The sequence below is a fragment of the Bemisia tabaci genome, chromosome 3 (assembly GCF_918797505.1).
Source record: "Bemisia tabaci chromosome 3, PGI_BMITA_v3".
Taxonomy (NCBI): Eukaryota; Metazoa; Arthropoda; class Insecta; order Hemiptera; family Aleyrodidae; genus Bemisia; species Bemisia tabaci.
In genome coordinates this window covers 28,335,209-28,479,387 of record NC_092795.1, presented here as the reverse complement: position 1 = coordinate 28,479,387, position 144,179 = coordinate 28,335,209, and the positions used below count along the sequence as shown (strand labels likewise).

Below are 144,179 nucleotides of genomic sequence, written 5' to 3'. Positions count from 1 at the left end.
ATTCCTTTTTCGTCTTTGTCTATCAATTTTAACAGACAGCCCGCTGAATCTTGCTCGATGTTTTACCGAAAGGAGCCCGTCCAAAGGCGCAGCAGCGTCTCAAACCCAAAATTCCAGAACTGAAAACTAATTATTTTTTCAAGTTTTCGACTGTTATCAATCCCTCACATTTTTTTACACTCTATCCAACAAACATCATACATAAACTTGAATCGACGTCACCAGCTGTCGTCCTCATGGTTTTTGTGAACAAAAACACCACGAATATCAATGAACGTCTGAGGCATGTCACAAGGCAGCGTTTAGACAAAAAACGTGCCGATTTACATAGCTTCTTAAGTGATGAGTAAACAAAAGTATTCGAACCATATTTAGAACGAAAACAATGCTGGTTACGAAACATCTTTTCAACGGTACCTACTACGCAGTTATGAAGAAAGAGTAATGTGTCTAGGTCCTATGTTTGCAGTACCATACTTTAAAATCAGCTCGGATATAAATTCGAACTTTAAGGCTATTCCTTGGGAAAATATAATTTCACAAATCGAGGGAAAAATTAGGAGTGAGCCGTCATTAATCGCCAACAATATTAGGGAGGGAATATGTATGGTCATTCATAGCTATCATTGTCATGGACAAAGGCAAGGTTATTCTGAGAAAATTAACATCATGTCCAACAGGTAATTTCAATTTCAAGGAAGACGTATTCAATACGATAGTTTTTTGCAGAAAAAAAGTCAGTTACAGTTTATTCAGGCCGACGAATCCATCGCAACAGTGGTAATTGATCCCGACCTCACATGCAACGGCCGTAGATTTACTCATTTTACACATCGTGAAGAGCAGTATGTTTTATAGAGATGGCACCACTAAAAATATGACGTTGAGTATTCCTCACCTTCCAAAGTCCTAATTCACGGATGTGACATTATAGATCCCCCGACCTAACGACGGTTCCTCATGACAAAATCTAAACCTGTGATTAAACTCTTAGTCCTAGTTAAGATAGATCAATGTTTGTACTAATTTATGTATTACGTTTGTTTGTTTGTTTTTTGTTGTTGTTGTGGTGGTGTGTTACGTAAGTTTGTTTTTCGCACCACCACTTTGTTTGTGAACTTTTGCTAATAATGGCAAAATGCTTGGTATTTTAAATGATAAGAACACCTATAAGAAAATGTCAATGCCTCTTGTCCCTTCTCAGGTAGAAAAAAACAACTCCGTTGTCAGGAATTGGTTTAGTGAGGTTATCATTCAGAAAATATAAACATCTTGCCTAGGCGGAAATATTACCAAAACATATGGGCTAGTTAAGATATGTACATGAACCTGACTTACCCATGCGGCCCATTGTGAAAACTTCGTTCCAAAAATTATCAACATTTTTAGCCAGCATTTTGTCTGATATTATTGAAACACAGGACACGCATTTAGGAAATTCATTTGATGTTTTTTTTTATTTTATTAACGGTGTAAGTATACCTGACGGTTATGATTTGATATCGCTTGAAGTCATTTGTCAGTATACCAAAATATCAGTTGAATTTGCTCTTGAATGTGTTGAAACTTTCCATTAGATGTTTTTCAATGCACAAAAAAGGACGATTGGTGAAACCTATGATGGTAGCAACTACGACAGGCTACATTGTGAAAAATTTTGGATCTTCCTTTGCCGATACGTCAAATGACGATGCATCGAGCACTACACAAAAAATAAATATGAAGCAGACGGTTTAAGAGCATGTCTGCACGAAAAAAACATTTTAGTAGTTGATCGTGGTTTTTGAGACTGTCAGAAGTTTCTGAAAGACCTCAATTTAATCGCAAAGATGCCATATTTCCTACCGAAAGACCAAAACAGCATACCGGGAGGCAAACGTATCAAGGCTGGTGACGTCCATTTCCCAGGTTGCTGAATCTACGGATGGCCTTCTGAAAACATTCGAAACTTTACTTCTGGCAGATTTACCCCTAAATTTAACTGTCAGAGTGTCTGATTCGGAGAATAATGAAAATGAGTCGGAAACTGAAAAAACAGTAGGTGATTCATTAGTAATCAGTATAGAAACATTGAAGTTCTATGTGTGTATGTGTGATATATGTTGCTGTTTTCCCCTATTCTACTGTAGAAACAATTAATCATTACTAGTTTTACTCTTGGAAGCAGATTAAAAATTGTAATATATTTCAATTCTTTTATATCAATTAAGAAGTCATCAATAAAATTTTGAATTCATATTCACTTCCATGAAAATTGTGCAATATTAATTAATTTTTTATTATAGTGAAATTTAAAATATTTTACGAAGTATTACATGGAAAATAAAATTATTTGGATTACGATGGATTACGTCATGGCTAATACACAAATCGCATACATCGGGGATTATGTTCGAATTGAAGCGAGCCTTTGCAATGCCTTCCGACCACCGCGAATCACCGAGTAAGTGCTAGATCGTTGCGGGAAGAATGCTTTAACTTTCAAAGCTCCCAAAAAAAACTTCAGATCAATGGAAAAGAAGAGAACCGGGCCAGACGGAAAGTAATTTGGCACACAATGGATTCTACGTGTATTGGTGACTTCCCACATCTAACCCGGGAAGAGCTACAGCGAATCATTGGAGTTAGTAAATACCAACTTAAGTAATGCAGTATCTTATACCGAGGAGCATCCAGACGACAGCAGCGGGCTTTGCGAACTCTCCGTACACAAGGACGCTTCTGATTCGTTTAAAGCCACTCCTTCTAAAGTGAGGAGGATGCCGCACTTTGCATTCAACGTATGCAGCGTTTAATCCCGGGGTTCGGAATCCCTGGAAGGAACCAGTGTATGCGAGACAAGGAACAAAAGAGCAAGAAAGAGGAGCCCCCTTAAAATTATTAGAGAAGAAGGGACGAAGAAGACGAGAACCGATGAGAACATTGATGATGAACCAAATTTCCAATCACCGCGAAGCGGTGAAGAGCGCGTTTCCTTTGTGCGTGAAGAGCACAAGTTAACACATGAAGATTCTTTACTCCGCAAGTTGAAGTCGGACCAGCATAAAACGCCTTCAAATGCGAGTGATACTGTGCAATACACCAAAGTTAAAATAGTTGTATCCACAGGTTGGAACCTAACTCGCAGCAACCGCGACTATTTCGTATTTCCCGCGGCCACACCGCGATGGAGGAGTGATCGGGGAGTGAGGGGGTGGATGGAGGCATGCGGCCATCATCTAGTTTAGTTCCTGATCATAAAACGGGGAACCCGCACTCATCCTTTTAAGCGCTCAGCCGATGGGCAGCGCTTTTTGATTTCGACTTGCCTCTAGAGTAGTAGTATACCAGTGCTAATTCGTTTAAATGGCGCACCAGCTCATCGATGTGTAGGCTTTTTGGGGGAGGGGGGGGGGTCCTTTTTTAAAATAAATAAAGCTGTGAAAACTGTATTATATGCTTTTAACGTAATGCGCAGGTAGTTTCGATCGTTTGTCTATAAGAAAATTTCTTAGCGGTAGAGTAATTCTTATCGAAATTGATCGTTGAACTCAAATGAAGCCTAAAAAAAACGCGCCTGATGAGCTCAACGGTGAGCTCATTTTCGGGAAACAAAAATACGCGTTTACGGTTTCCTTGGTAACCTTTGTTTGCTATCAGCTGATGTTTTATTTCCATTTCCCAGCCAAGTCGACGGAGTTTATACGTCCTTTCTTCATTAAATACATTTACTGACACCTGAGCGCTTTTCTAATACGACAGTATTAGAACTTTTCCGCTTATTGTTATTGTTTCTTTTTTTGGCCACTCGTTTTGAGTTTTGTTCAGTTGTTTGATCGTTTCTACTTTTTTCTTTCGTGAAAACACGTTCTAAAGCCAGACGTTCGTCTTTTTCCTTTCACTCTACGCTCTTCCGCTTTTCTCCGCCGGTGAAACCGCGTTTGCCTAGGGATCGGCAACAGCGGTCGCCACGCGCTTCCCCATAGGGGTCCACGTCACCTTGAACAGTCTCGCACATTAGGCACCGCGCACGGCGTTCTATCAGGGTGTCTACTAAAACAGGCAGGCCAAAAATCAGTACTTTCACGGTACATTCTCAGTACATACCCGAGAAATTCAGTACCTCCTCACAGAGAAATTCAGTACTTCTTCAGTGCCTTCATTTGACGAACGTCAAATAATTTCAAAAATTTTAATTTTTCGCTCAAATTGCGACGAAAATTCCGAACCTTCTTGCGCAATCTTCGCACTTTTTCAGTACTTCCGGACCGTCCTTAAAAAATCAGTGCAGGCCAAAAATCAGTACTTTTACGGTACTTTTTCAGTACATACCCAAGAAAATCCGTTCTTCCTCAACAGAGAAATTTAGTACTTCTTCAGTGCCTTCATTGGACGAAAGTCAAAAAATTTCAAAAATTTGAATTTCCCGCTCAAATTGCGACAAAAGTGACAAAAATTTCGAAATTTCTTGCGGAATCTACGCACTTTTTCAGTGCTTCTGGACCGCCCTTGAAAAATTAGTACTATATCCGGACTTGTAGGCACCCTGTCGATATGTTTCACGCGATCAAACGTGAATGGTCGCCGGTGGCGGCGTCGATGCCATTTTAAGGAAAACGCGGCTTGACGTCGGGGGCGGGGCTGGAGAGGCGTTCTCGCGGACGCGCCGGCGGCGAACGAGAAGTCGTGCGAAGGAGCACGTGACGGAAATCCAGACGCCGTTTTCCGGGCCCGACGCCGACGGCGGGGCTCCTGGAGGGTTTTCCGCCCCGGAAAACTGCGAGTCAACAAGGGAAAACAATTACGCCGACCCCCGAGCTCACCGGTCCGTAGCGCCCGCCTCCCTCGGCGACGGGGACTGGGCTAACCTGTTCGGCATTGGGGGTCTCGGAATAAGATTAGCTTTGATGAGCCTGCGGGTCCATTGTTCAATCGCTTTCGAATGACTTTGATTGATAAATCTGTGGGCATCCTCCAACGATGTAGAAACTATAAATTGGTGGTGGCCTACGATAAAACGTAACGCACATGGAGCGGTCGTTCAATAGGCGGGCGGGGAGCGGAAATGGCCGATTACTATCTTCGTCATAACCTCAAATATGTGGAATCTTTAGGCAGTTTTTAGAAGAATGATTTAGCGTTGAAATCGTCATTGTAAACGCACTTGATAAATGGCTAAGTTCCATAGCTGGACACAGGTTTTCAAACGGCTGATTCTATATAAATTTGATAAGTCCGTATTCAGCAAAGGTCCCATACGAAGCCATAGAAACTGATTATCCTCGTCCTAACCTAATTGTTGCTCCTAGTGTGTTACGAATTTCACTGTTTGCGTTTCATAGGATTCCCCCGGTGCCGGACACGGGAGCTGTCAGCAATAGATTTCGGGTGCACTGCAGATTGCGAAACGACGGGTGGCGCGACTGCGGATTGCACAGGAGTTAGGGCGCTCGTATGATGTAAACAAACTTTGGCCGCGGGATTGAAGAATTGAATCTCTAAATTGAATCGGACATCTGAGGAACTAACGAACAGCTTGTGGGCTGTAAAAATTGACGACCTGTAATACAGATGGACAAGATTCTAAAAACTCTCTGACTTTTAAAAAGAGGTGGCGGGGGATTCAAAACAAGTTGATGCTGTACATACTGAAGAAGGTTTTATATATGAAGCGGAAAATTTATTAAAAATGAGAAATTTAGAAAATATTGACTCATCAAAAACTAATTAGCAATAAATGCGCGCAAAAAATGCGCAATAAAATTCCGGAAAATTTTGCTTTGAGCGCTTGAGTCTATATACGCAATATAGCAGCATTCTCTTACCGTCAAGTGGTGGCTTTGCGGTAGCGCGCTCGCCTAGAGATCCGGCGGGCCTAGGTTCGATTCCCGGGCGCCGCGTCAAATTTTTACGACCGAATTTTATATTCTCACACATTTTCACATCGATTCCCATTTGATACATTAGATCTTAAAACATCAATTAATTTACAACCATCAACGATCAATAACTTCTTCAATTTTAGTAGTATAGATTTTTTTTTGGGAGGGGGGAGGGGTCACGCGCGCGATATTCTCGCCAATCACTGTACTTTCACATTAGCAGACGACCCGCTCCGCCCCCTCACATCGACATATTTCTCCCGAATGAGTCATGAGTCATGTCACCCGGTCGTATGAGTCATGATTTTTCCCACCATTATCCAGAAAATGATAATGAAAAATTGTAGCATTTTTAATTTGAATGTTCGTAGTAATTTTTCATTATCATTTTCTGGATAATGATGGGAAAAATCATGACGCATACGGGTGATCGGGAGAAATATGTTGATGTGAGGGGGCGGAGCGGGTCGTCTGCTAATGTGAAAGTACAGTGACTGGCGAGAATATCGCGCGCGTGACCCCTCCCCCCCTCCCAAAAAAAATCTATACTTCAAATTGAAGAAGTTATTGATCGTTGATGGTTGTAAATTAATCGATGTTTTAAGATCTAATGTATCAAATGGGAATCGATGTGAAAATGTGTGAGAATATGAAATTCGGTCGTAAAAATTTGGCGCGGTGCTCGGGAATCGAACCCGAGCCCGTCAGATCGCTGGGCGAGCGCGCTACCGCAGAGCCACCACTTGACAGTAAGGGGGTGCTGCTATACTGCGTATATAGACTCAAGCGCTCAAAGCAAAACTTTCCGGAATATTTTGGGGTGTTTCTGGGGGGCATTGGAAAAAACAAAAAAATATGGGTCAAATAAATTCATCCAAAGAGTTCGTACGAATTTTTTCAGCCCGATCGGAGGCGGCAGCTTGGGAAGTTCCCCTTGTTAGGGGGATTAAAATACAAGAGGAGAAAGGTAAGGCCTTGTCGCTCCACGGGACGTTTTCATAGGATTTGTCCCAAGTTCGAATCGCAGGTGTGAAACTTCTGGGATTTTTCCCAGTTACCGTCTCCACGAGACGGGGATCATACAGTCCTGCGACTAGTTTGCACGAGAAGATAAATTAGATAAAGTCGAGTATTTAACCGGGATTAAAATACTAATTGCACTCAATTGACAATTATACACATTATTTTAACGAAACGAACATTAACAATGGAGTAATGAATAAAATATCGCACAATTCGTTTCACTTCTTCCTCTCCTCTCAGTGGGTCCTAGAGGTACAAGTACCATACTTGGTACTGGGAAAAATATTGATTAACTCAATATTTTTCTCAACTTCGTTAGTGGAATTTAACGCTGGGACAAATCTCGTGAAACGGCCCGTGGAGACAAGGCCTAAAGAAAAAAGTAAAAACATTTAGAGCGAAAAGAATCACTCTCAAAAATGGGCAACCACTGTTTGACCAGTTATTCCGATTAATCAGTCCACTGCCCCTTCTTTTATATCGACACAATTCCCCTTTACCTGCACTTCTCTGTAATATACCGTTTAAAAAAGGCAGCGTTCGGCCCGCAGTCCGGTCAAGAAAACTTCTAAAAGTCAAAGTTCTAAAATGAGCCACACGCTTCATATAGGTATTGTTCATAATATTCTCGCGGAGCGCCCTAACTCCTGTGCAATCCGCAGTCGCGCCACCACCGTCGTTTTGCAATCTGCACCCGAAATCTATTGCTGACAGCTCCCGTGTCCGGCACCGAGGATCCCCTATCTATAGTTTCTAAATTGTTGGCGTCCTCCGATTGGATCCGCTTTATACGGCAACGTCGTAGTGACCATGCACTGGAAAAAAACACATTGGATCTAGAGTCCAGACTCTTGAAAACATTGACAAGAAAAAATACTCTTGATTCAATCAGATTGTTGCTTAAATCAAAAGAAAATCCGCTCAAATTAAGAGGCTTGGCTCTTGATTTAAGCAAAAATCCGATTGAATCGAGAGTATTTTTTCTTGTCGATGTTTTTAAGAGTCTGGACTCTAGATCCAATGTGTTTTTTTTTTCCAGTGTGGTGAAGTACGGGCGGAGACGGCCAGTGACACCGATGCACGCCTTTGCGGCTCCGTGAAGAGGCTACAACGGAAATTAAGCCGTCCACTCACGAAGAATTCTATGGCTACGGTTTTAAACGGCACATATTTACGGGTTTTGGAAACTAATGCGCGCTTTGCGTGACAAGTGTCAATATTAATTTGAATGTTAATCTTGCTTTTGTTTCAGAGAGGATCTCAGTGGGTTATCGCGTATCCATCCCATCGCTGCGTGGAATAGAGTAATTGGGACGGATAGGATTGTCACTAGCGACATTTTGGAGACTTCACTGCCTTCAGATAAAAGGTACGTGCGATTGCTGAAATGGAAGTCTTCATTTGTCTCAAAACCATTGCAGGCATCTATATCCTGGCATACAATAACTCCAGGCAGCAATTGACATTAGTCAATCTGTCATTAAAGCTTTGTTTTCCAACGACCGTGCGGCGAAAATAAGGGCTGTTCCGATATTATTAGTAAAAAAATATATAAAAAAATTAATAAATATAAAATATCAACCAAGGAGGTATGCATCATTTGATGAAAAGCGCTAATGGAAAAAAAAAACTTCAAAGAAATAAAACAAATGGATGCCAGTGATATCCAGAAAAATTCCCTGATGTTAGATTTCCGCAGTCTCTTCGACTTCCGCGATGAGATATGCAATGCCGTTGACAAATAAATTGCAGATTCACATTTTCTGAAGCTGGCAGTGTGGTTTGCAATGATGAGAAACGCGTCCGAGGAAAAGAGCCAAAACTCTACAAAACAAGTAATGGTTTTTATATGTTTTATGCTCTGCTGACAACGATAAATTTTCTTGCGGCATCCAAGGGGTGCCCGTAAGCTGAACAGTGGTGCTTGAGTGTGTGAGGAATCCATGATCTTCGCTTGGCACCCCTCAGCCTTGCGTGGGTTTCTCCGCAATCGGTCTCCCATTTCTCGGAGGAAATTATTTCCTGCTCCATTCTTAAAAACTCCTCTGGAGTTCAAGGTTACACGAGTGGCCGAGAAGTCTTTCGAAGCTATCCACTACTGCTACCCGGAATAAAGTCTTGTTCGTTGCGCCTGATGGTTTTGAAATGCGGACGTACACTTAAAGATTAAAAAAAAAAAAAAAAAAAAAAAAAAAAAAAAACCCGAGATTATTGGAAGGAAGCGACGATGTAAAAGTTTTTCAGCTACATGGAAACGTAATGTGATAAAAGAGGTTGAATTTGTGGGAAAAATATTGTCGGTATGTGAGGTTCGTTTCGGAATGCGAAGTTATAAAGAAAATCAATTTCATTCGCGACAGTTGAGGGGAATCGTTGCAAAATTATGTCGTAGGTATCCAATATACATGTACTAATGATGCAATGTTTTTTCCTGTTATTTCACCTTCAGAGGAGATCAGAAAAATAAATTGCTTCCATTTTCTGCTAAGTGTACGACGGTGCGCTTCTTAGGTGTAAATAATTGAGATGCTCCTATATTTCTTCTTTGGTACTTCATTTTAACTTTCTTTGAATTTGCTGACATTTCCTCTGTATTCAATTTTTTTCTGAGTGCACTAGCTGTCACTGCCCAAGTGAACAAAAATCTCACTGTGCCCGTTCTCTCTTCGTAGAAAAATATTGATTTTCAACCTACTGATGCTAAAGAGCATCAGTAAAATAAGATCATATAAAGATATGATCAACAGTCCTCAAAAAAACGTCTTAAGGGGCCGTCTCTAAATTACGTGACACACTTTTTCTGCATCCCCTCCCCCTCTCCCATTGTAACGCTTTTGAGACGAAGGTCCCTATCCTTCAACACGTAAAAACAAAATGTCATCAACCCCCATCTCTTTGGGGCGTTACGTAATTTAGGGCCGGCCCCATGAGGGAAAGATTTCAAAAGACTACGAATTTCTTCATTCAGGCTTGACCAGCGTCCGTACCTAGATGTCCGTCCTAAAACTTTTCTTCGGTGAAACATAGAAAAAATCTTAATCGAGGTGTTAATAATGTGTGTACCTCTGAAAGCAACATTGCGAGGAATATTCACTGAACGTTCTTCCTGACGTTAACCTAGCGTAAAAGAACGACTGAACTGCATTTCTCTCCGTGCCGAAATAAAGCCTGTGCTTTATTTTACAGTTCTAGATCAATATTCTCCCACTTACGAACCGTTTTCTGCAACAGCTCCGAGAGAGTTCTCCGCGCCAATAGCTGTCCGGATGGTTCGCCAGAGTCGTAAATTACGGGCTCAGACTCGGAGCATCTCTGCGGTCGCAAGTTTTCTCAGCCACTTATCGCTTGTCGAAGTCGTAAGGTGCTCGCTCTCACTTGCACGCGAAAAAAGTTGACTGGGAATAAACAGATATAAGTTCAAATTAAGCTGCCTGTCAGCAGCGTGGATTAGATCGAGAGAACCGTCCGATTGTCGCGAGTTAATGGACGAGTAGACACGCTCTTGCCATTTTTCCGTTTACGTTCTTTTCTGGAACAAACCGAAGATAAAAAACTGAAGAGAAATGCGTGCCACTTTATTCAGAGTCATTAGAGTTGTATAATAACTTGGGAATCCCTGAGCGGCAGAAAAACATGATATGATATTTTACTATTTCGATCATTAGATCCATGTTCATGAGTTATGGATTTTTGTTTCCTCTGCGGTACGTGTAAACAATGCGAACAGCGTTGATCTCCAGTAATCCCCTATATTTAACATTCCAAATTGATCTGATGATGATAACAGGTCATCGAAGCTACTGTGATCAATATTTAAGTTCTTGGCCTTTCCTTTTTCAAGCTTTCAGAAGGATGGGCACAAAATAATCTAATTGAACTGAATGATTCCGATGAAGTAGGAAACGTTCTACGTACTCACAAAATACGAGCTTTACCAGAGAGTAAGAGGTAAGCAGAAATACAATTTTCCTCCTTTTATAAATGAAACAGCTGAAATTTCACTTTACCCGCGAAGAGGCTGCACTAATTTCGGTCTGGTGCAAAATAGTGACCCTTTCCGCCGATTACTTTTTTTGAACTAATCCAAGCAAGCATGAACTCCATCTCGCGCAATATGTATTTAATAACAAGGTCTCTTTTGATAGGTTAAGGTAAAATTCGTCGGTGCATTTATTAAAGCCTTTAAGACGATTGATAGATGTTTTCCATAAAACGTAGGACTTTTTAAGAAAAATTTTCCGCTCGGACGAAACACGGCCGATTTCCTCAAAGTTCTTGATCGAACTTATTGCTCTACTTGTGAACTCAGCAAAGCCCATCTTATCACGGAATGTCGCCTTTTTGCTTCGAAATCCAGCCTCCGCTGTCGGAACAATCCCTGCAAATCACAAATCCCACAAGCGCAAAGAATTTACAATTTTGTGTTGTACAAGCAACACATTTTCAAGAAGTTAGAAGGCTTAAGATATGGAGAATATTGGGGCATCGAGGATGCTGTCCCCGGTGAAGTTAGAAGGCCAGGGATTAAGAAAGCAGCTCTCTTGGCCTGCATATTATATGCGGATTAATGCACGCTAAAAACTGAAAAGTTAAACCATTTCCACGCTCATCCTCGAATTTAAATGGAAAATTAAGAGATGAACTGATAAAACAGTCGAGTTATTACTCGAGGAGGTTACCTCGCCTTTCGGTCGTCGTTGGGATCTCCGACGAGACCCTCCTCGTTTTTTATGGGGACCCTCATCCTCTCACTTTCCAACCTCAATTCGTGATGATCTAGTGATAAACCGATAGAAAGTGATGGCGAACAGAGAAAAAAAACCTCGCCCGAGTACAACTTCAAAACTCTTTTTCTTGGTTCATCTTCATATTACTTTCATCCTTCCTCTAGAACGGGGTTCATTTGCGTGCTGTATAAAAAGTGAAGAATTCACTTACAAGGTTTTGACAAGTATCGAACCTTGCAGAGGCCATAAATGGAGCCCCATATCTAGCCCCAGATCAAGGAAAATAAATTTGTAAATTCTGAAATTGATTTTCCTTTATTAGGTGATTAAGAAGCACGTCGCTCAGTAATTTCCATGTAAGCTTATCGATGAACAAAGTATCAAATTGACCGGGACTGCTACCGGCCCGGGACCGGGAGTTGCTTGTGATAAAGTTGATTCGGGAAAGCCTCAAACCAAGAAACCCTTGACAACTTTGAGTGGGATACTTCACTTGCTATATACTTCACATTATACAGCAAGCTGATTACCATTTTGAATTTCGTCGTTCTTGCAGCGGGAAGTTGCAACATGTACTAGTACTTACGGTGTAATTTCGAGAGGGAATAAACTAGTACTTTTCGGAGGGAATGTGGTCTGCCATTATAAGCTAAGGAGACAAACAAGGGCAGAACTTCCTCGAAAATTTTTAATGAGAAAAAGTTTCACCCGAAAAAGGGTCATCAGCGATTCAGGTATCTGGGACGGAAAAGATTCGGACGGATACACTGAGAATTCAGCAAGTTCGTTCATTCGTGTCAACTCCGAAACGAATGCACGTTCCAGAATGGAACTTAATTGGCGTTCAAATTTTCTTTACTGAGATTTTATAACTGGTCCAGAAAGGCACTCATTGACGTACACACAGTCTTTACTACAATATTCGTAGATTCAAACCATAAAGTTCACAAAAGTAATTTAGAGACAGCCCGAGACAATATTTAGCCAGCTAAATCATCTGAGAAACACAAATAATTTCATAAATTCAATATTCAATGTAAAATTAAAGACGCATTTCAAAAGAATTATGTCGCAACGTTGGTAATCACGAAGGCAATGCCTTCAGTATAGTCATCTCATCCTCACTTTTATAGTTATCACTAACGAACTTGAACCAGCACTTTTTCTACTGCCACAATTTTTCAAGGATAAGAACCCTCGTTGCAATGACTGTTGAAACTTTTAAAACACAAGCAAATTTTAGGAAAACTAATCTTTTCATAAGTAAAATTAACAATACGTAAATGCAAGTAAAACAGGTGTTTAAAAAACTCAAGATATCCACTGCAGTTTATTTAAAAACACTTTAATGTTTGAAAAGTGTAAAAAAACTCTTACCGTCGTTTTAATTAAAAATAAGGAATAAGGGTTTCCTAAACAAGAACACATTAAAAAATTTTTGAATAGTTGCATTGAATTGCCTTTTCAAAGACCATTCCCATCAAGAATGTAAGATAAGCGTTCCTCCAATTGATAGAAAAAATACTCAATTCCGAGAGTTAAAAGACACCACCATCTGGCGGGCGAAATCATCGGCATTAAAATCCCAGTCGCGGTGTTGGAAATCACGACGACGCTGCCAACTGTGGAGCCGTCGACGATTCAACCAAATCGGTCGATTTCAGAACCGAACACGTCCATTATTGACAGGGCCCCAGAATAGAAGCATCGCTACGGAGCCCGGAACTCACCAGAAAACAGACTCGTTAGCTTGTTACGCTGAAGGACTCAAGTAGGATATTCGGAGTCCCGTCACGGAATGCATCCCGGACCGTCGGATTAAATACTTGACAGAACGCCCCCGAACTGACCGCGGACACCCCCACCTCGACCTCCCGTTCCACGCTCGGGAAAACTAGGCCGCACTTCCGACTCATTTTCTGGGCCACTCGATGTAATTAGGCGTTTGCGTCGCTGGAGACGGGCCAAGGAGGACGCGCCGAGAAGATGCCGCCAACCTGATAGTATTTAACTCGTTAAAAAAGCGTTCGCCCTAGCGGCCGTTCCACTCTGATCCCGGTGTAATGTCATCCGAGGAGGAGTTGAGTTGGTGGCCGCAGGAATTATGATGCAAATAAGGCTCTCACTCTCCGCCTGTGTTGCCGGGAGTGCCGGGACACTACGCTTTCGCGCGTATTTTTCGTCTGTCTCACTCTCACACTGGACATGTTACCATGGGAAAAAAAAAACACATTGGATCTACAGTCTAGACTCTTGAAAACATTGACAAGAAAAGGACTCTTGATTCAATCAGATTTAAGCTTAAATCAAAAGGAAATTCGCTCAAATTAAGAGGCTTCATTCTTGATTGAAGCTAGATTCTGATTAAATTAAGAGTACTTTTTCTTGTCGATGTTTTCAAGAGTCTGGACTCTATATCCAATGTGTTTTTTTTCCAGCGTACAACATCACGATTTCGTTACGTTATTATCTTTTCGATCTATTCCAGAGTGTCTAGCAATTTTCAAAAATAAAAATTCCTGATTTTCCGGACAAATGCGGTCAAAAAATTGGGGGAAAATTAAAATTGCCCTACAGACGGAAAAAATAATTCCCTGACAAAAAGGGAAAATATTCCCAATTTTTCGAGACGATTGAACTGGTAAGATGTAGGTGAGAATTTGTTCATGTATTAAGAATATAATGTAATACATAGAGCTAAATTTATGGTGACTAGACCTATAAGTTGGCCTCATTTTCAAAATTTATAAAACATCAGCGGAAATTCTAGTAGACATTTTAGTATAGATTCCATTTTTCTGAAACTTGACTCATCATCAATTTTCAACAAAACTTGCTTCTCGATTTCTCCGACCCGAAATCTCTTGCAAAATAAAATTACCTGACATGCCGAATTTTTACGGATTCCCTGGCGTTTCCCCAGGCATTTCCGGTTTTCCAGGTCGCTAGACACCTTGTAGCTTTCCCCAGTGTGTATCATCGGCGCGGTGATAATACGGGGGTACAAATTCTGACATAAAGATAAAAAAAAGGCTCGTATTAGAATTAGCGAGGAATTAGAGTGCCTGTATACGGGAGAGAATTGGCATTTCAATCCTTTTACTACAGAAAAAGTGTGCCGCTCCCTGATTGGTCGTCTATCATGGAGCCCCAAAGTTGGACCGATATAAACAAACCCCGGCATTTCCGCTCCTAGTTTGGCTCAATGCAGACAAACAAGATGGCGACGAAGTTCTAGACGTGCTTTAGAATATGATAAAATGTTATGATCAACTTCTGAATTCGGATCGACCTTTAATGGACATGTTTGACGAAAATTGACCGTTGAGTATGATTATCATTCATTTCTCGACCGATTTTACGTATTCCTCTGGTTTGGGTTTGTTTACATTGGTCCAACTTAGGAGCTCTATGATAGCCTAAAACTGATGAACCAATCAGAGAGCGGCACAAAGATGGCAATACTCTCCCGTATACAGGTACTTTACGAGGAATGGGACTCACTTACATTACATTATACCCCCTTTAAGGTGCCGATTACTATTTCCCGTGGGACAATTTGTTATAGAGGTCCATAGTTCCACTCTCGTCCCTCGCGACTCTTCATTAGGATGCAATAATGGATCGGCTACTAGGGCTGAGATGGGCGGAGGAGACCAGGAAACATCCAATCGATCTGGGGGATTGGAGGGTGAATTCAAAGTTTTCTCATTTACGCGATGCCCTCGCTGTTGGATGTAGCTGAAAAGTTCCGACAATCGCGGATCTGACTGTTATCCGAATTAGATACTTACCATCGGGAAGACAGGGCTATCTCCAAAGAAAGCTCACTTTTTACTCGGTATAGCGATCCTAGATTAGTGTCGCAAAAACAAAATGGATGTTAATGGACACTTCGGAAATAAGTGTGGTTGAGTCCCGAGGGTGCAGTTTTAAAGTTGTAATTTTATAAGTCTGACTCAATTTCTTTGCAGAGAAAACAAAAGACTATCCAAGAGATTGGAAAAATATCCTCGTGGAGTAAAAAATGGGAAAAACGAAACAAAGCTCGTGGTCTGTTGTCAAATACCATCGATAAAGTTCAACTTGAGAATGTAATTCCGGTGTATTTTCACGGCTAGGAGTTCACAAAGTAGTGGACTTCGTAGGAGGAAAAATATTTTGAACAGGGCAAGAGGTATCGTAAGTTTACGAGTTCTGAGTGTTTTGCGAGTAACATCATCCAAAACTTCGTACTTAATTGCTATGGCCGTATAGCGTTTGGGCTAGCCCAAAAAATTATTACGTTTGGGCGAGTGGAGGGGAAGTAGGATTGCTCAGAGTGCAGCTGTAGAGAACTTCATTTGGACTTCAGTTATACATAAATCATGTTTGGAAACATAGCTATTACGTGACGGTTGCATTTTTTTCTTTAACAGGTAAATTTCTTTAACAGGTTCTTGATTTAAGCAAAAATCCGATTGAACCAAGAGTATTTTTACTTGTCGATGTTTTTAAGAGTCTGGACTCTAGATCCAATGTGTTTTTTTCGAGTGCAGTGTAAAGCGTAGTTAGATATGATTTCCTTAGAATTTGTCCTGAGTTGGGCAACTTGCGTGAAAGAAGCTACGAGTGCCTCGATGATTATGCCTCGCTGACTGTATGATGACTTAAAAGCCACGGAAACTTAATGTGCTACCAATGATCTGATAGCTGATATACGCGAAATGGTGTGGCTCCGGTGCGAGGTAAGCTAAAAGCTATAGCATAGCACGTGAGCCAACCAAATACTTTTCAAACTTAATTGATTTTCACACCGACGGGAGCGAGGGGATGATTATCTAAAACTCGCAATCTGGGGTGCATTTCACGCCTCGTTGGCGTTGATGGAGCTTGAGGGCCTCATTCGTAGTCGCTTTTTAAACAGCTCTCGTAACTCAGGAAGAAAGCTATCAGCTAGGGACGCTAATTAAAAACTAACCTCGAAGACTGCGAACGATTCGGAAATTCTTCCTCCTTACTAAGGACCGTGTTCGTTGAAATTCACAGACTGGTCGCCAGATAACCGATGCATACTCGAAAGTAAAGTGAACTATAATATTTAAAAAAAAGCTCCCCGCATTGGAAAAAAAAAACACATTGGATCTGGAGTCCAGACTCTTGATAACATTGACAAGAAAAGGGACTCTTGATTCAATCAGATATGAGCTTAAATAAAAAAAAAATCCGCTCAAATTAAGAGGCTTGATTCTTGATTTAAGCTTAAATCTGATTGAATCAAGAGTATTTTTTCTTGTCGATGTTTTTAGGAGTCTGGATTCCAGATCCAATGTGTTTTTTTCCCAGTGCGTGACGGTTCTTCGTTGCGCTTCAGAAACCTTGCATCCAGACAGAAACTAATTCTGCCGAGTAAAATAATGGTAATAAATGTGTGGACGGAAGTTTCCTCGCGCGGAGCATTGACTTTTTTTAAAAAAAAAAAGTTTTTCGTAACATCTCTTCAAAAATGCGTTCTAAAATGTAGATGAGTTGCTGAATCTCGTAAATTCGGACACCCTCCAGGATGAATAGCTACCCCCCTTTTTCTTTCTTTAGCTGATCATCTTTCTCTGTTATTTCGATAATTGATAGTGATATTTAGTGCTTGGCTGAGAAGTGAAATGTCAGGGTAAGAATCTGGCAACACTGCATGCAAGCCCAGCCGCCGGGGCAGATGGAAACGGTACATTGAATACAAACATCATGGCGTCCATACCATAACTCCACTAGTGAAATTTTCTTTTTGTCCTTTTTGTAGCTCACTGGAGAAAAAACACATTGGATCAAGAGTCCAGACTCTTCAAAACATTGACAAGAAAAAGGACTCTTTATTCAATCAGATTTAAGCTTAGATCAAAAGGAAATCCGCTCAAATTAAGAGGCTTGGTTCTTGATTTAAGCTAGATTATGATTGAATCAAGAGTTCTTTCTCTTGTCGATGTTTTTAAAATCTAGACCCTAGATCCAATGTGTTTTTTTTCAGTGTATAAAATCTCCGTTTCGCGCACCAACAGTTCTACCTGCGGAACACAACCGAAATTATAACCCAAGTGGAGCAACTATTCGAACTCCGGTGTGACCTTTTTGCCTATGCTCTTGTTTGAAGGCGTTTTTCGCGCGGACCACTCGTCACGCGACCACTGCGCTTGGCGCTCCATCTCTTGAATCGCAAGTGAACGTGCGACGGCCGGTCTAGGCCGTTTAAGCTAGATTTTAATTGAATCAAGAGTACTTTTTCTAGTCGATGTTTTTAAGAGTCTAGACTCTAGATCCAATGTGGTTTTTTTTCCAGTGCTAGACGTACACCATAGCCTTCCGACTTTCATATACTAAAATGAAAATAAAAATAAAATTTCATTGCGAAAAGGAATTTTAGTTCTAACAGCGGAGCTTTCATTGAGCACAATTTATCGCTAACCTGTTACATAATGAAGATCTTTCTAAACGCAGCAAGAATCATTCTATTTAAATACCTCATATTGGGAAAAAGTTTACATCAATGTAGGTGTAATCTACCATTAGAAACTTGCTTCATACGTTCCGTAAATGGGTAGCGTAATGCTCAGCAAAACTTTACCTCCCCTTTCATGCACAAAATCTGTTGACTTTCGAGTAAATATAAGCGCACTTCAAAAATTGTGCGATAGCATCCTAAGATTATTCAAGGGTTTAATCAGCCTCGCGTAGAGTTAAGTTTTTTCTTACTTACAGATAAAGGTGCTAAATTTGAAGATAGCGGATATTTAAACCATATTCTGTTTAAAGTTTATATGGGACAGAAAGGCGAAAGTTCACGAATCGCAAGAAAAGTGGCCTGCTGTAGAAGTGTACGACCAACCCCAAGTCCACGGTTGCAGGTTTGAAGTTGGTGTCACTGACAGGGACCGTGCGATGCGAATATGGCAAAGATTTACGTGTCTTTCGTATTAGAACCACCGGACAGCGATATAAAACTATGACGCAGCCATTACATCAGTCTATTATTGAAGATCGGTAACGACTGGGAAAATTGGTTATGTCGTAGGTTTTTCTCCTTGCCGAAAGTGGGAACGGCGCTTTTCCCGAAGGATAGGAAGCGATGGGTTTTGATCGGTGCCTGCCGCTCGGGGCCGGGAGCGAGGGATAGGTCGCTCACTCGCTCGCTGCGGCGTCTTACACGTGTACACGTGGGGAGCGGGGCGGTTTCGCCTTACAAATTACACGTTTAAGATTACACCTCCCCCGGCCCCCCTGGTCCCTGGCCGTCGCCGTCCCTGCCGCGTGAGGGACGGCCTGACAAGACTCGGACAAGATAAGTTAACTTTATCGCGGACTACTCCCTCACTCAGACGACGTCCTGACCGCGGCGAACATCTCTCGCGCTTCTTATCTCCTTTTTCCCGCCGCCATCCTTTTCAACGGAATCGAACGGCTTCTTTGAAGAAGAGAGGAAGTCTTGTGCGGTTCCTGAGGCGGTTAAGTTGTTCTCTGAAAAAGCCATTCGATTCTGAATCGGGCTGAATCCCTTAAGCTGGCAGTACTCGGTCCGTTGCCAACGAGGATTGCGGTCAATTTCGTGTATGAGGAGACTTTTCCGCCAGGCTGCAAAACATCCTGAACACGCTAAAAATTTCGAACTCAAGGGTCGGGGCTTGAAGAGGTTAAGTGAAAATTTTGGATAAATGAAAGGTTTTGTCACTTCAAATAGAGATGGAATTTGCCACAACAAAAAACTGGTATGTTATATTTAACATTGACATCGACTGAAACATTGGCGCATCCAGCGAATTGGTAACATTGTCTATTTAAACCCATGGAAATATATCGATTCTTGGAGGGGCCAGGTGCTCCGAAAAGAATCGATTATTTAGTGTAGGTTTAAATGGAGGAAATCCGGTGTTGCCAAGGTGCTGGATCCGCCTCTGGACTGAAGTTAAGCATCCGGATTCTACGGTGAGCCTGCGAGAACCTCGCCAACACGGAAAAAATCTATGGCTTTATGAACATATTCATTGGATGGTTCATATAGGGAACACCTTTAACAGTCGTACATGAGCTGATAAGGACAGGATCATCCAGGGCAGGAGAGCCATCGCGATGCTGAACGGGGTGCTCTGGGATCAGAGCATCTCAAAGGCAAACAAGCACCGAATATATGACGCCATCGTTAAAAGTATAGTGCTCTATGGTAGTGAAGTGTGGCCTTTGACGAAAAGAACGCAAGAAATGTTGAGGGCAACTGAAATGGATTTTTGGCGGCGATCTGCCGGCATTTCGAGACGGGACCGTGTCCGTAATGAGAGAATTCGCCAGGTGATGAAGGTTGAAAAAGATATCGTGCACGACGTCATGTCCAGGCAGTTATGCTGGTATGGACATGTGCAAAGAATGTCGGAGGAGAGGTTGCCCAAACAAGTTTTGGATTGGGTACCACCTGGGAAGAGGCGACGGGGACGTCCCGTAAAGGGTTGGCGGCAGGGCGTTGACGAAGAGAAGTTGCGGTGTCAGTTGCCCGATAACCTCTGGGAAGACAGGCATATGTGGCGTTTGGGTGTCGTAGAACGCCAAAGTGCGTTGTAAAGCGACTTTATATATAACATGAACTGATGATTCTTGTTCGGCGACCAGACTAAGGTATCTCGTACCATATTAAGGTCTCGTATGTGCTAATATTATAGGATTCCTTCACTACTATTGGTGGTGAACCACTACTTGGTTTATAAGCCATAGCTTTTTCTCGGTGAACTGAGAACAAAGCTGACGGAAAGGAAAGTTGGACGGAAGAAACAACTTGCGACCTTATAAAAACGAAGGTTTAATGGGTCAAATGGTTGTATTAATTCGTTTGAAATAACATGCAATCGTCAACGACTAGGCCATAAAATATAAGATTTTCACCACACACCCCGCTACATGAGTTGACTAGCACAAACGGAGGCTTGGTATTAGAATGAGAAAAAGGCTGCACGTCAAAAATTAAGTACCCGTCACATTACCGAACATAAACGCTGAACCGTTCACAGTAATGATAAAACAGGGTGTCCCAGGACTGAATCGCCAGAATGTTGTAGTGTGTTGAATACACCAAAATGAGATTCAATAACATACATAAGATTTTTTTCAATACTGTTTTCAGTTGGAACTATGTCCCTTAGACTTTATGACGGAGTATAGTTTTATCTGCATTTGGGCAACGGCTATGTGCCAAAGCTCATGAAATTTGAGTGCTCCACAGCTCTTAATGAGAGATATGGTCGTTACATGAGTTTTGCTCCGTAACCGTAACCGGCACCGAAATCCAAAGAAAAGTATGATTTTCCCCAAGAATTAGGAAGGCTATACATCTACCTAGGAGCACTTTATGTGGAGGATGGAAAAACTTTATCATCAGGGGGTACAAATATTCTTTTGACCCATAGAACACGCTCCTGCAGTCTGGGAATGACGGGTACATAGAATTCCTGGACGTGCAAAACTTTCCCCATTCGGAAAAGCTTCCGTGTGTGCTTGCGAATTTATGAAGGGGCTTGTGTGGTGAAAATCCTAGATTTTATTTCTCTGAGTCGAGGACGATTGCATGTTATTCAAAACGAGATTAATAAAACCTAACCTATAAAATCTCAGTTTTCATACGACTTCAATTCGTTAATCCCGCTTCCTATTCCTTCCGTCGGCGAGCTCCTCACAGGTATGAGCAGAATTCACAGCGAATTAATGACCGTCCTGCATCGGAGCGGGGAGGGGAGAGGGAATGTATGTGCATTATGGCAAGGCTGTTAGTGGCTGCCCATAATTTCCGCAGTCTACTTCGGTTTGGCGCGATAACTTAAGTGGTTGTGTGATTTAAGGCTGACCTCCCGAGAAAACGGGACTTTATTAGCTCAGATGTCTCGCGTAACTACTTGAAAAACCTCTCTTGGCCTGTACAGCATACTATCGCAGCTCCACATGGTACCGTGCCGCTTGCATTTCGGAACGGAGTGCCTGTCCTCGTCGAGTGACTACGGAGCGCGGAGGATGGCAAGAAAATAAAACTGCAAATAAATTGAGCCCTAGATGCAGGGGCGGCCGTTGGAAAAAAGTGCACTGCTGATAGACTGCGAGGAGGAAAATCAGAGCTGGGAGTAGTATTGACACATGTGTTGTCATGTCTCGAAATAATATATTTATTTCCTTCCGTTGAAGGGAAGGGATCGCACGCAGAAAATAACTCATGTCGTATGGGCCGAATAATGTGCCTTGTTGCGGCTGAGCAAAACATTCTCGCAGTATTTTCTTTCTCTTTAGTTCCTTAAAATAGATAACATCCAGAATGTTCAAAATTTACACAACTCTTAATTGTTGATACGAGCTCCTCTTGAGAAAGTAAAAAATACGTGGCACTCCGAGCGTTCATATCTTCATTCAAGAGTTTTTTAAGAGTGCTTTAAGGCGCGATATCTCGGTTGATATTAAACGTAGAAAGTTACTGTCTGGACGGATCTCATAATTTTTAGCTAATCTACAAGAATCAAATATCAAAAACACGATTCTGTGACCAGCGCAACTGACCCTTTGAGAAGATTATTACTGATGAACATCCGATGTAACATTTAAAATGATTGAAAATCACGATGACAGGATACAAAAATACTTGCATTCAAGCGTGCAGAAAATTCGAGATCGTACACTGGAAAAAAAACACATTGGATCTTGAGTCCAGACTCTTAAAAACATCGACAAGAAAAAATACTCTTGATTCAATCAGATTTAAGCTTAAATCAAAAACCAAGCCTCTTAATTTGAGCGGATTTCCTTTTAATTTAAGCTTAATCTGATTGAATCAAGGGTCCTTTTTCTTGTCAATATTTTCAAGAGTCTGGACTCTAGATCCAATGTGTTTTTTTTTTCCAGTGTAAAATCTTGCATCATGTAAAGTTGTAGTATACTCTAAATAAAATGCGAGTGTGATAAACAATCTGAGACATCACTTAGCGAGATGCGTGTTGGATGACTTTCACCACTGACGAGTCACAGCGCGGACTGGGACGGAGGAGGAGCCGGGAAGAGGTATAACAACTGGGTCCCGAGGTTGAAGCCCCGGCGATGAGGGAGCATTACGACTCGGCTGACGGTTCAGAGTCCAATTGATTTTGGAAGCGAGGCCGAAGCGCGGGAACCCCGATTCGACTGCGGGGGTGGCGGCGGCGGTGGCTCCGGCGCGACGCACGACGGAAAAAGGGGGGGAGGCGCCCCCGGCCCCCGCCCACCGAGAATGAATTCCAGATACAATTGTCAGCGGTTATCCGACTTAAAACGCTCCCCGAGAGCTACGTACATATTAATATCCACCTCGACCCGCAGTCCGCTCGGCGCCCCCGTAACCAATGGATATTAATCACAGCTACGCCGCAGAGTACAGAGCGAAAGACGGAGGTTCCATTTCCGCCTAATCTTCGAGGGTAGACAAGTTGATGGGAAGAGTCATAATTAGAGGCAGAGGGGGACCTGCCATACATATAATGTGACCGAGCGGTGATATATAATGTGATCGATTTGTTTTCATTATACACTGGTAAAAAAACACATTGGATCTTACAGTCCAGACTCTTAAAAACATCGACAAGAAAAAATACTCTTGATTCAATCAGATTTAAGCTTAAATCAAGAACCAAGCCTCTGAATTTGAGCGGATTTCCTTTTGATTTAAGCTTAGATCAGTTTGAATCAAGAGTCCTTTTTCTTGTCAATGTTTTCAAGAGTCTGGACTCTGGATCCAATGTGTTTTTTTCCCAGTGTATTAAACATTAGGTACAACTTATTTCATAATTTTTGTTTTTGATGTTTCAAGTTTTGAAATTATGATTTTTTTTTTTTTAATTAAATTGCAATTATCAGAATGCACTTGAATGCCTTTTGAGCTCGATCAGTGAGTTATGATTCGACGTTAGTATGCCCTGATGATGTACTCGAGGTCCAAAATGTGCATTCGCTCATTTCGCTGAGCTAATCAACACAAAAACATGCGTGTAAAGGCAACACTCCCTTATTCATTTTCGATTTTAATCACATAATAATCATGCAAAATGCGCCTTTCCAAAAACTCATACTACATTAATTCTTTTCAGTATTTAACTTCTACACTGATTCAAACAGCTAAAGTAACTCAGCAAAAATAACAAATATTTCATTGTTTAAAGTTTTATAGTTAGTATTGAAATCAACTCGATTCATCTTCGATGTAGGGACAGGACACTACTATTCTTATCAGCGCAGAACAAATCCATACAGGAAGTTTAACGTCCCCGTTGTGCGGCGAGGCAACCAGAGCAGGAGGAAAAGCGAACAAACACAGATGAAGGAGGTGCTCTAGATGAGTGGGGCTCGCCGATATATCGCTCCTCTACCGCGATGTATCGCCACTCTACCCTTCCGAACAGGGGTAAACGAGTCGGGATTGCACCGGGAGTTCGATTATCACGCGGAACGGAGCGAGTAGCGGGCAGCCTTAGAAAAGCCCCTCTCAGCAACTTATAACGGAATTAGTTGTAGATCTGCTCGGCATTGCCAGACGAGCGGTAGAGCCGACGGCTATTCGTGGAAATCTCGTCGCTACTCGTATAATCGTTGGGGTCAATATGTCCCAGAATAATGGAGAGGACAGGCACAAGAATCAGAGTTTCCGGGAACAAAATGTGGTTTTGTATGCCATCTATTTCTTCCAATCACAGAGACTTAATTGGAGATAGAATAAAATATTTGCTGCAGGCGTTGAGAGAACCAGTAATTAATTCAGGCATTCTTACAAAGACATACGAGCCGGAATTGAAAAATTACGGATTGCTGCTAAGGTATACCTCTATGATAACGATTTTCTCGTGACAGCGATTTTCTCCACTGATGCGAAGATATTACCATTGAAGTAACATAATTTCATTAAATTCAGTGCATTAAAAAAAAAAAAAAAAAAAAAAAAAAAAAAAAAAAAAAAAAAATCATCACAGTACATGCTGTTTCCCCCACTGAAAAAAATTATTGAAAATTGCAAACTCATAAGTGTGTTTTGAATCAAAATAGAAATAGAATATTGACGCGTGGGAGAGGTATATAAAAAGAATTGACCGAGAGAGAATATCACGTTGAATGTCAAATTTGTTACTCATGAAATCTGGACTTATTGATGCTCAAAGTCGATTTAATTTACTTTCAATCACTCAACCCCGCCTTTTGTTCCAAGGAAAACAACCTAGAGAGTATTTGGCTACGCTCGTTTTTTCCTTGCATTACAGTCGGATATAAAACTTTAAAATAACTGAGTACATGAAGGGGAGATTATGTTGGTGCGGATCTGACTTATTACGAATACGTTGACTGTGGTAATAAATCGACGGCAGGTGCAACAGGTTGCGCTAAAGTTTCATTTCCATCGATTGGACTAAATCGTCGATTTATTTTACGACGCGGAGCATCTCTCTTCTTCCTCCCGTAATGGCAAGAGAGTGGCATATGGCTTCGTTACGTGATGGCCTTCATCCGTCTTCAGATATTCAATCCGTTATTTCTTGATCGGTGAAAGTATAATAAGTCCAACTTAGATAACACTCTACAAAATCTTACTCGCTCGGGGCTTCTTTCCATTTCTTGTGCGGGATGAAATTATTACGGAACGTCAGTAATACTCACCCGGATCAGTTTCAGAGTCTTGGAACAGTGTTGTGAAATTAATGCCGCCTATTCGCTTTCCGTTTTCTTGGACTGGCGTACATGCTACCATGAATAAACAGTTTATATAAAAATTGGTAATCATTAAATTGAATGGACCCAAATTCAGTTCAGTTCCAGCGGCGGTAGAGGGCGGTCGCTCCCCGTTAAGCGGTGTTGACGGTCATTTTAAAATCTTAGAATAGGCGTTTGGCTTCTCATGTATTTCTGGAATCTTGCGGAATTGTGATTGTGATTGTGATTTTTGTTCTATTGGTTGCTATCTCGACTCGATTGAGCTATAACGAATATATAAGTGTATATTTTCATCTATAAAGTGTATATTTCACACTTTGTGCGACTGTGCGGTTGTGAGTGTCACGGATAGTGCAAACATGCGTTGTAATGAGTTAAGTAAAGTGTTGGAAGTAAAGTGGTTAGACTGGGAAATATTGGCATAAAATAGGTGGGGAAGGATAGAAAAATTTGGATTATTACTAGGAGAACATGGAGGTTAAAGGGAGTATGGAAAATGAGTCAGGGTAGGTAGTGCAGGAGTTAGTGGAGAGGGTAGATAAATTGGCAGTTCAGCAAGGGAAGGATGATAGTGAGATGTGGAGCACAAGTAGTATTACATCGTTAAAGGAAAGATGGTGAGATTCTTGAGGTTAGTACATAGTTTCGGCAGAATGTAGGGACTGTTTAGAACCGGTTAGGGATGATGATATGGGTCTTGCAAGCCGAGTATGTGATCTATGGTTTCGCGCAAAATGTTTAGGGATATGAAAAAGAGCATATGATTTACTGACAAAAAATAAGAATACGTACTGGATGTGCGATATATGTCGCGGGGATGATAGCTTCAAAGTGTGGTAGTTTCGTAGAATAAGTTTAACAAATCACGCCGCCCCGAACAGTCACAAGTGCGATCCAGAAAGTTAAGTACCTTAACTTCCGGACACCCTGTATAGGAAACTAGAAGTAGATGTAAACCAATGTATTAAGATAGAGATAGTTAGGGTCAAAGTAAGAAGCATTGGATGGTGGGATGTAGAACTTTTGAGAAAGGAAAGGGACTTGCTTTATATGAAATTGAAAGAAAGCAACACGACCTAGGGATGGTATGAGTATAAAAAGGTAAGAAATCACTATTATAAACTGTATAGACGTGGGAATTCATTAAGAGCTATTGTCTAGTGTCAATTTATTCATACGAGTAATTGTACGAAATATTAAGTATTATGAGTAACGCGAACATCTATCGGCTGTTTTTTTTTAATGTGGTAACGACGGCGTCGTCGTCCTCCCTTTTGCTAGAGGAGCCCACACTAAAACGCTGGCGGACAAGACCCTGGGCAGATCGTCGAAAAGGGACAATCGCCATGGTCCACGAAGAGATGCGCGGGGTTGATGGTGGCTCCTTCGCCCAATGCTTCAGAATGAAGTCAGAGGTATTTGCTATCCTCCTGTCTTAGGAAAAATCATTTAATGTTGTTGATTTCTAATCATCGTTTTCATCCGTCGCCTCCGCTTCCACACAGACCCCGGCGGACTTCTTCTGGTCACTTCTTCCCGCTTGGGTTCGACGACAGTTGGAACATCTGATGGCTCGCTCTCGCAGCAGGGAGGGGGACCACCGAGAGAACAACCGAATGTAACTTTATTATCAGAAATCATTATAATAGAAATAATTTAATCATGAAATGATGTTAGTCTTGAAAATCTAAAAAAAGGAAGGATACGAAAATGAGGGAAGTAATAAGCCCTCGGAACAGGTATGCTTTTGCAATAGGCTGCTTTAGGGTGGGGCATGCTGTCCGGCTCCATTCCACCTTATAAAAAACAAATAAAAATATATTATGTTACCCCCCCCCCCCCCCAAAAAAAAAAATTAGACGATTCAACTTTGGGCTCTGTAACTAAAGAATCATGCAAGTCTTCCAAGCCACCTGCAAACTCCTCTCAGCGCCATCCTTCCAAATTAGTTCTTCACACTTAAATCTTGAAATTTTAGGCGCGCTCAGCCGCGTGCCCAACATGTTCTGACATAGACGAAGAACAAACACGAAGAAAAACACGAGAGGACTCAATTCAAAGTTCTATTTAACTTAATGATGGTGTATAGAGTATTTTTGTTTAAAAAAATAAATCCGAAGTTTTGTCTCACATTGCGAAGATCCCAGCGACATTCGACTGACTATGAGAAAGCTTGGATTATAAAACGCCAGGTAGAGCAGATCGCGGAGTGTAGAAGTTGAAAAGACGTGAGGCGATGGCCAGAAGAATTGATCCAGTCCCCTGGATCATTCATCATGAAGCAGAGGCAGTGAAACTTGATGATGAGGTCCTTGGAGTGATATTCGGTAAGTTTTGAAGGTTAGGAACCCACTTGGCCCGAGGCCAGAGTCAACATGTCTATCTTGGAGTTGTCGTTTGGGATCTCCGTTGCTTCATTCAGTTCTAAAAAATTGAACGGCAATAAGAATTCCATCCAACAACTCCTAGTGATTTTGAAAAAAAAAAAAACCATTCTACATCTTGGTAGCGCGGGCGGACGAAGTACGGAGAATGCGGATTTTCACTACATACTATAATTGCCCACTTTAAGCGGAGCAGAATTAATTAGATAGCATGAGGGAAACTGGCTAGGGGGGGGGGGAGGGTTAGAGGGCAGTCGTCCTCTAAACTTTGATTAGAGGGACCCCGTGAGGACAGTTAAGGTCCTTTTCAAGACACTCAACCGAAACAGATGAAATTTCTTATCTGTTATGAACTTCTGCGCAAGAAATTTCAAGAAAAGGGCTTTACGTTTGTATGTGTCCGTATTCCGTTATATATATCGCAGAGTAGATTTGAGCGCGGCCAAATCGCCCGATGAAAAACGGTTTAAATGAACAGCGGGTTCAGTCATCGCTACGACAATTATCGTGGAAGGAAAGTGGTATGAATAATTGAAACATGAAAAATAGAGAAGTGAGTCGTAAGGGTTTGGAACTTGATTGATGAGTAAAAAGAGAAAGTTTAACGCAGTTACACATTTAACGTAGGGTAAATGAATCTGATAAACCATTTGTTCATCATTTGGTTCGATCATGACTCAATGGGCCTGTTGCAAACTTTTGCTATAGAGCAAAAATAAGAGTAGTTCCTTATAGATGATGTCTCAAAAATCACGACGAGCGCATCGGCAAGCTCTGAAATGCACTCCTAACTTCACAATCTGCGTAAGAAATTTGCGTTTTTTTCAGCTTCCCGCTTCAAAAATGATACTACGGCACAGGTGAAAATTTCGTTAGAGGTGCTTCCGCGCGCAAGTTGGGGAGAGCACGAGGTCAATCAAGGCAGATATCTATAAACGCGAGAAAAATGTGAATGTGACCAGGCCGATTGTTATCAGGTGGTTAGAATCGTCGTCCCGTCACAAATTACCAAACTCATGTCTGATTTTGATGCCTGTTTTATCTGGGATATCTGTGGGGATGAATGGATTCACCTTAAGTTCTGCACTTTACGACTGTCTGTACGGATGAACGCAGGTGGTGAATTTTTGTGAACGCTATCAATTTCATTAATTTTCGTCCAGCGCGTGCCTGATACGATACTGGCTAGACAAGAAGGGCTTACGCCGTAGTCAAAGAAAGAAGAAGAACTGGAGTTCAAAAACACGGCAACTGCGTCTGCGTACGCTGGAAAATAAACACATTGGATCTTGAGTCCAGACTCTTAAATACATCGAAAAGAAAAAGTACTCCTGATTCAATCAGAATCTAGCTTAAATCAAGAACCAAGCCTCGTAATTTAAGCGGATTTTGTTTTGATTCAAGCAAAAATCCGATTGAACCAAGAGGACTTTTTCTTGTCAATGTTTTCAAGAGTCTAGATCCAATGTGTTTTTTTTTTCCATTGTACACGGAGAAAAAAACCTCGTGCGTGGGACCCGAAGATTAGGTCATATGGATCCCTGAAGTTTTCAGATTGAGCATCTGAACACTTTAGGTCTAGCTGTCGAGGTTCGGTTCACACAATTGAACCTTCAGTTCTTACATCTGAAGTGCTTCAGTTGTGAGAACCGAAGTTTTTCGGATGTGAAAACCGAAGTACTTCAGATGTAAGAACTGAAGGTTCAGATGTAAGAACTGAAGGTTCAGATGTAAGATCTAAACCTCGACAGCTAGACCTAAAGTGTCCAGATGCTCAATCTGAAAACTTCAGAGATCCATATGACCTAAACTTCGGATCCCATGCACGAAGTTTTTTCCTCCGTGTATAGTTTCGCACCGTCGATACCCCAACTCGACGAGAGCGTAACGAGGGCGATGAATGGTCAGGAAGAAACGTTGCACATTTTTCAAACGCATCGTAGCCGGTCGACGTCCAAGATCAAAACGGCCCGAGCGAGCTTTTGTGCTCCCGCGGAACCGGAAGTGAAGCTTGAGCGGGACGGCAACGCAAATCGGACGCAGGGCGGAAGGGCGACTCGCTCGCGCCGCGGCGGGGCCGGGGTTGCGCGGGGGGGGGGGGGCGCCTGATAAAATTAGCAATTTACATGCAGACAAGACTCGCCCGACCGAAATGTTGCCCCTTATCATATTTCATGACGTTAGTTTCCACCTAAAAACATGCGAGAGCGCACCGTTTCGGTTCCGACTTGGTTCCGCCCGAGTCTCGAGGACCCGCCGCACAGTGGGCGGAGCCAATTAGAGAGGTCGGACATGAAATGTTCAACAAAAGCTGCAAATTTTGGTGTTTCTTTTGTCGAATTTTAAATTTTGAGGGGTGCTTCTGCAAGAAAATTCCACGAAGAAACCAATGGAGCCACCTTTAGAACCTCAAAATTTTGTGTATACAGAGTTGAAAGCGTTTACAATTTCCAAATTTTGTCCTACCTCTCCTATTGACTCGATTCATTGTGCGCCGGCCGCAGGGACTCGCTGAGGATTGGATTATGAAGCCAACAGCCGTGCATAAAAAGCGAGTTCCAACAGTCGACGAGGACGCCACGTTTCTCGGAACGAACGAGACTCCCACCATCAAAAGTGTTTGTCTAGACCTCGTCTAGATTGTCTAGTGTTCCATTGGGGTAATATCTACTGCAGTGGTGGGAGGCAGTGAAATGGCTTTTCATCCCCTTTTTAATCGGGATCGGTATGTCAATCAGTCAGTCAGTGGAAACTTCAATTGTTGGAGTTAAATATTTTAATTTAAAACTATGCGGTTTTCCTGGAGTATTTATGTGACCTTTGATTAGTTGAGATTTCTGCCATCAAGAGGCATAGAATTGTCAAAAGCCCTCTGTCATAATCGGAAGAAGCACATCAGAATTACGGATAAACATAATGGAATTTTGGATTTTATTGTTTAAAACTTTACATCCTGAAGTAAAATTATACTGTTACCACTTTGCTTTTTACTGACTCTTTTTCAGGCAGCCTGGCCCAAAGTTTCATCCGGACCCATTGTTGCTGCCATTTTGATTTTTCTGGAATGGCCTTATGACCGCAGTCTAGCTTAATGGGTCCGTATTGGACTGACAAGCATGTATTGCTACAAGGGTCAAAAAGGGGGTGGTCAAAAAAATCAGGGAATTGATGAATGGAAGAGCTCCTGGGCCAGGGAGCATTCCAGCCGAGTTAATTAAATGTGAGACTGGCAAGTTGCATGGTTAACCATCTCAGAGATTTGCTGCAGAAGTGCATTGACGGTGATAACATCCCGGAAGAATGGACAGAGGCCTAGATAATAGCGTTGCATAAAAGAGGAAGGAAGGATGACTGTGGAAACTACGGAAGGTTAGCGGTGACAGGATACATACAATTCAAAAGGCAAATGTTAGAACTTTAACCATGCTTTTACCGTAGAATAACGCGATGCTTTAATTGTTTTCAACGACTTTTAGCCCGAAATTCGATTGAGATTTCCAACGACTAATGTTATTATTAACGAGATTTTTGATTGGTGTGTTACAGGCTCGCTTTGCGTGGCGTGGACGGAGGGGCTCTGGCCGGGGATGGAAGTCGGGAGCAGATAACGATGGGGTCCGGGGAGGCCTGGTCGTCGGCGGGGGCCTTGGGCTGGTTGGCGGGGCGGGCAGCGTGGGCGGCTGGCCAGGGGGGCGGGTGTGGGTGTGGGTGCGGGGAGGGTGAGCGGGAGGGCAGGTGAAGCCGCAGAGCCCCGGCCCCGGCTCACAGCCCGCAGAGCCGTCCACGCTGGAGGCGCTCACCCAGGCGGCCATCATCTGCACCATGGCCCTGGCTATCATCATGCTCAATCTCCTCATCATCGCCGTCTATGTCAACATCAGAGGTAAATTCTCTTCTTTTCCGTACTAGAATACACTGGAAAATGAAGTCGCTTGGACCTAGGTCCCTGTCCACACGAGCGCAGTTCGCGGAACTTATACCTCGAACTGCTCAGTTCCCGGAACTTATTCCTTGAAACGAGGCATGCTGTCCACACGAGTTCGCCCGAACTGGAACCGGAACTTCAAAAAAACTATACAATTATTGAAAAATAATAGATTATTACGACCGCCAAAGTAACAAAAGTAAATGTAAAGATCTGTAAAGGACGTAAAAAACAAAAACAAGCAAATTCACATCAAAAGAAACATATGTACGTAGAACCTCGGAGTACGGGGGAAGTTCCAGGTTTTGGAGGAACAAGTTTTAGCTAAGCTAAAAACTTGTTCCGGGGACAAGTTCCTCGAAATAAGTTCCGCGAACTGCGCTCGTGTGGACAAGGCCTTGAGTCCAAACTTTTGAAAACAATGACAAGAAAAAAGACTCTTGATTCAATCAAATTTAAGCTTGAATCAAAAGGAAATCCGTTTAGATTAAGAGGCTTGATTGTCGATTTAAGCGAAAATCCAATTGAATCATGAGTTTTTTTTCTTGTCAATGTTTTCAAGAGTCTGGCTCCAAGCGACTTTTTTCCCAGTGTATATTCTTCGTGGCGTATTCAGTCATTTCTTAGGGTCTTCTTCGTAGGCTTTCCATAGGAGGCCTCATATGGTTTACATGTTGACTAAGGGAGATTTGAGGAGATCTATACGTACCACATCTTAAAAAAAAAAAAGAATATCAACGATGCGGAGAAAAAACGCAACAATATCACAATGAAAATAGGACTACATTTTGCAATTAAGAACTATACATTTCTGCCCGGTTTAAAAACAACGTATATGCCATTAGTTTCCCTATGCACATAAGTGTTTTTTTCAGATGAGTTAGAATTTATAGCTCCAAATTGCAAAATGCAGTCCAAGGCCCTCGGAGGGGATTACAACAATGGCAATGGCAATGGTTATAGGACATTTCGTCAACGATTTTTTGTCCGAGCACTTGTTTCTTCCAGTAGTTTAAGTCCACGCGTTTTTTTGGCAGGGGAGAATTGGTCCACTTACCAATTATTGAGACCCAAAGTTAATTGATCAACATGTAATACATACAACATTTGCTTACGATGTTTTTGGATGAAATGTGTAATGTCTTGGAAGAATGAGGGTTTGCTCGGTTTTGTTTGTATGGTTGGTCAAACGGAAACAAATATATAATTGCGAATTTTGGCGTCAATATCATACAAACAATATTACACAAGATTGAAGGCACCCCAGCATATCATGATTGATGACATCTTTCAACAACACGAAGTTTCCTCAAAAATTTTATTGAGTGACAACGAAAAAAAGAGAGCTGTAATCGAATAACTTGCTAAGTCCTAGTATCAGGATCCAGTAACGTGTAGCATGAATTTTGAACTTAATTAGAGGAAAAAGTGACTTGATTCAAGCAGAAATATGCTCAAATTTACCGCCGAGAAGATTTCCTTATAAATCAATGAAGAAAATAATGTCTCATTACAGAAAAGAGGATGCTTAAATAAAAAGAAAAGTCACTTAGATCAAGCAGAAACCCTCTTTCATTCAGCTATTTTATTCTTGATTCAAAATAAAATCTTTTTAACGGTATACCTAAGAATGTTTCTGCCTAAATCGAGTCAGATTTTTCTCTAATGAAATTCAAAAATTATGCTAAACGTTGTTAAATACGGATGCTAGGGCTGAGTGAGTTTTTTAGATTACCGCTCTCTTTTTGTAACGTAGTATCTTGATTTATTTTGCAAGGAAAGGTCTTTATCCATAAAGGAAGCTTGTCAATCTTGATACGTTGGAGCGTCTTCAATCTCGTATGATACTGTGTAACACCTATGCCCGGAAATAGTTGCTTGAAACGCCGTAGCACTCCGGACTTCGCTAGGCGACCAGCGTGACACGCGCATAGGCGCCTACAAACCTAACAGGGATACTTCACGCATTGCGCAACGCGAGAAGTATCCCGTTAGGTTTGTAGGCGCCAGTGCGCTCTGTGTCGGGCTCTAATATTTAAACTCGCGGAGTCGGCGTTTTTCAACTCGTGATTTTGAAATGTTTGCACGCTCTGCACGGATTATTCTCATTTCAATTGATGAAAAAAAAATATTTTATTAAAGGAAAATATAACGTGTATTTTGAAAATATTAAGGTGGTTCCGTGTCTAATTTAATGATTTCCAAAGCTGTTCAATTTTTCTTTTATATTTTGTGCTTTTACTGTGCTACAGTGTGGTATTTCCGCAACCAAACACTCAAAATTGGACGTGTCTGACTGAAAAAGATCGATGTAAAAATGGGTTAAAACCAAAGATTACGTCTTCCTTGGTTTTTTCTTTCTCTTTTTCATTTTTGTGTAGTTCCTTTTAACACAAGTACGGCTATTGAGATTAATATCGATGCCATCGCTTAGAAAAGGTTTTAAAAATAATGCCACGTTTTAAAAATATAACGTTTTTAAAATGAAGTAAGTTAGTTACTTAATATATTTTAAAACATTCAGCGTCATATCCATTAGATGCATAAAATTGCACCGCAGAAGCTTATAAATGACATAAAACCAAGTGTACACTTTTAATGGGCATTTCCAGGATGAATAATTTACGACCAACGATGAAAAAGTTTTTAGATCTCTGCCAATTTACTGTTTCGCTGCTAACGGTTCCTCAGACCGATTCTAACCGAGTTTAACACGTAATTTAAATTAAAATTAGGTACGTTTTTCAAATTAAAAACACTGATGAAGGTCGACAAACCTGCTTCTCGAGGGACCTCATTTATACATTGAGATTTGATGCAAAAACTGAAACAACGGCGCTCAGCGGAGTTATTTCTCGAAAAAACCATTTAACCAGGTGCGGATTTTCCCAGAAAATTCGCAGGCCGACCGAAAAACTGCGCGGGTGAATATGGACACGGTTGCCAAGTTCGACAGATTAAAACACTAGATTGTGAGTCTTTTGCCCTTTAGAAGCGACATCTAGAGAATTTTGTTTATGGGTTCTTTTTTCTTTATTCAAACAATAGACATCAGCGATTAGTCCTCTTTACCATGGTTCCTGAGATAAAGACATTCATCAATTTTATCTTGAACGACCCTAGTTTGGAAAATCTAGATGAGGAGAGTATGAACATGTCGAGACATTAAGTTCTTCGGGTTTAAAAGGGCAGCTAATCTTGTCGCGGTAAAAATACTACAAAATTGTTGTTACCAATTTTCATGTTCAAATGCCAAACCAAGGTGGCAAAGAATATTTGGAAATAAGATTCCTCCCGCAAATCTGAGATAATTTATTCGAAAGACAAAGGTTAATACGTGCTTTGATAGATAATAAACCTATAAGAATAGTAATGATCATATTAATACGTAAAGTATATGGATGGTTTGGGTTTACCGGTTGGCTGCCCTGTTGGGCCCTGAGAGTTTCATTACCTGATGAAACCTGACATCCAAAATTACAGGTATGTCCCTGCTCTCCCAAGCCGGGTAGGTGCTCTGCCCTAATGTATAACTGCTAGTGGTACAGCTGTAAAATTTTACAAGAAACTCGGTGAAACCATAAATTTGGTCGAGAATGGATTCTCTTACCATAAAATGTCTTAAAGATAAGACCATCCATAGAAATGACTGATTAAACCTGATTAAAGAATCCTTTTCAGTGAAATATTGCACCCTTTAGGTTCAATCTTCGTACAAAAGATGGCATTTTTAGAAAACAAATTGAAAATACCTATCTTTTTCGTATTACCAAAGTGTCAATTTCATGTAATTAGTCCAAAGATTGGATGGTTTCTGGAAGAATACACTGGAAAAAAAGTCGCTTGGATCTAGCGTCCAGACTCTTGAAAACAATCACAAGAAAAGATACTCTTGATTCAATCGGATTTTTGCTTGAATTAAAACAAAATCCGCTTAAATTAAGAGGCTTTGTTCTTGATTTAAGCTGAAATCCGATTGAATCAAGATTATTTTTTCTTGTCAATGTTTTCAACAGTCTGGACTCTAAATCCAAGCAAATTTTTTTCCCAATGTAGCTACGGGCCAATATTTTTGATGGAAAATTGAAACAGACTGATTTTCTTGAATACTTAAATGGTACCCAATGAACTTATACAATGTCCCATACACTTATTGAAAAATAGGGTACCTCTTTTTCCCACAAATAGGAAGCGGTTATGCTCAACCTGATGTAAATTTTAAATATCGTTCAACAACATGGCAATGCCAGTATGCATCGCGGTGGATAATTTGAAAGAACGGCGGGAAATTTTTCCAAGGAACGGAGCTCCGAGACAGATGGTGTTAGAGGAAGCGAAGCGGAAAATTAGGAACGGGGCGACCCGGGTGACGTTGCACTTTACATGGAGTCAAAACGGAACAAAGCCAAAGCTAACATGGCCCGGAGGATAAACTAATAAAATGACGTTGTCAGGTAGGGCTGAACGCGTCGCGTTCCTTCCCGGGGCCAATCATGGAAAGAGGCGCACTTGGCAAGCTCCGTTGATGTCTGAAGAGGGGGCTTCAAGACTTCGCGGGTCGCCCCGAAAACCCATGTTTATGGCGGCTCGACAGAATTTAGACGGCCAGGCTTACCTCGTTCGTTTCGGCTTGGCTCACGTTTGTCGTGGCTTTAAAATTAATTACGGTGCACGCTCGCTCATTCAAAACTGAAAAGACCGGGGATTTTTCTAGAGCTTCAGTTCGTCGGGTTTTGAGTTCGCGAGTCGCCAAGTTGGGGGAGCGGTCTCGAATAACATTCGAAGCGGAGCGAGCGGCCAATTCCTCTAAATTTCGAAATCACGCGCCTATTTTTATGGATATGCCGTGCCAAAATTAATTAATTAAAATCGAGGGAAAGTCCTTACAGCCACCCTCCCATGAGGAACGGTTTTCCTTTGAACTCGTATTATTCGCGAAAGAGAAATTTAACACGACCTGAAGGAAACGTTTAATAAACGGACAAAATATGGAGAAAGTTCGGTACTCGAACTGCATTGACCTACCGTCACAAAATGTACACGCCATAGAGAGATAACAAACATGCATACGAATCTCACCGTCTAACAAGACACCGAACAACTAGACGATTCAAACGTCACTTCCGTTTCCGATTCTCTTCTGAGCACCGGGCACGAATAGTTGACGACGCGTCGTGGTTCACGACCTCTCCTTTGTTGTTTTAACCTGTTAAAAATTAGATCAAACAATGGCTCCGAACATGAGTTTAATGAAGCTAAGTAAAGACATGGAAACGTCCATTCAGTTACGTGAATTTCTCATCATACAAAATATGCTCCCCCTTCCCCCCCCCCCCCGGCAAAAAAATGCCCCGAATGTGAGAACTCAATGACTCTAAATACAATACAAAAGCCGTGATCGGAGATTTTCGATGTCAGAAAAAGAGTAGGCATCAAAGCGATAAAGAAATCAAAATTTAACAGGGTGCAGGGACATGGTTTATGGGATCCCATCTAGAAGCTTATCAAAGCTTAAACTTATTTCAGAAAGTAGAAAGTAGAAAATCTCGTTCAGAATACCATCACCATCCTGTTTGTTTTTATTGATCAACAACAAGGAGCAGATAATACCATGAAAGTTTTAAACCCGCCGGCCAATCGGAGAGTGGCACCCTTTGGCTGTCGTAAAGGGATTGATACGGCAATACTCTCGCCATCTAAATGCTCTGATATTGACTAAAGGGGCGGTTGAACATCGATAGCAGATTGCAACTTGCGCGGTTCTCATATTTAGCAGAACTACTTGCTTATTCCGTTTGGAAGTGCGGGTTTTAGCGGCCAAAGGTTTCCCCGGCATCTGTAAAGGAAGGTGTTCAAAGCTCCGAAATTGAAGTGGATCGTTCCCCGGTCGCGTCGCAGGTAACAACCAGCGACGATATCATTATCATCTAAATGCATCCCCAGCATCCCTCAGATGCTAGGTCTTCCGAGACTCATGTATATTCATCCGCCAGGATGGGTTCAAATGTGCGCGTGCGTTAATAATCGATCACGGGAAAAGTGGGCCCCCATGAATAATTCTACGACGAAACTTTCCTTTGTCGACGACTCGTCTTCCGGGAAAAACTCGTCGTCCAGAACAACGGGTATACGGAGCAGACGATTCCCACGAAATAAGAGTATTGCATAACAATCGTTAAGACCTTCATGCGTTAAATCTTAAGACAGTCCGAAATCGCTTTATTGACTCCTCAATTATTCACACTGTTAAAAAAAAACCTCTGGGTTCAAGAGTGCAGTTTCTTGTCGCCGGATTTGAGAGTCTGGACTCTAGTTTCAATGCAAAATCCGCTTGAAACAAGAGTTCAAGACTCTTAAATCCGGCGACAAGAAACTGCACTCTTGAGTCAATGCACCTCGGCATTGGTTCAAGAGGTTTTTTTTACCAGTGCAATCATTAATTAATTACTATAGTCGATGCGTGCTATTGTTATGATAGGATTTTGATAATCCAATTCATTTGGTAACAATTCTACAGTGTATGTACACCCGCAAAGGTCACCTTTTAACCCTAAGATACCTAAGCCGGGTCAAATGGACCCGAGAGGCTTGCCAGAAACACGTTCCTCGCGGGTAGTATGGGGCCGGTATATACGAGCTTTAGATATAGGTTTACAAATACATCGTAAAAATAGATATATGTATAAAATTGAAAAAAAGGAAGAAAATACAATTAGTGCCAGGGAATTCTTGTAGATAAGCACCCTTAGAAACCCCAAAGCTGGGTCAAATTAACCCGAGCATCACTTCCGGGGAGTTACGGAGCCGATACATAAAAATACACGCTTTAGATTTTTTTTTTTTTTTTTTTTTTTTTTTTTTTTTTTTTTTTTTTTTTTTTTTTTATTTGCCGCATAAAACTTTAGTACAAAAATTCTGTTTATACAATGAATGAAAACATAATTGATAATAAAAAAAAAGTAAAGACATAGGGACTGAGGCCTCAAAAGAAAAAATAGAAAAGAACAAGAGAATAGAGATAAGAGGCTAGTTTTTAAGGGCAGGACTTCCTTGAAGAGGAAGGTTTAAGATCCGTTTGCGGCCCCGGAAACTGCCGTCTGGCATACATAGGAGGGGGTTGATTGGTCAAGAGTCTTCCTCTTGGCGGTCAAGGATGCTTTCAGGAAAGTTCCAATAGATAACCAGTTTTCTTTGGAGCTGGTGATTTGCTTCTGGAAAGAAACTACAGTGAAACGCTCGCCTAACTTGTCCTCCAGTTCCTTTCGGTCTGTTGAAAATAATTGAGGATAATTGAAGATAGTGTGTTCAGGGGAGTCGAAAATCCCTGGCAGTGGGGGCAAGAGTCGGTGGTAGAAACACCAATACGGTGGAGGAACCCATTGAAGACTCCGTGACCTGAGAGTGCCTGTGTGATAAAGAAATTTGGTTCTCCATGTTCTCTATAGTGAGCCAGCTTTCAGGATCTGTTATAAGTTGCTTAAGCCAGCTGCCTTTCTCAGAGGCTACTGAGTCAGTGTTTGAAGACTTCCTCAGGTACTGCATGGCCCTTGACTTTGCCAAACTTACTGCCAAGATCCGAGAACTCCCCAACCATCAGAAGTATCCTGGTTACCGATTTGAAGAATCTCCATGGTTCAAAGCATGCCTTAGAGGACAAGCCACCATGCCTCCGAGAGAAGAATGGGGAAAGGTGTGGATATATCATCACTTCACATTTCAAGAAACGGTGAGCACTTTGTATTATGAAGCCACCGATGTGACCAGAGTTGAGCCTGATATGTCTGTTCATGATTCATTTGAAAAATACGCAAAGAGAGAAAAAGGATCAGGAAACGAGCTATTGTATGCCCTCAAGCATGCCCCAGACCTTGCAAAAGGACGATCTCCATCGTCCATTCAGTGTTTGAAGACTTCCTCAGGTACTGCATGGCCCTTGACTTTGCCAAACTTACTGCCAAGATCCGAGAACTCCCCAACCATCAGAAGTATCCTGGTTAACGATTTGAAGAATCTCCATGGTTCAAAGCATGCCTTAGAGGACAAGCCACCATGCCTCCGAGAGAAGAATGGGGAAAGGTGTGGATATATCATTACTTCACATTTCAAGAAACGGTGAGCACTTTGTATTATGAAGCCACCGATGTGACCAGAGTTGAGCCTGATATGTCTGTTTATGATTCATTTGAAAAATACGCAAAGAGAGAAAAAGGATCAGGAAACGAGCTATTGTATGCCCTCAAGCATGCCCCAGACCTTGCAAAAGGACGATCTCCATCGTCCATTATGAAAGATATGCACAATGGGACTGACAACTGGGACAGACTTGCAGAAATTGCTGCAAAGTCAGAGAACACTAAGAGTGGGAAGAAAGTGAGGGAAACTTGGTCTGGGGACTCTATTCTTAGAGAAATAACGAGCAATTATGACAAATGTGGAAAGCCGCTAGCTAATCTTTACACGCCTTAGATGTCGGTTTACAAATACATCCTTAGAAAAGAATCAGACATAAAAAAAAGAAAAAGAAGAACCGAGAGTGTACTTAGAAAAAGATGCGTGACACATATTAGAGTTTTGCTTTGTAACTTTTTGCCAAATCTGAACGACACCTCATTGGCAGTGTAGAGCCGAGTATCGAGAGTTCACGCCTCCCGCTATAGTGCCTTCAATTTTGCAGATGCACCACGGACATCCATCAAGCACGAATAGTCGTATCTCTGCGCCGTTCAGATATTTAAGTACCAGTATTAGAACCATGCATTTCGATACGTGAACGATACTTACTTACTATCTAATTGGTTTCCGCAAGGGTTAAAGATTCATTATCTCGATTTAATTTTATAAAGCGGAAACACACTAAAGAGCCTCGCTCCGATTACAATATTGGTGATGGAATTGTTGTCCACGTACCAGAAAGTCTCTTGTCAAGCATATAGTTTTTGATTTGCATGCGCCAAATGGTGAATTTCTGTCGTTACTTTTGTTTAAATCAGATATTTACATCAAACTGCGTGTTCACATTTACTTCCAAAAGGAGGTTATTATATTAAAACGCTCGGTAAATTCCATCATTTTATTCACCTCATGAGAGGAGAAAGGCACAAAAATGTATTGATTTGAGATCCACATACGTCGAACTGCATGATTTTGTAAATTTTAACTTGTTTCCCCCCTGATTCATTTATTTTTGGACTTTTTCGACGTTCGATCGGAGGATTTGCCCACTGTGCGCAGCTCCCACAGAGGGCTCCCTGAGATAATTGCGAAAAGTAAGATATACAAAAAGGTTGGAAATGCGATACGATGAGAGCCAAGTTATCCTGAGAAGAGACTCGGGATCAATGATGTTCTGTTCCAAGTTTACTCGTCCTCGCTAGCTTTAAGCGGAACGTCTAAGTTCATTTGAACTTCCCAGGACCGGGCAAAAATCCTCAATTTGCCGACTTTTCGTCTCTTCTCTAGCATTCGCAGCACGTTCCTACCATCTCTTGGGCGTTTCAGCAACAGTTCAACCATTTCTTTCAAATGGAAGTATAGAAGCTAAGCAATATATTTATGGATATTTAACTTTTTGTTCTATTCTTTACCCGTCACGCCACTCTAGTTGCATTCATTTGTTCATTTTTCGTTGGGTCGTTATAGAGCTTCGACAGGGAGCTGCATTTACTACAAAGAAACACTTAAAACTGGTGAAAGTAATCTAAAAGAAAAGATCAAGGCTAAAAAAAAAAGAATACTGTAAGGTCAATGAAGTTCTTGCGCTCGAAATTTTTCTTTTTCAGAACTTCGTACTCGTGATCATGCTTTTAAACGGCGTATTTCCTTGTGGTGGTCCTATAAAGTTTACATTGTAACAAGGGAACGTTTATGGAGGGTGTAGACACGTCCTAACACAAATGAAAAGGGGTTTAACAAATGTTAAAAACCGTTTTCGAATGGAGAAAAAAATAAAAACATTTAAAGATCGGAGATGGGTTATTCCCCGATTAGTAGATTCCATGAATACTGCAAAATAAAGCCTGAGAAACACGATAATACTACTCATTTTGTCTAGAAACGGCTCTCAGACTTGGGAAAAGACCTTTGAGTTCACCTCCGAACAGATGAACTTGAACGCAACATACCAGTTGGACTGCATTTTGCAATTTGGAACTATAAAGTCTGGCTCTTCTGGAAAAACACTTATGTGCATAGGGAAACTAATGACACATACGTTGTTTTTAAACCGGGCTAGAATTTATAGTTCCAAATTGCAAAATGTAGTCCAGTTCTCATTCGTCTTATATTGAGCGCTGCAAGAACTCCAAAACGAAAGATACAACTATTTTAACATCCGAGGAGCTAATATTGCATACCGATCGAATTGAGGGTGAATCGCATTTAACGCATTGAAATCAATTCGTCCCAGCCCAGTGCGTGAAAAAGATAAGACTCGATTGCACGATACAAGTATTTCGACCCCCGAGAGCAGGCCCGCCACATCCAATCTCGGGCCCTGGTACCAGTTTTAAGGCCCGGGGGCCTCCTCCGGGAAATGTTTTAAAATTTAAAATCTGCTTTAGACGCATTTTGAAGCTCCCATGACGGAGATTATCCATCGGTTTCTGCAGAATAATTACGCCTTTTTTTTACTTTTACAGCATGCACGAAATACTTTCGGATTAATGCATCCAAAACATCTGGAAATTTTTTTCGGGGGGGGGGGGGGGGGGGCAGATGATACTTTTCACAATTTCAGGGGGGTCCAAGCCCCCCTGGACTCCTCTTTTGTACGTCTATGGCAAGGAAGTTGAGCCATTGAAGTCGAGAATGCCCAGACTGGAGCCTCTTAGCATCCGACGACGGAAGAAAATGAAACGCAGTTACTAAAAATATCAATCAATGTATACTACAAATCTTGAAGGCAGATAGAAATCTTTAAAGAAGTAAGAAGAATTCTATAGTGCCCCAGCATGTTTTTGAAAATTTATTCATCTTTTGCGAAATTTTTAGGTTAAAATTTTCACTTTTCCTTACGAGACAAGGGTTACATGTGAATTCGTCGTGGTTTTTCACCAGTGGCACGGGCCCCAGACCCAGGGACCCAGAAATCCCCCCCCCTTGTGGCGGGCCTGCTTAGGAGCCTCCAGAATCAAGAAATACACATCATTCACACAAAAACTCACTTAAAACTCACAAGTGAGGGATCGCGATACAAGTGATTCGATCGGCCAAGCGGTCCTTTTTCCGCGCTTCGGGGCCTCCAGAATCACGAAATACACATCATCTACACAAAAACTCACTTAAAACTCACAAGTGAGGAATCGCGATTCACGTGATTCGATCGACCTAAGGGTCGTTTTGCCGCCCTTAGGACTCCGGAGAGGCTGTAATTGTATTGCCATCGGATTAAACCGAGCTAACACATCAGCTTATGCAATTGAGTGTCAAGCGAAGCACAGGTTGATCGCTAGTTCTTTATGCAATGAAGAAATAATATATTAATTATTTAAAGAACGAAGACATAACCAACGCCGGCGTTAACCGATCCAGTATAAGGAATGAGAATCTCTTAAATGTCCAAACTGAAATTGATGGCACTGATAACATACTAATAAATAGGTGCTGCGATCTTTTGGCGAAACGTGGGATATATGGGGAAAAACAAAGAACATTGACATGCGCACTGGAAGTGAGCTATATTAGATAAGCACTGTGACGTTATATAGAAGATATATAATGCTGCTGAATTATTGTGAGTTTTATTTTTGAATGTGAAATGAAAACTTTGATAATGGCCACCAGGTCGAAAAACTTAAATAGAATACACTGGAAAAAAACACATTGGATCTAGAGTCCAGACTTTTGAAAACAATGACAAAAAAAATACTCTTGATTCAATCAGATTTAAGCTTAAATCAAAAGGTAATCCGCTCAAATTAAGAGGCTTGGTTCTTGATTAAAGCAAACATCCGATTGAATCGAGAGTATTTTTTCTTGTCAATGTTTTTAAGAGTCTAGACTCTAGATCCAATGTGTTTTTTTCCCCACAGTGTAAAGTAATCCGTAATTTATACAACGTCTCGCGGTTCTTTAAATAATTAGTATAAAATATTGGCGTCGTTCTAACACAACTCCATAACCTTGGAAAAATTATGCTCGAAGTGTGACACTTAGCGCCAGCACTGCTAAAGATTTGTAGATTCTAAAAAAGTTATCCCTGAACGCGTCTGCTACTTTTAAAATAATCATCGCAAGTGAGTTTTAAAATTGTTTCAATTTGTTTTTAGTCCTCCCTGAAAATAGCCGTTGCTAATATCAGCACTCAGCAGCTTATACAGATATGACTTCGTATGTTCTGTGCCAGCAAATCCTCAAGGGTGACGCGGTTAAAGATGGTGTTTTGGGTTTTTTGCAGGGCCGCACGAAATGGTGTTTTGGTACGTGCTCTCGCTGGCCGGGGCCGACCTGTGCTGCGGCGTGCTGATCGTCCCGCTGTCGGTCTACCCGGTGCTCCTGGGCAAGTGGGTCTACGGCGACATCCTCTGCCGCTTCGCCGGCTACGCGGCCGCCGTCCTCTGGACCATCTCCGTCTACACGCTCATGTGGATGAGCGTCGACCGCTACCTCGCCGTTCGCAAGCCGCTCCGCTACGAGACGGTCCAGACCAAGACGCGCTGCCAGTGCTGGGTTGCCTTCACCTGGATCTCTTCCGCTATGGTAACTAATATCTGCGTTTCAATATACACTGGGAAAAAAAAGACATTGGATCTAGAGTCCAGATTCTTGAAAACATTGACAAGAAAAAGGACTCTTGATTCAATCAGATTGAAGCTTTAATCAAAAGGAAATCCGCTCAAATTAAGAGGCTTGGTTCTTGATTTAAGCTTAAATCTGATTGAATCAAGCGTATTTTTCTTGTCGATGTTTTTTAAAAGTCTAAATCCAATGAGGTTTTTTTTTTTTTTTTTTTCTTTTTCTTCCTCCCAGTGCATGTGCAAATTCTTCATGAGTTAATTGTGTTATTTATTAAAATTTAGTCATTTACCGATCATGAATCCATTCAGGTCTTAATTTCGACTGTAAGAAACACTTGCAGGTATTTTACCAACATGGTGCAAAGGGCGCAAATGAGCGCGAATCAGATACAATGTTCTGTGATTGTTTAAATTTGAACCACGAGTTCGATATTATATCGACTGACACAGCCACTAAATCAGTCTATTCGCGCGTTTTCTTTACTCCGGAGGAAATTAAATTTTTCTGATTCGTGTTTTGCAGATGTGTCTGCCGCCGCTGCTGGACTACAGCCTGCCGATCTTCGACGGGGAGTCGTTCCTGTGCTCGTTAGACTGGGGCCGAATGGCCGCCTACTCGATAACGCTGGCCGTCCTCGTTCTGGGGCCGAGCCTCATCACCATCTTCTACACATACTCCTACATCCTCTCCATCATCCGCAAGCTCAAGCAAGGCCACGCGGCCACCATGCACGACAAGGAGTACGTCACGGCCGTCTCCGAAAGCCTCGCCAACCCGAGCCACGCCGTCGCCTTCACCATCATCCTCGTCTTCTGGCTCTCCTGGATCCCGCTCATCACACTCAAGCTCCTCGAGTACTTCGCAAACACTCAATTCAAGGTATTCCCACCACAGAGGGAAAAAAATTGGATCTAGAGTCCAGATTCTTAAAAACATCGACAAGATAATTTACTCTTGATTCAATCAGAATCTAGCTTCAATCAAAAACCAAGCCTCTTCATTTAAGCGGATTTCGTTTTGATTCAAGCAAAAATCCGATTGAATCAAGAGTATTTTTTCTTGTCGATGTTTTCAAGAGTCTGGACTCTAGATACAATGTGTTTTTTTTTTCCAGTGGATAGATCTTTCAGTCAAGCTGTCACTACAACAATAGTTAAATGTTAATTAATATAGGTATTTTTCATTGCAAAAACATAAATCTTCATGAAAACATGAGTTTCAGTTCCTCAACCAAGCTGATGATTTGACTTTGTGGTGAGCCACATTCAGGTGCTTCATGGGGCATACAATTTTGCATTAGTGAATACAACCAGTAATGAATAAACCAATTGATAATAGAGACGTGAGCAGAAAGCGTGACACTATCGTACGTAAACAGAACCTGCATTCATCGTTTATAATGTTTTTTAATGTCATTTACTTCATATTCGATTGTCCTTTAAACTATTTATGCTGGAGAAGGAGGCAAGCATTCAAATGCGTCCACAATGTTCCATTACGGTAAAATAAAATTTACCATCCTAAATAATGGCGTCGGAAGCGAGTACAACCATCTGGTTTAGGAAGCGAGTGGTAGAATGGTACAAAATTATGTCCGGCCGAAGTATCCAAAGGTCTGTGACTAGGAAGAATTTTTACGAAAAGAAAGAAATCGCAGAACATTTTCAGGTTTGCTGCGGGGTATGAGCACAGTGGACAATAGATGGAAGCCGTACCAAACAGGAATTATTTTAACTATAATCACCGGAAATAAGTAGCTTGGATCTAGAGTCCAGACTCTTAAAACATTGACAAAAGAATACTCTTGATTCATCGGACTTGTAGCTTGAATCAAAAGAAAATCCGCCTAAATCAAGAGGTCCGGCTTTCATATTCAAGAAAAAGTCGGATTGAATGAAGGATATATTTCCTTGTCAATATTATTAAACGTCTGGAATATAGGTCCAAGGGCCTTTTTAGCAGAGATGGGTGTCATCGAACTTGCTGAAAAACTGATTTTTAGCAAAATTTATAAACTAACAGAAATTAATGGGATTCAATAAATTTTTCAGGTGCCGTACCTCCACTTCGCGGTGGTGTGGCTGGGGATCGCCAACTCAATATGGAAGGCGTTCATTTTAGTGGCGCTGAGTCCCCAGTTTAGGGTCGGTCTCCGCCTCTTGTGCCTCACGCTTTGCTGCAGAACTAAGGGCCGACTGCCACTAGAGCTTCTGGGAATGGACCCGGACGACTAGATGTAAGCCACTCCTCACTCAACCACAGCCAAGCACTAGGACTGTTGGTTTTTTAGATCTCTCTGGAAAACATCCCTTCAAAGTAGAAACACAGGCGAGAATGCGTATACGTATTTTAGAGATTACAACACCGCACATCTATAGTCCAGTGTGCAAGTTTTACAGTGTCTTACAGTATATCTTACAGTGTAGGAGTTACATTTGGAGGTCATCGCTCATATTCACCTCATGATTACTCATGACCGAAAGGTTGACCAATTGACTAAGCAACCCTCACCTAATTTCTAAAAACTCTCCTGATGAAGTGCTCAGGTAGTGTTTTAAATTAAATTGTACGTGAAAACTAACGGAAACATTTACAAAACCTCTACGTTTCATGTACAAGAAGATTTAAGTAATTAAGTATACAGGGTTATTCAAAAGTCACGCACAACTGGCAAGGGGGGCGGCATTTTGAGATTTTTGAGTCGACCCCCGCCCCCCTCCTCCCGATCAAAAACTGGGAAGTACATTCACAAGTTTCCCCCTCGACATCAGGAAAAACGCCTTAAACCACAAATCATGATGATTAGAACTAAAGTTATGGCCAGTGCTGCGTGACTTTTGAAAAACTCTGTATGTTCACCGCACTCTTGAGTGCTTTACCACTTTTAGGACCAACGGTATTTCAAAGCCTGAACTTTATCTTCAATGATTTAGTAGTAGTATAGGTTTCATTACATTTCTTATCGAGACGTGGACTCGTAATGTAGTTTAAAACAAACATTTAAAAGGAAACGTTACTCTTGACGGACACTTTTATGTACGAACTTGAACCACTGAAGAGAGCAGCAATGGGCTTTGAAGTGCACTTGGTGTAAAAAAGAAAAATAAAAGGTAAGCACTCGCAGGCAAACTCACTACTTTAATAAAATATAGGAACATTTAAATGAAAAGATATCTGAAGATACGAACTATTTAACATCATGTGCGACACAGACTCGTTCTCCTGTGCGCGTTCGAACGGTTCACTCAGGGTTGAAACCAACAAATCAGGTGCAACTTTTCTCGACCCCGCGCCAACGAACGAAGTCGGGAGCGAAGTCCTTTCGTTGTGAGACTTCCCGCGAACGAGGCAATTTTCCGGCGGCTAATTTTAATAATTTTCCGGGGTCCTTTGAGCTCCGAGTCGAGAGACTGGCCGGGGCGGGGGTGGGAGATCTTGCGAAGAGGGATGATCCCCGGGGCGACGTCGCTTCGCCGAGTCGGGAAGTCGATTAAAATTGAATTCTGTCCGCTCGCCTTCTAGTCCGAAGGCGGTGAAACATCTTTTTCCTTGATTCGCGGTTATGCCCAATTCTCACCATTGAGAAAAATGGACCACAAGACACTATGGGCAGGATCAGAATTTAAGTGCCACGGGATCATTAGCGGATCCAGCAAATTGGCGACGTTGTTTTTCTCCATTTAAACCTATGGAAATTTATCGATTCTTGGAGGGACCAGGTGCTCCGACAAGAACCGATTATTTGACACATGTTCAAATGGAGGGAATCCGGTGTTGCCGAGTTGCTGGATCCGCCTCTGCATGGGATAAGTGGACTGCATTTTGCAATTTGGAACTATGATTTCTAGCTCAGTTTAAAAACAACGTATGTATCATCAGTATTCCCTGTGAACATAAGTGTTTTTACAGATGAACCAGAGATTACAGTTCCGAATTGCAAAATGAAGTCCAAGTTGCCGGGGACACGGTGAGAACTGAAGTGTCGCGAGATATGTTGCGTCATCGAAATTTCGAGAAGGGCACGTTGAAACTATACTGAAAACTTCTCCTGAACCCCTATTAAAATTAAAACATCATCATGATGTCCAAATTATCATTAAAGGCGCAAGAAGATATTCCATGGCTAAACGACGACTTGGTTACTGGATTGTGGCAAAATCAGCCTCTGATATTTTACCTAGAATTTATGGGTCAGAATAAGGGAGATTCCGGGTAAAAAAACGACAACTGATCAGGACACAATCCGGAAGCCTGACAGTGGTGATCACTGAAAATATTTTCGTGCCAAGGATGCTCATTAGAAACAATATGATGATGTTGTATTTCAAATTACATCACATCAGAATAGGCGAATTTATATTTCCCTCTTTGCGGGAAAACCGAAAGTTACGAAATGAGTCAAATCGATCACTATAAAGGATTAGGACCGTTCGGCAAGTAAACTAGCTTCTATTTCACATTTCCTTTCTTTGTCCAGTTAAAGAAAGTGAAAACATGACAAGGAATTCAGCATATAGAGGAGATTTTACCATCGTGAACGGTAGTGGAATTAAAATAAAAGCAATTTCATTATTCACTAAGGTTTTATAGTGAGTGGGAAGTGCAAATGGACGAACGCAAAATATGACCTATTTATTCATAGATGCTTTCTGTTTGGACCATTGTAATTGATTCATGGTATTCTGCATACAGGACTGATCAGAAAATGTACAACGAGGATAAGATTTATTTCTCAATCCCTGCGATCTCAAATCTTTTATTTAATCACTATCTAATCGCTGTTTATATTTCCCGATTTGATTTTCGAGGCATTAAGCCTCATAGTCACTTCTTAAGCATGCACCTCCTTTCCTTGGGAGGCCCTAGCTGGTTCATATTGTGATTCTAAAGGAGGGATACAGAAGCCCTCAAAAAAGCACCGTAAAAAGGACACTTTTTGCTAATGTTGAGTAAAACTTGAGTAGTATATTTTAGAAAATGAGTCCTTGTGAGGAATTACAATAACAAATCACCGCAACGTTTTCGCAAATTCTAAGGTAGTTTATCAATATCATAATTTTTTTTCTTCCGTAGTATTCTGTCACTTCCTGCAATGGTAAATCATTGTAATAACTTGCACGGATTCACTTCCCAAGTTAAACAGGCGAATTTCACTCGATGATGGCAAATATTGTCTTTGGCATGAAGCAACTTTGCGGATTTCCCGTGGTCTTCCTTCATCACAATGCAAACCAAATTGGGCTTCCTAACGAGAGGAACTATTCAAGGGATGACTATGAATACGACCCTATCTCCCTCCGGTTTCATCCAATTCTAATCTCTGGGATGGACGATTGTCCTAAGGCCACGGCTCCATCCGATCGGAATCTATTAAACAAACGGGCAGTGTTAGAGACACAGAACCGTAACCTGCCGTCGCACAGTGGATCCAGTCCATTAGAGAGGTCGGACATGGAATTTTTGACTACAACTACAAATTTTGATGTTTAATTCGTCAAATTTTAAATTTCAAGGGGTGTTTCTAGAAGAAAATTTCACGAGGAAACCAATGAATCAACTATTAGAACCTCAAAATTTCGTATAAATGGAGTTATGGGCTTTTGAAGTTTCCAAATTTTGTCCAACCTCTCCCATTGCGTCCATTGCCCCCCGTGCGTCGTTTCCCCTCGATATCGGCACAGTGACCGCGATATTTACCGCGATATACAGATTCGCAGCTTTGAACCGCACGAGCACGGTCACAAAAGCGCGACGCTGGGATTATCGATACAACAGATTAGGGGCACGGCTGCCCCCCTTCCCACCGGAGGGGGTAAGGGGGTGACGAAAACGCTCGTGCCTCAGTTGGCAAGCACAATGCGCGTGAGTATGTTAGGTGTGCACCGCGGGCGATGGGCGGGGGTTCAGGCGGGCGACAGGGGGGAGGGGGGTCATAGATTAGAAAACCGCGGGGCTGCTCCGGGCCGACTATTCACACGACATAACGTGCGATGTTGCAAGACGAGGGACGAAATTGGTTCCCACGTAATCGGGTTTCCGGGGGAGCGCCGAGTAATATTCCTGCGTTGCGGAAACACAGGAGCGAGTGGAGGGTGCCTACAGTTCGCCTAGCTCACTGCCATACCATGATTGAATTTTTGCCGTTACTAAGCGTATTTTTGTTGCTGATCGGTCGAGTCAAAATGCTGCAATAATGGCCGCTAGGTCATACTTGGGTTTGTAAACATTTGAGGTTAGACTATCGAAATGGAGATGTTGCATGTGACAGGGATTTGCGATTTCACCGTTGATTCTTATGTAAAAGTTCGCGAGAAACACAACTGGTGCCACTGGTTTTCTCTGAAATCAACTCCCAAGGTCAAAAAAAGCTCTCAAATTGTGGCCGAAATGGAGGGGATATCCCACGCTATCCTGAGAGTCCTTCTCTAAATCAAGACGAACTCTCCATGCAAAGATAGGGAGCAAATACATTGGCAGTGGTGCCGTTTTTTCAGTCGTAGAGTTCCCAAATAAAGTGGCAGCCCTGTCAATGTATTTGCTCCCTATCTTTGCATGGAGAGTTTGTCTTGATGTAGAGGTGGACTCTCAGGGTAGGGTGGGATATCCCCTCCATTTTAGCCTCCACTTAAGAGCTTTTTTTGAGCTTGGGAGTTGATTTCAGAGAGAACCAGTGGCTTCATCGTGTTTCTCGCGAACTTTTACACAAGAATCAACAGTCAAATCGCAAATTCCTCACACATGCAACATCTCCATTGATGCTGGTCAGATGTCATCATCATCATCAGGTCATTTCTAAACCTTACTTTTGGCAGGATTCTATCTTGGCTCTAACGTTTGCAATAATTTCACCTACTATCCGTCTGGTGAGTCCCGATGTTGTTGCGAAAGAGTATGATAGCGTCGGAACAAAATACGAAACTGATATGATCCAACCATTCTGGTTCGACCGTTCATGCGTCAACGAAAATACGCTTACTGACGAGCATTAGAGTCAATGAAGGAGAGAGGGGTTGTATTGGTGACTGGAAAATTGAACACTCCTTGGAATTACATGGCATTTGTTGTTTTCCTAAGTTTTTGCAAAATACGGGCAATCTTAGCCTTGTGTGGTTTCATCGGCCTCCTCCTTAAAAAAAAAAAAAAAAAAAAAAAAAAAAAAAATCTTATCAATTAACGCAATTTATCATTATTTGGAACTTTAAATTTTGAAATTTCAAACTTATTTTTGAAATTTTCACCATAAATTAGGACTGAGTCACACAGAGAGACACGTAGTTCTATTAGTTTCCATACGATGTTAAAGTATTTAGAGGGATGTAATTGTGTATCACATTCGACGGTTGTTCATTTTTATTTCACCACAAACGACTTTTGCTAGGGGTGTCACCCGTAAAGGCTGGATTTAAATAAATGAAAATATCGAATTCATCCGGGGGAGTAAATTGACAAATTGAAAACATCTGACTGCATAGGAGAGGCCGTCATCAATTCTCAGCCTCTGCTGCAAACGATCGTTTTGTTATAGTGTACGAGGCTCTTGATTAGAGTTTCTACGGTTAAAAATAGGGATCGAGTCACATTTTCGTAAAATGCACATAGACCCAGTTTGTAGAGATGACTCAGGTATAGGTGAGATGCTACACCATTTTTTCCATCTAAACCATCTTCGATCTGCTAATTGAGTAGACCATGAGATGAGGTAAGAGAATTAAATCTCTCACGTTAAACACATCGAAAGATCCCCAACATTCATGAAAAGCGATTATCAACTTTGGTAGTTTACACATTGAGCGGTGACATCGAACTTTCCGCTCGTGGTGAAAAATAAACATGATCCAATGTAGATCATAAAGTGCCACGAAAATGACACATGTTTAGGTCAAATGGTTACAGTTAGGTTGAGCGCACATTTTCTCCCTCTTGTGATAAAAGACATCTTGCCCCCCCCCCCTAAAAAAAATTACAAAACAGGAAGTATCTTGCATAGTGAAATGTAGCGGAATTAATTAAGTAGTGTTCGATTGGAGTCGAAACATTTGCCTAAAGTGGACTTTTTCGCGTTGACCAGGCCTTGCGCCTGGTCACTTTTTGTCTCAACTCCTAGTCGGTCGGCCGAGAGTCTTGTTTGTTAAGTTTTTATCTGTCTCTTTAATCATCGCCTTTTCAACACCATTCGAGCACACGCCTGGTAACCTGGAAGGCTGACGCACCTGGGAATAGCAGCTTGCAGCAGCGGATTACAACCGCAGTTTTCAACCCCATTTAGGGGTTTTTGTTCTGAGCGATTTGGAGATCTTAGACCGATTTAGTTTTGCTGTTCAAAGCACCTGCCCCTTCAGGCCCATATTCTTTGCAGCCAAATCTAAATCCAGCAACGGTTCAAGTTTACAGCTGTAACTCAAATAAAACATCAGTAAAGAGGGTTCAAGAAGTTTTAAATTTCTTGTGTTAGTGTTTTCTTCAGATTTTCTTGGGTGCATGAGAGGAACGGAAAGGTGGAATTCAACGAAAAAATCATTTAGTTGGTCATAGTATTCATAATTTATAATTATTACGGCCAAAAACTTATATCAATGATTTTCCGGGGTCCCCCCAACCAAATCCTAAAATTGAATTCCAAATCGAATATCCTAGGTCTCCTTGTCCCACGGAATCTTATATCAGCATCACTTGGCACTAACCAGATGAAGTGTGGGAAGTGAAAGCCTGGTTCGCGCCAAGCGGTGTTCCTAAGATTGTACAACTGATATCATGGGAATCCAGTGGTCGAAAATAACATTCTCATCATGAAAATGACTGGAGTCTAAAACAAGCAGGAAGCTCCAACGCATTCGCGTCGGAAAGCGGCTCTGGCGACGGTAGGTAGTAGTTACGCGTTTACGGTTTCCTTGGTAACCTTTGTTTGCTATCAGCTGATGTCGAGTAGTATGACTAGGAAGCTCCAACCACGGCATTCTTCGAAAAAACGCGAAATCTTATAGATTTGAATTTTCAAATTTTAAACGTAAAGTACATTTTTTCCAGTGTGAGATTAAAGCACAGACCCGTTTTGAATTATTGACAGTATCACCATGATTCCAAAAATACACTACACAACATAGCATTCGCTCACAGGAAAAAGATATCAATTAAAAATAAAATCAGTCCCCCCTAAACAGCAGAAAATGGCGCCGATTCCCATCAACCAACACGCGGTCTCTCCAATGTAACATGGTCCGTTGATACTCCCTGTTGAGCTCAGAAAAAAGGTCAACAATATGATAGATAAATCAACACATTTTTATTAATAATACCTTTTTAAGGATAAATTATGACTGGAAGAATCATACAAGCAAGACTTTCCTTTTTCATATATATTAGGTTAAGATGAAGAGAAAAAGTGGTCGCCACGGAGACCATTTAGCATAGCATATGCTTCAACACACTCCCCCCTTTGAGGTATCCTCAAAAGTAGGAACGACACATAGTTCCAAATATATTATTTCTTCGTAATTATGTGTAAACTTATGTGTACTTTTCACTTTAGCCACGACGCTAGGGTAAACGCCGTAGTGATTCTTCTTGTCTGCAGGAACTTGCAGGCACTTTCGAGAGGAGTCAGAAGCGCTGCCGTTACGCAATGAAGTTCTTTAGGGTCAAATTAAAATTCCTTTAAAAAGTAGACAAATTCCAGATGTCATGTTGACATTTAAATTCAATGAATTTGGAACGCATTATTTGTTGTATTCTTCTCAATACTTCAAGTAAAATGAGACCTCTAATTGGACTTCGGGATCATTTTCTCTTTATGAACTTCATTATCATCAGGAAGCATTGCCTCATTAAAAACCTTAACCATATGAGAAACCATTGGATAAAAACCTGGGCAAGGTAAAAAAGAGTACAGTGCATGAATGATCGATTTCTGATTTGTTCGATTCGGATAAGCATTGACTGAATGATTGTTGTCGCCTTCTCCGAAGTTTTCCTTGATTGTCATTCATTGTTTCGATTGCTTTGGTTACATTGCTCACCAACTAGTTGGGTATATGTGAGTTGCATTCTGTAATGTAGCTTTACACAGAGGCCGTCGCGTTTTCGCGTGGTTTTTGATTGTTAAGATTTGTCAGTTCTTTGTAGAATTTGGGTGTGATTCATGATCAGTTGTTTCTTTTAGACTTCATGCTTCATTATTCTTTCTCGGATCTTGTTCTGTCTCACGTTTAGCAAGAGATTGTTTGAAGTTGAGGAAAGCTTGCTTCTGTTCCTTATAACCAACGAACCAACGATGTCTTCTACGGTCGACATGTATCTTGTACGCTGTTAATATTATCTCCAACTCAGTCAAGAGCTGCTTCCGCCATTTGGGCTCTTTCGAACAAGTTGGTACTTTGAAGAATGACGTCATCAAGTGCCTCAGCCAAGATGTTGTTTTCTTCCAAAAGATTTTTATTTTTTTTTACTTTAAATGTTGTGTTTCTAGAGTGCAGGAAGAACCGCTCAAAGAGAGCAGCATTTAATTGAATTATACTCTAATCATTTGATTTGGGCACCTAAGCGATCACAGGTGATGATTATTTATTCTTCTTGAATAATCATTCCCGGCGAAACAAAGTTGTTGCTCGTTATTCTAGACGGTTTAGAGATACAGGAAAATAAACTTGAATGCCTTCTTCTTCTTTTTTTTTTTTTTATTATTTTCTTCTTTTGCGTTTCTTTTCATCGTCGTCTCTCATATTCCTGTTAATTTGTACATCAACGGAGAGTGGTGGCGGTTAGAATACCGTAGGGTAGGCGATGAACATTCAGTCAGGGTTTCATACAGGATTTCATTCATAGGATGTAGGATATGCAGGACAACACAAGATGGACAGGAGAATATATGACAGACGGGACAGCAGAGGATATGGATAGGCTCGGTTTAGTTCCATTATTTTTGCTGTTAGTCGATAGTAGGTTACCTGAAACCAGATAACAACAGGAACAGAAAAACGAACTATCTATCTTGCACATTGATATTAATTTGAGATCATAATGGTATGTCTGATAAAATCGGATAACTTAGTCCGTCTTGCTTCTACACTAATTTGTGAGTGTAAAATCCTATTCACGTTCCTTCTCATCCAGAGATGTCACTTATCTCCACAGCTAGAAATTCAGACTATGGGTAAGAATCGCTTTCAATACTGCTGATACATTTAATCAGCTTTACATTTAATCTTTAAATATTTCTTTAAATGTCTTCGCTTTTTCCTCACGACGAATTCCCCAAACCTTTCATCTCTATTCAATACATCATACATTACACCAAATCATAAATCACCTTCCGCACCAAATTATAAATCAAATGAATAATAATTAAACCCCAACAGTAATAAGTTAGTAAGAGAGTAATAAATTGTACAGCAGCAAGTTAAAATCATATATGTTAAACTTGCTTTTTGTTGTGTTGCGACTTTGGCAACAATGCAATGAAAACATATGATATAATTTCACTTAGCTAAAAATCAAGTCGCCACCCGATTCAACGTTATACTAACGTTATGTTGGTAATCTGAAAATCTAAACTGTTATTGGGACAGTTCAAGGAAACTGTTATTGGGCGCACGGTTCTGAAAACCGTTTTCCAAGGCACAAACCGTTCGCTGAGCCATAATCAACACTCATAAGACAATATAACAATAATAATATAAAATGCACCGTATCAAATTCATTTAATTTTGAATACTGTCGAAGCGCTCTGTTTCTCTAGGAGCTCTGCCACTCTTATATCCCCCAGAAAAGTTTGGAAGATCTAATCTTTAGAAGATCTTTTAATTTGGTTTTTTACATTATTTTAACCATGTGTGTTAATACAATCAAAGTTTTGATAATTAAATCCGTGACAATGATAAGTTACATACAAGTCCATGTATGTTAAACTTGTTTCATTTCTCCATTATGCTCATTCTCTCAGTGGCGTGGCGTGCCCCGCGATACATCGATCGTTATGAAACTCAAACCCATGGAAAAGGATCGACAAGCAGGGTGCTCGCAGCGAACATCTTAATAATCGACCCGTACCATAGGTCCAAATGGCAGAAAAATCGACACATTCGCAACCCAAGCCACGTACCTGCATTCTCTCTTCTTTTCATGAGCAAATTGAAAATGATACAAAAATTTATCAGGCCACATTATAACCCAATGCAGAGTTATCGTTGAGTCAGGAATTTATCTCCTTAGGATTCAACAAATTTCTCTCTAGGTGCTTTAAAATGCACCTGTTACTTTTAAATATTTAAAAATCAAGTTGGTACAACTGGTATACTGGGCTTTTATTTTACTTATCTCAGGTGAGCTTGTTTCGGAAGTTGTTTCCATAGAGTTCACAATTCGGACAGTTGATATTCCATGTTTTCCTTTCGCATTTTCAACTCCTCTGTAGCTTCTTTTTTTGAGGTTTCTGCTTCATTCGAGCAATATATGGCATGCAATGCAGCCAGTAATTGGATCAGCAAAAGCCATACCAATAGAAGAAAAGGCATGCAGTGCAGCCAATAGTTGTGTCAGCAAAAGCCATACAACAAAAGAAAAGGCATGCAGTGCAGCCAATAGTTGTGTCAGCAAAAGCCATACAACAAAAGAAAAGGCATGCAGTGCAGCCAATAGTTGTGTCAGCAAAAGCCATACAACAAAAGTTTTGACTGGCCAGTCTAGAGGATATCAACACTGTGAAATCCTCAAAGGATCCGAGGTATCAGCAAAAGCCATAACCTTTAAAACGATCCATCCGGTATCAGCAAAAGCCATAACCGTTCAAAATCCATGGTATTAGCAAAAGCCATAACCAAAATCCAAGGTGGTATTAGCAAAAGCCATAACCAACACCTGAGTCTCTGATATCAGCAAAAAGCCATAACCAGAGATAGACTCATAACTTCACACAACAGTATAATTAGTTCTTTTCTAGATTTTGAGAAAAGAATCACGTCGGGTCACCACTTTGTTGAGCTCAGAAAAAAGGTCAACAATATTATAGATAAATCAACACATTTTTATTAAATAATACCTTTTTAAGGATAAATTATGACTGGAAGAATCATACAAGCAAGACTTCCTTTTTTCATATATATTAGGTTAAGATGAAGAGAAAAAGTGGTCGCCACGGAGACCATTTAGCATAGCATATGCTTCAACACTCCCCAGCTGGGACCGTCCGGAATAGCAGCTCTAGTGCAAGCACCAGAGCCGCTAAAATCTTTTCCATCAAAGCTTTCGTTGGGTAGTGTTCGAGATCTTTTACAGCGAGGAACACCGTGCAGAAGATGATTGCACTTACCAAGTTTTGAATTTTTTTCTCATCGAATCAAAAATCGGAAAAATTCGCCTGCACGAAAAACCGAAGACAATCAGGTTGAGAGGCGTTGTACCAAATCTTTTTCGCGTTATACGCCTGACGGTTTAGGGCTGGTTTGATATTGCACTGGAAAAAAAAAAAAACACATTGGGTCTAGAGTCCAGACTCTTAAAACCGTCGACAAGAAAAATACTCTTGGTTCAATCGGATTTTTGATTAAATCAAGAACCAAGCTTCTTAATTTGAGCGGATTTCCTTTTGATTTATAAGCAAAAATCGGATTGAATCAAGAGTATTTTTCCTTGTTAATGTTTTCAAGAGTCTGGACTCTAAATCCAATGTATTCTTTTTTCCGGGAAAATGGCTTTTTTGCCTGAGGTAAGAGGTGGGGTTTTTTCCAGTGTGGGGTGTTTTTGCGACCCTAAACCGTCTGGCGCGGGATGCAAAAAAGTTTGGTAACGCCAATCAACCTAATTGTCATGTGTCTCCAACGCGAACTCATTTTTCCGCCTGGGGTCGGCCATGAAGTTGGCGGCGGAGCTGATCGGTTCGCGAACTCGGGCAACGGGCACCGGGGAATATCGACGAACCGCCGCGAATCGGGGTCGGGATAAGTAAATCGAGTGGTTGATTTATGGGGTTGCCGTGTGATTGGGGGACGCGCGGGGGGATTCGGGGGGCTAGGGCATTTACCGCGGGGCACCGTGGCTCCTTCTGTTTCGGCTAATGAGTTTATCGCACCCTTCTCCTCCTCCCACCCCCTCCCCCCATTCCCCGCGGCACGGAACCGCAGGACTCCTCCCTTGCCGCGCTTCCGGAAAACACCCCCTCGGATGAAAGATGGGACCGTCGACTGGTGATACGGATCGGTGGATGTTGGAACCGGTGCCCTTTTTCCGTTGACCGCTGGGATCCGCGAGAACGCTCCGCGTCGAGGTTCATCGGGAAATGGAACGTGTTAGGTTTCGACGCTCACCTATGCGTACGTGAGGAGAGCGAGAAAAATACGCTTGTCGATTCCGCGGTGTTTTAGAATCGGGCCGCGGCCGAGTTCCGTTTTGGGGTCACTTGCGAGGGAATAGTTGGCCTTATTGTCATGTTGGACAGCAGTAAACTACCACAATATCGATATGGATTATCGTTCGGCAAAATTCTACTGTTCTCAATGGAAGGCTTTTCAAATTACCAGTTCCCAAAATGATAATATTCTGTTTTTGTACAGAAGATGAAATATCGAGTCAACGATATCTTATCAACGATCGTATGACACTTCATTTGGCATAAAAATTTCCAATTTATTGACGCTGAGATGACTTTACCTATAGTGAATTGATGATTTCGAAAATGGGTATATAACTCCTCCTTTTTTGATTACCAGGAAAGCGAAAAAACTATTCAGACAGCCATGATTTATGAAATTTCGTGACTGAGGGTTTTGGAAATAGTGTAAGATGGAAATGAGTAAACCCGAGCGAAATCGGACATTTAAACCAATAGTCAAGGATGATAGGAGAAGTTTGAAATTTTAGCGTGAAAGTGGGGATTTCTAAATTGTTTATAATTTTTTCCTGAAAAATACCATCTCAGTGTTATTACGTGATGATAGTTGAGCAACGAGTTAAAGACGCGCGGGAATATTGTCGGCTGCTTCTGATTGCTGAGACTAATGAGCAGTTTTTAGTCTCACCACTTCTCAGCACAAATGACTGGCGAATGAAAGCAACTTTATTGCGTTGAATTCCTTTGTTAAAATTGGTAAGTGAGTGCTTTAGCCCCCTGACAACAGAATTGCGATCTCAAAATTGGAGAAAAGTGACGAGTAGCTGAAAAATGGGCCCAATTGATGCGATGTATCGCATGCCGTTCTGACACAAAATATGGCGTCCATCGAATCACCTTAAGCGATGGGCCTAATCAAACCATCTCTTACTCCACAAGTTCCTGACGGTTTAACCCTAGGACACTGTGTTCGGGTACTCCCGGTGAACCCAATACCTCCGATATGATGTGCGAAACTATTCAAGCTCAGAATCCGCAGCACGTAGACTCGCGAGGATAGCGCACCGGAATCATTTCATAAACGCGCGTATCCGCGATGATAATCCACATGAGTTGCGCGGTTCTGACGCTTCCAAGGAGGTGCCCACGAGAGGGCGACCTGGCACTGCGATTTGCATAAACGATCTCCCGCAGGGGCGACTGTCCCAGTATTATTCACGACCCGATAGCGCCCCCCGCGCCCGACGGGACGGCCCAGGCTGCGGCGCACCTCCGAAATTGAATTCGGGCTTCCCGCGATTGGATCGTGGCTCGCTATGCGGAGTCGTTTCGGTGCAGATCGTCCGCAAAACGCTCACTATCGATTGTTCGCGGCGACTTTACACGCGTTTTTACGACGGCAATTTCACGCCGGCACCTCGCTCTCCGCCCCTGGAGCACCCACGTTTTCCGTCCGGTAATTGCGTGAGTTGGACACAGCTAGTAAGTCCAAGTGATTTAGCCCTGTATGCCGATAGAGGAAGCGCGGTTAACCTCCGATTCAGGGGTTCTCCATTTTAGTGCCCCGGCACTCCAGTTGACGTCAAAAAAATTCAAGTGTGGAAGCTGAGCATAAAGGATATCAACAAATGTTAGCGACAAAGTGATAGACGAATGTTGAGTCTACACTATTCTGCGGGGGAAACAAGATCAAAATGCTCCAAAAATTTAAAATTCGGATGGAAGCAGAGGGAGGAAGAGTGTTTTGCTCAGGCAGATACATTCGAAAGCGTGTGTTAGCGTTTGAATGTAATTTTGATTTCTGCAGAACGATTTGACAAATTAGCCTCCTGGATTGTGAGACTGTTTCCATCAAAAAAGAAATCGGTTTGGTACAACTCTTTCTACTCCTGTCCCTGGCCAAAAACGAGAGGTTAATGCTAAGGGCATATTGGTAAATGCCGTCCGAAATTTTGATCGCAAGCTTTTGATCACCGCTAATGTTATTGAAAGCAAGAGACAATAAGTCCAACCATCAGACAGTGAGACTGGAGAACATGGTAAGCCATCCATTTGTTTTATGTGAAGTGTCCCAAAAGTATTGGGCATAATTTTTCTGGTACTGAAAACTCACAGTTATCACGAATATTCAATACTCAACGCGGGAGCGTTAATTTGGCAACAATGGTAGATTGTGGTAGATAACGACATCGCGGAAGACTGTTTATTCCCTCCTCACTTACGGGCACGTCTCTCTTCGATAGATAGCCCTCGCAGCACGAATGGCCCGGAGAGCTTTCATAGACATTTAAAAAGTGAACTAGAGGCCTGTAACCGCTACGCGGCCGGCGACCACTGAAAGAACTACACGTAAAAATCGTAAAACAACCATGTTTAAGTTTTTTAAGTGATGAATGGATTCAAAACCCGATCGGTGAACCCGAAAGAAAGCATATCGACGGTGAAAGTCTGCAATCACATAACTCGTTTGCGGTGTCTGAAAATCTCCGCCTCTATGTTATTTTTTGAAAGGACAACAAATTGACATCATTCCTTGAAGTTTTTGCAGAATTTTCTTCGCACAGAGAAGGAAAATCACGGCAGTTTTAAAGAATTGCCGTTGAGTAGTTTTCCATTTAAAAAATAAAGTATGTCAGGAAGTCTGCGACGTCGCAAACCGAGTTATGTGATTGCCGACTTACACCGTCGATATATATTTATTTATGATTGCAACGTTATGCACCACTTTGATGTATTATTTATAATTAATGTTTGTAAAAAGCTACACACAGTTTATTTTTTAAAAAGTTACCGAGAATTTACCTAAATGATCTTAAATATGAATATCGAAGATTTCGACGGGATAATTTCGGTAGTTCTATTTTCTTTCAATGTAACCGAAAAGAAATTAAATTTCATCCGGGATTTTGAATCGTTACAATGAGGGTACTTTACTTTTTAGCCTTTTTTCTAGTTCTTTCTCCTTTGATATCAACATTGTCACTGGCTGCTGCTTTAAATTTTAACCAATGAGGATACATTTATTTCCTTTAATTATAATAAAAACTGGAGCAAAAAGTTGAGAGTGATGACACGCAGTGCTACAGCATTCCCAGTCTTGTAGGCCCTAATATGCATTTCGCACCAACTGACCGAATGACTGCACTGCGTTTGGCGCAATGCGAGAAGTATTCATGCAGTTTTGTGGGCGCTCATATGGGCTTGAGGCCGACCGCACTGTTAGGCGCAATGCGTGAAGTATTCCCGCAGTCTTACAGGCGCTATTACGTTTAACGCGCGCCGGCCGCACTATGTTTGGCGCGATTATTCGAACTCGAGATAGAATAATCGCGCCATCAAATAATGGAGCTCAAAAGGCACACATTGTGTTTCGAGGCCGTATGAGCATTCCAACGTTGCCTCGTTTCTCCCGATTAAATATTTTTCCCGAGAAAAGATAGGACAGTTCTTTATACGCACGACCATTGTTCAGTGTTTTCACTTCATTTGTCATCAGAAAGTAAGACATTGATGAATTATGAACAAAGTAACCTGAACTAGCGTTAACATTGCGTTTATTTTTCAACTGTTTCCTGTTTCGCCAAACTTCTGCCTTAAATTAACTTCATTTTAAATTCGCGCATTCCTGTGGCAGATGTTAAGGTTTCTATTCGCGCAATCCTCATATATTTTCTTAGACCTTTCGCGCAATCCTGGATTATCGAAACTAGGCTACCTAGGAGACCACGAATTTACCTTAAATTCTAAATTTACTTGCTTAAAGAGCTTTAAAGTCTCAGTAATTACTTTTGGATATAGCATTTATACCTTAGTACGGTTCACAGGCCGAGAATCATAAATTCATTTACCACAGTAAGCAGTGTTCCATATGAACCACTACTTGGTTTATGAGACCATGGATTTTTCTCCGTGTAGAAACCTTGAAAACAGAGGAAAATAACTGAGTTTTCTCACACGTCTCATCCACGTAAAATTTAAAGATGGCAGTGCGTGACGGTTTTAAACTCAAGGCACGAGTTTAAAACTTGAGGTTTTTCGAAACAAAAATGGTCTTACTCGACAATATATTGTACAGGACAATACAATAAATGTGGCTTATACGAAGGAGAGAGAAAACCCCGCAAGGTGCCGTGAGCGAAAAAGCCGTCCTCAACGGGAGAAATATTGATAGCTCAAGGGAAACACCCCCGTTGAAAAGATATATTGAGGTTCTCACACCCCGCGCCCGTCCGGTGACAGAGGTAACAAAGCCCTCCGGCGCGGCGTCAGGGCAACGAGGGGTAATTGAGATGATCGCAGGTGAGCGGGGAGTCGGGGGGAGCGGCGCCCCTTTGCGCGGGAGCCATCTCTAAGCCCGGTCGAGGAGTGATGCACTATTAGCACAGACTGAGTTATCCACTAGAGACGTTAATAGGCAAAGCTAAGCGGCGAGATTTCCGGGCGTTATAAAATTCGCCCCGGTCGCCTCCGCGTAGCCAACTTGTGCGTCAAGCTACAAATACTGCCGTGATAGCGAAGAGAGCCGTAAGTGCAAAAATGAAGTTCTGAGAAAACGGGCTCGTTTTGCAAAGCCAAGTTGTATAATAAATAACTTACGATCTCTTGTCCTGATTATTCTGAATATCGAATAAATAAAAATACTCGATCGACAGGTGACTCGTTGTGAGTGTACTTTATGTGTTACAGTTAGAGGTTCACAAATCAACCATATCACGAAGAAAAGCCCAATAATGAAAAAGAAGAGCATAAGAAAAAGTGCACCTTACAAATGTGGGAAATGTTTTTCTGATATTGGAAAAGGTAGGAATCATTATTGTAAAAACACAACCCGCCCAACAAATGCTTTTTGGAACCCATTTTGGCCGCCATCTTGGATTTGAGGGATCCCTGTCGGCCAGAAGGGCATTTTTGACCTCAAATTTGGATCCTATGACCCAAAAAACATAAAAAAGACATCTCACTCGTCACCAAAAGCTGGAATTGAGAATTTTTACTCCGGGCCTATTTTTGGCCGCCATCTTGAATTTGCGCGATCCCTTTTAGTCGTGAGGGATTTCTAACCTCATATTCGGATTCTACGACCAAAATTACATAGGAATCGATGTGTCACTTGACATTGTAAGGGAGTTGTAACATTTGCACCCCGCGGCGGCGCATATCGGCCGCCATTTTGGCTTGGGGGGGCAAAAAAAAAAACGGCCCAGCGAATGATTTTCTTTTCAGCGGGGATGTTTTCCTGAGGTGTTTCGCTGTACTTTTTCGCTTTCAGATATGGGGACTTTCATTTTCTTAATTAGATTTAGTCAAGAGTCTGGACTCTAGATCCAATGTGTTTTATTTTTCCAGTGTATGAACTACGGGAGCTAAACATGACAAGGGGTCAGAGGTTTGGAAGGTGGAAAATCAGGAAATTTTTCGTGGCTTAAAAAACTGAAGGATACTGGCTAGATTAGACGATTAATCCAAAGATTGTCCAGCTGTAAAATAGCGAATAGCCGACTCGAGCGGCCAATAAAAGAGGGGAAACGGGAGGATTGAGAGGAGACGAGCTGGTGGTGAAAGGATTTAATTTTAAAAGGCGATTCACGAAGGTCCTTTGTTAGGCAGGCGGGCGCATGATAATATTCTCACGACCACTCCTTCGCGAAACCGCCTCGACAGAATAGACGGTCGTTGAAGAGGCTTTTATCGCCTGAATACTGTTTTCGATGGTTATTCAATCGCTATCTCGCCGGCATATCTAGGAACACAATTACTTGTATTCCGTATTCGCGCGCTCCCGCTTCTTGTCCGCATAGGGAAATTGCGCCGGGCCCAGGTTTTTAAAGGGTGTCCCAGGATTTGGGTCCCGGGAACGCTGCGACCGAAGACGATATTTTGGAGACATTGTGCTCTCTGACAAATAAACGACTCCACTTTCAAGTTTGGTCTTTGTTCGATGGAATAGGGTAGGGCTACTGAAATGGAGTTATGTGATTGCTTTCTTGTAGCGTTCGATTAAATTGGCCAGTTTCTGAGGCCTGGAAGTGAGCAGTACTTCGTGATGAAATAAATAGAAATAAAATTCCTATGGTGCGCTGAGAACCGAAAAAGGTTTATTTTCCTAGGATCGAATGACAAGAAGAATTTCAACCGTCCATGGCTAGCAGGGCAGGTAAATCAAAGAATCAAGGGAATGCATAAAAAGAAAAAAAAAAGAATTCAAGGATACTGCAGACCACTGGACAGTCTCTCCGTTTGAATTTTAGGGCTTAAATTTGAGCGTCCGGCTGCAGACGTGACCGCTAACACACCCCTTCGGGAACCATTTTACACGGGATTCCACGGTTCAGAGTGCTTCTCCCCTGATCGTTTTCCAGATTTCATACCCTTTCCAGCACCGACGGTATTCCACTTTGACGCCGAACACAGCAAGACGAGAAGGAAAAAACAGCGCTATAAAGAGTACAAGCAAGAGTGAAGGATGGAGAAACGACTATGCTCAAGTACGACCGAAAATTTTTCGAATAAAAATTCATCCATCTAACTTAGAATTGACGCTTTTTAAGGCGACCAACTGCGAGCCTTAAAAACATCAACTTCGTCAATGTTTCAGTAACAACTACACTCGTCCAACGCGGGGTGCCCAGAAAATTAATATTTCCCAGCGAGAACTGATCGAATAAAAGTACGGATGCCTAGCTTTAAAGCTGTCGCTCTCTTCAACTTATTCGAGTGGTCTTAATAAGGGTAACAAAATGATTAAAAGTCAAGAACGCAGTAGATTTGAGGACCCTGAGTTTGGCGATTCCATCAGAACGCCTTCATTTGACGGGGTATACTAAAAATCATCCGTAGAGGTCGAATAGTTGCATCCAATGATATAGACATGTGCTAAGCCGCACTAATGTGCATCTAAGCCGCTCGACGGTTGAAATTGTATTCCTTTTACATTAAACTGCTTGTTCGCACACTTGATTGTATGGAGGGATACCTAAACGGTGAGAACAAATTAAGACTTTTGGATAATTTTGAAGCATTTGTGAACCATTTCGTCACTTACCTGACATAAGGGCGTAACTACACTCTGCAATGAACCCTGTCTTCCATACAATTCAATGCTTTTCGGGCGCATCTCAATGTGTAGTTACGCCCTTGTGTCAGCCAAGCGACGATTTATGACATGAAGGCAGATGACAGTAGCCGTATGACAAGCACAGAGAGAAATCAGGAAGTGGCTGCTAGATCCCCATGCGGGCTGATTATTGTTATTTGTAGACAAAGCTATAGACAAATACGAATAAGGGAAGTAGGGCATCCTATTGGTGGAATCAGGTGGTTGCAATGGAGACGGGAAGTAGGCAATAGACAAACTAACGGCAACCCATTTGTTGGTCCATTATTTTCTCCCTTTGTCTATAAGAGTTACACATTTTAACCTATAGGATCGCTCAATAATCCTTACGTCTTCCTTGTCCATAAAATTCAACAATCAGCCCATGAGAGCATATGGACCGATTAATACAGAACCAGCCGAACTATTTTCGGGTTCCTTAACTTCTCTTCGTGTTGTCAGTTTTATTCGCAAAGTTTCGAGTCAGAAAGTATTGCTTGATTTTTTCTCATAAAACTTTGAACTGGAGCAAAAATCAGATAATGTCGACATGTAGTCACGCAGATTCTGATTGAATGTGTTCGAACTGGGTCAACTTCTAGTAACTACGATCATCATTCATTGTTGTCTTCGATCCTCGCAAATTCTCCACTGCACTTGCCTAATTGACGACGAAACCGCAAAAACGCGGATATTGGTTTGTGATGCTGTACCTAAACTTCTTTGAATCATTTATGTTCTGAATGGAAAAATGCTAAACGTCATTACTTCAGATATTCCCTGATTTTCCGTGAAAATTTTAAGCAGAGGTATTGGTGATAAAATGAGAGCAGAAATTAGAAACAGCGCAAACGAGATACGCAGTTTTGCAGTTTCACCGTCGCGTCCCGATGAATTCATTCCATGAGAAAACAGCAGAAGGCACATCAAACACGCGAAAGGGCGGAAAACAACCTCCAAAACCCGTTCAACCGAAATTAGGATCGAGGTGGAAGCCAATGCACCATCTGGCGGCGGACGAAAGTACGGGTCTTGCCGAATCCCGAGTAAAACTGACCAATTCTAAGTGGTGTTAAGGAAAAACCGCACGTTACGAAGGCGTTTCCATCGTAATTACGTGGTTTTTGGTAAGCGCGACACTTTCCCGAATTAACTCGCTGAATGGCAGCTACGTCCTCCGCGCCGCAGCGCTCCAGCTGTGCAGCATCAGCACAAGCTAGTGATTTAGCGCGGCGTTTACATTCTTTCCAATTACATTTGCCCATATTTATCGCTCGATTGAGTTAAACGACACTCGGGGTTTTTCCGTCCAGCTTCCGGCCTGCTCCGTGCCGCGCTCAACTTTCAAGCTGACTCCGTAATTTGCATCGCTTTATGATGGGAGATTTCAATCTTCCCGAGCGAAGGGCTCCGCGGGTTTTTAAATATGCCACTTTGAAGAATTTCCTGCAGTGGTTGAACCGAGACCCTCGCCAAGAATGCATCTGTTACTGCAGAGTTCTTCCACGAATTGGACCAAAGCACGTGGAACAAATGAAAACAAACTCTTTGAAAAAACATTGAATAAAACTGCTGCGACAATCTGGGCGTCCGGACACTTTCCAGCCGGTTTGCTGTGAAAAAGCATAAAACTCTGTTTCCATATTGATGATGAATCTGAGTCAAGTTTCGCTTTTCCTTCATCGTAAAATCCTATTCCCATCTTGATGATGAAACTGAGTTGAGTTTCGTTCTCTTACACTGGGAAAAAAAAACACATTGGATCTAGAGTCCAGACTCTTGAAAACATTGACAAGAAAAAATACTCTTGATTCAATCGGATCTTTGCTTGAATCAAAACGAAATCCGCTTAAATTAAGAGGCTTGGTTCTTGATTTAAGCTAGATTCTGATTGAATCAAGAGTACTTTCTCTTGTCGATGTTTTCAAGAGTCTGGACTCTAGATCCAATGTGTTTTTTTTCCAGTGAAACAAACTCTTTGAAAAAACATTGACTAAAACTGCTGCGACAATCTGGGCGTCCGGACATTTTCCAGCCGGCTTCTATGAAAAATCATAAAACCCTGTTTCCATATTAATGATGAATCTGAGTCAAGTTTCGCTTTTCTTTCATCGTAAAATCCTATTACCATCTTGATGATGAAACTGAGTTAAGTTTCACTATTCTTTAAGTCTTTACACTATCCTTCAATTCTATGAAATTGGCAGAAGAGGGCGCTATACGGTACTCGAAAGCACTGTTTTCATTGGCTCCATGGAGGAATAGTGTCACTTCTCGCTGTTTTGCCTGAAACTACATATTTGTTGCGCACTTATGGCGTTCTCATATACAGGGTTATTCAAAAGTCACGCACCACTGGCCATACCTTTAGTTCTAAATTATGATATCGATTTGCGGTTTCAAACGTTTTTCCTCACATCGAGGGGGAAACTTTTTTGGGTACTTTCCAGTTTTTGATCCCCTCGGAGGGAAGGAGGCGGGGAGCAACTAAAAAATTTCAAATGGCCACCCCCCTTATGCCCAGTGGTGCGTGACTTTTGAGTAACCCTGTACCTCTTTTCATAAAATTAAGATGAATTTTCCTATTTTGGCTATTTCAGTGATTTCATCTGCGAGAGATTAGACGAATTATGAAAGAAACTCGATTTCGAAAATTTAACACTTAGTGCTCTCTTCGCCTTCATGACAGGGTATGTGTCCTACACTGGAAAAAAAACACATTGGATCTAAAGTACAGACTTTTAAAAACATTGACAAGAAAAAATACTCTTGATTCAATCAGATTCAATCTTAAATCAAGAACCAAGCCTCTTAATTTGAGTGGATTTCCTTTTGATTTAAGCTTAAATCTGATTGAATCCAGAGTCCTTTTTCTTCTCAATGTTTTCAAGAGTCTGGACTCTAGATCCAATGTGTTTTTTAATTTCCAGTGTACTACTTCGTCGAAAAAGCATGAGAAGGGTTCCTCATGACGCCCAAAACGACGAACTGCTGCATGAAAGTTTGTAAAGGTTAAGTTTTGTCTTGTATTATTAACTAAGTAATTCACGTGTTTCTTTTTTCAGGGATGAAAATTCAATAAACGAGAATCTCGGGATGGCAAAATCGTTACGTTAGAGGGACGACAAATCGGTGAAGAGCCAAACTTAGCCAGAGGTTAAACTGAAGAAACTTCCAAGGAGGATGGATAAAGGGAAGAGCTGAGGACATGGCTGCAATGAGTGGCTTGACGGACACTTACCGTGAATCGTAGTCATATCGTATCGTAATCACAAAATTCTGTCAGTTTTTATCAAAGTAATTTGCTTCAGGAGACAATCCACTCTCGCAAAACCGGCGGCAGCTGAAATGCCAAGATTACTTTGGCTCATTGAGGACAGTGTCTCTGAATAAGACAGAAAAATTGTGATTATAAAGTCCGATAAGGTTTTCTTTCATAGAGAGGAAATGTTCACTTACGAATGAAATGATGAGGGCCAAAAGTACTGGTTTACCAGAGGCGACTAATTGTTTCTTTATAACTTTAGCTCAGATGCTCATTTGAGTAATTATTTGCTTGTAATTTTGTGAAGCTACTATTGCTGAAAATTCAAGATTACATTAGCTTATACATTTCGGGCAAAATCATTCTAACTCCAGTAAAGGACGATACCTGAGAGCTGGAGATTTTACACAGCGAAAAATATTTTAAACTGTCATGGAATCATCGGGATTCGGTACTGGATGGATAAAAGAAAACGAGTTGGTGTAGGAAAGTTTGCAGACTTTCGAAAGATATACTTATCATCGTAGCATAAAAATAAGTGCCCGAACTGTTTCGTATGAATTTAGTGTCACACAAGCCGACGAAATTTTTTTACGCTCGAATCCTAACCCTGTCACACTTGCTTTCTCCGCGTGTAAAAAAAGTTCCACCCCCATAAACTGTGATTTCTAACGGTGCCACATATAGCAGAAATACCATTCTAAATGGTCGATTCTAGTGACCACATTACTTCAGTTTTGCGTATATTTTGAAATAAGAAGAAAATATGAAAACTTCCAGAAATTAACAACACAAAATCGGTTCAAAGTCGTTCGTTAAACGGCGAAACTGTAATTAAAAAAGAGGGAAATGACAATTATACGAAGACTATGCCTTATGATTCCCGAATTCATGGAATTTGAAAGGGGGCGATACCGAAAAAAAAATAATGTGGTAGTAATCATTGAATCGTTGACGATTGACACTTACACCCCTAGAAAGATAAATGGAATCAACCTAATTCCTACCTGACTAAGCGCAAAGAATGTAATGTGGATGAGTCAACCACATCTTCGTTTAAGGCTGATACTTAAGGGTACCTCTATCATAGAGATGAAAAATAAACTATATTCCTTGGTTAGCCCCTAAGTCTACAAATCTACTAGGAATGAATTAAAATGATTGCCTTCTTTTTGGTGGCAGAGACTTGTGTCAAGCACGATTGGTATTACAACCTCGATTACACGGACGCACTGTTTCCTCACCAAAAACTGCAGGAAATTATATTTATAACTCACATCGTGTCGTATGCAGATTTGTTGAAAGGCTTAGCACACGGAGTTATAAGAGTGTGCTCCGACTAAATGACTTGCAACTGGAAAGTAGAGGCATCAGCTTTATCATCAATGGTAGGGATTAATGGTCCATCACCTAGTGCATACGTATGATGCGGCATTGAGGTGACGAGCGTTAAACAACACGGCTTGAGTTGAACGTCACATGGTTCATGCAGGTTGTAAAAAGGAAAATTCAAATTCGTGCAAAGGTTATTTTATCTTCTTTTTGTGCAAGTGTTCACATTTTACTTGTGGTGCACCGAAATTAAAAGGCAAAAATCAAACAAATGAAAAATCACGAAAATGTCCAAAAATATGTTTAAATATCTTAAATGAGGTCAAGGTTAGGACTTATATATAGGCCACCGACCTGCCACTCTCCTTAGTATTAAAGAAACAGAAGAATTTTAAAGGTAATATAAATAGAACACGATCCTAAGCCGGAGAATGCATGCATTTCATGTCAGACGATTCTGATAGTATGATAGGCTCATTTTCATTCTGTAAATGTTTAAACACAAATTTTCTAGAAGAAAGGCAACCTAGCAACACGTAATTGATCAATGATAAGAAATGAAAAAAAAAGGATTATCACAGGTATCTCAGTTCTGCAACTGGATTTTCCATAATAATTCATTCAAATTGAGTATCTCCATGAATCATGTGGCAGGAAATTACAGTATTAGTGAAATATAATGCCTTCAATTTGTGAACATATAGTTCACAACTCAAAAGTGGATATGATATCAGGCTATACGTTTGCAGGGGAGTGTATATAAAGTAATCAACAGGTTTGGGCGAGAGGGTGTAACGGTTGTAAGACATCCATTGCAAACACAACAATGGTACTGCTAACATGATTGTAGAACGTTTTATGGGGTAAAATGAAAATTGAAGTCTCAGGACGAGGACGGATCTAAGCTCAAAATGATTATTAAAACTGAATATAAGAATGGTAAATTCATCGGGAAAATAGCGTTTTCGTGGGCCCAATCGTGTAGAATGAAAAAATTTAGAGATTCATGTCAAGATTCTCTAAGTCCACCAGACGGAGTGGCGATGTTCAGTCAAGGAGCCACAAAGACATTCAATTAAATATTATATAAATATGATTAATTTAGGCATTTAATATTAATATGAACACGGCCATAAAATCTCACTGAAAATTCTAAGTAAATAACGTCAATTACTGGTGTTCAATCTGGATGTTTCGATAAAATATTGCAGAGCTAATCAATTAGTTTTATTTTTCGTGTGGCACGAGATGGTTTTAATACCAAGGGAACACCCAGATCCTTAGCACCATTTGCGGTCTGACATTTATCGACATGATCAGTTTTTTTTTCTTTTTTTCTTGCAGTAGACATGAATGCGATCACATACTTAAAGCTCTTTAGGTACCTAACAGTCAAATTACACAGACATGGAGCTTCAAACCGGATAAAATAGATGATGAGACTGATGCTCTTAAGTGATTCATACTTTAAGTGGAAAATTAGTTATCGGGCAAAGTTCACGCGGAGGGAACAATAAATCGAATGTTCGGATTCAATTCCTTGGTTGAATAATTGTTAAAGAATATATTGAATTTGATTCATTATCTGTAAGCGTCATTCTCTGGCTTGAAGATAAATATTCTCATTTATCGACAGGCAATAGACACATGATTTTCAAATAGAAACTATGAACCTGGGTTATTCGATTCATTCTGCTCACTGACCTATTCAACCACCTATATTCGATGTAGTAATATCTGTATACAGGGTTATTCAAAAGTCACGCACTTCTGGCCATAAGGGGGGTGGCCATTTGAAATTTTTTAGTTGCTCCCCGCCTTCCTTCCCTCCGAGAGGATCAAAAACTGGAAAGTACCTTGAGAAGTTTCCCCTCGATATGAGGAAAAACATTTGAAACCGCAAATCGATATCATAATTGGAACTAAAATTATGGCCAGTGGTGCGTGACTTTTGGATAACGCTGTAACTTATGCGCCGCTGTTCCTTCCAAACTCAGAGAGAGCGGTATAGTTTTGATGCGAATGAAAGTTTCATTCCAGACTGAGGGGACGGTCAAATTCGTTCTGATATGGCTACTAAATATAATGCTAAGCTTCAATTTTTTCATGATATTTATACCTCTTTCCTTCAGAACCCATCATTGCACCCGAATCAAAATTACATACGAAGGTCAATCAAAGATTATAAAATCTCCTGTAAATTTTCTCGCTGGCCGTTCATGCTAGTAAGAAACCAATTATACCGATGGATCTCGTAAACTTACGGCTAAGAAATTGAATTAATCGAACGTTCAGGAGAATAGGTTTCCCGCATCGCCGTAATTTTCAGAACCGAATTTGAGTGCCCAAAAATTGCTTTAAAAAAATTAAAATTCCGAATTTCTAAAAACACGTAATAGTTAATACCTGTAAAAATCTGATGCACCGCAGTCGACGAAATTTTAGGAAAATGATCTTGAATTTCATCCAAAAATCACTCGATGTTTCAAGAGAGAGGGAGAGAGAGAAAGAGGGGGGGGGAGAGAGAGGGATGCGTTGCTATATCCCAAGAAAGAAATTCTGTCGAGAGACAATTTTCAGAAGATATCATTATCATCAAGAAAGCGTTATCATATTTTATCATTTTCACATCCTTGGAGTAAACATTACCTCCCTCCTCCTCCTCCTCCTCCTCCTCCTGTGTGCCTATGTGCTTGTAAGCCCGACTGATGAAAAGGGCAGTCACAATTGCGATGGTAGACCGAATCGCTGAGATACGTTGAGACGGCCATCATCAATTTCCGACGACGTAGGGCTCTCGATGAATCCTTGCTTACGTAAGGCCGTTTTAATTGTGCGTGCGAACGAAGTATTGAATAGAAACCGTTCACGAAAGATCACTGTTCCCAGGTGTGTGCGGCTATGATGAGTATGGCGGAAGAATAACAAACAGATCATAATTCTCTTTTGATCACCCGGTTCATGACTCAAACTAGAGTAATGTTGAAAGAAAGGACTCCTCAACTGAGATATACGTTTACTAGCATAAGTATGCTTTTGTGAACATGCAAACATGCATTCCGTACTCGTGTATGGGTACGAGAATCTGAAAATGAGGAAAGCATTGCTCCATTTATTGGTCGCCTTGACGCTCCTTGTGTGGGGATAGCCTATTCCCGTACAGTTCAGGAATTCCTGCACATATAGGAACACTGGAGGGATTAGCTTCTAATAAGACGTTAATACGACCGGAGCCGTTGACTCGGCTTAAGGTCGTTTAGGTGGCTGTTGCGGATGTAATTTGCGATTTGAGTGGGGTTGCATTCAGAGAAAGGAATTACTAGCACTGGAATGCTGCTAGGATTGTGTGACGCCATTATCTGACAAAGAAGAAAAAAATTAAGAAAAAAACCTGTAGTATTTACAAATTTGAGGAGCTTCTCTTCGAGTACCGAAGAAAAGCTATGGAAAGGAGGTAAGGGTTATGGGCATTTCCGATCAATTGTGATAGTGCCCCAATAAATTAGGTTACTAACCCGAATGTTGCGGTACCATCCGAACTTGAGTAGCGGTACTACCGCAAATAATTGTGTGAATGTCCAATTCATTCGACAATATGGGGTGGTAACACAATTTTAAAAGATAACCCTTAATACGTGTTTTAGGGGCATAATGTAAAAACCTCTAAAATCGCGTTTCCCAATTTCCTTTTGAATGCATTATAGTGCTACGAGTTCCTTTTCGGGAAAGCAAAAAAATCACACCTCCAGACACGAGTGGAATGAACAATGTCAATGAGAGAGAGAGAGAGAACGCGGAAGGGGTCACATGAAACTTTCTCTATTTTTTTTTTCAATTTTTTCAATTTTTTTTATGTATTTGTTTTTATAACAAAAATCCGATTTCATGAATCCATATTTTAACGTAATGTATATCCATGTATGGATCCGAGATTCTCGTGTATCCCCTCACCGCCTTCCCCAAAGTAGATGTAATTTTGAGTTTTCGAAAAGACGATCTGTTTGTTCCCTTGCACGTTTATGCTCATCTTCTAATCGGAAGAATTGTATTGGGAGTATACTTCTAATGTTCTAAATGAACCGTGCCCCTCCTGTCTCTAACGCGCTTTTTCGTGTATTTTTCGAAGGGAATACACGATTTAAAATGCTGCATCATTTCACGAGATGGACAGTGACAGATGTATAAAGTTTAAAGCTTAAAATACAAAAGCTCTTGAGCTTGATTGGGCGAACTGAGAATGGAGCATAGGTCATTTTCCGAAGAGTTCGTGCTTTGGATTACGGTCGTTTGGGTATAGCGTACAATTGTCTCATGTACAGTGTGTGCATAAAGTATGGATACTCTATGATAACTCGAGAATAGTTGCAGATGCTGACATGCGGCTTGGACGAGACTACCTTAAATAGTAGATGGTTAAGTTTTAAATGGTACTTTTCCTCCTAAGCAGAGTGGTGTCACGGCCTTCCACAAAAAATGACCCATATTCGAGGAAAGTCGGTCCAAACCGTCAATCTCTGCAACCGGTCTCAAGATAGGTACATCCATACTCATTTGCAAACACTGTGTATTACAATATGTATAAGGTAATACCTCGTGGTGTTACACAACACCCTAGAAGCAGTTAAAACGTTCGTTACCAACAGCCTCATTGTAACGTATTGTAGCGCAGTTTTTACGGCGGAGCACGTTTGATGATAGTAAAGGGTTCATTGCTCTATTCTGTTACGTTCACAAGCGGAATATCCTTTCCAACCCTGAAAGTATATGTTTTAATTATAGGATAAGAAAATACGTAAGCGGCATCATTTAAAGCCGCGCAAGCCTTTACTTTGATGGAAAAATGTAGTCAATTTATGCAACACTTAAAGTTTTCTGTAATGAATAGCATGCAGAGGTAAACAGACTGCCTGCCTTCTCATACTTTGAACGCATCGATTGTGATCTAGACTCGTACTTTAAAGAGCCATCCAGAAACATAAGATTTTAGAGCTTAAATTTAGAATTTCATTTCTCTTGATGTGCTTTTATTAGGTTTTCGGCAAAATTCGTTAATTTGTTGAAAAAGTTGTTACTTACTATTATCAGATTTACCTACGCGTATTTTTTCCTTGAAAAGTTTTATACCACGTTAGCAGCTTAGCCGTTATATGTTTGTACCTAATTTTAAAATTTTGGTATAAAGTTGTCTTTTTGCTAAAATTTTGTATGTTTGTCTTACGTTTTTGTTTGAAAAAGTTTGTTTCTTTTTGGGTAAAACAATGTAAAAATGTATCATTGTAAAAAATTAAGCTCATTGTTCATGCTCATAATCATTGGTTTTACCACTGGTTGTTTTTCAATGTTGTTTTAAGACTTATGTACACTTAGGAGATGTGAAAATTATACACGTCAATAAATTTTCGAAGCTTGATTTATGCGAAACGTTTCTACTTTTTTTTGCCACTAATTTAAATGAAAATTGTTTTCAGTAAGTTGTAGAGAATTAACTCTTTCAATGTCGGCTAAAACTTGGAATAACTATGATCTATACCAAACCTTCTCTTGGGTTAAAGATTCATTCGCGGGGAATGTACAGACGATGTTTCACAAATGGATCGCGTTTAACAGAAAGGAACCAAGCCCCATCAGCTGTTGCCAAATTTAAGTGGTTTTAATTTTTGGAGAGAGAACGTTTATGCGGATTTCTTTGAAATGTTTCAGGAATTTGCTTCGTGCTATGGGGAAAATTCACTGAAATTTGCACAAACATCTGCACAACCGTTTTCTTGTCAAAAATTAAATTGCAAAATTACATTTGACAATAGCTAATGTGGCTTGATTCCTTTCTGTTTAACGCGGTCCAAATCTCATTATATAAAGAATGCTTCCACGGTGTTACCGCCAGTTTGTATCCCCTCAAGTAGGTCAAAGGTATAATAATGAAGACGGTTGAAAATTCTGAGAGAGTTACGGCTGGTTTTCTGCTTTCGTTAAAATAAAATAATACGCGGAGACAGATTTAGCATAGCGAATGAACCGCGCATTCCAACTCGAGGAGTTGAACATCACAGATGGACCTTGGATTTCAACCTAGGCACTTTATGCGCATGCATGATTCTGATTGGCCCGGTAAATAAAAATGACACTTCCAAAGTCGTCGCTTTTCGAAAGGTCTTAGGAAGGAAGGCGGAAATAGCGAAATTATCAAAAATGCGCAGGTTCATATACATAGGTATATTTCTAAAAAATTAAATACAAGTACTTGCGACACATTTGACTTTACACGACTTAGGTTTATTTTCTTATTTAAAAATATAATATTTTCAATTTCATTCAAAATAAATGTGTAAAACCACCAAGCCACGGGAATACGGAAAATTTGAGCACGGTTCGAGAACCATTGGTGAAGGAGGGGATTTGGACACTGCTCCGAATTCGATGCTCCTATCATTACAATTAAACCTCGCGGCGGGGAAAATTTCTATTGGATCAACAGGAATTCCTTTTAAATATGCCATGACAGGAATAATAATTAATCGTTGTAATAACAAATAATTTCCTTGTTTCAGGCAGTATTCGGATTATGTCGAAGAGACATCCGGGCGATTGAAAGGGATTTTCAGTTCATTCAACGAAATTTCCTACGGCAACGAAATTTTTTATAGCTGCATAGGTAACAAGAACATTGTCCTCGGTGTGGTCACAATGGAACCTCCTTAAATAGCGATGACTGTTGATGGAAACTTTTTCCCATTTTTCATAAATTTTCCGCGGCAAAGTGAAGAAAAATAAATCAATTTGTGACTCAACCGCTGAATAATTCTTGCACCCGGTTAAATTCTACTGCAAGCACAGATATCAGTAGCATTGATATATACCCAGGGTGAATTGGTTTTGAGGTCATAACGGTTACAGAGTAATCTGCTTCACATGACTGTGAAATGAGTCAAAATCTGATTGAAGATTACTTGGATATCAACGCACCCCACCCCTCCTCCACTTCAAACTAAATACAGGGCCAAATAAAATTAAGACAGGTACTTTTTGAAATATTGTACTCCTTCCTCAAATAAAGTAAACACAATTTCTACGATATTCAAACGCGGAACTACTTGATTAAGTACGTATGAAATTGAAAAACAACTTATTAAAATGAGCGCGAAGAAATTTTCCATGCATTTTTATGCCTAGCACATACAGCCGTGATGGTGAATCATAAACTATGAGATGGAAATATTGACAATTATGGTTTCCGAGTCAATATTGACTGAACTTACAATATGAAAACCATACACAGAATGCTATCACGTGCTTTCTATTAGTTAGCTCGAGATGAGGTCCGAATAATTATGAATTACTAATAATTCAACGATACTCCTATTCTGCGAAGTTAGAAAAAATGCACGTTGTTGTTCAGGATTTTGATACACTGTAACTTCTACTTTTGTCCTATAATAATTGACACGACAAATGTCAATGTGAAACAGGAAAAACTCCCTCGCCACACGTTGGTAGCAATCGTGAAAAGTAGACCGAAAGTACTTACACTTCTTTAGTAACCATAGCAGTGCTCCCATTTCCCAGAACTAGTTCCTAATTCTGGAACTTTTGAGATTTTCCTGTATTTACCCCCGGAACTTTCACAATTTCCGAAATATTCCAGATCTTTTGCATTTCCCGGAACTTTCTCGGAACTTTGGAAAACATCTAAAAGGAATCCCTGAACTTTTGACGGTTATGAACTTGGAGGAATTTAGGCAAAAAAGTTCTGAATCCCGGAACTTTTGACGGACGTGGAATGGGAGCACTGAACCATAGTAACCCTCATGTCCCAGTTCCTTCGTCAATGGTTTAGCGGAAAGGTTCAGTGGCGTGACGTGAATTGCGATGTATCGATTGTTATGCCTTTTAAACCTATGGTGAAGAGTCGATTATTAAGGTGTTCGCTGCGAACACCCGGTTTATCGATCCTTTTCCATAGGTTTAAAAGGCATAACAATCATATATCGCGAAGTACGCCACGCCACTGGAAAGGTTGTACTTTGGTTGAAAGTCAAATCAGACATTTTTTACAGCTATGGCAAAGAAGTACACTGAGAAAAAACTATGGCTTATAAACCTATTAGTGGTAAATATGGAACACCACTAATAGTAGTACCTCTACATATAATAATATCACATATACCTTAGTTATGGTCTCTGTACCTTAATTAGGTACAGAGACCTTAGTATGGTTCACAGACCGAGAATCATTAGTTTATTTACGACTATTATAGGTGTTCCATATTTACCTCTAATAGGTTTATAAACCATAGTTTTTTCTCAGTGTAGACTACATTATGCAATGAAAACTACTATTTCTGGCTCATTTCAGAAAAAAACAAATGTGCCATTTAATCTCCCGTGGAGATAGGTACTTTTCCGGATGGGCCGGAAATAGTAGTTCTCTGCCGCGTAACAGTTCAAGTAATGGCCCCATTCTCGTTGTGTAAGATTCTCCGTCATCGGAGAGAGGACTAACGGCTCGAGGTCTGGATGGACTTGGCCGAGCATCGGCAGTTCCTCAGCTTCTGCCGGGCTCTCGGGGAGGGCAGCCTCGTCGCGTTGACCCCGGACAGAGATTGGAGGTCCTTCGGCGAGACGCCTTCGTCCACCTCGTCTGCTTCCGTTTTAATTTCCATTTTCTGAAAAAAACCACAAGTAGCACTTCAATTCCTTTGACACTAGTCCTCTCTTGCTTTGCCGCATGCACCAGTTCTTCGATGAAGTTTCTCTCCCGAAAAATCCCCGGGTGACACGTAAAAACAAATGACATTTAAGGATTTAGCGCTGCAAATCACCATCCCCATCTAAGATCTCGGTCTCAAGCTGGCCGCAGACCGGTGTCACAAAGAATCGTATTAGCCATGCCTCATAAAGTCATCGCACACACAACAGTGTAATAGGATTACATTTTGCAATAAGGAACCACTATCTCTGGCTCTTCCATAAAAGCACGTGTATGCAGAGAAATCAATAACATACATATGTTGTTTCTATAATGAGCTAGAAATAGTGGTTCCTTGTTGCAAAATGTAATCCAATAGTGAAATCATAACATCAAATTGTGTATTACTTATCAAGAGTGTATGATTAAACTTGAAGTACGGTGATATATTACACGATATTAATGTAATTGCGTGGCGTGTAAGCACCAGTGGTGATGCGGTGATCTGCCGCGGAATTTCCCACGAGAATGTGGCCAATTCTCTTGGGAGTTTGGGAGTCGTTGAACGCGACTTCGATCGAGGGGCAGTATGCAATTTCCGCACATAGATCGTGACTGACTTTTCCGCACAATACATATCCCGCGCCTCTGACAACGTCACCCAAAGGCACCCGCTTTTACATATGAGTACTGTGTACCAGTGAACAGAGCCAACAGTGCTTCGTTTCATAAAGGATAAAAGCCTGACACTGGAGCTTCCTCCTTCTTGCTCGTCCCTGATTAGGGAAAGGGAAACGGAAAGAATGATTTCATACAAGAAGTCATTCCTTTCAGAAAACCTGGGATCGATACAACCCTCGACAAAGAGGAAAGATCAAAGCACAATAAATGTAAGTCAATTGTGAAAAGCTTCAATTTTACCAAAGCCTGGTCGGTGAATGGGCTTAAAGAAGAAATAGCTATGAAATTTCAAGACAAAAGTTGTATATTAAGTTAATCAATTTTGTATTGAATCAAACTTTACTTTCATTTTTTACAACACTGGAAAAAAACACATTATATCTCGAGTCCAGACTCCTGAAAACATTGACAGGAAAAAATACTTTTGATTCAATCAGATTTTTGCTTAAATCAAAAGGAAATCCGCTCAAATTAAGAGGCTTGGTTCTTGGTTTAAGCAAAAATCTGATTGAATCAAGAGTATTTTTTCTTGTCGATGTTTTTAAGAGTCTGGACTCTAGATCCAATTTGTTTTTTTTCTTCTAGTGAACAAATACCGAATGCCATTTTTCGATTTTTTCAGTCTAATTTATGATTTGGGGCTTTTCTTTTTTCCTTTTCTTTTTATGCTAGTTGAGTCACCCGAATCACTAAGTCCGACCATCTAATTAGTGGAGCTACGCCTCAAAAGTGAGATTTGCAGCTTACGCAACCCCCACCTAGTTTGAGCGTTTCAATGACCGAATTAAATAATATCTCGATGTTGCAGGGTTTTGTAATCGATCAAAAACCTAAATCACAGGGGAAGAACAAAAAACATTGCTTTGTGTTCAGATCAAGATCGAAGCGATGTCAAGTATGAGCGACTTCAAAACTTTGAGAAACGGCGCTTTAAAAGTATACACTGCCTTGCATAAAATAGAAGAGATCGAGATTAATTTAAATATTAACCTGGACAATCAAACGAAGAAATTGATGTTGAGCTTCCATAGTAGTCATCATAGATTTCATATTGCGTTTCATTTTAATCAGCTCTTGAGTCACGAAGTCCTCGCCGTTTTCCAGCACCATGTCTAATCCTACTTCAAACATAAATTTTGATATGAGAATACAATCGTCCAAGAATGCTTGTTTAGATCTACTTCGGAATAAGATAATGCTTTAAGGTTAATCTTCAGCTGTAGTTCTGAAAAAATCCACCACGTCGCGCTGCTAAAATCCGACTCCGAAATCAGTGAATATTTAAATATCACAATAGATATCTTAAATTCTAAGACTCATAAGTTCTAGCAGCATACGTCTGGAATCCTTAGAAACAAACGCGAGCTTTGAAAGTTTAATAATAAAAGCTACAATTTGATCCCAGTTTCTCTTACGGGATATCTGTAAGTGCGAGAGAGACAGCTCATGGTGGGAGAGAGATATCTGCAACCGCTGAGAGCGATCCATCGCGATTGGTTGCATCAAGGTCATCATGCTTAACCCTACTTTTTTCTGGGATCAAATTTCAGAGCTTCAGAAGTTTCTTTTTACGTCGTTTTTAGTGTCAATAGGAAGAAGAATGTTATGGCTAGAACTTATGACTCTTCGATTTAAACAGAAGTTCCCCTAACTTTCATAAAAGCTCAAGAACTTACTAGGAGCTGTACGGACTCTAATAGCGTGGAACAAAAAATCAAAACACAGCGGTGGCGCCCCCTGCGCGGAGAAATTTCTTACTTCACGCAGCTGTAGATAACCCTTAATTAAGGTTTCGAATATGACGTTTCCTATTTGATGATTTTTTTTTATGTTATTTTTTTTAATTTAGAAAATCATTATCTTTAAGCAGTATGTTGGACATATTGCAGAATATTTCTGAACCGAAAAATATGGAACTGCGAATATGGTATCCGCTTATTTGCTAACTTCGCACTGTGGTCCGAGCCTAATCATTAATATAAACTTCGAAGGATTCTGCCTTTTTCTATTTCACTCGAGGGGAAGTGTCCCCTCCCGGACTCTCTTCCCCACCCGGTGACTGACGCTGCGCTGTGCTGAACGGTTCAGCCTGAACCTTTCCCCTACGTCTGACCGTTCCCCACTCCTCTGTCAATCGAACCATATGCCACCGCTTACGTATTGTCGCTCGCCCACCCAGGTACCTACCGGCCAGCGGTCAGTTGATGATAAATCTCGCTCATGCTCCTACGCAGCTACGCATTGATTACCTACGCCAGCGAATTACTTTCCAAATAATTAGAATTTCTTCGATAATAGTTTTCTTTATTTATTCGACGGTATTTTTTCTCTGTTCTACTGTGATTTCCTTGGTTCTCTACTGTGTTTGACTGTGTTGAAATTTATATTAATACTCACACGGAGAAAAAACTTCGTGCATGGGACCCGACGTTGAGATCATATGAATCTCTTAAAACTTGAGGTCCAGCTGCCGAAATTCGGGTCAGAAATCTGAAACACTTCGGTATGCACCGAGTACTTCAGATGTGTGACCTGAAACCTTCGGTATATACCGAACTACTTCAATTGTCTGACCCGAACTTCGGCAGATGGACCTTAACTTTTCGGATGCGTGATCCGGAAACTTCAGAGATCCATATGATCTCAGCTTCGGGTTCCATGCACAAAATTTTTTTCTCCGTGTTTCCTTTTAGGGGACGCAACTAAAATTTCAGTAAATTTTTTCAGAAAAGTAAAAAAAGTGGCTAACAATGGTTCCTCACCTTCTCGTGGTGTTGGCTGTTTTACTAAGTGGGAACCGTCCATAAGATATAGTCTATTTCTTGCCCTGCCATTATTATTCTACAAGTTAATTGTGGAATGAGAATTTCATAATGTTTTCTATGAAATCTTCAAAATATAGTGATAAAAAATTTGCAACTACTACAAAATCGGCTCGCGAAGCGAGCCGAATGTCACTCGCGCAGCGAGTGACCGGGGGTCCAGGGGGCGTAGCCCCCGGCTAGGCGTGACGGGCGCGCGAAGCGCGCCCAGAACGGCTAATAACCTATACATATGTAAAATGATCACGTGGGGGAAAAATCCAAAATTCCTGTATAGGCTCGCAAACATCATTCTTCTACCAATAAAGGATGCCTTTAAAATAAACTCAGTCTTGTTTAAAGATCTCTGAATATACGATCAAAATGGCTATCAAACCTCAAAAGATTATCAATTGCTGTGGACTTTAGAAATGTAACACGATGCTTACTATGCAATATAGGTTTTTCAAAACCACAAGATTTACAGTGCTTAAAATAATTATTTACATGCTTTAACAAGAGGAGTCGATTTCTGAAGTCGTAATATTGACACTACTGTACTCGCAGTATTGAACTAGAGAATAAATGTTCGATTATCAGACGACTGGAACAGTTATCGAATGGATTGCAATAGTTTTAAGATACAGCTAATATCTCACCATCATCTGAGAAAGGGTTGCAGAACCATTTCCGAATGAGTGAATCAATGAAGCCCAATTTTGTGCTCTTCATGTCGTTCGGGTATTCGATTAGTTCTCTTTTGTCAACTTTGTCGAGAATTACATGTGGAAGTTTTCGCTCAAGTTCTGTATGCAGAACGACCTGAGAAAGATGCAAGTAAATTACGAAGAGTAACTAACAACGAACAAGAACCTATTTCCAAAGTTATGCTGCTGAATTTTACTTGAGTCTGCAAAAATGTATCTTTTTATGATGCTAGTTCGAGGATTTTCTGAAAGCTCCTTTGATGACATTTTAAACTAAATGGGACTTCCTAAATAAAGGAGCTGTGAGCGATTATTGATTTACAACCGTACGATTACGGTCCACAGACAAAATGATCACATTTCCCCTAGATTGCTGCCCATACTCTAAAATTAACCATGTTTGTTATTTCAGCTCGTAAATATTATTTCAATTTCTTTGTTCATGCTTGTAGCTTTGAAGTTTTGTTGCATGTAGTTTTATAACTGTGCACGTGTTCTCATAATCAGTTAGTATTGCTTTCGTTTTGTATCTGATGATGATCCCACGGATAGAACAGCTTCGCACAGCATAAATTAGCAGAAAGTTTGAAAGAAAATGAAACGAAAGCTGTCAAGGCTATTCACACTCACCCATGTAGCATTTCTCAACGGAAAAATCGCTGTGTATTGCGATTTTTTCGGCGATAGAATCGTCAGGATCATCAACATCTGAGCGATTATCCTCGATCTTATCGCGAAAACCCCGCACTTTTATCGCCCGACAATTTATCGCGATATTTTCGGAACAAAAATCGCGATAAATGGCAATTTAGTCTCGATTTTATCGACAAAAATTGATCACGATTTTATCGAACCAAAAATTGCGATTTGTAGCGATTGAATCGCCATATACCGCGATTTTTAATGGGATAATACCTCGATATGTTGCCACCGATATAATCGCGATGTCCAACCGATAAAATCGCTATTTATCGCGATCACTGCTACTTGGGCATGCATTAATTTCGTAGGAGTATACGGACCACAGACAAAGTGGACTGAGGTTGGGTGAGTTGTGCGTGTACCTGCATGGCGAGGCGCTTGAGCTGAGCGTTCCTCCTGACGGACTCGATGTCTCCGACAGCGAGACCGATGAGGAGGTTCATGAGGAGGATGGGCATGAGGATCATGAAGATGCCGAGGATGAGGAAGGCCGGGATCGGGAACGGGATGCTCCTCCGCTCCACGTCCGGCAAGAAGAACGGCTGCACGTACGTCCCCAGAAAATCGATCTCGCCCAGCATCATCGCGAACGTCCGCATCAGCGATATCGGCACCGTGCTGAACGACAAGTGCTCACCCTATCAATCCCAATCACAATGCATTAAATGCAATTACAATGCATTTCGACAGTGTGAGTCGGCAATCACACACTGGAAAAAAAAGAATCTTAAATTTGCCGCCAAGAAGTATTTCTTCTTAAATTAAGAAGTTTGCTGATTAATATAAGCTACTTTTTAGCTTAACTCAAGCATTATTTTTCTTGTATCAAGAAAAAGTTAGCTTAAAACAAGATAAAAAAAATTCTTGGCGGCAAATTCAAGAATAATCAGGTTTGATCCAAGCTACTTTTTTTTTCCAGTGCACAACTCGTTTGCGGTGTCTGAAAATCTCCGCCTACATATCATTACTTTTAAGGAGAAAAAATTGACATTGTTTCTTGAATTTTTTGCAGAATTTTCTTCGCATAGAGGAGAAAAATCATGACAGTTTTAGAGAATTGCCGTTGAGTAGTTTTCCGTTTAAAAAATAAAGTATGACAGGAAGTCTGCGACGTCTCAAATCGAGTAATGTGATTGCCGACTTACACCGTCGATTTGCTCAAAAATGCACACATATATTTTTGTTCTTAAAATGTTGTCCAAGTTTTGAGATTTTGATGTACTAATTAAGGTATACCATGCCCTCATTACATCAAGAGTTGACCATTGTATTAACTCTTGGACTCAACGCGGTAAACTCCTCATTGAAAGAGTTTTCAAAATCCAAAAGAGAGCTTTGAGGACTATATTAAAATTAAATCGATATTAGTCCTGCAGAATTTTCTTTAAGAGCAGTCGGCTGCTTACAGTGTGATTCCTCTTGATATTTCGATTCATCATGAATTTTGTCATTCATAAATTAGATCCTAGAAATTCAAATGCCAACTGCCAAGTAAACACCAGGAATGCTGGTATAACGGCTGCGATGAAGGGTAGCCCCACTTTAAGAAGAAACCATACCTTCTTCTTGAAACTCCCAGATGATCTAAAGAAAATTTATGATGCAAAAAATTTTAAAGCGAAATTAAAAGAATATCTAATTAACGGCGAGTACTATGAAATGTATGGATACCCTAAGGATTGAATCTTTGTTTGGCCTCCTCCTATGTGATTTAACTATTTACCATACTTGATTAAAGTATTAAAATGTTAATATAAACCTTGAAATATTTGTATTAGCCTTTTTGTGCAGATACGAACAAACAAATAAATTCTTTGTAAATTAGATTAACGAGAGACAAAAATAAGACGGTAGCTCCATCGCTCTTGTGACGGAGAGCGGCTCTGGTAATTGTAGTAACGTTAAGCAGTGGGTCAGTTGCGCTGGTCTCAGCATCGTGTTTTGATGTTTGGCTTTTGTCGATCAGCGAACAACATCAAGATCTGTCCTAACAGCAACTCTCTACGTTCGATAATCACCGAGATATCACGCTTTGAATCTTTTGGTTTATGACGGCATCCACCCACGTAAGGACACCCTTGGTTTCTTCCACCTAGCTCTCATCCGGGTGATATATTTTCCATACACAAGAGTCATACTGTTATCGGTATCTCTTGAACTTAGACCTCATGATAACACCCGGCGGCCCGGACATCGATCGCCGCACCGAATTCACTTACCCTACGCATCGCGCGCTAAGGAGGTCACCACTTCACTTCCGATTTTTACTTTAGTTTTTGTGTAATAAATTGTATTAATTTATTCTAAGTTTTCTCTCTTATTTAATTGGCGCAGTTGGTAGTCCCCGCGAAGGAAACTTGCTTCATCGCGAAGTATCAAGTTTTCCTAGAAAAATTTTTCTCCCCGCCACCGAATCTTTGCGTCGGAAGTGCGCGAGTACACCTGCTCCATTGTTCTTCAAACCAATTCAGAATCCTGATCGAGTCGTGACGTCATCTCATCCAGCCATGCGAGTCCTGCTCATCATATCAATGCCCTTACTGTAGGATGGATGTTGATCCCACCCCTTCTGCAGATCAAATGCGGCTAAATTTGCTGCTAGAATCATTAAAGGTAGATTTGAGCGACCTCTCACCACATGATGTCATTTCTTTACGAGCGGAAATATTTGTTCTGGTAGCAAGGTTTTTGCAAAGAAAAAGGCATGCGCCAAATGACCAAGTAGAAGTAGAACCTTCAAAAAGAATAAAGAAAGAAGATGAAGCTTGATGAAGAAACTTTTATGTATATATTGTAATAAATATATGTATTGTAATAATATGTATGTGAAACATACAATAACGTGTAATTGTACATTTCATTAAAATTTTGAAATGTAAAAAAAAAAAAAAAAAAAAAAAAAAAAAAAAAAAAAAAAAAATTCCGTGGAACGTAAGTCCGATCCCGCGATTAGGTGGGTCACACTAGGAAAACTTTCAAAAATGTATCTATCCTGGCAGTTTTACCACCTAGATACTATTTTTGAATCCAGGTTGGGAGGTGATATATTTTCCATACACAAGAGTCATACTGTTATCGGTATCTCTTGAACTTAGACCTCATGATAACACCCAGCGGCCCGGACATCAATCGCCGCACCGAATTCACTTACCCTACGCATCGCGCGCTAAGGAGGTCACCACTTCACTTCCGATTTTTACTTTCGTTTTTGTGTAATAAATTGTATTAATTTATTCCAAGTTTTCTCTCTTATTTAATTCGGGTTTTAAGCTGAGCAATCAGTGCAAATGTGAATCACACAAACTGTTGAAAGCAAGGTGGAGGAGACCAAGGGTGTCGCTACCGCGTTGGGTGACGTCAAAAACCATTCTTTTCAAGGGGCGAAAGCTCAGGTAATATTGAATGCAGAAAGTTGCTGTTTGGACGGATCTGATTATTTCTAGCTGATATACAAGAATCAAGCATCAAAATACGATTCTGGAACCAGCGCAACTGAACCACTGGGTTTTGGGGGCGAGTGGAAGAAAATATAAATTAAATAAAATGACTTGAGTAAAAATAAGTTGTTTCAGTTAACCTATCTAATACAATTTAACATTACATCATTGCGTAGTATGAAAACTTATACATGGGTCGTTTTTTAACGTAAATCAGAAAATAAGGTATTGTGGAAATCATGAAATGCTTTAAATATTATGGTTAGTGAATGGAGAGTGTTCATTATACTTTTTTTTCACTTTTATCGAGTTGGATACAAATTGACAGATGATAATTCATGAAAAGCACCATTAAAAACTCTAACAATCATAGCCACCGATATGATGGTAAATGATAAAATGCTGCAAGTATTTATAATAAGTGAAGGACGAGTGTTCACTACGATTTTTTACTCACTACTATCGATTTCGAGAAAAAGGCAGATGATGAAATCCTGTAAATATTATAATTAGGGAATGGTGAGTGTTCACTGTGATTTTTCGGTTATTTTTATCGATCTGGATATGATTTGACAGCTGATAACTGGAGAAAGCTGTTAAATGTGTACTTTAGGAGGCCTTTTTGGGTTCTTTTGTCTCCTGTTGCCAGGCTGACCCCAAACCTATCCTCTCGAGATGCGGACACGGCAAAAACGAAGCCAGCGTGACAGCCCTGTCCCCTGCCGCGAGTAGGTTTTATGGCCCTGAGTGAACGCTCACTCTTGTGTGTGTGTGTTCCTGAACGTGCATCACATTGCAACTTCCCCCCTTTGTTACCCTACACTCCAGCAGGCACAGAAGATGCTAAGACCATGGAATAAACAAAAAGGGGATGACATTTACGACACTAAAAGCGCCGCGCTGCATGCCTGCGATCTCCAGAGAAACGGTCTCGGAATAATCGGAGCGCAAGGAACAGATCAGTTTCAATTGACACGTCACTTAAACGATATTAAATTCCTTATCGGATAAAATGATAGAAAAAAAAACAAAACAAAACAAGCAAAAACAAGTTGGATTTTGCAATCGCTAGCGATAGCAATATTCGTCATGGGAACGTTAGCTTCTGGGATATGAAAATGTTAAGGTACAGTTCGTTTGTAGTATCTTCTGAATTGAAGGGGCTATGTAATTTTGTGTTGACATCTCTTTTTTAACATTTTTAATTATTTTCTTTGCATACAAGAAAGCTGTTATGTACCAATTATTTATTTTCGTTGGATTATATATGGTTTTCGGAAGTTAACGCATTTAAGTTTCAGGTTCGCTTTTTCGGCGTAAAGTATACATAAGGTGTCCCAAAAGCACCGGGACTTGTTCTGTAACTTCGAAAGTAAGATAGATACAGACATGATCTTGATTTCATTTTAAAGATCAACTCAATACCTATCGATTAAAACCAAGATCAGCTCAATCGGATAAAAATTGACCGAGTTATGGCAATTTGAAATCAGCGAGGAAAGTTTACGCCTACGGTTTTTAAGGAAGATTCTTCATCGCCGTAAATCGAAAAGTCGGCCGATAAAGTGATGCTTATTGTGTTTTTTTATTTTCGAGGTGTCATTTATCAACATTTTGTACCATCAAACACAACAGTTGACAGTGCGTATTATTGCAAAGTACTAAAGGAGTTGAGAATGCACATTTCCCGGAAACGGTCGGACTTGAAAGCTTCGTGGATACTCCATCAAGACAATGCGCGGCCTCACACATCGAGCTTAACACGTGAATTTATGAGTAAAAATGGAGTTGAAACAATCCCTCATCCCCCTAATAGCGCTGACTTGGCTCCATGTGATTTTTGGATGTTTCCCACGCTTAAAAAGGAGCTTCGCGGACGAAGATTCGTATCGAAGACCGAAATCCAGAATGCAATTCAAAACTTCTTCAACTCCATCCCAGAGGAAGAATTCAGGAAAACAATGTTGGATAAGTGGCAAGAGCGCATGAAAAAGTGCATCCGGTTTGATGGACGGTACTTTGAAAAGCAAAAGGAAATTATGGAAGATTCGGAGGAAAGTGGATACGAATATTAACTTTTTGAATCCTGGTAAGCGAAAAATCTTCCTAAAAACCGTAGGGGTAAACTTTCCTCACTAATTTCAAATTGTCATAACTCGGTCAATTTTTATTCGATTGAGCTGATCTTGGTTTTAATCGATAGGTATTGAGTTGATCTTTAAAATGAGACCAAAATCATGTCTGCATCTATCTTACTTTTGAAGTTACAGAACCAGTCCCGGTACTTTTGGGACACCCTACGTATGATATTTTTACTCTACACATATGCCCGAATACGCATCATAAGGGACCTATGTGCTTCCTAAGTTGCCAAGTATTAATTATTGTTAGATTATTGGTCTAAAACATTCAATACAACCAGTAAAAATTAGCTGTCCCCTACGAGATTCGAACCCCCGCTCCCACAAAAAGTGACACTCTCCCAGGGTCAGAACGGTGTTGTAGTTATCTGAGCTATCTCGCCGCTCGGATATGGGAGGAGAAAAAGAGAACAGTTAAGTGATCTCGGACGCTGAGCGGGGCTTCACAAAAGACGTCCTTGAGATTTCAACGGTTCGGCCACTGGCGTGGTAAGAGAAAACGGATCAAGCCCATTACTCTGTGAGACATTGTTTACCTATGCTGTCATGTGTCACAAGGTTCATGTCAGAATGCATTTGCGATCGCGGCAGTAAACTGAGGCAATATTTCTGTATTCATGGATTAAATCCATCAATCGAGTTCTGATTTTGGCTCATATATCCGTAACGGGTCCTCCAGAACAATTTTCCGCCTTGTACGATGGTTATTATTTCTTTATATCTATGTTTAAAATTTGAGGTGGGATAATGGCGGCTTCTCAAGAGCAACGAGGTAGGCGATCTTTTGCACCAACGAACAGAAAACTGATGGCGAAAAATAGCCAATGAAAACCTCCCAAAAAAAAGAATTTGCCTAAAAACGGAACTTCGTGGTTCTGCGCAGATTTACCAGTCAGACACGACATCTCAAGGTGGAAAAAAACTCGCTGAAAGCGAATTTTAGAAATCAACACAACTTGACGTAGAGACATGATTGGCTAAAAAATACAACGGTTTTTGATACATCGGAAAATCAACCAAAAATCGGAGACTGGGCGAAACGCTCAAGGTCGCAGAGGTATAGGGAATCCCATAGCGAAAGCAACGGAACGATTCTAATATCATGGGGAACTCCGTTCCCATGACAAAAAACCCAACAATTTCACATGATAGGGTGTAGCATCACACCACCTTGCTTGTGGTGCCTTTGCTTGTGGTGCCTTTCTGGAGGAGAGACAGTCCCTACAGTCGGAACATGGTCATATAGTTGAGCCTGACAATATTGTCAATGTTATGTTGAAATCGGAATCTCACTGGAACTCAGTTATGCGTTTTGTCCGCCTAGTTCTCACTACCAAGCATCTCAAGATGTACCCACCCGTTGATATACCGAAAGGTGCAGCCGGGCAGTCTTCTACATCAAATTAAGGTCCTTACTTAGCTCTCTCAGACTTTACTTTCTGGCTCTAAATGTCTCTCTACGCTTTGTTTAATGCCTTAACCTACACTACCTCCAGTCTTCCTACATGCTCTCTAATCATTGGCTGTCTTCATTTAAAGTCTTATATTTTATCACACTCTTTTGGGCCTGATCTGCTGTCTTAATGTCCTCATGTTTTTCTGCTGTAGAATCTTAAATTTGTCTTAATATCCCTGCCAATTTATTGTCATTTTCGCATGTAATTTTCATTTTGTATACTCTTTGTAAACTCTTTTGTAGAATAAAAAAAAAAAAAAAAAAAAAAAAAAAAAAAAAAAAAAAAAATCACACCACCTATCCAAAAATGCACGACATAGAATTGCAATCGCTCACTGGAGGCAGCAATAAATTAAAGAAGAACACACCACAATGGGTGCGCGTACCGCTAGAGCCGCTAAAACGCGCAATTTGGCATGGGGAGAAGAAACTAATTCCTCTGTGCTAGTGTTTTCATTTCAATACGATTTGTAACTCCGGTGTGACAAGTTACACGGACTTCAAAAATTCCGTGATTTTTTAAGGTTTTTAACCATACAGTTCTGTGAATTTTCAACTTACATTTTCTTGTAATGGAATAACATCAAAATTCCAGTCATTAGTCATTTAAAGTGTAAAGTCTCATGAAATTAAAGAATACTTCGGACGGTGTGGTTGGGCTTACTCGCCTTGGCCAAGGGTCTTTGCAATGCAGAGAAAAAATAAAATGAATTGATTCATTTAGTAGATTTCTGGGTCCGATTTCAGCATTTGCATTACATCCACACTGCATAACAGCACTTAATTAGATAATTTTATCTCCGAACAGGTGAAATGAATAAAATATTCAGGAGAACGACGGTACCTCTGAATAGAGGTGAAAACACATGATTATAAACATTAAAGATAAAGGTTTCCACTTACCCTCGACAAAAGTATGAAAAAAGCAAGTCCAAATGCTGCAATTAGAATAGAAAATACTAACAGTACTTTGATTAAGGTTTGAAGAATTTCTAGGAACATTACTACGTAGATTCCAACTTGGTCGAACCTACAACAAAGAGTGATTTCCTTTGAGCAAAAAATATTAGGCCTTTGAGAATGAATTCAAGGAAAAATAACTCTTGTGTTGCCTATAGTTTTGCAGAGCTTTGATTTGGTGCGAAATCTTGATTGCATTTTAAGCTTTCTTTGTCAGCGGTGAGAATACAATTTATTTAATACGTCCACTGCGAGGGTCATTAAATACTCTCGCAGTGGACTTCAAAAAGTTGTGTTTTTCATTTACTCACTCGTTTTCTAAAGGACCCTCAAACATGGAACATTGGTCAGAAAATTTGATGTTATGCTCCTGAACCTTCTCTCATACTCTAAAGTTACACCTATTAAGGCTACAGCCTTCATTTCATTTGTAGATGCTTCGAAGGATTCATTCACTGATTTAACACTAAAGATAAATTGTCCTGATGCCAAGTTTAGTGCATTAGACACCTTTGCATGAAATTTATGATAGACTAAAAGAATTCATAAGCCTGAAATTCTTTAGCACCAATTATCGAGAAACTTATGTAGATCTTCCCGAGAACAATTGAACTTAGTACACGGCGACCAATCGTCTGCCATCCTTCGCACATGTCCATACTAGACCAACGCCTTGGACCTGATATCGTATAACTTAAAATTCAATAAACGAAGTAATCCTGTCACTTCTGTTTCCGAACTCTCGTCATATAGCAATCCTCTCAATTCGGAACTTTTCAACTTGGCCAACCCGTGGGAAAAATACCTTTCACCTGAAAGGAACTTCTGAAAGGTAACACTTTGAGGGTTTCGACGAAATAAAAAATAAGGTGCACCCTAGCGCCAAAGATGGTCAAATGAAAGGATCCGAAGATTATATGAACAAATTCAGTAAAGAATATTTAAATTAGTTTGCGAACCTCTGCAAGTTGAGTAAAAGTAGGAACCAGCTGAGGAAAACTGTGATTGCCGCGCAAGCTATTTGAAGCTCGGAAAGTTTACCGGTGATGAGTGGCGCCACCATGAGCACGGCTGTGGCGTAGAGAAGCAGCGTGACCAGGTTGGTCGGATCAAAAAGGTAGTGCCACTTCTGTTGATAGAACTGGAGACCCTCCCGCAGCAGGTTTAGCCCGATGTACAATAGAATGGCGACGCTACTTAAACACATACCGGGCTTGCTCTGCACGGCTAAGCTCGGTTCAAACTGTGGGAAAATAAATAGCTACATTACAAATGCTCGATTTTTTTTTTTTTTTTTTTTTTTTTAAATTAAAGGAAAGTTATCGATACGGGCCGTTTTCTTAATGTGTCTAATTAATTTTCAAGGATTCGAAAATAAATCCTAAAAATCCAGATTCCTACCAATACTGGCCTTCCTTGGCACTTTCATCAAGTAAACCAAATATGTTTAACAATTGAGGGGCTCGGAGGACAAGGCGCATAAGTGCAATTTTTGCCATTCCCAGAAATACTTGTTTGAAGTTTTGAAATTCTGGGATCTGGGTGTAATTTTCAGTTCTAATTTCAGTTTTTCCGAGCAGGTAGACTATAATGTTAACAAGGCTTTCAGGAGGTTGGGTTTTATTAAAGAGTGGCTGGCAAGTTTCAAATTTCCACTACTTTGCGTCTATATCGTACTTTGGTTCTTCCGCATTTAACTTTTGCATCAGTGGTTTGGTCCCCCTACACTCAGTGTGATATCGTTGAGTTGGAGTCGCCTCAGAATAATTTACTTCGATTTTTATCTTTAAAACTGGGATCTCCCATGTCTATTTACGAGCACGTTACATACATATAATGAATTTTCTAGCCGTCTCTCTTTTTTCCTATTGTGTCTTCTCATAAATATTTTGAATTGGTTTTTAGTTATAAGCTAGTGAATGGGATTTTATTCTCTCCTGTGTTACTCGGTCGTTTTAAATTGAGGGAGGTTGCTTATTCTTTGGGGGATGGTAGGCGAATCATGGACATTCCAAGACCAATTTCCATTCTTTCTTTCCTGGGTGCAGGATGATTAGGTACTGGAATGATCATCCAGTGGATCTGCAGGAATGTCCGGAGTTGATGCGTTTTAAGTTTTTAGCTAGAGGTTGGGCTTTAGAAACTTATTAGTTAAATTAAATGTATTATCTGTAAATATTCTGATAGATTCTTGTAATATTGTAATGTATATTACATCAAATTGTTGCCATGACGGATTGTTTAATTGTCTTATGTATCTTGGGTTTTGTCCGTACATTGTATAATAAATAAATTTGGCAGATCAGTGATGGTCTGCACTAAAGAGAGAGGATGAAAAGAATGGCAAAAAAAAATAGACACCTCTAACTATGGTAACTATGGAAACTATGGTAGCAAAATCCACCAGAAAAATTGCAGGACATACGTTTGAATATTATGCTTTTTTGTTTCAGATCTTCTTGAAATTTTAGCGTGCCACGAATGCGTCCAGGAGTGTGTACTCTGCTTTTAGTCTTTCCGTTTTCGTGTTTTGATTGCACTTGATTTGCACCCGCTAAAAATTTTAATTTCCGATTTTTGTAAGTAGTAATCATTTAGTATGTCTGTTATGGCGGGAGTACTCCCCCCCCCCATTATTGTAAAAAATGTTTTGTCGCTGGCTCCAACAATTGAGCCATGCATGGCATATACGCCTGTTCATGTTAATTTTGTGGAGGGGGTATTGCCGATAATTTTTAATGAAAAGATTTGTATGAAAAAAGTGAGTTTACGGGATGACGGTTCCATAATTGATATCGAGGATTTTGTTTACAAAGATATTAGTGGCATGACTATTAAAGATTCAATTACAAAGAGCCTGGTCAGTGTTCGCGATTATGTAGAAGTGGACCTTCCAGTGATCGAGACCTTGGCCGCGTCAGTAGGGGAATTTCTTTCTGATCAGGGGATGACTTCAGTCACCATCGTACGAAATACATGGGAGTCAGCCTTTGATCCGGAAGACTTTCGCTCTCGGAGCGAATTTTGCACAGAATATGCATTAAGATAAGCTTTACTTGAAATCATTAAATACCTCAATTTTTTTCAAAAACTGCACTGATGCGCAGGGCCGGATTTACCTACTTGCCGCCCATGGGCCGCCTGTATTTTTCTGCCCCCTTCTCATTCGTTAAGTGAACGTGCCGGTGGGAGAGGGATGTATGACGGTATGAGACGCGTTTACTCGTGTTGAGCACATTTTTTGTGAAAGCCCCGTCAACACTAACAAATGTTCACGGAATTTTACGCGAAAGTTAAGTTGCGCAAACCCATCCCTGTTTGGACAAGGCCTTCGATTTATAACAAACGAACGAAAAAATTATAAAAGAACAAACATAAATGTGGTTTAATAATTTTAACTTCCGTCGCTGCGCCGACCGCACTGTGTTTGCGCAATGCGTGAAGTATTCATGCAGTCTTGTAGGCGCTATGCGTTTCATGCCGACCGCCGCGCCGCGCCGAGGGCTTCTCCTTTTCATCTCAGTCCTCGTCATCATTGAATGCTCCATCGCTCGCTCAAGGTCAAATTGCGTGTCTGGTTTCTCTCATAACTCGACTATTTCAAGGTGCTGTCTCTTGTATCATCGAAAGACGACGAAATTAGAAATTACTATACTTTAACTCTCAGGAAATGAGAGATTTTATCGCCTTGTCTCGTCGTTGTTTTCTGGATCCGATTTTACCTTCTTCTTTTCGATAGCTACATTAAAAAAGATTGCAAAATGCCGCCCCCTACATTTTGCCGCCATAGGCCGCGGCCCACGCGGCCACCCCCTTAATTCGGCCCTGCTTATGCGTCTTGCCCTCCAAGCCCTTTAATTATTATAATTTTTCCCCTCCGGCAAAATTGTTCCGATCGTGAGCGCCATCTACGCTTCGACGCTGTATTACGAGATATCTCAAGATAGCTTAGATTTATTCCTCAATATTTGGACATCTAGATTACGAATTAAATTGTGAGAAAATCAATCGTGATTCTGTGCATTACGATTCCGGGCAAAATTTGACAAATCTGAGAAGATGCCAACCATAATGCCTTGGCACAAATGAAGTTTCTGGTACCTTGGATAGGAAGTGAAGATGTGATGGAAAGCTTGCCTAATGACATACAAAATCACTAAATGTTGTAGTCCTGAAATAATTTTCCTCTCTTGTCAAATAAATCACGACTTATAATTTGGATGAATGTGACCTAAATCGGCGAGACTACATCACGTTACTCTATTCCCTACTAAGTTTCAGTAAACAGAGAATAAGCAGCATTGAGCCTCGTAACTTTCACAAAAATTAAGCTTTAAGAGTTAAAAATAATTGCGGAAAATTTCGCGCGGAATTGCGTGGATTTTTTTGTAATTAAAAGAAACAAAAAAGATAAAACTTATATTATCCGAGCGCTGGAGCGGAGCACTGGAGGAGCGCCTTTTTAAGCTGATGTAGGTAAATACCGTCCATTTTATTTCTTTTAATACTTTGACGAAGAATGTCGCATCTTGTTTCTACGAAATCGTCTGATATATCAATACAGCATAAAGCTTAAGATTTCGGTTTACCAGTGGATACCAGTAGTAAATTTCAAATCTATAAGACATTGGTGACACTAACTGCCCTTAAATAAAACTTCCCGAACTCTCTTCACGATAGAAAATATCACTTTTGAGGATCACAAAACTAAATTATGTTTAAATATTTCGTACTTTAGACGTTGAGGTAGAGTTGGATGAGTCCCCGTCATTTTCCATAAGTCCGGAAGAGAAATGCGTTATAAAAACTAGAAATATAGTGTACAAAAGAAGATGTGTTAGATGGAAATATTTCCCATAGGAGTTCCACTTCATCTGCAGATACTTCTGACTGAGTGGGTGTGCTAATAGCTCTACTCTGCCATGCTCGACCATCGCCTGAAATGAGAGTCAATATTAGACAAAGCGTTAAGAGCGAAAATTATATTTTCTATAGCTATATTTTCTATAGCTATTTCAGTTCCGCTTCGCGCGCCGTCAGGGAACGAACACGCTCTCGCCGTGGGTTTTTTCGGTGGATCTTGTGGATCTCGTGATTCGTCTTTGCGTTTTTTTTTCGTGATTCGTTTCTTGCGTTTTGTCTTGCAATTATTAATTTGTATTTTCTGTTCGGATTTTTGATGGTTTTTTTGGTTTTTGGATCGTGGAGTGTAATAGTTGAGTGAGTGTTGAACGTGAGGTGTGAAGTGTGTGGCTGGACAAAGGAACGAACGTTTAAACTGAGGATATATCAAAACAATAACTGGAGTGATGGGAGATTGTTGAGGGAAGTTGACAGAGAGTGTATATGAATGGTGAATGTACGATATGTGAAGTCGGAACGGGATTAACCTTCCAGGCTACTTGAAAAAAAAAAGAAAAAAAAAAAGCTACTCTTACATCTCTGCGAAGTTCAAAAAACGCCAATGCGCGTGAGCTCTTGTAATAGAATTAACGTGGATCGCCGAACTCAGTAAAAAGTTTACTACTTGACAACGATAAATTCATCACCGACTGATAAATCTGTTGTCGTAAAAATTTAGCTGCAAATTGTGAAAATAGCTTACGAGTTGGAACTAGAGTATATTCCTTCGAAACGTAATGTATTTATGCATATTTTTTAACGTATAAGTACTAGTTATTTTAGTTAGATAATTTATTTAGAGACATTCAGCATCTTAGGCTATTAATTTCTTTACAACGAATGTGAAAGATGGGTACATATATAAAAATTCAGATTTTTAAAGTAAGGGAGGCAACAAGTTTAATCATTTTGGTTGTGATATTGGGTTTGTATTCCTTTTGACTGATGGTGAGTAAATCTGTAAGCGGAGATCCCTGAGGGCAGAACAGTCCATAATCATGTGTTTGACGGTGAGAGATGATAAATTGCAGACGTTACAGATGGGTTTGTCTTTTTTGCAGAATGCCTCAGTGAATTCATTGCTGCGTTTTTCTTTTCCAAACTGTATTGTGACTTTTTGTATATATTTATGTAAAGTATGAAAAGGATTGTAACGAGTCAATAGTTTAGGTCTCATTACAGTCCTGGGCTGTCTCCTAGTTTCATAGAGCTTGTGCTTGAAAAATGCCAAGTTAATGTCTTGATCGATATCCTCTGCTTTCACTGACAGGTCGCAAATTTTGCACAATACTGACAACTGTGACTCACAGACGATGAAAGAAAATTCTCTAAGTATAGGCGTCATTTTAATTATTAGCGAGGAAAGGAGTTTTTGTCGATATCCATTCAGTAAGGTGAGCTCGACGAGCCCGCTCTTTTGTGGGTGAATCACTGAGAAAACTTGGCGACAAGAGGTGGAGGAGGAGATCAGAAGGTGCCAATTGCCTGATGATCTCTGGGAGGATAGGGGGCGATGGCGATTGGGCGTCGCAGAGCGCGAGGCTGCGCTATAAAAGCGGCTTTATGTATGTAATACTTGAAAGAAAAGTAGCTTTGTGAAAGTAATAGCTTTTTAAAGAGATTATGAAGAGAAGCCTAAGCACATAGTGCCTTAATTCAAATCTTTTCTAATTGTGGGAAATAAGATAGTTGAAGCAGCAGCGACTGGATGCAATCGAAAACAGAAACTTTCTGGACGGCGGCATGAGAGGAACTCACAATGATGGCTATATATTAATTAATTTGTCTCGTTTTAGCTTACTTACATTCAGAGCGGGTAGAGGAATCGGTTTGGAGATTGTCAGCGCTTCCCCGGTTTTTTGATCTACCTGCGCGTACATGCGCGAACTTTCAAGGCAGGAAAAATTGTACTTAATCTGTTAGAAAATGACAACAACGGTCGAAAATTAGTCACACATAAGTAACATTTTATCATCGTCAGTCGTGCAAATATACATATGCTAGTAGAATTAAACCATTGACTTGCATCTACCTCGTCGTCAGATCAGATTTCCAATTTCGGCTATCCAGTTGGTAAAATGCTGTGCCCTGAGGAACTAAGGAACATCTCCGCGACGAAGATATAGCTCCCTCATTCAGGTCGATACGGAATTATTTGCTAGCTACGGCATTTTACGACCTATCGCATTTTCGTTAGGTGAAGAATATTTTTGTAATGTAGACACTTGTCATGATGCTATTGTACTTGTTTCATTGTAACTAATATTATGGGATAAGGGGATCTCTTTGACACGTGCCACGGCCCCAATAATGAGTCGCTTTCAACAACCACTGACAAATGCACATATTTGGAACTAAAAACATTACAATTGTGAGTACTCACATAAAAACATTTGGAGTCTTTCTTGCAATTTGCTTTCGTGATACATTTATCTTGCACTGACTCGAAAACTCGAGGCATTGATGCTATTAGAGCCAGCGTAACGCAGGGATGCTTATCCGACCTTAATGCCATAACCTCTGCCCCTCTGGAGGACAAAAAAACCATCTGAAATTTAATCCATCGTTTGTGAGAGCAACACAGCATCCATTAAAAATCACCAATTTACACTAAAACTGCATGCATGCACAGAAATTCTTGACGCGAAGAAATATTGTTATGGGCTATCTACTTTACGTGCATTCATGAGTAGGTTCTTTTGTTTTTTGAATGTTGTGTTCCGACTCAAATGAGATCCGAAAATTTACGGGGTAAAGGCTGTCAAGGCTAAGAAGCTGCGAATTCAAAAGGAATTTAGATATTTAATTAACAAATGAAATAATTCACACAACGTTCTGAAGCTGCTTGATGGGTAATAAAATCCTGAAATGAATAACCTAATCATACCCGGCAAGTTGAATTGGGTGAAGTTTAAACAAGCAGTGAACTCCAACACAATGTGTTGATAAGGCGCGTCATTAACTCGCACATATCAACCCCTTTAGTTTTCATTTACAGAGATTTCAAAAAAGGCAAGCAGCACAACAAGAGAATTCACGATCCAACAGTGCAAGGTCAACGACGCACCTTGACGAGACCGTGTATTGTGAATCTAGAAAGCTATTCGAACAAATTTAAGTTTTTTGATCTGCCTCAAGCAAAATCTTATCAGATTCTTGAAGAAAAGTGCTACGGAAAAATTTAAGCGAAGAAAGGAAAAATTCTGTCGAACTCCTAGAAGATAAAGTCGATTTAAAGGTATTTTGGGGCTAAAATACCCAAATCACCGGTATTATAAATCCCGTTATATTATTGAAAAGAGATTTACTCGATATAAATGCAATTGTATTAAATATGTCTTGATTTTTTTATTTTAAACGTCTTTTCATGCAAAGAAGCTTAACCATGTCCATGCTTTATTCATTCATGAATTGAAAGTAAGCAATCCACATCCCGAAAATCTACCGATTTGCCGTGAAAAATTGCAGAAACTTGATATACCAGGTCGATGTACCCACTCTTTGAATTTACCAATCGATTTAGTGAGTGCACGTATGTGAAAGTCAAAATGCTATAGTCATTTTGGGTGCATTCATTTTTCATGAAACAATTGTAAGTAATTTCAATCCCGAAAAACCATACATTTTCCGTATAAAATCGAAAAAATCAAAATATGTCGACTCCCTGACGTGAAAATTAAATTCTACGTGTGAAAATACTTATGTATCGATATGCTGAACAGAATGCCCGCCTCTCCTCGTAATTTACAAACCGTTCCTATACTCATCTCAAAATTTTTCTCAGAGCTTTGTGTTATTATCAGCTTCCATTTAAACCCCGGTTTGATGGCCGAATCGGCTGCCCAAAAAGCAAGCCATTTTTGAAGGGCTCTATGAGAAATTCGTGATATTATCAGCTCTCAGGAAATCACCCCATGGGTAAAATTGCTGGTATAAATTTTCGAGAGCTTAAAATAATCGTATTCAAGAAACTAAGGCATTAAACTATGGAGTCAATTTCGTTTTAATAATGTAACGGGATTTACTTGTCTTCAGGTCAAAACTCATACAAGGAAGCCCCTTGCAAGAGGCTAATTTTTTGTAATTTCACTCAATTTTTTCTCCTTTTTATAATTGAATTGCTTGTCACATTCTGAGGTCAATCATATTAAATTGTAATTTATACATTTCTTTTTTTCCCCCTTCATTTTATTTTTTGTTTGGAGAAGTTTTGTTGATTTCTTCGGATTTCGAATACTGTAACTTCTCTTCTATTTGGCCGATTTTTATGAATGAGACCTCTTTTAATTCGTGTTTCAACGGAGAGTAAGGAAAAAATTGCTAAAAACTCGCGAAACAATTTTTTTTGAAAATTGGGCGAATCCTAGCGTGACGGTGAAATGGTTAATGAAGCGTAAGTAATTGGGCGAGGGGCTGAGGATCCCGGCCTAGCTTGGCGACCGTCATTAGCTATTGTTCGTCGAGACGCCGACGCAGTGATCAGGAGCGTGGGGAAGAGAGGGGTAAGTGGATTCCTGTATGAGCCACGTTTAGCTAATGGTCTAATGAGTCTCGAGGCTCATCACAGATTGCACTTACACAGATTGCACTGTATTTCTTAGTTTTAATAAGAAATAAAATATAATTCTGTAAAATTAGTAAATAAATACCAAGACAATTATTCAGGATGTCAAAGACTGACTGAAAACTTTTTATTAACCTCATATGATAAAAATATTATTATCAGCTGACACTGACATTGTTGTCAGATGAACAGCACTATCAGAGCACGGGTACCAACTTTTGAAAAGTATAACAGAGGTGTGGAGATCTGTCAAAGCAACGTTTTGAACAAAACGGAGGAGTTAAATTCTCATTCCGAGAGTGCCGACCTGCTCAGCCATCCTCGAATCAGTTCGCTTGATTCTGCTTATATATGCATATTTTAAATCAGCGCGTCGTACTCTTAGGCTTTTTTTAAGAAAACCAAGTAACGTAGACTCTTGGTATTCACTGCACATAAACTAGAGAGCCCCAGAATGAGAAACAACTTTAAATCATAATTATTGACGGATAAATAAACTTTTTACACGCTTTGGAAAATCTCAGAAGTTCGCGGTAGTCACTTTTCGGTAAGGAACTAAGGGACTCGGTTATTGTATCGAGCAGGGTTCGAAACGATCGCAAAGGCGGTATACTACGTATACGCGCCAAAAAAATCGTCTTTAAACATTTCATCTGAATGGACCAAACTTTGAATTGCGTTTATCGTGCCGTTCTTCATATACGGGCAAAGCAACGCTGTTATTCTTGGATCTAGACCCATCCCCGAACTACATTCATTGACGGGTGTGGTAAACACTTTTTTCTAGAGTATGATCAAAAGGGGGACGATTTGAACTTCGGAGATGGCATTGCCTTCAAGAACGACATACCACAAAAGCAGTAGGAAAAGCTTCCGACATGAAAATTTCTCTTCCATCCCATGACGTCAAATGAAAAAAAAAGTACTTCCAGTTTCAAAGTATAAGCACCTCGTATCGTGCGTGACCATCGCCAAGGCAGCCTCGGGAAATTTGAAATAAATAGCATAGTCGATTGCACTAAGATCGCTAAAATTGTACAGAAGTTTGCAGTTCATTGATAGTAGGAGTGATATCGAGTTTGGTTTGTTTTCCATCGTTGCGAGGTGGAGAACAGTATTCTGAAACCAGATCAAGACGCCAAAAAGCCAGTGTTAGTTTGCGAGGTTTTAATCCTAGAATCGATCATTCCTAAATGTTTTTGAAATTAATTTTACTTCGATAGTTGAGTCTTATAAGGTTTATTAAAATGTCGATCTCCGATTACATTGGCTAAAATTACTGTGTCTGTACACAAATAAAATTTCTGATCTTACTGTGTGAAAAGGGCCACACCACCCACCATACTAAAAAAATATGTGTACTATTTAAGATACTGTAAATTCAAATATATAGTGTTAAATCGTACTATTATGGGTTAGAACATAATTCTATATGATATACAAACTGGAAATAAATATTTATTACACGAAAATTTCAAAATACAGGGTTATTCAAAAGTTACGCACCACTGGCCATAACTTTAGTTCTAATTATGATATCGATTTTCGGTTTGTGGCGTCCTTCCTCATATCGAGGGGGAAACTTTTTGAGGTACTTTCCAGTTCTTCACCCCCCCCCCAGGGGGAGGGGGGGCGGGGGGCAACTCAAAAATTTCAAATGGCAACCCCCATCATGTGATACATCGTTAGAAAGAGCATGAAAAAAGAAAATTTTTAGCGCAAACCGGAAGTCGATCTGACCCCCCTATCAAAAGTTAGGGGGGTCCAAAGGTTATTTAGGGGGTCCGTACCTTCATTTTTTAGAGTAGCTTCGGCGGCTCTTGGACATACCGTTTCTCTTTTCAAAGAGTCCTCGAATACTCTAAGTCTGATACCGAAGTCTTCATATTGCCCCCGGGCCACCACAGGCCCCCGTAGGGGGGGGGGGGGATGGGCCTGTTACAATGAAAAATTGCATTAAAATACGAAAAGTCACAGAAGTGCTTCAAACTTAGCATCAAATCCGAGTGGAACTTCTTGCCAATGTTAACGCAAACGCAGCCTGCGAGTTTAAAGTGAGTTTTCAAAACTCTTAGCCCCCTGCCCCCTCATTTTTGGTTGCAGAGCGGGTAAAAACCGGGAATTCACTACAAATAATGCCCGAAACTAATGTCCAACTTGAGAAGGACCCTTGAAACGTTGCGACCAGTCGGAGCATTGACATACAGGGACTGCCGCCCCCTTAAAGTACGGAAACATCCATAAAACCCTCGCTGCCCCCCTCATTTTTCGTTGCGGAGCGGGTAAAAACCGGGAAAATCGCCAGAAATGATGCCCGAAATCACTGTAGAACTTGACGCGGACCCTTGAAACGTTGCGCCCAGTCGGAGAACTGCAACACAGGAACTGCCGCGCACTTTAAGGATGGAATCATCCATGAAACCCTTCGCTGCCCCCCTCTTTTTTCGTTGCAGAGCTGGTAAGAACCGGGGCATCATTTCTGGCAAATTTCCCGGTTCTTACCAGCTCTGCAACGAAAAAAGAGGGGGCAGCGAAGGGTTTTATGGATGATTCCATCCTTAAAGTGCGCGGCAGTTCCTGTGTTGCAGTTCTCCGACTGGGCGCAACGTTTCAAGGGTCCTTCTAAAGTTGGACATTAGTTTCGGGCATTATTTGTAATGAATTCCCGGTTTTTACCCGCTCTGCGACCAAAAATGAGGGGGCAGGGGGCTAAGAGTTTTGAAAACTCACTTTAAACTCGCAGGCTGCGTTTGCGTTAACATTGGCAAGAAGTTCCACTCGGATTTGATGCTAAGTTTGAAGCACTTCTGTGACTTTTCGTATTTTAATGCAATTTTTCATTGTAACAGGCCCATCCCCCCCTACGGGGAGCCTGTGGTGGCCCGGGGGCAATATTAAGACTTCGGTATTAGACTTAGAGTATTCGAGGACTCTTTGAAAAGAGAAATGGTATGTCCAAGAGCCGCCGAAGCTACTCTAAAAAATGAAGGTACGGACCCCCTAAATAACCTTTGGACCCCCCTAACTTTTGATAGGGGGGTCAGATCGACTTCCGGTTTGCGCTAAAAATTTTCTTTTTTCATGCTCTTTCTAACGATGTATCACATGATGGGGGTTGCCATTTGAAATTTTTGAGTTGCCCCCCCGCCCCCCTCCCCCTGGGGGGGGGGGGTGAAGAAGCACTTGGCGCACGTCATGTGCACACAGATGGAGCGATATCCATTCGTAATGATTCTAATTTTGGACCAGATATGAGTCAGTGGCACGTTCCAGGGGTATGGATCATCTTCTACATTCTATGTATTCAAATGGTTTTGTAAATTGATAATAAAAGATATGTTTCCCCTATAATTAAACGCATATTAGGGTTATATTATGCGAAGAAGTGTGCGTGTTAGTTATGTATTCTAGCAAAAGGCAAGGTCAAAATAACGATGCAGCAAGTTAATATTGCCAATTTGAGCTGGATCAGAAAAAGTTGGAATAGTTTGCAGACAGTGACATCATCGTTGATCGCGGATACTGCGATGTAATTCAATACCTCGAGGAAATTGGGTTTGAACCCAGAATGACAAATCTTTTTGGGCAGGGAAAAAGGCAATTTTCCTTAGAGGATGAAAACGAATCTCGACTAGTGACAAGGATCCGGTGGATTGAGGAGGCCCGAAAGTCCATATTCAAGTTTTTGGATATCACCAAGGCGAATTTAAAAAAAAACAAGCAGTGAACTCCAACACAATGTGTTGATAAGGCGCGTCATTAACTCGCACATATCAACCCCTTTAGTTTTCATTTACAGAGATTTCAAAAAAGGCAAGCAGCACAACAAGAGAATTCACGATCCAACACTGCAAGGTCAACGACGCACCTTGACGAGACCGTGTATTGTGAATCTAGAAAGCTATTCGAACAAATTTAAGTTTTTTGATCCGCCTCAAGCAAAATCTTATCAGATTCTTGAAGAAAAGTGCTACGGAAAAATTTAAGCGAAGAAAGGAAAAATTCTGTCGAATTCCTAGAAGATAAAGTCGATTTAAAGGTATTTTGGGGCTAAAATACCCAAATCACCGGTATTATAAATCCCGTTATATTATTGAAAAGAAATTGACTCGATATAAATGCAATTGTATTAAATATGTCTTGATTTTGTTATTTTAAACGTCTTTTCATGCAAAGAAGCTCAACCATGTCCATGCTTTATTCATTCATGAATTGAAAGTAAGCAATCCACATCCCGAAAATCTACCGATTTGCCGTAAAAAATCGCAGAAACTTGATATACCAGGTCGATGTACCCACTCTTTGAATTTACCAATCAATTTAGTGAGTGCACGTAGGTATGTGAAAGTCAAAATGCTATAGTCATTTTGGGTGCATTCATTTTTCATGAAACAATTGTAAGTAATTTCAATCCCGAAAAACCATAAATTTCCCGTATAAAATCGAAAAAATCAAAATATGTCGACTCCCTGACGTGAAAATTGAATTCTACGTGTGAAAATACTTATGTATCGATATGCTGAACAGAATGCCCGCCTCTCCTCGTAATGTACAAACCGTTCCTATACTCATCTTAAAATTGTTCTCAGAGCTTTGTGTTATTATCAGCTTCCATTTAAACCCCGGTTTGATGGCCGAATCGGCTGCCCAAAAAGCAAGCCATTTTTGAAGGGCTCTATGAGAAATTCGTGATATTATCAGCTCTCAGGAAATCACCTCATGGGTAAAATTGCTGATATAAATCGAGTGCTTAAAATAATCGTATTCAAGAAACTAAGGCATTAAACTATGGAGTCAATTTCGTTTTAATAATATAACGGGATTTACTTGTCTTCAGGTCAAAACTCATACAAGGAAGCCCCTTGCAAGAGGCTAATTTTTTGTAATTTCACTCAATTTTTTCTCCTTTTTATAATTGAATTGCTTGTCACATTCTGAGGTCAATCATATTAAATTGTAATTTATACATTCCCCCCCCCCCCTTCATTTTATTTTTTGTTTGGAGAAGTTTTGTTGATTTCTTCGGATTTCGAATACTGTAACTTCTCTTCTATTTGGCCGATTTTTATGAATGAGACCTCTTTTAATTCGTGTTTTAACGGAGAGTAAGGAAAAAATTGCTAAAAACTCGCGAAACAATTTTTTTTGAAAATTGGACGAATCCTAGCGTGACGGTGAAATGGTTAATGAAGCGTAAGTAATTGGGCGAGGGGCTGAGGATCCCGGCATCGCTTGGCAACCGTCATTAGCTATTGTTCGTCGAGACGCCGACGCAGTGAGCAGGAGCGTGGGAAAGAGAGGGGTAAGTGGATTCCTGTATGAGCCACGTTTAGCTAATGGTCTAATGAGTCTCGAGGCTCATCACAGATTGCACTTACACAGATTGCACTATCAGAGCACGGGTACCAACTTTTGGAAAGTATAACCGAGGTTACAGATCTGTCAAAGCAACGTTTTGAACAAAACGGAGGAGTTAAATTCTCATTTCGAGAGTGCCGACCTGCTCAGCCATCCTCGAATCAATTCGCTTGATTCTGCTTATATATGCATATTTTAAATCAGCGCGTCGCATTCTTAGGCTTTTTTTGAAAAAACCAAGTAACGTAGACTCTTGGTATTCACTGCACATAAACTAATGAGCCCCAGAATGAGAAACAACTTTAAATCATAATTATTGATGGATAAATAAACTTTTTACACGCTTTGGAAAATCTCAGAAGTTCGCGGTAGTCACTTTTCGGTAAGGAACTAAGGGACTCGGTTATTGTATCGAGCAGGGTTCGAAACGATCGCAAAGGCGGTATACTACGTATACGCGCCAAAAGCCGGTGCAATTTATTGTAAACCAGTATAACGAGAGAATCTTCATGGAAAATTGACATGAGAACTTCTGTTGAAAGCACAAGAGGTAAATGTTGTACAAGCTCGAGTGGACTGTGTCCACTCTGGATCTAGATACCAAGAGATGGTGCTTTTGAATTTAAAAGTGAACCTGCCTCAACCTTTAAAAAAGAAAGTATTTTCCACACTTAAGTTTTGCAGAGATGAAAAAATTAACTGTAGGTAATCAAGAGATAAATCAAGGCCAAACTTCAGAGGGATGGCAATGAAAAATTGCAGGTCGAGTGTGACATCAATGAGGCCGGGCTTTTTCAAACGCAAGTTTTCACTGCGGAGTTCCAAAACGCCACAAGACATCAAACATTCATTGCGTAAGTGGGCATTGTTAGAAAAATGAAAAAGATAGGTGTGTGATTGGTTTTTGAGAGCAATACGAAAGTTATAGGCAAGAGGGTGAAATAGTGACAATGTAAACTTTTTATAATTTCGACGAGGCTTATTTAAAAAACTGACGAGGTTTAGACGACGAGGCTCCATCTACACCCGTCACCAATTCTACAAGCTCAACCTTCAATAAATATTATGACACGGCAAGCAATAGACTTTCGAATTTTGTTACAACTTCTCTTCCTTTAGTGTTCTTTCTTTTCCTCAAGCGACGATTTTTCCTTCGCCTTAAAAGTGGCGCGCCTGACAACAAGAGAAGCAGAGACTATTCGTAACGCGCAACGCTGGGGTAAGGCTAGGAGACCAGGCAACATCCTACACCCTGGAATGCCTACTGATATTTCAGGTGATTTGTGACCAGGTTGTCTTCATAATATGACTTTCTCATGGTTTGGTGCTCGAGAAAAATATTTAGAACCCACCAAAAAATTAAACTCTAAAACAAAGTACACAGTGAGATGTATTGTACCCACCCCGTCCTTGTCTACTTGATCCAGCAAGTGCGAATGGACTGAGTGCAGAAGCTCCATAGTCTGAGTGTAGCCGCTCATAGCGGCCAAATGCAGAGGGTTCCGGCCGTTGTGATCGCGGTGAAGCAATGCACCTTTGTTCAGCAATAACTGAACCACCCGCGTATGCCCTGAAATTGCATCGTATAGTAATATCCACATCGCCAAAACAAGCCTAAGTTCTGAGTAACGACGCACAGAGGCGACTCTTGAGAGTTAACACATACGTATTCATACATAGTAAACACATTTAAATGGTTCAATTTCCCCGTTCGGACAATTATTTAATACTTCATGTTTATTTTATTGTTAATTATTTTTTTTTCCTTTTTTTTTTAATCTTACAGGACAGCTCCCGGTATTAAGTCGAGGACTAGAGTCTTGGGTCTTTTTCTTGTTCTTACTATTAAAGTTTTCAAGGATAAAAACCTGAGAAATTGAGAATAGAATTAAAGAAATAATAGAACAAGGAAAGAAAAAGGACTATTCTATGTAAGGGAAATCCCGAACAACCCTGCAGGTGCTTAGAATGACTGGCTTCTGCATGGTTTTAAGAGAGTGATCTGGGAGTTAGGTGTTCAGTTAGGTGACAGACATGATGAAACAATGTCTATGTCCCAAATTCTCTTAATTTCCACAGAGAGACATGTATTTGGATATCGTAAATGTTGCATTAATGTTTTTATCATTCGATGATGTGATACGTTTAGTCGCCCAAAGTGGATTTAAGTTTACAAGAGATCTCATTTGAGTTAATTTAAACTTATTGCACTGGGGTAGTTTTTTTCACATCACTTATAATGTAAAAGCTCAAAAGATCCGAACCTTGCTGCGACGCAATGTGCAGAGGCGTCAGACCTCCACCATCAGTTTCGTTGATAATGAAAGTCCCTTTTTCAGACTCGAGGAGTTGCTTAACGGTGTTGTAGCGACCATACCTGAAAATAGTAATTATTTGAAAAAAAAATACAGAAGTTGCGAAATGATATTGTGTAAGATACTTCTAATCCCGATCAAAGTATTCAATTTTTCTGATTAATTGCTAATGTCTTCGAGACTGTTAATAGTTAGGCGAAAATTACATTGCTTTCAACGCGAACTTCGAATTAACTTTCAAAATATAGACAATAATGGGTCGATTAATTCTTCATTACTGATCATAAACTTTTCAATGACGATCAAGATACGGAAGAATGTATGTACAAACATAAATTTACTGCGTAAATCGCATCTCCAATCACATGGAGGATGTGAAACCTTCACTGGAAAAAAAAAACACATTGGGTCTAGAGTTCAGACTCTTAAAAACATCGACAAGAAAAAGTACTCTTGATTCAATCAGAATCTAGCTTTAATCAAGAAGCAAGCCTCTTAATTCAAGCGGATTTTGTTTTGATTCAAGCAAAAATCCGATTGAATCAAGAGGATTTTTTTTTGTCAATGTTTTCGAGAGTCTGGACTCTAGATCCAAGGTGTTTTTTTTTTTCCAGTGTTTCATCTGACCAAAAATAATTTGAAGTGATTGGGCTCAAAAATAATGAGCTCAACTAGTCGTTCAAAAAATATTGACAATGAGCAGCTAAAGAACCTGAACATTCATTTAATGATCGTCTCGAGAGTTCTGCTGAGTCCTCAGGCAGTAGCCTAACCGCCGATAAAATCGATCTTCGAGCTCCTCCAAGCAGCTCAGCGACAAGGACGACCACTATAAATGCAATAGATCAATCTGCTTTACTGTGTGCGGATGCACTGGTAACATTATGTTTAAATTAAATATTAATTCATACAATTGAATACAAGTAAATTATCAACGCAATTTAATGGCGGCTTTGGGTACTTCAGTTATAGAATTTGCGGCACAAATAGTAACGAATTCGATACATGTATTAGAAGAAAAAAACGAAATACCTTGCGGCGAAATGCAAGGGACTTTCATTATTATTATTTTTCAAATTGACGCAGGCTCCTAGATGTATTAGGTTCTCGAGACTTCTGATGTGCCCTCCTCGGCTGGCGTAGTGCAGAGGTGAGCAACCGATATGATCCTTTTCGTTAAGGAGTTGCTGCAGACTCTCCGGGGCCTGCACCTGTATTGAAAAGACATATTCACTCCGAATCAAAAAGTGGAGAAAACCATGCGAGCATCATTTAACTAAAAACCCGTCCACTACGTTTTAGAGTTGAAGGAAGAGAAGAGAGGAGAGGAGAAACGGAGAGCTAAGAAGCGCTGTGGGGAGTCTGGACCCACAACTCTACTCTTGGTGTAATACACAAGGAGGTTTCCACCACCGAGTCACCTCATGGCTTTGCCCTAGAGACATCGTACGTAATAATTCACACTTACGGGCCTGAAGCAGACATGTAAATGTAATCGTTCTTTAGAGGTCGAATCAAGTGGACAAAGTGGAGATGTTGCGGCGTGTGTGAGGAATTTGCCATTTGACTGTTGATACAAATGTAAAAGTTCGCGAGAAACACGATGGTGCTACTAGTTTTCTCTGAAATAAACTCCCGAGCTCAAAAAAAGCTCTCAAGTTGAGGCCAAAATGGAGGGGATATCCCACCCTACCCTGACAGTCCACCTCTACATCAAAACACACTCTCCATGCAAAGATAGGGAGCAAATACGTTAGCAGGGTTTCCGTGTTTTCAGTTTTGGAGTCCCCAAATAAGGCGGCAGCCTTGTCAATGTATTTGCTCCCTATCTGTGCATGGAGAGTTTGTCTTGATGTAGATGTGGACTCTCAGGGTAGGGTGGGATATCCCCTCCATTTAGGCCTCAACTTGAGAGCTTTTTTTGAGCTTGGGAGTTGATTTCAGAGAAAACCAGTGGCACCATCGTGTTTCTCACGAACTTTTACATTATAATCAACAGTCAAATCGCAAATTCCTCACACATGCAACATCTCATTGTGGATTTATACGGTAATGCAGGTGCATAAGCGCTTCCTGCCATAAAATATGAACTATTACGATGTCTCGGCATTGCTCAAACCGAGTCCTGGTTATGAGTTCAGCCGTCAACAGTGAACGCGCAGTGACCTCCGACCTGTCTCACAATAGTACGAAGTACTACAGCACCCGGAGAACCAAAGCGTCGGCGGAGTACCACCCCCACGTATATGACTAAAATTTCTTCTTAGTATAATTTTCAGAATAATATACACCCATTTCTTATAGTCGGATTACTTATGATAATTATGGTAAAAGTTGCCATATTCGTTAATCTCATTAGTTAGGATAATTATAAGCAACAACACAGTTGTTTGTATATGCATCCGTGGCATTGAATTCGACTCTTTTAGGATATGTAACTATAAGAAGATACGATGCAAAAATCACCCAAATAAGGTCCGTCTCCATTATTACATAATTGGCAAGCATCTACGAAAAAAACCAAAACTTTGCACCGACAAGAACATCTGGTCCTCGATCGATGTTCTAGAGAAATCTCCTGACCACGCCCACTTCACTTGTTCCGCGTTGTTCTTCTGTGAAACTCGAAGCAAACAATTTGCATGGGACTTGTTGGCATTGAAGTCTCACCGTGCAAACTTGACGTGCGAATTCTTCGAGGTGCCCGCCGTTCATGACTACCAGGTGCAGAACGTTCCTCTGGTTGGAATCTTTCAGGTGGATATCTGCTCCTAGTTTTATCAGCAACAGCACCGTCCTCCACCCGCCCCTCGATGCAGCTAACAGAAGAGGCGATCTTTTCTCTTTGTCCAGGGCGTTGATGTCAGCCCCCTACGCACCAAAAAAAAAAAAAAAAAAAAAAAAAAAAAAAAAAAAAAAAAAAAAACTCGATGCAAAATCTAAGCAACTGATATACATTGTACTATTTTAGCCTGTCACTATAGTTGGCGATTTTTTAGATCGAAATAATGGCCTGGTTGCACGCTCAAATTTCCTTCAAATTCCGATCAAAATGATGACAAAGATGGCGGTCGAGAGTTATCTAGATTGATGAGTAAAATTAATTAAAAACAGCGTGTTGATTGAAATTAGCATGAAATAAGCACGGTTGTGTGGAAATCAGATGAAGGCTGAGCCCCACAGTTCCATCAACTACCATCAAATTATGGCAGGCCGCAGAAATTTGATGGTAGATGGTGCGCACCAGTCACCATTTGATCGGAAATTGATGGGAATTTGAACGTGTAACCAGCACACAAGACTTTCTTTTCATGAACATAGGTCCTGAAGTTAAACCACACAATGCTATATATGACCTTCCAAAAGATATAGAGAAGAAGAATTTCCGTCAAATCGTAGAGACAGTTTGGTTCAATGGTTGTGAAAATGTGTAGCTACTGTGCTGAAAAAGTGCAACTAGTTACGAAATCATCACCAGTTGTATATTCTTCGACCAAGTTTCTGTCAGCTGTACTGAGATTTTTCGTTCTTTCGTCTTTACCCCGTATTCCAATTCGCAGCAATGCATGTTTTATTGCGACTATCTACTATTCAAATAATTATAAGTGTACTACGGCAAAAAAGTATTACTTACAGTCGCATTTTAGCATACGATAACAATTTTGCACGGATTGGAAAACGCGGCATAAAATCTTTTTTTCTAGAAATGACAAGACCGACGTTTTGCAGATCACACTAAATTGCAGTTTGCCCATGTTACTCAATACTCACACACAGCACCGCTGACGTGCCGAGGAAAATCGCCGCGACATCCTCTGGGTGATCTGTCTTAGAAGAACCTAGAATTTTCTGGAAAACTACTTACTATCTTCCAGTGTTCAAGAGAATTTTCATCTAAATTTAATCTAAGGCATCCCAGCAATACAGGGCTTTCCCTTAGTTTTACAATATTCAAAGCTAAAATTTTTGTATGCCTCATATTTTCAGAAAAAAAAAAACATGTAAATTCACGGAGATTCTGCAAAAAACACGCTAATTCACCGCGATAATAACACTATTGCGAGCTGTCATACCCAATTTTAACAGCCTTCCCATTTATCGCATAATCGGATTCGGGAGGTTCCGAAACTCCTGAAGTATCCGAAAACTTAAAGTTGCAATATTCATAACTTTTCTAGGAACTTTGCCATGTGAACTTTTGAATGTTTCTCCGGCGAATTGCCTTCGCACGGCAGAATGGGCCACGGCACCATGGCATAAAATCCCAACTGAAGTTGCTTGGTCCGGCTACGTGACTTACTTCAGATATCAGATACTGCACGATTTCGGTTCTGTTGAACATTGCTGCGCAGTGGAGTGGGGTCATCTTCTGGATGTCGCAGGACTTCAGGCAGGTCCTTTTCTCGTCCGGCTGGAGGCTGAACATAAGTTTGACGATCTCTAGGGCTCCCTGCGCGCACGCCAGATGCACCGGAGTTGACAGGTCGTGTTGCTGGGTGGAGATCTTGGCGCCAGAGGTCAAGCACAGCTCCACCGCCTGGAAAAAACCGAGCGCCTTGAGGAGAAGTACTTCGTAGGGATGAAAACCTGGGATTAAACACCTGTGCAATATGTAAATCTCGCGTAGACCAACCAGTCAATTCCCCACGAAGTTAAAAGTCCCCTCGGTTAAGACGGGAGACATAATCCCCCCCGCCCACCCCCCCAAAAAAATAATAATTGCGGTACGTTGGTGACCTGTTGGAGTTGGAAAATACGTTAAATGAACCACTAGACTTACCAAGCAGTAGCAGTAGACGTGATGAGTCTCTAAGACTCGTTTTCTCCATTTAGTATTCTGAAAGTAGCAGGTGAGTAGATTACGTGGGGATTTATTGCGTATTTTTGGAGCCAAATATCGGACAGGCCTGCTTACAGAAAATCCAAAGACTCGAAGGAATTCTAAACGCGCCTTCTTAAAATATTTTAAAATAAGAACTTTTAAAATATTTTAGACGAACATTTAAAATATTTTTTTTTTCCAGCCCTCGCACATGTCCGACCTTAAATCACACAATTTAAAACTCTTTATTTTCAGAAAATGTAAAATCTCGGCTGTCAAATTTTCAGCAGAATGATATAAATGAGTATGAATTTGAAGACGCAAACGGAAGAAATAGTAAGTTTTTGGCTCCGCACAAAAATTTGTCTTGAAGTGTTTGCAAAGTACTTAGTCCAATTTGCGATCATGATTATGTCCGACCCTAAATCACACTTTTAGAAACTCTTTAATTTCAGAAAATTTAAAATCTAGTCTGTCAAATTTTCAGAAGAGGATGCAGAATTTCCAGGAGAGGACCTCTCAAATGCACCCGTTTGTAAGTTTTTAGCTCACGCACAAACATTTTTCTAGTAGTGCAAAAGAACTCAGTCCAGCTTGCAATCTAGCTTGACAGAAGCCTTCGTGCGCACAGAACCTTGTTACCGGAGCCTGCCGTCATTTGCACATTAATACATCTATGGAGATGAAGCAATGATGGGCATCTATCATTTCTTCAAAAACGCATTTGACTGGGACGTCGCGTCAGTCCCATCGGGTGGAGGAAAGTAACAACCGTGGATCTTCTTCCACGATTTGACTCGCTGAAGTAGCAAAAGTTCATCTTTACTTCTGAAGAAGATTTTCGGTGCTTCGAATAGGACAGGCGTTTGCCATTAGTCCTTCAATCGTACATATCCTTAAGTATTATCCATCAGATTATTTTGCATATTTCATGAACACTTTCTGTTATTTTGAGTTTTCTATTATTTATAGTGGCATTTGTTAATCAGGTACAAAGCTAAAAATGCAATGTTGGGTTTTTGCACTTTTAGCGTCACCCTCAATCCCGCATGGCTTGTGAGTTCACGTGAACCCATCATATTAATCCACGCAGAACCACCAATGGGTGGAAGGATGGAAACTTTACCGCGAAATGTTACGTAAGAATCGATGGTGAAATTTATCACTACGACTGGATGCCAGGAGACGATTGTTCACACCAATTCTTCATCTTTTTCCTTTTTTTTTCGTGTCCTAACGTAAAATATTCATTTTTTCAGGCAACAACGACGAGATGTTACGATAAGCTTCTTGAAACAGCAGTGGGGGGCGGTGGTCGCCCGGGAATTGTTAAGGCATCGATGCAAAAAGCCAGTAAAACGGCTGCGATTTCCAAAGGTAATTGAACCGGTGGAACCATTCATATATTTAATAGTTTTCATATTAATATTTTTTTTTCTTTAGTCAGTATATTACAAATAGTATGTACAATAATTTATGCACACCAAAGAAAATGATCTTTTTACAATTTGTTGGATCCGTTTAAAAAAATCAAAAACATTTTACAGGCCGGCTTCTTGATAAATGTTAAAGAGGTAGATGTAAAAAGATAAAATAAAATTAGAATAAAAAGAGCACATAAGAATGAAATAGTAATGTGCATAGCAAAATGCAAGGAAGTCAGGTGATTTCTTTAGAAAAAAGCAAGGAAATCCGTTATTTCCTTGGAAAAAAGCAAGGAACATTTCTAGTAGGGTGACCTGGCAAAAATAAATTGGGGGAAAGTTAGTTTTTGAATCGATCAATTTTGTCAACTCTGCAAATAAGAGAGGATGTGCTGGCATCTTCAATAAAAAATGAGCAATTCCACAATAAGACGGTCTAGAAGAAAATTTGTGGCTTTAATTTTTGTGTAAGGTAGTGTACATCATTATTCCATGCACTGGGAAGAAAAAACTACTAGAAATGGTTTAATTTCATTGGACCTTAACAACACGCGCAAACTGGGAAAATCCGAGTGCCAATCTAGCAGTTGGGACGCTCATGTGACTACACGATTCGCGGGCCCCTCCATTAAAATAGGACTATGCCCGTGTCATAGAAACATAACGAGGGCCAGACGGCGCTGTGCGAGTAACGCGAGTTAAAGCTGCGCACGGCGAATGCACGCGCTCGGCCAGCAAACCCTATCCGCTCCCGCTCGCACTGGAAAAAAACAGAATCTTAAAGCCGCCAAGAGGTATTTCTTCTTAAATCAAGAATTTTGCTGGTTAATATAAGCTACTTTTTTGCTTAACCCAAGCGTTATTTTTCTTGAATCAAGAAAAAGTCAGCTTAAAGGAAGATAAAGAAAATTCTTGGCGGCAAATTCAAGAATTATCATGCTTGATCCAAGCTACTTTTTTTTCAATGCGGGGTGTCAGCGGGCATCGCCATTAGTTTTTTTCTTTTTTCACTGAAGTGCAGGAAGCACATTATTAGTGAACTTTTAAGAATCTTTTAGGTGAATAGTAAACTTCAGAAAGAAGCCGAATTTTCAGGAGAACGAGTTTGAATTCGACTTCACGAGACCCGATTGTAAGTTTTTAGCTCACAAACAATAATTTTTCTAGTGTTTGCAAAGTACTCAGTCCAGCTTGCAATCTAGCTCGTCAAAAGGATCAGTTCGCCGACTGAGAACAATGGGACGTGCTAAGCAGCTCGTCGAAAGCCTTCGTGACCTGGCAAAAGTACATCGGGAGAAAGTCAGTCAAATCAATCAATGTTGCCATCAATGTTGAAGTGCAAACTTGAAGACAACCTAAGATTTATCAAGCTCGTAAGAGCCGAAGGCATCAATCTCGTCCATGAGCCTCTCGACGCGCTATCAACAAGCCAAAGAAGCAGAATTACAACAAAATACCTACAAAATTGAACTAATCTGTGGTAAAACAACCTCTTGCTCACCGACAAAGTTCGAGTATGGTAGAAGAGTTGCTGATTTCCTGAATATTCCTATAAATTGGCATATGTTACTTGTTACATGGTTGAAGTATGTACACATCTACAGGCAACAGTACTTGATTTGTCTAAATATTCATGAAGTCACGGACTTGCCTACTTTTGGGTGTATAAATTGCTGCAAATGGCTTGAAATGAGAGAGTTAGTTAGTTATTATAATTTTGAGACATTCAGCGACTCAGGCTATTAACGTCTTTACAGGTAATTTTGAAAATATATAGGAGTATAAACGAAAATTTAGGATAAAAAATAAAACAGCTGGTGATGTAGTAAAGGAACTTAAAAGTATTTTTCGCACACATGGAATTCCTGCACAGTTGGTAGCAGACAATCAACCGTTCAATTCAGTAGCACTTAAAGCTTTGCAAGTACTTACAATTTTACAATCTTAACATCTAGTCCACATTATCCCCAGTCCAACGGAAAGGCGGAATCAGCCGTCACACAAGCAAAAAGTCTACTGAAAAAGACTCTAAAAACCATAGGTGATATTGATCTGGCAGTTTAAGAATATAATTCAACACCCTTTGTATATCTAGGAGCCTCACCCTCTCAAATGTTAATGGGTCGAGTTCTTAGAAAACAAATTCCTATCAGTACTGAACAATTACAACCAAAATTAGTTAGTGTTGAAGAAAAACGCAAAATTCATTCAGAAATAGTTGAAAATCACTACAATCAATGTTCCGTATTGGCTATATTTTCGATTAGCATTGCAGCTGAAATTGAGAGCAAGTAATTTAGCTTTCAGCCGATAAATCGCGTTGAGATCACCGGCCTGAGAACTAATAATTTTGAACCTTTTTCCTCATTGATTTTGCTCAAATGAAGTCCTCTGTCCTGGACCTTGCTACTTGCCAGATAGATTGTTAGCATTTTTGACTAAGTAGCCTTTTATTTATTGTGTAATGTGTTGTTAGCACTAAGTTGTTCATTTTATTCGCGAGAATTTGCGAGCTTTAGTTTTTGGTTGCCCGGCCACTGATTCCTCATAATCAGTGTCTCTGGGACGAGTTACGTAGAGCGAGATTCCCAACCCGGCGATAGCTGGATTACAGACAAGTTGCGTCTATCTAGCTATTGTCACCTCTTTTGAAGAGAGGCCCGGACCGGACACTGATGCCTGAGCACGTGCTCCGCGTTTCGTCAGTTTTTTCTGTGATCAACCTTGGAGTCCTCAAGCCAAAGCTAAAAAGGCATGTTGATCCTATGGTTTTGAATCTATGAGCCAACTCTCGGTGCGATCTTTTGATGAGTCAATCTTCGAGAGACCCTTAAGACAAGGCTAAAAGGCTTGTTGCGCCTAAGGTCTTGAACCTATAAGGGATCACCTCAAGTGCGACTAAAACCCCCCTTCTTTGAATGCTCGCGAATTCTCGCGAGTGTTAACAGGTTACGACAACCGTAAACTTGTAACTGTTAAGAACTGTTAACAATTGTAAACTTGCCAGGAATTCCATGCTAAAGAAAAAGTTTGGCTACTGAAACAAAACGGGCAATGGCACCCAGCAGTTATCGTTGAAAAACTACTTCAATTCCTACGATCGTACTTTACGCGGATAAAAAGTCGATGACAAAATGTCCTATAACCCCTGGCAGCATTTAGAGTTTGCCTCGAGACGTCCAATACGTCCATTCCTCAGTTGCGTCAGGACGTACATACCCTGATATGGCCACCAAGAAGTGACGTGCCGTGGTGAGGATTTTCATACTTAAGTCATTCTCATTTGTGTTTACAAGGTAAATACACCGAGAGTTTCAGGAACGACAGTATATCTACAGCCCTGGAATACGGGAGATTCACCTGGTGAATTAGACATGCATCACTGACGATGAGGACTTGAGCAATTTGATTTTGTCTCCGCCCTCTTTCTTGAGGTAAATATATGATACATATAACAAGGTGGAGAAATGGAGCTGGGTTCACACCATTTCGCGGGGAAAACAAAGCTAAGAGGTTCCAAAAATTATAATGAGAGTAAAAATTAAATTTTCTGAACTCTAATGCGTACCGGTACGAAACTTATTTCTCCACCTAGTTACATACAGCTCGGGCAAGTTGGTAAGTTAGTATAATTTTAAGACATTCAGCGTCACAGGCTATTAACGTCTTTACAGAGAATTTTGAAAATGGGAGTATACGAAAATTTAGATTTTTAAAGTGAGAGAGGTGAAGAGTTTTAGAATTTTGGTAGTAATATTGGGTTCATCGCATGTAAGTGGGTTTGTATTTCTGTTGATTGTAGGGGAGTATATCTGTGATTGGAGATATCGGAGGGCAGAGCAGTCCGTATATAAGTACGTGTTTGATGGTTAGAGGTGATGAATTACAGAAGTGACAGATGGGTTGATTTTCTTTGGAGATGATATGATTGTAAGTGAAAAAAGTGTGACCTATCCTGAGACGCGCAATTTGGACTTCACATGATCTTGTTTTGTGGCTAGATGTTCTTGGATATGGCATGGAGGCTCAACGGAGACGATTCTGTTCACCTGTGTCCTATTGTTTAAGTTTATAATACATGAATCGACGTTTATCGACGGTGAAACTACCAAACCACGTATCTCGTTTGCGGTGTTTAAAAATCTACGCTCGCATTTTATTTTTTTGAAGTCGACCAAATCAATATCATTCCTTGAAATTTTCACAGAATTTTCTCCGCACAAAGAGGAAAAATCACAGAAATTTTAAAGACTAGACGTTAAGTAGTTTTTCAATTAAAAAATAAAGTATGGCAGGAAGTCTGCGACGTCGCAAACCGAGATACGTGGTTTGGTAGTTTTACCGTCGATATTTACAAAGTAAATACATTGAGAGTTCAAGGAACGACAGAACGTACGACCCTTGGATACGGGAGCATTACCTTGAAGTCGCCGCTGTGGACGGCCGAGTGGAGCGGGACGTTGCCCTCAGCGTCGTAGAAGGAGATCATCTCCTCCCGGGTGCAGCCCCTGCTCTCGGCCCACTGCAGGAACACCTCCATCGTCCGCGAGCTCGCGTTCTTAGCCGCCTCGTGGATTGGGTAGTAGCCGTTGTTGCATGGCTTCCGCGGGCTCGCCCCGAAGTCGCTCATCTGCAACAGGGGAAGGCTTTTCGAAACAAGCTCCTCTCAATGCTCCAGTCTTCACACTGCGCTTATCACTCTTTTTCGAGGCCTCGATCACGGAGTCTCCACGACTTCTCACCGCAATTGGACGTATTTCTATTAAACGGAACTAAGCGTCATAGGGGGAAGATGGTAGAGGGGGGGGGGGGGCTTGGATTGGCGGCAGAAACGGGCGTCGGGCTCGTTCCGTCCTATACCCGCAATGCTTTTTCATGGCGCTTAGTTCCGTTTGACAGAACGCGCTATCCGGCATTCTAAATTCCTCAAAAGGAACTCAAATTGGCGCTTGGTTCCGTTTGACAGAAATACGTCCAATTGGTAAATCCATTGCACCCTTCAAGACGTCATGCATAGATTCTTGATTTAAGGATCTGCGAGCTGACCATCGGAATTGATAGGCAAGGCGATAAGCGAAAAGAACCTTACGGGAAAATAGAGCGAATCTGTCAGTTGAAACGGGTGATTGCTAAAGACAAAAGGGAAAAATTATGGATTGACAGTCGAATCTCTCGCGGATTTCCGTTAGTTAATCTATCATAAATGTGCGCGATCCATTTCAGAGACTCGTTTCAACGAGCAGAATCGCTCCATTTTCCCTGTCTTTTTCATCTATATACTGAAAAAAAAAAACTCCGGCTCCAGGAGCCGTACTTACAGATTATATGGCACTATCGTGCGTTTCGGGTGAGGAGATCGTGAGTCCTCCATTCAGGAGCCGGAGCAACGGCCTTTGAACCCGTAGCAAAAAGAGCTCCCGGCTCAGAGGCCGATGCTCTGGCTCCTGAATGCGGGTTTACGGTCTCCTCACCCGTAACGCACGGTAGTGTTAAATAGACCGTAATTACGGATTCCGGAGCCGGATTTTTTTTTTGAGTGTGTAGATTTGGCTATTAATTACTATAATCAGTTCGCAGGGAACAGCATGCGATCAGAATGCAGAAGCGACAGCTTTGAGAGTTAGCGGGTGGGTGTAGTTCTCAGGCCCAGCGCCGAATGGCGCCGCATTTCTACATCGTTTGGGTTGGCACGGGAAAGGGTAGATTGTGTGAGTTTCAGTGCGTTCGTGTTCGAGATAGTGATGCTCCAGATTAACGAACAATGCGATGGCACGAGTCAACTGCGAAATTTTCTTAAAATTATCGACAAGAGAAAATTTTTTTCAGCTCATGTTTCACTCAACTCAATTTAATTTGATGTGACATGATATCGATCCCAGAGGAAATGTACAGCGTTATCAATCCAAGTCTCGCTAGCTGTGTCTTGACTAACATGACATAACGTTAGATACGGATGTACTTAAGAGTAAACTGCGAAATTTTCTGAAAATTATCGATAAGAGCAAATTTGTTCAGCTCATGTTTCACTCAACTCAATTTAATTTGATAAGCGACATGATATCGACCCAGGAGACATGTAGAGCAATATCAATCTCACTATTTACCAATTCAATTTTTTTTATTTTTCTAGGCACATGGATTCAACTCACAAACTTGTGATGTTTAGATTTGTCATCCATGATTGCATTGACGGTTACAGCAGCAGGATTATTTATCTGAATGTGGCCAATAACAATAAAGCATCGACTCCTCTAACTTATTTTAAAAGAGGAGTTCTAGAATGCGGACTACCTAAACGTGTAAGAGGGGACAAAGGCTGTGAAAATGTTCGGGTTAAACGCTTCATGATCCATAATTCTTCTCTTCAGCAACCTTTCTGGACTAGCGCGACATAACGTTAGAAACGGATATAATTAAGACTGTGCAGAAAAAACGAAGACTGACCAAGATGCGAGCACACTCGTCGTGATCCAAGATGGCGGCGATGTGAAGGGCGGTGCGGCCATGCTCGCCTCCTTGGGCCGTGTCGACGAGCTGCTTGTGCTTGGCCATGACCTGCAGCACGGCCACCCTGTTCAACTCCACTGCCAGGTGGAGCGGCGCCTGGTCCTTGTTGTTCAGGATGCTCGTGTCTACTTTGCTGCAAGATCAAGCACGCATAAGGATTTCACGCATTGATCATTTCAGAAACGTCTGGGACAACCAAAATGGTTGTTTGCAAACCAATTGGAACCAACTTGTGTAGTTATTGGCAATTGAACGATATGAAGTTTGTGCTGGAATTCCCCTCGAAAAATAATCTGTAATGCATATTTATTTTTTCGTAGCAATGAATGGCGTACAGGGTGTCCCCAGAAGTCCGTACCCTCCCCCTTCCCGGTAACTTCTGAACGGTTAGAAAAACGAAACTTCGGGAATTTTTCTACCTTAAGGGAGGCCTACCTTTCGGGGAGGGGGCAATTTATTTTGGGCCCCGTCAGGGGGGTGAGGGATCCCCAACTGTTTTTTTCAAATGGCAACCGCGACCCCCTTGTGATAAAAATATTTTGAAATAAGTGAAAAACTGAGAAGTTTGACGCAAATACCAGGTCGATATCTGAATTTCTGCCCAATTTACGGCGAGTCAAAGGTCAGATTAGAATTATTTTCAAAAAATCATAACTCCCGTTCAATTTACCGCAGGAAAACAAATGAAACGGGAGAAGTTACAAGACTTTGATTACTTTAAAAGGTTGGATGCGACAGTAATAGGAAAAAAATGGAAGGTGGGATTCAGACCCTTAAAAAGTCAAATTTTGCCCCCCCCCCCCCCATTTCTCTCTAGGAGTACGTATTTAACGAAAGTTCAACAGAAAATTTGGGGTTCAAACTACTTACGGGACGGGTGAGAAAAATGAGGGCCTCTACGGTTGGACTTCATCCCTTCCCCGCCCAAACTCAAATTCGTCGAGAAACAACCTCTCGCTTTGGGCACACTTCCTAAAATATAATGCTACGTCGAGAGATTTCGCAAAAAATGTCGTACAATCAACATGCGAAATAATGAAGCTTTTAATGGAAAAATAGCTCTAGGATGTAATAACATTATCTCAAGAGGCTTTAAAAATCTTGCTCAAACTGTTTCCCGCACTCTTAGCCCGGGAACGGAAAATCGATCGAAGGATTTCTTACGGACATGTCGCATAGCATCTGTGGAGTTTTAAGTCGACACTCTTCAATAATCCACTGTTGCAATTCCTTCAAATCTCGAGGAAAGGTTGCAAAAACTTTTGATTTGAGGTGGCCCCAAAGGAAAAAATCCAATGGGGATATGTCTGCGGAACGCGCCGGACATTCAACTGATCCGCGGCGTCCAATCCAGCACCCAAGAATTTCTGCGTCTAGGTAGCCACGAACTGGGAGTGCAAAATGCGGAGGTGCTCCATCCTGCTGGAACCATGGGTTGAAATCTTCTGCTGAGTTTTCAATGATTTCAATCAATTTTGGTACAACTGCACCCTCCAGCATTGTCAGATACTGCGGGCCGTCTAGATTTCCATTTATGAAGAACAGCCCAATGATATGGTCCCCAAAAATTCCACACCAGACGTTCAACTTTTGGGGACACTGGGTATGCCTTTCTCTACCCACATGTGGATTTTCTAGAGACCAGCAATTGTGACGGTTAACTATCCCATTCAGGAAAAACGAGGACTCGTCGCTGAAACGAATCCATTCAACCAAACGTGAATCCGCTACGACCATTGCTTCCATCTCCTCGCAAAATTGTAATCTCTTATCAGGATCATCTTCGTTGTGTTCATGGATCAACCTGATTTTGAAGGGGTGAGATTTGTGCTTTTTGAGCAAACGTTGAGTGCCCATCCTGGCAACGCCGTCGTGCCGTTCGGCTACTTGTCGAATGGACTGCTGCGGATTCGTGACAAAATCAGCTAATATAACAATTTCTTGATCTTCGACGATTCCTAATACTTCTTGCGGAAGTGCTGATTACAGGGATGCAGATTCGTGTAGCGTAACTTACACCTATCAATCGTAGGTTTAGCGGCAAATTACTGAGCACTAAGTCACAACGGAACATAAGATCTCAGCTGTTTTTCCCTTTTAAAAATTAGTGAGTATCAATTCCAAGAGATTTTTAACGAAATCTTTCGGCGTATCATTATATTTTAGGAAGTGTGCCCCTAGCGAGAGGTAGTTTCTCGACGAGTTTCAGTTGGGGCGGGGAAGGGATGAAGTCCAACCGTAGAGGCCCTCATTTTTCTCATCTGTCCCGTAAGCCGTTCAAACACCAAATTTTCTGTTGACGTTTCGTGAAATACGTACTCCTAGAGAGGAATGGGAGGGGGGCCCAAAATTTGACTTTGTGAGGGTCTGAGTCCCACCTTACATTTTTTTCCAATTACGGTTATATCCAACCTTTGAAAGCAATCAGAGTCTTGTAACTCCTCCCGTTTCATTTGAATTCTGCGGTAAATTGAACGGGAGTTGTGATTTTCTGAAAATAGTTAAAATTTGACCTTTAACTTGCCGTAGATCAGGCAAAAATTAAGATATCGACCTGGTGTTTGCGTCAAAATTCTCAGTTTTTTACTTCCTTAAATATATATTTATCACAAGAGGGGTTACGGTTGCTATTTGAAAAAAAAAAAAAGGGTTGGGGATCCGTCAAAAGAGCGAAACCGGCGGCGTTCTGTCGACAGGCCTGATTTCTTTGACCACACTGATAACTCTCCTCAACCGAGACATTAGAATGCTCTATGTGACTAAAAAAGAGAAGAATGAGACCGGTGATTTTATTCAGAGACCATTTTTACCGTTAAGACCGGTAAACAAGAATACTTTCGGAAATTGGCTAGTCCAGGTTCTTCCCTCCGAAGAGGAAATGAACCCACCATTAGACATTACCCCTTCAAAGAAAATTACGCCCCGCAAACGTTCAACCTATAGACCGAAAGAAAACCATAAAGTCATTTTAAATATTGTGCCGGAGAATATTTTAAAAACTTTATATAAGATTGCTGGAAGAGGAAACCTTTTAGTGTTCCACAATGGGTAAGAACATTAGAGTTTTCACCCGATTCAAGTTTTGTGTAATTAAAGGCGCCTATCGTGGTTCCAATAATGTTTTTTTTTATATTAATCTAGATGAAGAGACAATATATCAAGGTTGCCATAATTGTCAATGTGCCGCTAAATATTATGGCAAAAACCTTTGTAACAGCAGGAAAAAGTTAAATTATTGGTAATATAATAATGATGATGTAGTGAAATTGATCATAAAATGATGCAATTGGTGAGTTTTTAAAATGCTGTTCTTCAACACATTCTACCCACTAAGCTTGTGTTTCCTCAGAACCTATCGAAGAAGTTACGCTGAAGGATATTGCCAAAAATAGCAGTACTGAACCTCGTAAGTTATAACTTATCAGGGGATTAAGTTATCATATCTAGTAGCATCACTTCATTTCTTTTCAAGTCGTAAACTTTTTTCATTCTGTAGATTGTCTCTGAAATCATTTTATCAGATACCTATAAAGTTAATTGACTTGACTTTTTCCCGTAAGTATATCAAAGTAGATTCATAATCTCTTCAAATCATCATAAGCTCATGACTATGTCACAACGATTCAGAAATTTGAGTTTACTTATTTCCTTTAAACTCAATTTTAAAATACATTTGAGTGCTAAACAAGGAGCAGTTTTGCCAGCCATCGGAATTGTTTTTGTTACTCTGAATGTTTTTGTCTCTTCCAGTACTTTTCTTCATATTTGTGAATCATCGAAACATAACGATGATCAGGAATGCGTTGAACAGTCAAATAAAATGAGGTAATGGATACGATATTCAAGAGCTCACCATTGCATAAAAAATTCGACTGCTTCCAATGATTGATGCTCCACGGCTATGTGCAAAGGCGTGTTGCCTCGATTGTCGCGGATATTTAAGTCTGAAACAACGGACGCATTCGAAAAGATAAGGTGCAAGCATTTCATGGAAGTGTTAAGATAAACGTGCGGAACGATTCATGACTCAGAGTAATCAATGAAGAAAAAAATTTAGGCCTTGTCCACACGAGCGCGGTTCGCGGAACTTGGTTCGGGGAATTTGTTCCCGGAACTAGTTTTAGTTGAGCTTGAACTTATTCCTCCGAACACCGGAACATCCCCCGTACTCCAAGCTTCTACATATGTTTCTTCTGTTGTGAATTCGTTTGTTTTTTTTTTACGTCCTTTCAGTCTTGACACTTGTTTTTGTTACTCTCGCGGCAGCAGAAATCTATTATTTCGCAATAATTGTACAGTTTTACTGAAGTTCCAGTTCGGGCGAACTCGTGTGGGCAGCATCCCTCGTTTTAAAGGAAAAAGTTTCGGGAAACAGAGCAGTTCGTCAAATAAGTTCCTCGTACCGCATTAGAGTCTCCTTTCAGCATAATAATATTGCCAAAGAATCCATGATCAGTACTGATTTACTAACGGAAATTGCTCTTTTGCTTCAAAATTGGGGTTGACGGCGCATTACCGACCGGACATTTTCGGCCTTTAAAGTCTTGAATTATTAAATACAATCATAAATTATGGTATTTTTTAGCATGGCTAAGTTTATGGACATATAATTCCTATTGATTTATCAACTTGGTTTTCAATCGTTTTGCCTAAAGTCGTTTATAACCCACGGCGACACGACTAGTCCTTTTATCGTGAAATCACCCATTTGCACTTGCGTCCCCTAAAGCACTTCCATCTACCTGCAATCAAACCCTGGAAAATTTTACCAGCCGTCTCAACTACGGCAATGCAGCAGAAATTTCCTAGCATTTAGCTGAGAAAATTTCTATTCACCACCAAGAATAGGGAGCTTCATAATTTGCCCACCACAAAAGGTGCATTGGAGCAGCACACCCTTTGCGCTGCTAACCAGGTAAATCCGGTTTTGGGGGCGCCTTGAGAGCACGGATGGGTGGAAAAGAAAGGGAACTGGTCACTCATCTGGGCAAATCTTCTTTCTATATGGAACGGCTGTGCTTCTTGAATGCAATTGCAAGTCTGCCTGCAGGGTGCACAAATATTATGTTCCTGTGATAAAGCTGAAGTCTGCAAGACGTGTTCTGGAGGTGCTAGTGTAGTCATTGCGGAAATGAGTTAAACAAAAGGTACTTAAAGCCTTTACCGAACTTTAACATTTTCCCATTAACGCGGAGGACATCATCAATGCGCCTCCTTAGTGTGTTTGATGATGACAGTATGCGGTTATGGCGTGCACAGCCAGTGGCGTGGCGTGAATTGCGATATATCGATTGTTATGCCATTTAAACCTATGAAAAAATATCGATTATCAGGGTGATCGCAGCAAACACCTTAGTAATCGATTCTTTACCATAGTTTCAAATGGCGAGATATCGATAACCGATTATTCACGCCACGCCACTGGTGCATACGATGAAAATACATCGTATATCATGAAAAACATGACATTTTGATATATTAGGCAAATGAAACGGCAGAAAGAAACTTGAGAGAAAAATCATGCGGAAACCTCGGAACCTTTAACCCTTAGCAGTATAGCCTATAAACGCCGGACCACATGCTTTCACGTCTGCTAGTTGGCACAAGTAAGATCAAAATCGGATTCTGCTGGGAAAATACCAAGCACTGGAAAAAAAACACATTGGAACTAGAGTCCAGACTCTTGAAAACATTGACAAGAAAAAATACTCTTGATTCAATCGGGTTTTTGCGTGAATCAAAACGAACTCCGCTTAAATTAAGAGGCTTGGTTCTTGATTTAAGCTAGATTCTGATTGAATCAAGAGTACTTTTTCTTGTCAATGTTTTTAAGAGTATGGACTCTAGATCCGATGTGTTTTTTTTCCCCAGTGCGGATTAGAAAACTGCCAGAATATGGGGGAAACGACAAGTTCCGTCTGTGAGGAAAGATTTTCTGCAAGTATTATATCACTGCAATACATGTGAATCTACATTAACTGGCCGGCGTCATAAGGAATTTTCCATGTTGTGCACAAGGAAAATGCGATTAATTCTGAAATCCAGTTGATAAACGGAACTCCAAAATACCTCACTTAATTTGCAGTGATCGAATCGACACGTAGAATAGGAAACGGGGGCCCCGTTGGCAACGGCGAGTCGGTAGCTTGAGCCGGGGGCTTTACCTCGACAAATACAGCTAAACCCGGCTTCGAGATAGTGTGCCCCCGGCCCCCGATTTCCACGGCGACCCGCGGTGGGGGAGGGGGAGGGGGAATTCGATATTCACACGAAACAAAGTGCGGCAGATTGACGACCGTGTCTAGACGTTCCTTGTCACGCCAGTGCATTGTCCGGCCCGAGTTCCTTTATTCCTGCCCGTTAATGTGATCCGTTGCAGCGACCCCGACTTTCAGTTAGACTTGATTTAAATGTTGCGTGGATCGAGTAATGAATAGTAGTATGAAATAGATTTTTTTTCTTTTGGAAGTGCGTAACCGACCATTGCTGGTGCTTTGATTTTAGGAAATATTGCTGTCCGTATCGCGCTGCCGACAGAACTTGGTGGTGAGGAATTCAGGAGGATTGACTTTCGATTAGAGCAAAATTATAATCTTCGGGGATTCCTTTTTCGAGGAAAAAATCTAGGAGACACAATACGTTAACCCAATATTTAGTGCAACCCATAATATAAAGCATACACAAAGTGAGGAAAAAATCGAAGTAGATTTTAAGCTTTTGAAACTGCGTAACCGAAAATCGTCGATGCCTGCTTAGAGTAGGAAACAGTGCTTTGTATAACGCGCCACTGATGCGATTTCGATCTTCGTGCGTTTATTTTAATCTCATTAAAAAATCCGAAGACTGCCTTTTTTGGTTGCTACCGTGCTCATATTCTTGCAACTGTATTTTAAGTTTGTACCTATTTAGATGAGATTTTTGTGCGATTCATGAAATAAGAGACACCCCGAACAAAATCACTTTGCTTTTTCTTGGCTAAACCCAATCTAGTTTCTAAACTGAACATAGTTAGGTCTTTAACAAAGGTGCGAGTTCAGTCAAGATATAAACAAATACATACAAAAAGTTGGGCCTTGCGAATGACTCAAGTGTGTGATTCGAAATTCGTTTCGAGTTCAACTCCAGTAACGATATTGTGACTTACCTGACAATCGACAGTTTCATCAAAAATGTGCGTAGGTTTGGTTACACGATGTTTCATGCTGAACGTGAGCATTATAATCTGGATATTTTCTTCGCTTTTGGCCGTGGTGTTTTCAGCTCTAAGATTTGTGCTGAAGACTGTGCTTAATTTCGTGCTATTTTTCCTGTTCATATACGTCCTATTGCACTACTTTAACAACAAACTGGAAAGGCTGTTGAACGGTTTGGTGGAAATTTCGCAAGAAGACAATTGATGTAAGTTGAATACTCATAAAATACTGGAGGTATCATGTAGTGGGATACTTATCAATGTTTTCTCAGATAATTATTCGCATTAAGGCTGAAAACAGACGCCCACATAAGATTTATCATTTCTAAATCATGATAAATATCCCCTGCATGGATTCTTTAATTAAAATCTCCGCTTCTTCCTGCCACATGCCGTGTCTTTTATAGATAAATGGGCAATACACGGAACAATTACTTCATGACTTTTACATACAACCGATGATAGATTAAGACGTTTTGATAACTCTAGAGACAAGCGCTGTAGATCCCATTAAAATGCCCAATTTGTTTACCATCCAAAAAACTTAGAAGAGGAAAAAGGAGTTCAACTAACACTATCGTATTAACCGGCTTATGAGTATCAAAACTATGTTTTTTCACTCAAACCGGCTGGAACGGGAGCTTGTTTATTATTGTCACTGCTCACATCTTCCTCTTGTAAGTATATTTTCAATTTCTTTCAGTTTTTCACTCAAAGCGAGAAAGTCTTTCGTTTTAATTTCGTTTCATTTCATTCATTTCCGTGGGTATACTTTCATTTTGTCTCTTTCCATATGTCTGTCCACAGATGTTCGGGGCATGGATTCCAGAATAAAGTTTCTACTTCCTATCGAACAAAGAGAAGAATGAATTTTGCATGAAACAGCAATCGGGAAGAATGTATTGGGAAAGAAACTTCTTAGGGAATGTTGATGAGAGGTAAGTGTCAATTCGAAAATTTGCGTAAAAAGTAGTCCTCATGGGCCAAATTTGTAATACAATAATTTGTATCTCACAAAAATCAGCCTAACTAAATTTCGCGTTGCCCGATCGTATCTCTGTATTTTTTAAAAAAAATAAAAAAAATAAATCACTGTAAAATTTTTTATGGATTTCCTATTCCGTAAAAAAATATACCCACAAAAATTCATGAAAGAGAACTGCTTGGTTTTTTTCATTAAAAAAGTAAACCATGAGAGGTAATTGGGCGACGTCCTAAATATTCATGCGAATTCTGGTTAATTGCCACAAATTGACTACAGTTTGTATGAAATTTGCGCCTTACAGGACACTTTAGCAGCCTATGAAATTGGCTGTAAAAATGATAAACCCTTTGACTCCGTCAGCTGAATATTTTGGCTTATAAAAGGTTTCTCAGGTGATCATCGAAAGATGAATGATAGTTCAATGGTGATGAAAGAGGAGGAATATGAAGTCAAACACAAATCAATGGTTATTAAAGGAAGAACATTCATTTACAGATGATTCCCGAATAGCACATTACGAATTACACGGCTCGACAGAGAAAGCCAAGTTCCAATTAATGACCGTAGGTCCGTATACAAATACAACCACTTATCATGATAATTGCGTGAAATTTCCGATACTAAAATAAACGCATTCTCTCGACAATAATTCACGAACGGCTGGCATCGAAAATGGATTGTTCCACCATGTACTAAATGGACCGCAATAAACAGAAAGGAACCAAGCCACATCAGCTATCGCCAAATTTAATTGGGCAATTCAATTTTTTACATGAAAACGGTTGTGCGGATTTTCGTGCAAATTTCAGTGAAAATTCTCCATGTTTCGAAGTAAATTCCTTAAAAATTTCAAAGGTATCCAAACAAACGTTCTCTCGTAAAAAAATTGTCTGCCTAGTTAAATTTGGCAATGGCTGATGTGGCTTGGTTCCTTTCTGTTAAACTCGGTCCAAATACTGATCTAAAAAGGTCTAAAATAAGCGTAAAACGGACATAAAACGGCCTGAAGATAAGCAGAAATGCTTGAAATGTACACGGCCTGAACATCTAGATCACCGGAGCCGGAAAGGAAAAAATCATAACAAGGCCGGTATTTAATATGGACGTATTTATGCTAAGAAATATTACGTGCGGGTAAATTGACTCCAGTGGCATGGCGTGGCGTGGTTTGCGATACATCGATTAATCTACCATTTAAAGGTATCCAACCTGGAAAAGAATCGATAACATGCTGCAGGGTGTTCGCAGCGAACACCTTAATATTAGATTCTTTACCACTGCAGCTTTATAGGAAAATAGCGATAATCGATTATTGACGCCCCGCCATTGAATTGAATCAAAGGGAACTTAGTAAAAAGCTTTTCTCCCTTGAAAATGAGCCCAAAGAGACCATCTGATGGTCGATTATTGAAACTTCACAGTCATTGGTGTATGACAAGACAAGACAAGATTTTGTAAGTCTGATCCGTGGCATGCAGTACATCGCATTTCGATAACTCATCGGCAATGTAAATCTCGGTGTTGAGCTCTTTCTCTGACGTTAAGTCTTACATAGGAATAGAATCCCAAACTTATTTTCCTCAATTTGATCTTGTTGTAACTGGCTTCCTCTCTATATTAATCCCGGTTCAAATGTAAACACTTGAGATAGTCGATTCGATTGTTGACGTAACGTACTTACGCATTTCCGGCGCGGCTCAACGAGCAAACACGCCGCACTAGCAAACGATGCAACGATCAAAAGATGGAGAGATTAAGAAGAGCGGGTCAAAATACGTCACAGCTGAGATCTAGTGGACGTAAACAGTGCGAAGGAGTTATTCGTTTAGCACTCTCTCGTCAACCGGGATTTTGTGACCCAAATGTCGGGGGTACTCCGTCACGATTCGCACGTCGGGCGTAGCTGGTGGGAAATTTCCGATGCATCTGGGTTGGGAAGCTATGAATATATTTCGGCCCAAAAGTTCCACAAGATCGACATTGCGCCGTGTGTCTTTTGACGAGGAGTCGAGGGCTCCCGAAGCCTCGCTTGCTGCCGTCACTCTCCCCGCGAATTGAGAGAGACTGGGAAAAACGTCCGAATAAATTACGATCCCTCAACAGCGTGTGTACGATTTGAGAGGGAAAAATCCCCCGACTTTCCCGGTCTCTCGTAACGAAACTGAACGCAGTGGCGTGGCGTGAATTGCGATATATCGATTGTTATGCCATTTAAACCTATTAAAAAAGATTGATTATCAGGGTATTCGCAGCGAACACCTTAGTAATCGATTCTTTACCATAGTTTCAAATGGCAAGATATCGATAATCGATCATTCACGCCACGCCACTGCTGAACGACGTTCCCTTACTTTTCACACTGACAATTTGAACGCGCAGAGCTTCAAGTGAACTATTTTCTACTTTCATTTCACTACGAATGAGCGCACGGAGAAAGATTTTCAAGAGCGCTTATAGTAGCGTCCCGTTCATAATGCCCTCGTGGAATTTTTATTTGAAAAAAATGGTCCTTCACAGGGCTCCTGCATTTTTCTCTATCAAGTACAATAATTACAACAGTTTCCGTTATGAGGAGAGAGTACCTACTCAGTGCTCACGACCGAAGTTCTGTTCTTACATCAGAAAAGTTCTGTAAGCGCAACAGAGAAGTTCTGTAAGCACAACAAAGAAAGTGCAAGAGCCTTGTGAACAGAAGGATCGGTCATTAGCGCACTGACTATTTATTTATTTTTCTTTTCTTTTCCGTGTTTCTAGATAAAATGGTGTAGGTTTAGGAAAATAGGAAACTCAGTTAATCCAAGTATAAATGAGAATGTATGTATACCAAAAACCGCTAGGTTTAAGTTTTCAAAAACTTGCTTTACCTTGAATGCTTTTCGGGCTTAGGTAACCCATCTTCAGCAAGATTCAAAAATAATAACACAACGAACAGAATTGAAACAAACAATCATCACAATGCTTAGTTGGATCCCATCTAGCAAAAAAGAACCAGCGCGATTACAGCGTTGTAAAACTGTTTCTTCTCCATAATCGTATAAAAAATCACCCAGAATAGCAAATAATGTTAGCTTCCTAAAATGAAATTAGTGATTTTAAATGAAATTAATAGTGTAAATTGCAATACTGTGCTCATATGAAGTATTTTTAAAAGAAAAGGAGAAGTTACACGATTTTGAAAACATTGTAATCGCGCTGGTTCCGTTTTGCTATATGCAATCGAGTTATTAGGTAGGGAAAAAATGGTAACGAACAAAATAGTGACAAGTAGAAACATTTGTTTGGATCCTTGTTTTTAATTTACTCTATTTGTCATTATTTTGTTTGTTACCGTGTTTTACCTACCTAATAACTATGCATTGTGATAATTGTTTGTTTCAATCCTGTTCCTTGTGTTTTCATTTTTGAATCTTGCTGAGGATAGGTTACCTGAGCCTGAAATGCATTCCAGGTAATACAAATTTTTTTCATTAAAGACTTAAACCTATCGTGTTTTGGTACACCTACATTTTCATTTAAATGAATAGCGCGCAAAGTACATTTTTCAAGTTAATCCAAGTATACTGAGCACAATAAATGGGAACACTCCATGTAGAATCCACGTACACGGAGAAAAAAACTTCGTGCATTGGACCCGAAGTTGAGGTCATATGGATATCTGAAGTTGTTTGATCACGCATCCGAAAACTTGAGGTCAAGCTGCCGAAATTCGGGTCAGACACCGATGCACTTCGGTACGTACCGGAGCACTTCTGATGTGTGACCCGCACCCTTCGGTAAATATCGAAGGACTTCAGATATCTGACCCGAACTTCGGCAGCTGGACCTCAAGTTTTTTGATACGTGATCCGAAAACTTCAGAGATCCATATCGACGGTGTAAGTCGGCAATCACATAACTCGGTTTGCGACGTCGCAGACTTCCTGTCATACTTTATTTTTTTAATGGAAAACTACTCAACGGCAATTCTTTGAAACTGTCATGATTTTTCTTCTCAATGCGAAGAAAATTCTGCAAAAACTTCAAGAAATAATGTCAACTTGTTCTCCTTTAAAAAAATGACGTAGAGGCGGAGATTTTCAGACACCGCAAACGAGTTACGCGATTGCCGACTTTCACCGTCAATATGTCTTCAACTTCGGGTTCCACGCACGAAGTTTTTTTCTCCGGGTAAGGGAGTGCTTTTTCAGTGACATGACTGTTGAACGTACCGCCTCCATGATTTTTGATGAATTGTAAGATGTTGATTTTGTTCCTAGCTGCGGCTTGGTGGGCGGCGCATCTTCCTTTCGAGTCGTGCACGTGGAGTCGGGAGGGCTCGGCGAGGAAGAGCCGGCTGAAGTCCTCGAGGTTCCCGCTCTCCGCGGCCTGCAACACACAACCAACCTCACCGTCACACACCCGGCCGAATCGTAACACAACGAGGACACACTGCTCCTCGAAATCCACCCACTAACTACAGAACTACTGTAGCTCAACATTTACCGCCAGAGCATAAGCCAATCTTCAAAATCTTCAGAGCTTCACTGGAAAAAAAAAGTCGCTTGGATCTAGAGTACATGTATAGCGAGAGTGCAGACGGATGTGAAACTTCGAAAATCCATCAGGCCTTCGCCATCACCAATGCCTCCACGAATAAAGTTAGGGCCCAGAAATGCAGCCAACCTATGAATTTCAATTATCCAGAGCGACTTATTAATACAATTGTTACGAACCATCGTTTACAAAGCACGTATTTGACTTAGTTTTTGCATAAATTTACTCATTTTTGCGGAAGATCGCTCATTTATGTACATCCTTAGCCATCTTGGTTAGAATTGGAATCTGCAGACTGGCAGTGAAATTTGGTGCGTTAGAAGTTGGTTAGAAGGGTGGCTGCACTTTTGGGCCCTAAGCCCTCCATGAAGCGATCTGTCCATACTCTCGCTATACAGGTACTCTACTCGGATCTAGAGTCCAGACTCTTAAACACATCGACAAGAAAAAATACTCTCGATTCAATCGGATTTTGCTTAGATCGAGAACCAAGTCTCTTAGTTCAAGCGGATTTCCTTTTGATTCAAGCAAAAAGAAGATTGAATTGAGAGTATTTTTTCTTGTCTTTGTTTTCAAGAGTATAGAATCTAGATCCAAGCTAATTTTTTCCAGTGTTTAATCCGATTGAGGACTGGCTACAATCAGTAAAACCTATGCTACACACCATGGGTGCAATATTTAAGATAGAAAATGAGCTTAATGTGATAATAAATATTTTCTGATTGGTTTATCTTTATTAATTTTCTATTGCTGCTGTCAAATGAGGGAATTTATAAATTGAGGGGTCTGGAGGACAAGTGAAATACATGCAGTTCTTGCTGTTTCAAGAAATCGGTACGTGCTTAAAGTTTAAAGGTGGAGTCATATCAAAAAGAAAATTTAAACTCATTTGATGATGCTTGAAAATTGGCTTTTATTGGTGAATTTTTGACGGAATATATTATAAGATTAGATTTAGATACTCTTATCCCACTTTGGTCCCAAGACCCTCAATTGATCACACTTGATCATACAATTATTATAAGTCAACGCTGAAACCCGAGCTCCGCGTGGTTTATACATCTGTAATGCCCCGTAAATGTAAGGGGCATACGCCACCCGAGAATATGCGAAATCTAGTGTTTGAAAGCTTGAACTAATCCTATACATTGAAAAGTGAAAGAGAAGCAAAAACTGCATACTTATTTATAATAATCAATCGGTCATGCGACCGTTTAGCCGTTTACGTTCGACAATTTCCAAAAATTCGTCCACTCAAATTCATCGATTGTAAAATTTGGTCTCTAGTCGATTTACCCAATAAAACTTTATCAAAAAAATATTTCCATTTTATGGTCCAAAATTTAAAAACACGGTAACAGCAAAATTTCACTGTGAATTGGCTGTTGGTTAGTTACAATTATAGTTCCACCTACAGCTTATCATAGATTGCTATGACGATGGATATTGAGGGAGCTAAGTAAATGGAATCTTGACGGTTATATTTGATTCATTCATCGGTTTGCATCCGATTTGTTTTAAAAGGTGAAATTAATCAAACTCAACTCAAATAATCAGAATCAGATTTGGATGAAGTTTTGAAACTAATGATGATTAACGAAGGTTTTCCAGAAGTAGAATCGTTTTCATGGATGGTACTATAGAGACCGTCCCCTCTCTAGTTCGACAACTTTCAAAATGTTAGACATCATTCTACACTGGAAGTTCCGGGATCATAAACGAAGAGAGCAAAGTTCAAATGAAGTCATACTTGCTTGGGTAGAAAAAATTTTGTTCAGAATAATTTAGGGCTGAAAGTTTAAGTGGATATTCTTGAATATGTAAGAGTAGTTTCGGGCCAACTTTGAACCTGAAGACATTTTCGTAACTGACCGCGGTTTCCAGCATGTTCAGAAGAACCTACAGGAAAAGGACTTCGTGGTGTCTATATCCGTTTCTAAGCTGAGAACACGCAGTTCACGACTCTTGAAGGTAATGAGAGCAGAATATACACATAATTGCGATTGGTTGTGGAATGGGTTAAAATTCTGTTGAAAGATTCATTTTCAGCATCCAGTTCTATCCGCAGAAGTGCAATGCCTACTTATGGACTTTCGTATTGCTTGTGCCGTGCACAATCGGTTTTTTCCAGGCTCGTTGGTGATTCCGACGACCAGAATTTAGCTATACGTTGATTGTCAAAACGTTTTTCGTTTAAAAGTTATTTCAGTGTAACGTTTAAAACTAAAGATATCAAATAAAAACGATATCCTAAATAATTCTTAAAAAAAAGCAACACCAGATTCGAAGGGAAGTTCTACACTAACTTGTCAAAAATCTTGGAGGGTTCGTACACAGAGAGAAATTTCAACTCGAAAGCCTGATTATTACGGGAATTAAAACACAATATAACCCTAGCCTTCCGTTGAAAATTTCAAGAGAAAATGCCTCCTGGTCTTCTTATAGAAGTTTCATAAAAAACGAGTATTGAATATCAAGGTCGAAATCAGAGGAATGCATTTTTCCAGTCTCTCCATTAATCTCTGCGCTATTCCCACCGCAAACTGTACCAGGATCAACAAAAAATTTGTATTGGTTTGTTTTTCACTTCCTATATTAACCATAAGTAACACGAGAACACAAATATTTTTATCAGTGTACCTTCATCCTTCACGGCGTTAAGTCTGGCGGTTCCGGCGAAACCATCTTCACTGACTGGCGACCGGAAACTATTGGCCTCGCGACCGTCATTAATACTTCAGATGAATAAATTGGATCGAGCATTGACCAATTTTCCGATGCTCGCGTGCGCTCGAGTGTGACAGGTCAGTAATTATTCTCTGATGAGGATAGGAAAGTGAAAGGGGCCTCGCACTGCACCATTTCGTGGGTGACGTACTTACGTCCTGGATGGGTACGTCACGTTGGGACTTAACCACCTGCGCCTCCCTCTACATATTGTCCGTGCCAAATGCTCACCTCTCTCAAGCAGCACCAGCACATCACCCTCCTGCGGACCGATTATTGATATTGATAGACAAAGCTACAGACAAAGAAGACAGGGATTACGGAGCAATCCTATTGGTTGAAATAGGTGGTTCCTATAGACTGAGAGAGAAAATGATGGACTAACTATCGAGTCTCTTGTGAGTTGCCGTTAGTTAGTCTAGTACCTACCTCGTTTATCCATTATAACGGCCCGCTTCCACCAATAGGATCCCCCCATATCTCTTTCGTCTCAATTGTCTAAGCTTTGTCTATCAGTTTCAATAATCGGCCTGCTAAAGAAGGGCACACGGTCGGTGAGGAAGAGGCTCCCTGAAGATACCGACTATGACTCGTAGAGTACATAGAGTCTTTATAGGAATTGAGGAGCTGGCGCCACTTTTAAGCATTTTCCAGTCACCAAATTCCATTACTCCTGAGTGGTGCCTGGTCACCATTTCGATACATTTTGACACCGGGCGCTGTCCCAAGCTCTCTCCCCGCTGAGGCACATCTGTCACCAACAGTGAAATTTAATTCACTATTGTGTTTTAACAGTTCATCAGATTCGTCCAGCAAATCGGGGTGGAGACCGGCAGTGCCTTTTACTAAAATATTGTTTCACGAATTTATGATTTTTACGAGTATTTGTACAATATTACTCTATATGGAGAGTGGAACCATACTCTATGAAAGAAGCTGGATGCAAATTTTTGGCTGTCCATTAACCAATCTTTAAGGTAGGGGACGTTGCCAAACTTATTAATCCTCAAATTTGACGGGAAGAAGGGAACGATTTCATTTCTAGAAAGGCTAAAAGAACTTCAACGTGCCCATGGTATTAAAGATCAGAATATTATAAAGTTACTACCGGAATTGTTTTCAGGCCCTGCAACTTTGTGGTATAGAAATAATTTTTTTAAGTGGTCCACCTGGAATGACTTTCTAGAAAATTTATCAGATTAATTCCTTCCGCTATACTATCACCGTCATCTGATGAGTGAAATTCAACACTGCCCCAGGGACCTGGTGAAAAGGCACGTGAATACTTTGAGGCTATCGGTACGCTAATGCGACGGCACGGTTAATTGGCTGAGGAAGAACAAAATGAATGCCTTTTCCACAATATGAGGCCTGAGTATGAACTCAATGTGCGACGGGAGAACGCAACAACTCAAAGCTCGCTATTGAAGTTGGCCGTCGAATTTGAGGAGACTCAAGAAGAAAATTCGAGGTATCGACCGCCTCCGGAAGCCGCCAGTTCTCTCATGCCGGAAACAGCGTTTGGAACAAAATCCGGAAAAAAACTGAGAAAGCTCCATTATCTACCGTCTTTGAGGATCCTGAAAAGAAGGAAAAGAAGAAGAGGAAGTGTAAAAACAGCCTCAAAGCCGACGGACATTCTTCAATAAGAGAATGCAAGGAGTCAAGGAGACTCTACTGTTACGGCTGCGGGAACGACGGAGTCACTGTCAGAATGTGTGGATGCCGTGAATCCCAAGGAAAGCATGGAGATAATTCGGGTAACGGGAAGTAGGTTTAAATTTTGCGGGGAAATTTAAACCGGGCATGCCAATCCCCGCAGATTGAAAATCACCAGGAGAATGATGATCATCAATGGTTTCTTGACGCTGAAGACAGCAACCCTGCCCTTGAAAGGGCCAATTTTTGTATCCCTGTACCCAAAAATATTGAATTGGAAAATGGCAAATCTGAGATGGAGCCCAACCGTCCATCTTAGAGGAGGCTCGAAGTCTGAATTGGATCGACTCAGAGGAATTAATACCTTGTTTAATCGGGATGGCCCAGTTTTTAGAAAGATTCCTAATTGGACAGATTTTGGTTGCGGAGTTTTATGGTGCATTATCATGATTGCAGCGTGTTGTTGGTATACACGAAGTCATCATTCTAGTCAAACCAGTTTAACCAGCCAAAATCTACAACAAGAGGACTGTTTTGCGTGTTGGGTAAAACCTGAATACCCTCGATGTTTGGATTGCCTTGATGATTGTGAATGGCAAGATTTTGGAGATTATAAAGAGTTTCAGGATGATCAGAATTTTTCTGACGCTGAAACCTGGCAAGCAGAAGAAAAAGAGGATTTTCAACCTGCCGATGGGGCCAACCTGGAAGTTCACACAGAAAATATGGACAAAATTAGAGTGGCAGTAAACATCGGTGGAGAATCTTTCCCTAGATTCATTGACACGGGCTCAACTCATACGTTCCTCAACCTGAAAATGGCTGAAATTCCGCGGAAAAAGGGCCACGATTGGATTTTTTGTAGCTGATGGGAGCCGCCACTCCACATCAGAAACGTATGAGGTGGATTGTAAAGTCCACCTCGACAGAGATTTTTGAAAATTTACTTTATTAAAAATCTCCATGAAATGATTCTCATCGGTATGGATTCTTTGAAAAATTGGGACATTTTAATTGACCCCGTCACTAAATCTTTGGCATTTAAAGACGAGCCATGGGATCCTGGTGGGATTTGCGCTGCGATGGATATGCAATCTGAAAATTCGCCATTTCCGCTGTAAGTACGCAAGAAAGAAGATCTGTTTCCCACTGATGAATGGGCCGAATTCCAAGAATTTCTGAAGGTCGAACTGGAGAAGTTAATTGAGAATCCAAGAAATGTAACAGCCGTAGAACACGTAATTACGCCACTGGTTAACACGTCCGTTGAAGAGCGCTATTATCCACTGAATCCGGCTAAAGCAAATCATGGATGACCAGATACAAGCTCTTTTACAACGCGAATTAAAAAGACCAGCACAGGAGCCCAAATTCAGCGTAAGAGATCGTTCAAAAGTGAGAAATAATCAGGAGCTATCATCTGACTCCAAGAAGTTACATAACGAAGAGTTCCTTGTGGATACAAGGAGCTCCAATTTGTCCAACCGGAGCGACCATTAATTAACAATCACTCCCTGACCTTGCCCAACTGATATCAGCGGCGCACACAGTAGGCCATTGGGTTTCGACATTATATGTCCTGAACGTCGCGATGATCCCGTGCGTCAGGCCAGTTGACGCATACCTTTTCGCAAATTCGAACACTTTTGCCCAATTGCAAGAAGCTCTTTTGCGTTTCAAAGGTATGCCTGCCGAAACCCATTGTGTTAAACGGACTGCATTTTTAAAAAAGTATGTGTTGACTTGATTTTAGGAGTTTAAACAGATTTCAAATACTATTTTTAAATTTATATTTAAGAGCGATATATAGATATTGTTATATAAAATATTTAGTGCACTATGGAAGCTGCATCCACGCTCATGAAAAGCAGCTTGATAGCTATCTGTCTTAGCCCAAGAGACTTCGTCGCCATACCTCCCATGGGCACAGCTATCAAGGCGAACAGAGCGTCATTTCACATTGGCGCAGCGTACCTCACCGGACAGCCCAGAATTCAGTACAACGCCTCAGAGGCAGAACAGTGGATGGGTAGATTGGGGATGTTCATCGACATAATGTCACCAAAAAGTACTCTTGCCAAATCCCCACATTTTTCCGTAGATCGCATACAGTCATACGCAGACTTCAGCACAGATTTTGAAAACGATTTGAACAGTTATAAGCTTCAATCGGCCATGGCCGCGCTTTGCAGAACATAGGGGCAGGCGCCATGGAGGAGAACCAAATGCTCAATTGCGCCAGGATTTTCGCGACGGCCCGGCGCCCCAGTAAATGATGCTGGGAACCTAAACGGAGGGCGTACGGGCCCTGACGACAATAATGGTGGTGGTCCACCGAGAAGAGGAGGAGAAGGAGGTGGCCGCGGTCCTGGGCCTCCACCGCCTCGCCCTCCTTAGCCTGATTCCGAAGATGAGCAACACGAAGATGTTAGACATCAACGAACGGAGACACGTTCTACGATGGTAGTCGGTACTTTATCAAGGTGCATCATACGAGGCGAGGATCATTTTTTGATGGGAGTAGAAATCATAATTTTGAATTGTTTTATACTTTCGGAAATGAGTTCTTCTTCCCTTCGACGAAAGGGAAGAACATGGTCCCACTAATTGATAATTGGAAATAACACTCTAATAATTCGGTGATACTTCCGTCCATTCATACAGTTTCTTTATCTAGATATTGAATCAACGAAATCGATGAAAAGAGGATTCATAGAATCATTAGAATGGTGAATTTTTCAAAATATTGACTATGGTAAATTTACTGAAACATAATAATTTGATTCTTGACGATTATCCATACGTTTAAATAAACAGATGATCATTGTTAGCATTGCTTGCAGAAAAATTAATTTTACTAAGAGAGAAAGGAGGTATCTACGAACCCTGCCTTAGAGGCACACCGTACCAGAGTCCCCCTATCTACCCTATTCTAGCGAATTCTTTTTTTTTCTTCATTACCGTCATGAATCAATAGAAAGTTGAAAAACGCGCGCGACGTGTGTGTTGAGAAAACAGTGACGCGCAGCAATATGCGGCGCATCTCATAATAGCACGCCGTTCAGTGAACGGAACTAGCTGAGATATGTTCGCTTACGTATAAACATCGGTGGATCAGGCAAAATGGCAAACTTGTTTTTTTCGACTTAAACCTATGGAAATGTATCGATTCTTGGAGGGACCAGGTGCTCCGACAGGAATCGATTATTTAACATAGGTTTAAATGGAGGGAATCCGGCGTTTTTGAATTGCTGGATCCGTTCCTGCGTGCAAATCGATTTCCTCGGCAACCGGTGGTTCAAATTTAAAAATAGTCGTGTTGATAGAGAGCTGAGGATATAAGAAAGAAGCTTGTTATGACCACACTGGAAAAAAAAAACCACATTGGATCTAGAGTCCAGACTCTTGAAAACATTGACGAGAAAAAGGACTCTTGATTCAATCAGATTTAAACTTAAATCAAAAGGAAATCCGCTCAAATTAAGAGGCTTGGTTCTTGATTTAAGCTTAAATCTAACTGAATCAAGAGTCTTTTTTCTTGTCGATATTTTGAAGAGTCTGGACTCTAGATCCAATGTGTTTTTTTTTTTTTTTTTCCAGTGCAATTCTTTTAATTCCGGAGTTATAAAAGAGGAAACTTACGTTTGGATGACTCGTATATGCGCACTGGGGGAATTAGGTACACGGAATCGGAGTCCGGAGTCGCCGATGATGGCCTCACGAGGAGGCCGAAACGCGCCCGACCGGTATGAAGAACAACGAGCAAGTGAGTTTCAAAATAATAACTTTGAGTATCAGGTTCTTGTGCGAACCCGACCCTAACATTGGAGAAGTGAACAGGCCGCACATGAATTGCACAACCGGCCCAAGAAGGGGTGAAAGATCACCGGAGGCACATATTTATGGATCAGGGATTACGACAAGCCAAGGCGCAGGAGACAACGGTGGTAATTGAGCGGGCAGATTTGATTACCGGAGTTGGTCCGCGCCGTAAGGCCTACGGAGAGGGCGCGAGCGTTGGGACGTTCAGCCGCACTGTGCAAAAACGCCGTAAGAAAATTCGAACGATGCCGCATCTCTTTCAATCAAGTAAGAAATTCTAGGAAACTATATAAACGAAAATGGTTCATCTATAAATACGGCCTTAGGTGTTCCATTGTGGCATCGTATACTTAAATGAGCCCACAAGAAAATCATGGCCTCTCTAAAAACTGAATCTTCAGTCAGAGGAAATTCTGCAACATACGAATGCTCATACAGCGTTCTTCTCGGATACCGCGCGCAGCAAATTGTGTTAGTAAGTTAACCCGCCCCGCTCAGATTCGAATCGCGACAGCGACTTGGCGATGATCGGTGCTTTATGATTGCGGGATTGAAAGCGAGGTAAATTAATTCCCCCGGCAGATCTGCGAGGACTTCGAAATAATCCGCCTCGCGGCCCCGTTTTTGGGAAACACTTTGAGGCGGGCTTAAAAGTTACGCGAAAGATACATAAGGCCGATGCTGGTGCGAATTGATTTAGAACTTCTCGTGCCATTCGAGGTTGTTAGTGTTTCCTGCACCTCGAATACCTTGTTTTAACCTCGTGATTCAATCCTCCGTCATCATGAGGAATTCTGAAACTCTCACTAGATTGCAGGAAACTTGGAAGACCGCACTTCCACAAAAGCTAAGTACGTAGTTAGTTACGCAATCTTTCTACACTGAGAAAAAACTATGGCTTATAAACCTATTAGTGGTAAATATGGAACACCACTAATAGTCGTACCTCTACATATAATAATAGCACATATACCTTAGTTATGGTCTCTGTACCTTAATTAGGTACAGAGACCTTAGTATGGTTCACAGACCGAGAATCATTAGTTTATTTACGACTATTATAGGTGTTCCATATTTACCTCTAATAGGTTTATAAACCATAGTTTTTTCTCAGTGTAGTTAAGAGACATTTATCCCCAATGCCGATCAATTATTTCAAATGCCGGAGTACGGAGAAAATTCCAACGGTGCATCTGAATAAACTGGGTTCATTTTAAGTGAACACTATTGCTATCAACGAAAATACCTGAATCATTAATAATTTTAACATTCAACGTTAAACTCATGACAGACAGAATAGCTTTCTTCAATGCCGTCATCCGGTTGATCCAATACGTAGCATGGTGTCCATGACCGCAAAGTGTTCATGAGGTGAAGGGAAAGATGGTGGTTCACATGATTCCTGAATTCCTGGGGGCCGGAT

The 144,179-nt window shown here is 40.7% G+C and overlaps 2 protein-coding genes across 5 annotated transcripts; one reads left to right on the top strand and one right to left on the bottom strand.

Annotated features, from left to right (window-relative positions):
• The first annotated feature begins 31,413 nt into the window (after nt 1-31,413).
• DopEcR (G-protein coupled receptor DopEcR) lies at nt 31,414-75,796 on the top strand. Its single transcript, XM_019042459.2, has 5 exons — nt 31,414-31,591; nt 44,028-44,329; nt 44,891-45,247; nt 46,420-46,604; nt 68,844-75,796. Exons 1-4 carry the CDS (start codon nt 31,531-31,533, stop codon nt 46,600-46,602), a joined length of 903 nt encoding a protein of 300 aa, XP_018898004.1. The 5' UTR covers nt 31,414-31,530; the 3' UTR covers nt 46,603-46,604; nt 68,844-75,796.
• A 136-nt stretch (nt 75,797-75,932) lies between these two features.
• Nucleotides 75,933-134,380, bottom strand: TrpA1 (Transient receptor potential cation channel A1). Of its 4 annotated transcripts, none has more exons than XM_072298116.1 (19): nt 134,224-134,380; nt 125,692-125,782; nt 121,776-121,971; nt 119,752-119,961; nt 113,386-113,622; nt 111,756-111,956; nt 110,118-110,296; nt 109,035-109,147; nt 108,174-108,340; nt 102,362-102,531; nt 99,232-99,376; nt 98,654-98,764; nt 96,680-96,883; nt 92,906-93,189; nt 91,890-92,016; nt 84,315-84,590; nt 83,203-83,365; nt 80,733-80,863; nt 75,933-79,038 (listed from the first exon to the last, which is right to left on the bottom strand). In XM_072298116.1, exons 2-19 carry the CDS (start codon nt 125,697-125,699, stop codon nt 78,871-78,873), a joined length of 3,090 nt encoding a protein of 1,029 aa, XP_072154217.1. In that variant the 5' UTR covers nt 125,700-125,782; nt 134,224-134,380; the 3' UTR covers nt 75,933-78,870. The 4 variants fall into 4 exon arrangements, with proteins under 4 accessions (XP_072154217.1, XP_072154216.1, XP_072154214.1 ...); XM_072298115.1 differs by having other exon boundaries at nt 80,733-80,860; XM_072298113.1 differs by lacking the exon at nt 134,224-134,380 and having other exon boundaries at nt 125,692-127,738.
• Between the last annotated feature and the right edge of the window lie 9,799 nt (nt 134,381-144,179).

Bases quoted from the DNA above. Each gene is read 5' to 3' on its own strand.
- TrpA1 (XM_072298113.1), bottom strand. From the start codon at position 125,828: ATGAAATGCTTGCACCTTATCTTTTCGAATGCGTCCGTTGTTTCAGAC. The intron at 110,297-111,755 runs GTGAGACTTCAA...TTTTCAATACAG, and splicing joins TCGCACGTCAAGTTTGCACG to GTGCAGGCCCCGGAGAGTCT. The intron at 109,148-110,117 runs GTATTTCGTTTT...TACTATTTTCAG, and splicing joins CCCTTGCATTTCGCCGCAAG to GTATGGTCGCTACAACACCG.
- DopEcR (XM_019042459.2), top strand. From the start codon at position 31,531: ATGGCCCTGGCTATCATCATGCTCAATCTCCTCATCATCGCCGTCTAT. The intron at 31,592-44,027 runs GTAAATTCTCTT...GGTTTTTTGCAG, and splicing joins CGTCTATGTCAACATCAGAG to GGCCGCACGAAATGGTGTTT. The intron at 44,330-44,890 runs GTAACTAATATC...CGTGTTTTGCAG, and splicing joins CCTGGATCTCTTCCGCTATG to ATGTGTCTGCCGCCGCTGCT.